Source organism: Ixodes scapularis, unplaced genomic scaffold (genome assembly GCF_016920785.2).
Source record: "Ixodes scapularis isolate PalLabHiFi unplaced genomic scaffold, ASM1692078v2 PGA_scaffold1__304_contigs__length_218370807, whole genome shotgun sequence".
Classification (NCBI taxonomy): domain Eukaryota; kingdom Metazoa; phylum Arthropoda; class Arachnida; order Ixodida; family Ixodidae; genus Ixodes; species Ixodes scapularis.
Window position 1 is genome coordinate 60392159 of NW_024609846.1, and position 144179 is coordinate 60536337.

Here is a 144179-nt window from a genome sequence, read left to right on the forward strand (position 1 = left end):
CATCTCCTTATGAAATTTGAATATTTCAATTTTTGTTTCCGTACCCCTTTAACTGAACCATTGCAAATTGTGCCATGTCATTGACATTTCAGTTACATCTTGAAAGACTCCCAGGTGGTCGAACTTGACCATAATTTGTTTATTTCGGCAAGCAAAGTGCCCTTTGTTTGTCTAGCACTTAAAACAAATATTTTTAGTTTTCTAAGAATATCTGCTCCGAAAGCCACTTCTGCTGCTATGAATCACAGTTTCGGCTGCTCAAAAAGTCAATTTTGCTGCTCCAAAACACTGTTTTGGCTGCTCCGAAGGCCACTTTTGCTGCTGCAAAACACTGTTTTGGCTGCTCCGAAAGGTGCTACAAAACAACTTAGGCCAATCACATCACTGCAGTCGGCCTATTACAGAGAAGTGCCCGACTTCTTTCAGAAAACTAGATGGACGTTCATTCTAGCGTAGTTTTATCCCGCGAATCTGAATATCCCGTTCGTTTTCCACAAAGATATAATTAAACGTGAGAAAACACAAAAAGACATCATACCAATAGTGACATCGTTAGGAGACCTTTCGGCCGCCAAGCGTGTGTCGCTTAAGGGCCGCGCGTCCAATCGCAAGTTTTTTAGGTATATTCTTCCGCACTGGCGCCAGTCGTGACATATTTTTCTGCCCTTTTAAAAAATAGCATGTGCGCGCATAGCTTTGATAGGCGCTGAAGATGCGTGAGCAAAGATTTCGAAAGCTGCTTTTGTGACGTCGCTCTCCAGGGAAGTGCCTCCAGCAGTACTTTAAAAATGATTCAATGCAGCCTCAATTAACCAAATTAAGAAATAATTTTGATATTTGATATCCTGGAGGTCAAAGGAAATATTTTAATGCGTTTCCTCAAATGAAAAACCGCTTCAGCTTCCCTTTAAGTATAATATGTTTCTTAAAATTTTAATTTGTTAAAATAGATCCATGGTTTCAATCAGAAACTTGCTAAGTATCACCAAACACACAAAATCAACTTTCTTTGTGAAGATATAAGACAAGAGCAGCAGTTTACGGCGTTCTAAGAAAAATAGTCAATTTGGACGCGTTTCCAGACTTCGGTTTCTTACCAGAGCGCATCTTTGCGCCTGCGATCCTGCCGCCCGGTGGCCGCAGTGCAAAGCCACCCCCTCGCCTCCCTCGTAGGATGGAGGGAAGCAAGGCGCACATTAGTTGCGCGTCTAAGCCCCTGGGGAACAGGACCGTGAGCACAGAGATGCGCTCTGATAAGAAACTGAACATAATGTAGAAAACCCGAGACTGTGGTAAAAGCAGGGAAACGGTGTCGGAGAAGAAAGACAGGGGAAAAGAACGTTTCAATCAGACGTTCTATTCCCCTGTCTTTCTTCTCCGACAACGTTTTCCTGCTTTTACCACAGTCTCGGGTTTTCTACATCATGATAAACATCCACCAGCTCGCCTGCGCACTCACAGTTTTTTTAAGAAACTGAAACCTAGAAACTCGTCCAAATCAAGCGTTTTTACAGAACGCGTAAGATGCTACCCCTGCATTATATCCTTCTAAAAATAATTGATTTTGTGGTTTTCGATGACTCAGCAAGTTGCTAATTGAAACCATATGTTCATTTTCACTAATTAAAAAGTTGATTAACAAATTGTATTTAATAATCCGACTGATCGTTAAGATTAGGTCCCTAACTACGTACGCCTGGCCGTACAATTCGCCTGCACAAACCGCATTAATTTAGCTTTCACGACCTTTCTAAACATATATGTAAAGCTTAAAAAGTAAATCGCCCTGTACAACAGTGAAAAGGCGACAGCAGCATGGTGGAGCCATATGGCTCCATTATGCTGGTATCGCCTTTTCGCTGGTATAGGATGTCCCATAATACGACACGCTTCTATGGCTCCGCCCACCTGTATCGTTCCGATTAATCCACTATACTGTTTGTCAAAGCGGTCGCAACATTGTACAACCCTAATGAAAACAGGGATTTTCTCTACCGTGCAGAGGACGAATCTGGCGATCCCGTTACTGCGAGTTATCGGTACACCGAGCCGGTCACGCGCTCGCTTGCAGAAACATTACCTATGCACCGACCTCTCGTCAAGTGCTTGTCTCGTCTTTAGTGTCTGCTACCAGCACAAACGGCCCTTTTAGGTCTCGTCTCCCATATTATGCAAACGGACCATCGTGCTTGTCACACCTCCTTCCGTGACTCGGAAGGAAGAATACGACGTTATCTGAACGCTTATCAAGTGTATGTGCTTCTGCAAGCGCATAAAATTGTGCCTTGCATTTTCGTCCTCAGGGATAGAACAACGAGATGCAGGCTTATTTCACAGTCTGGAATAAAATTAATATATTTGTTACGGCTGTTCAGCAATGCATTCGGTTCTTGACTCGCGCCGTCGCCTTCGGCCTGTTACTTCGCCGTTGTCGCCGTCGACCGTCACCACTGCCTACGCTACGGCTCGTCCAGCTTTGGCTAGTTGCCATGTTGACTTTGGCAGACGATATTCCCTGAATAACGCGTCTTGAGCTGGCTTAAGAGCTGCGGTCGTGTGCGCGACTTTGGCATTCGGCAGGCGGACAGCAGGTGTATCACTAATGGTATATTTAATCTAACCCCCTCCCCCCCCCCCCCCCCCCCCCGGATGACGCCGATTTGCAGCGACAGTCTGCGGATGGCTTAATAAAAGAATATTAACCCACCTGTCCGCACCCCCCACGCCGCTTCGTGGCCCCCCGCCGTCCCCCACTGCAGCTCCGGATAGGGCGACCCGAGCATAGCAGACCGACCTCATTGTGCGGCAGGAGACGGCGGTGTGGCGGGTTCAGAGGCCCTAAACTCGACAAACACAAAGTTGGAGCCGAAAGTTTGCGCAGCGAGCCGATTGGACGCTGACGATAAAAGCGTGAAGTCGTTGTCGCGATAATCCAACCGGTGCGCTCCGTGAACTTTGGCCCCAACCTTCTGCTCGACGAGTATACAGCCCCAGATGCGTGCTTCGGCTCTTTCGCCGCGATTTTTAAGGGGTGAAACGTAAAGCATTAGAGTTTAAAAAAAAGGACTTAACGAAAATGGATGATTTTATTTAGCGCCTATCAATTCGACCACGCTTCCAGACAAAGAGTGTTTTATTTTATTTTATTTGTTGCCAATCCGGTGATTTTTTTTTCCCGTGGAACATGGGGCTACAGTATCAAACTGCCAAAAAACAATATATCACTGGCAGGAAATGAAATGCATACAGCTTGTTGTATCACAAACATTATAATAAAAAAACTGACATTCACGTGCAACTGCTAAACCGGACGTCCCTTCAAAGTTATTACAGCCGTGCTTTGCTGAGCATTAAAGCGAGGCAGCAGGAACGTTTAGTCTCGGTGAGACTGGGCACTACAACTACTTAGGTGAAACCTCAGAAAGGGCATGAAGAAATAGGATTTCAAGAACGTATGTATCGCTTTACAACACATCTTGCCTTTCGCCTAAGCGCGAGAGGCCTTGTAGTGGTCCACTTTTTAGAATGATTTTGCGTGCACAACTTTACCGCTCACTCAGAACATCAATGGCAGCCATCAACAAGAAAAATTGCGAAAGTGACGAAGCTGAAAATATGTTTAAACCCAAACATAATTTATTTTTCTCGCATTGCGTGTGAGGTAATTCCGTCAATGGTCATGCTACATAAAACAATTCAGTGTTCTTTTTTTAGATATAAACTATTTTTTTAGCGCAATCATTTCGCATCTTTTCCTTTTTTTTTTCTTTTATAGATGGCAGGGATTGACTCTCTGAGTGCCCTGAAGAGAATGGACAGATAGCGCGTTTTGCGAGTGTGGGCAGACGTGGCCCACCATGTCTCTGCGCGTTGCTGTTTAAAATCATATACTAGAGTCTCCGTTAACACTGGTGTCTCTCGTGGTCAAGTACAGGCAGCACACACACGGCACCAACTCTGGCAGCAAAGATTCAGTGGCTGGCTTGGTCACAGAAGCAAGAAACTTCCAGCGATCATAACGTTCGATATTAGAACGGCTATACATCGCTGCGATGTTTACAAATCCACAGCCTAGCCTATGTGTACCAAGTACGGAAGTGTGCATTTCTACGTAAATTTCAAGTGCCGTGTGTCACATAATATGGAAGTATTCAAGTAATGTCGGGTAACATAAAAATGAAAAACGTTCACGATTCACTGTAATGCCAAATTAGAGCGCAGCTCTTGAGGAGGAGGAGGGGAGTGCACGGAGAGGAAGGTCATGTGTGACGCCACGAGGGTAAACTTTTTCGCTAAATTTCTCGGGAAAAATTTTCTGCTAAATTTAGCAGGGAAGGTTTCCCTCTAATTTTAACGGGAAAATTTCTCCGCTATCTTTAGCCGGAAAATTTCCCCGCTAAGTTTAGCGAAAAATGTTCCCGCAAACTTTAGCTAAAAAACGTTTCCCAGGTTGAGTGCGTCACGGGTAACGTCATTATGGGAAACGTCCCATAACGCAACGCGCGGTTAAGCCGACAGCAACGGCAACGCCGCTCAAGACAGAAACGAACGCCTAAGAGCTGCGCTCTAATATATATTTTTAGTGTTCGGCGCTTTTCATTTAACGCTCATCACTGGAGTGGTACCGTGGTATCGTATAAATAAAACTGCTACTTTTTTTTTTTTTTTTTTTGGGGGGGGGGGGGGGCGCGACACAGGCTTGTTCAGCAGTCTAAACAAAATTGCTGTTCGTAGAGTCCCGAGGTACAGCCTCATCTACACATGTATTTCCTCTGAAGTGCTTCATTTGATTTATCGTCCCTTGCTCCCTAAACACTATTCGTGCGTCTGCGTTTCGTCAGAATGCTAGAAGGTTCGCCAGACCCCAACACGGAGAGAGCTCTGCGACTGAAAACCCCAAAAGATTGATAGACCAAAAACGGAAGTATGTCACCTGAACCTAAACAAAACGCGAACGCCTGGAACGACATACTCAGTGCCACATTCTAGGCTTCATGCAACAGTGAAAACGAATTTTCGACGTGATTATTTGCTGATATCTCCCCAGAAATTTATATTTCAGCCGCTTCCACTACATGAATTTTAAACGGACTGTGCTTACCAACTTCCCAAGAAGGAGAGCTCGTACATGGCTAGCTGTAACCAATCTGTAGCGCGTTTCAAGGCCGGCTGCAGCCTATGCTGCAAACTGATGAAGCCAATACATTGGCGCCAAAATAGCACTATGACGTCATTTATAGTCTTCGTGCGAATAACGTTCTTGATGCTGGATGATGTTCTTCCCCGTGATGATCGGGAAGAAAGGGCTTGCGCTTGGCCTTGGCGGCTGTGAGATGGTAAAGATTTATAACCAGACTATGACGCACCGCGCAGAACTTCCTTATCAGCTGGGTCCAGAGGGGCACCTCCAGGGCCTCTATTTGATCCAAAATAAAGTTTTTTCTCTCTCTTTCTCTCCTTAACGAGCGCTAACGCAAACGCAATAAATATTGTGTTCACACTGTGGTCGTACCAAGTGCAAAGCGCGTAACAGATGCAACAAAGCGAGAAACGCTTGCGACGTTTAGGTAGGTTAAAGGTACAATATTTACGGCACGGCAAATGCGCGGTAAGGTTTCGGTTAGCTCTTTCCAGTCAGGTGACTACCGGGATCCATATTTTGTGAATCGGCCTCGCGCAAACGCAGCCTGCATCTTTGACATGCGAGCGTGTATCCTTTTCGTTCATCGCCTGTGTGTTATTCACCTATGACTACTCGGGAAACGGCATCGTAGAGCAATGATGAACTTCTTATAGAAAAAGTGCGATAAAGGCCTCTTCTCTATGACCAACGCCTAAAAGCGTACCACAACAAGGACCTGCAAAACGACGCTTGGCAGCAAATAGACATCAAACTTCAGAGAAATGGTGAGTGTTATTTTTTTCATTCTTATCTGATATTTGAGTGTGGAGCTCTAGTGAGAGGGTTGCTATATCTAAATTTGCGTCGAAGGAAAAATACGCCAGGTACCCTCTGACCTTAGCGTGCTTCTCTCAAGCAGTTATGATGCAGCTTAATTTATTTTTGCAGATAGATTTTCGCCAAAGTCCTCGTGAGTGGCTACAAAAGCGCCGGGAATGGTTAGTAAAATTTTTACCCTTCTGAAACAGGCATACGCTCAGCAACCTACCAGTTACCGCTTATTCCCACTGGAAGCGGATCCGCGTTCGCAAAGTGGTTGCGAGCGCAATAGACCCTTTCCGAAATTCAGTGCAATCTGGAGGCTGAAATGGCGGTTTAACTTTTGCCATACGAATGGCGGCAATAAACCCGTAGCCTGCAGTATTTTATCGGGCACCGTCACTTTTGCATGTCAACGGCAGACGGGAATAAACTTTTTGTTATACAGGTTTTTCTGGATCATCTCTTCCAGTGTCGATTCCCACAACGATGCAACCAGTCAGAACGAAGCGCCAACCCAGACAGACGCCTTGATAAAGTTCTATAAGTCAAGGGGTTTCGAAGTCGATTTTGTGCCGCTAACAGGTTCAGTGGGCTCGAATTAGAGAAATGAACACTTACGCAGCGCTTGCATTCGATTCCGGTTTTGCAACGTGCTAACGTCTAGAATGTATAGGCCCCGAATCCTCAGCTTAGAAGTATCTTCAACATGTTCCTTCATCAGTAATTAGAAAGTCGCCATTGGTATGGCACATATACCATTTTTCAGATAATGATGGTAGTGATCAAAGTGGCCAGACTGAATTTCGGAAAGGGTCTATTGTATAAAGATCCAGTAAAATTGCAGGCGTGCTCAATGGCATCAAGTGCGCGAGCCATTGCATTGGATCTTTATACAACCGCATTCGCAACCGCTTTCCGAACGCGGATCAGCTTCCAGTGTGAATGAGCGGTTAGTGTGGAGCTCGCGATTGCACGATGAATTAGAAAAAAAAAGCGAAAACCTCAAGCGCCATCATAGTGCAGTGTACTCGAATACCGGGCAGTGTTTGGACCGGCGCGACTCGACAGTTGGAACTAGTGAGGCTGCGCTTGTAGACAACAATCGCGGCGCTGCAGTCGACAGGGCAGCAGAAAGTCGCTGCAGCCCGCACGTGCGCGGGCACTCAGTGCACGCGCGAAACCACCTCCATACTGACCCTACTGCCGTGCGCCAGTGTCGATACCTATCGCGATCTGCACCACACGCCATACACGATCAGCTCCGGTCTCAACACAACCCCACAATTTATACACTCGAACAATAGCAGAAGTCAAAGCTAGGGGTTCGAAGAGGGCAACGCTCTGCCGCGTGCTCCGAATCAAAACAAGGAATAGAAGCGCCGCGATATGAAATCGTCTGGTTTCACTACTGTACGGAGGGCGAGATATGTGGAGGGTTGATTTCTGCACTTTTGTTGTTTTAAGATGCGTGTCACATCCAATTTCTGACGAGTATAATTGTATTTCCTAGTTCCGCATGGCGCAATTAAAGCAGTTTAACGATGCAGCTTTCACACATAGTTAACACCGGGGATGATCTAACCATAAGAGTCAAACAAATCGTCTGAGGTTGTTGTCATGTGTAACATAAACCAGCCTCTCTGTTCATCAAATTTATCTTCAATGCAGCGGTTATTCGGCGCAAATCTGGCAGCTTTCATTACAATAGGGGTTGTATTATATTAAACAATGGCACCAGCCATAGTTTAATGATTCAGAGCAGGAGGCCTATGCGGAGCGCAAGTCGTCTGCCTCTTGCGCCGGGGTTGCGTTGACGTCAGAACAACGCCGAGTGCTGATTGGCTTGGATAGGAAGGACGCTGGGTAGGCCTCAATGCTAGATGCCTTGAGGTATACTCACCATATTTTTCAAACAGCCAATAGGAGCTCGGCGCTCTGACGTCATCGCAACACCTGTGCAAGAAGCAAACAAACTTGTACTCCGCATAGCGAGGTGCACCGGCGATAAAGGTCCTGCTCAGTTTTACGACACCAGAACAGGCAGTGCGAACGAATAGACCGCTCTCTCCGTCCACTTTTCTTACGCCGCCACCGCCGCAATGCATCGAGTGGGACTACCTCGCTGAAGCACTGTGCGTGCCCAGCATGACAAGGCAGCTGGCGTCTTGAGAACTGCCGCCTGCCTCCTACGAACTAAAGTTATGGCGGTGTCACGCATGCGCCGAACACTTGCTGAGATCGGTCTATTGAGATGTATTTATGTTTGTATTGGCAATCTTGCATAGATCACGCTGGGGGCGTGCTTTAAGAATAATCATGTTTGTAAATTTACTTGAAGTAGAAGCATCTTTTTCAGACAAATAATTGCCGTTGTCTTCAGCAGCTTTAATAACCCTATGATATCGGAAGAGTCATTCACTCCAAACATCTTTTCTTTTTGCTGCACCATTATAGTCTCAGTGGTAAAGTAATATTTGGGGCCACTTTGCACGGATACCAAAATGAAGCACATGAACAAAAATTAACCAGCAAGGCATTTGTGAGATGAAAGTGATTTAAAATATACACATTGCATTTTTGTTTTGTGATGCAGTGGGCGAGCTGCAGCACAGGTGAACTTGCCTGCGCCAAAAATGTCTTCGCCAGAAGAGGCCATACAACAAGCCTGGGAATTGAGCAGCTGACACTGAGGCATTACAGAAAAGACGGTGAAGTAAAACCTAGAATTTTTGTTCTTTGCTCATGCATTCATTGAGTCCCTCGCTCGAAAATTACAAGTGAAACATGGATAAGGACAAACAAAAAGCATGTCAGGGTGTCAGCGACCCCACAGATAAGCCAAGTGCACATCCTGTTTTCATCCTGCGTTTGGGTAGTGACAACTTCAGTTACATATATGCATATAGAGCAGGTATAAGATTTCAGCTTTCTTCTTGTTGTCAAAATAATTAAAATAAATTAAAATATATTACATACAAATTTGAGTTGTAATTCCGACATGCACGTCTTTTCATTGAAATTTATGGCCACACTTTGGTCAAAACTGCCTGAGAGATTTGTTGCAAAATAAATAGTGCATTTAACGGCACGCACAATATTTGGATGTGTGCCAACTGCTTTAAATAAATAAATGTTTTGTAGTTTTTTTTTAATTATGCGTAGTACGAAGAATGAAGTATCTAAATAAAACAAATCCACACGTATTTTTCCCATTACATGACCCTCTCCAGCAGCAGGACAGACGTTAGTGGAACTGGGTTGGCAGCCGGCCAGTCATCCGACTCGTCTCCCGTCAGCGACAGAAGTTCGTCTGCTGCAAATGTATGCCGTACATTTTATGTCGACAATTGTGTGGAAACGCCAATGCCATTGCTTGAGCTTCCTGAGCACGAGCAGGAACTAGAGCAGCCGATGTCACCAGGCGACCATGGCAACATTCCTGCTGTCAACCTACCAAGATCCACGCACAGCTATGGCAGTGTCACAGTAAATTGGAAGAATGAAAAAACATGGAAGAGCAAATGGTTGCTAGATTATTTGAAAACAGGCAGCGCCTACACGAACTGCGATCTACGCCAAGATCAGATGCTTATGAAAAAGAAAACACACGTAAGCACAGGGCCACCGTTTGGGAGCACGCTGAGGGTAGGAAAGTTCTCCGGGCCATTGTCAAGAAATCTTACAAGCTCTGGCGAAGGAAAGAGATCACCATCGCTTTCACGGCCGCGATAGCCAATACAGACAGTCGTAAATCTATACTTCGCGTCACAGGATGCCACCAGGAGCACGCCGATGGTTTGCTTGTAATTAAAGCACATGCTTCAGAAGTTGGGGGGTGCTTCTAACTAAATGTTTTTTTTCATCGACAGCTCCTACACATTTAAAAAGCCAGTTCCACAAAAAGTCATCAGCAATATCAATCATCCTTTGGCGATCCGGTCCCTGGAAAACCCTTCGTCCGAGAACAGTCAATTTAGCTCGGCAAGCTACTGTAACCAGTTGTGAAACCGTAGACTTTCAAAACCTTTCAAGCCGCAGGCCGTTCGTTTACACATCATAACCTTTATTGCTACCGCGTGTTATCCAAGACTTCGACCACTACCGACATTGGAAGTAATTTGATTTTCTAGTAAAAAAAGGGAAGAAATGCCTTCATATTTTGTATGTAAAAGCATTCTCTCTCAAGACTTAATAGGCAAAATATCTGTCCGGGCGCACCTTGAACAGAACGATTCAACGTCGTCGCGCGTACTGCACCGTCCTCGTTCTATAGACGTATGCATTTTCGTACTTCGCCGGCATCTATGACATCTAAACAAAAGGAGATGAACCACATGGGAGATCGGTAGCAAAGTGTGCTAGCGCACACCATCTCTGAGCGCGTGGAGCGAATGTTCTCGCTGCAAAACCTAGGGATCCAGTGTGTAATGCCCACCCCTGCCCGTTTTGATCTGGATGAGCATCGTGCTGGCGTGTTGTCGTATTTAACGACTGCGTTATGCACGTTAAAGGCCCCAGGCTAGCAGCCGTACTGCACAGGACAAACTACTCATACGCAGCGTAAGCCAGTGTTGCCTTTCACTGGCCGACCGACCTTACGTTGTTTAGAGTCTAACGCATATTTTCCTTTGAGACGGCCCACAGAGCTGCAGATTTTATTAAAAGAAGCCTATCCCTAGCACTACTGGGAAGAAAGACTCGTAAACAGCTCGAGGTTTTATTGGAACAACTGTATGAATAGAGTCATTATTGTTTTTAAATTATCACGAGATCCTCGTTTCCATCTTGGTTTGAAACGACAACAAACATGGCTGCCGTTGTCTGCGACGAGCGGACTCACGCACAGCCTAGTGCGTTTACCGCGCCTGTTATTTGAGTACGAGTCGTTTCGCGTCCACTTAGGTATTTAGCGGAAATTACATTTAAACGACGTAGCTTACAGCAAACAACTATCGCAAGTACGCGCCTTCGAAAGCGCTGTGCATGTGTTTGTCTTGGTAGCGCGACTGACATGAGCCCTGCGTCCCACGTCGACTATTTTGCCTGGCCTGGCGCGATGTGTTCGTTTGCGCGTGTTGGTGCTAAATAGAAATGTTTGCACCCGTAAAAACATCCCCGCTCCTCTGAAAAACGAAAAAAAAAAAATAGAGCGACCTTCCTGATTGCAACTACGCTTTCAATACCAAGAAGATACCTAAAGAGATGAGAATTTGATAGCCATTAAGCTGGAGGCAATCGGGCATTCGGCTCTCATCAAGTGTGTCCAGGTATGTTCCCGTCATTCGGCTTCGAAAGGCAAGTATCTCTCAAGTTTTGCAGTGCACCTAGCCGCAGAAAAAGAATATCTTTAGGTCGTGTTTTAATTGTGCGTCATTACGCTTACGCACCTTGCTCGCAGATGCCATGCGAAAAACAAAAATACTGACAAATATAGGAAAGCTGCATGTATCGCATATTTATTATGTTGGTTTTTTAGACCGTCTCGATCGCTTTTTACCGCATATGTCAGACGCTGGTATTGGACCGCGGCTCGAGCATGATGGAACGCTAGAACCCCGCTTTCAGAGTCGCGTCCTGCGAGGGTTGCAGAAGGTGTTAGACGGGGGCGAAATGGCAGACCAATGAAGGCGAAAACGGACGCTGATGCGGAGCTTTGATGTCCGCGTCTAGCGTCCAACGGACATTGCAGACGACGATAGACGGTAGTGGAATGGCAGACGATGCTGGAGGCAGGCGCGCGTCTGCTCGCACGATGACAAGGCGGGGTCAGACATCGGATTAGACGCACCGGATGACGCGAAAGGGAGACAATGGATTTCAAGGAGTGTTTGGCCGAGCAGCCAAGCCAAACCAGTAATAATGGGAGGGGGCCACTAATCTGTGGGCGGGTCTTAAAGAGGGCCGTGACCTCCACCTAAATTTCATTTGACAGCATAAATATTGAGCGATTTTTTTTTCTTTTCTCGTGGAAATATTGCTAAAAACAAACGTGTCTCATCTACATCCTCATAGAAACTTTTTTTTTTCGTTTATGTTTTTCTTTTAAGCATTTTACCTTTATCTGCAGCACCCGTGCCTGCTATGGGAATAATTTTACATTGAAACGGTCTTATGCACAATATCGGTTCACTGTGACCGATGTGTGTTTTAGCCATTGTTCGGAGAGATCAGGATTTTACATAAGATTGCGAAAGAAGTTTATGACTCTTTTTTTTATGGCCAGTTGTGAAAATAGCATGTGTTTTAGCACCCCATTGAATGGCCTTAGCGGGTGACCAGGTGGATTTTATCAAGAGGTGCGGAAAGTTTGTGTAGGCACGTGTCGGCAGTTGGAGCGTGTTTTATTCGGTTAAGTTTATTGCCTCTATGTTGCGCGTCTCTTTGTTTACTTTCTCTTTCGTGCAGAAGTAACTTTTTCAATTTCCTGCCAGCACGGTGTTTCTGTGCTCCTTCTTCTAGTCCTCCTTTTTTTTTCTCGCTGTTTTCTTAATCGATGTTAAACTAACTAGCCCAGCTTTAGTCTTCGTAGAAATCGAAGTCTTGTGTCATAAATTCTGACTTCAGTAATTGAACAACGCAGACAGCAGCGGGGATATAGATTTGGCCGGACAAGGAAAGTGGGGTAAACCAGTACGAGGGTTTCGTTTGCATGATTTTCGAACGCCGGGGAGTTCGAAGATGGGGCAAATAACGCGGGGGATTTCCAACAGAGTTCTTGAGACAGGGTGTAGGGGCCCCGTGCTAGACACTTTGTTGTTTTTTTGTTTTCTCTTTTAGCTCGCGGCACCAAGCGCTGAGGTGGTCGCGAGCGCGCGTGATTAAAGACATTCCATCTGAGACATCGGAGTTGCTTGACGTGTTTTCTACAAACTGGTGACCCGGAATCTTGAACAGCGTCACTTTTACACCTCGGACGCCGGATCCAAGCTAAACATGGATCAAGGCAACGCTTCTTCCGACGGTGACGTGACAGCAACCTCTGGTGACTCCGCTCTCGCTACGATCGAGGTTCGTCTACCAACGTTCTGGCCTAAAAACCCGCAAGTCTGGTTTACCCAGGTCGAGGCCCGTTTCCACCTGAGAAGAATCACAACGCAAATGGCGCGCTACTACCACGTCGTCGCCTCTTTACCAGCGGAGGTGGCAGACCAGCTCGACGACGTGTTAGCCCAACCGCCACGAGAAGATGCCTACGACCATTTGAAGACAATACTTCTCGCCAGGACAATGACATCAGAGAGCTCCCGCATCCAACAGCTCCTCACCGCCGAAGAACTGGGCGATCGTCGCCCGACGCAACTTCTACACCGCATGAAGCAGCTGTTGGGACCGCAAGCTTCAGAAGCACAAGGTTCCATACTGCGGGAGTTGTTCCTCCAGAAGCTTCCTCAAGGCATGCGCATGATCCTGGCCGCTGCGGATGACATGCCTCTAGACCGCCTGGCAGTGCTTGCCGACCGCACCGCAGAATATTCCTCGCAGACCGTGAGTGCTGTCGAAACACCGCAACCAACAGCCTGGGAAACACGGGCTTTGAACATAGAGACCAAACTGGAGCAGCTCACGAACGCCATTGCTGCCATGGGTCGATCGCAAACAACTGCAGCGCGACCGTCGCGATCCCCGCTACGCACTCCCTCACGTTACAGGTCTGCGTCGCCACGAGATTCGCATTCTGACCAGCAGTGCTGGTACCATCGCCGCTTCAGTGAGCGAGCCACACGGTGCACGAGACCTTGCTCGTGGTCGGGAAACGCCGAGGCCCAGCACTAGCAGCGGCGGGTGACCAAGGCCACACAACAAGCCGCTTGTTCTTTGTCGTCGATCGAATCGCAGGGCACCGTTTCCTTGTTGACACTGGAGCTGAAGTCAGCATTTTACCAGCGTCACGCAACGACCGCCTCCAGCAGCAGGCGCCTTCACCTCCCCTGCGTGCCGTCAACAGCTCTGCGATCAAGACGTACGGGCAACGATCCCTCACCATCGAAATCGGACTGCGTCGAACATTTCGATGGGTTTTCATTGTAGCCGACTTGCGACAACCAATATTGGGAGCAGACTTTCTCTCACATTTTGGTCTGTGTGTGAACCTTCAAGCCCGGCGACTCACGGATTCGACAACATCATTGTCAGTGCAAGGCATCCTTTCCAACTTCACGGTGACTTCGCTGCAACCACTTCCAGCCACATCGCGCTATGAAGCCATCCTCACTGAATACCCCACACTCTCAAGACCCAACAACCTTGAACTCCCTGCCAAGCACGGAGTCACGCACCACATCACAACTACGGGCCCACCCGTCTCCGCACGCCCTCGTCGGCTTGCCGGCGAGCGCCTCGCCACCGCACGTCGTGAGTTCGACCATATGTTGCAGCTAGGCATCGTACGACCCTCGGCGAGCAATTGGGCATCCCCTCTGCACATGGTCCCTAAGAAAGACCCCAATGACTGGCGACCGTGTGGAGACTATAGAGCGCTGAACGCCTGCACAGTTCCCGATCGCTATCCCCTGCCGCATATCCAGAGCTTCTCTGAAAATCTATCAGGTACATCCATCTACAGCAAAATCGACTTGGTAAAAGCGTACCACCAAATTCCCGTGGAACCGGCAGACATAGTGAAAACGGCCATCATTACACCGTTCGGACTGTTTGAGTACGTCCGTATGCCCTTCGGTTTGCGAAACGCTGCTCAGACGTTCCAGCGATTCATTGACAAGGTCACGCGAGGTCTGCCTTTTGTTTTCGCTTACTTGGATGACCTTCTTGTAGCTAGTGCCACACCAGACGAGCACGAGAAACACCTCAGAGTTTTATTCGACCGGCTACAGGAATTCGGCCTTGTCCTTAACCCTACTAAGTGCGTCTTCGGAGTAGATAGCTTAGAATTCCTTGGCCATCGCATCACCCAGCTAGGAATCCAGCCGCTAGAAGACAAGGTAAAGGTGATTCGCGAGTTTCCGCGACCAACATCTCTGCGCAAGCTCCGAGAATTCCTGGGTCTGGTGAATTTCCATCGCAGATTCATACCACAGTGCGCGAAAATTCTTAAACCAATGACAGACCTTCTGAAGACAAAGAAAGGACCGTCATCGGAAGTGCCATGGAGCGAAGAGGTTGCGTCAGCCTTTTCCGCAGTGAAAGAGGCCTTAGCCAACGCAACACTTCTTGTCCACCCACTTCCCGATGCACCCACCCGACTCCTCACCGACGCCTCCGACACAGCTGTAGGAGCTGTCCTGCAACAGCAGTTAGACGGAGTCTGGAAACCGCTTGGTTTCTATTCACAAAAATTGAAGCCTGCGGAAACGCGCTATAGCACCTTTGGGCGTGAGTTACTCGCAATTTATTTGGCTGTCAAACATTTCCGCTACTTCCTAGAAGGACGACCGTTTCATGTACTCACAGACCACAAGCCCCTGACATACGCCTTTCGGGGCAACCACACCACCTACTCGGCGCGTGAGATAAGACATCTTGCCTTCATCTCCGAGTTTACCGCCGACCTTCGACACGTCAAGGGCCAAGACAACAGCGCAGCCGACGCGCTTTCTCGCATTGTTGCCTTCTCTTCTACTTCTGCTTCTGTGGACCTCCAGACCCTAGCTGCAGCACAACAGGTAGATTCAGAGTTACAAGTTCTGCGAAATGCAACGACCACACTTGTACTCAAGGACATACCTCTTCCGAACTCGTCAACCACCATCACATGTGACATATCTACGGGAACAGCACGACCTTTTGTTCCGTTGGCCCTGAGGCGCCAGGTTTTCGACCGACTGCACACCATCAGCCATCCAGGTATCCGAAATACACAACGACTGATCACAGCACGCTATGTGTGGCCAAAAATGAACGCAGATGTGCGCAGTTGGGCAAAAACATGTCTACAGTGCCAGAGCTCTAAAGTGAACAAACATACCCTTACACCCTTCAAACCGTTCCCAGCCCCGGATGCAAGATTCGACCACGTGCACATCGACATCGTTGGCCCTCTCCCATCATCTCGAGGATTCACCTACATTTTAACAGCTGTTGATCGGTACACTAGGTGGCCCGAGGCAGTTCCACTGGCCGACATCTCTGCTGAGACCGTCGCAAGAACATTTGTAGGGACGTGGGTTTCTCGCTTCGGTTGCCCATCAACAGTAACGACAGACAGGGGACGCCAGTTCCAGAGCACCTTGTTTGCGGCCCTAACCGACCTGCTCGGGGCCCGCCACATCCACACCGCCGCATACCACCCGTCGGCTAATGGCATGGTGGAACGCTTACACCGGCAGCTCAAAGCGGCTATCACGGCACGAGACGGACGCCTTTACTGGGTGGACCATTTGCCTCTTGTCCTGCTCGGTATCCGATCTACATACAAACAAGACCTGAACTGCACCTCCGCAGAGTTGGTGTATGGTGCACCACTTCGTTTACCCGGAGAATTTTTCGAAGCACCCAAGACATTTGCATCACTCCCATCTCAGACATACTTGGAAAACTTGAGGGAGATCTTCCAACGGCTACAACCAACACCGCCTCGCCTGCCAAGCTCCCGCAGAGTTTTTGTAAGCCAAGATCTAACAACATGCACGCACGTTTTCCTGCGGAAGGAGGGCCTCAAGAGGAGTTTGACACCGCCTTACGACGGGCCATTCAAAGTCATTGACCGTACGGCAAAAACGATGACCCTCGATTTGCACGGTCGCACAGAGATCGTTGCAATAGACCGCATAAAGCCAGCCTTCCTGGACGATAATCCTGCACCTCCGGCTACGATCATACAACAAGGAAACTCCCACGCGCCTACAAGTTCGCCACCCGTCACTAAGCGTGTCTCATGGAACATCTGACTCTGCCCCATGGGTGACACACTTTGCTCCATGTTGCTAGGGGGGGAGCCCTGTAGGGGCCCCGTGCTAGACACTTTGTTGTTTTTTTGTTTTCTCTTTTAGCTCGCGGCACCAAGCGCTGAGGTGGTCGCGAGCGCGCGTGATTAAAGACATTCCATCTGAGACATCGGAGTTGCTTGACGTGTTTTCTACACAGGGGTTTCGGGATTGGATTAATTGGTGCACCACCCGTAACTGAACACCTTGTCTGCAGTTGTAAATAAATGAATGAAATTCTTCTTTGCTTATACAATGGTATTTTTAATGCTGAAAAAGCTTTAAAAAATGCTAGTGGCTCAATGTCATGACATAAATAAGTGGCTAAGGTTCGAGCGATGAAGTTTGACACTGCTACGGAAACACGGCCCAGACCACGCTCGTCAAGTGAATTTTCGGTCCGTCTGCGTATTCAGACAGTGAGAGCTGACAAATATCAAAATTTTATACTTGACCCAGCGGTACGACTGCCTACCTGGGGTCCTTAACGTTAACCACGCAGTAATGATTAAACGAGTGGAGCTAGACATCAATGTAATTGATGTCGTTAGTGATTTACTGTGGCTATTCACAGCGCTTTACACTGCCCTAAAACACCTGTCCACAACGCCAACGGCACGCTGTGCGAACAGTTATCGTATAGTGTACAATGCAAGAATCCGAAATGGCGGCACGGATATTAATGAATTTGAGTTCCACGGCCCAGAGCTTGGATGCATGGCGGAAGTTTCGGTACTCTGGAAACCTATTCAGTGACTTTAGTCAATACCAGATAGCCGCGTCACTTTCAATAACTTGGCCGATAAACCGACCGCTGCCGCCATTGATCCCTGGAACTATAGTATACCTGCACACTCGACAATCACGCTGAGGGACTGCGCGCGAGCACAGGTCAAGGCGGCACGAATGTCTCGTGAACTAGCGCCTCCTATGAACTACAGTTACAGCGAGGTTACGCTTGCGAGGAATGCTTAGCGAAATTGGTCTAACGGTAAGCGCCTCTGCGCGGTGTTGTTGTTACAACTGCGAACAATGCAGTGGTTCACAACCTACGGCCTCGCAACTTGTGGCCAGTGTTGATCGAAGGCTGCCCGTGTCGCTGCACCAAATTATCACAGTGCTACGATTAATTCTGGTTAGAGAAGAAATGTGATTACTTGGCTGAAATGAATCGCGCTCACTGACGAACCACCTTCCTTCTCTCCTGTTAGACCGACACTGAATTTCCAAAAGCGGGTGAAACCCCTACTGTATATTCTGTTTAAGTCCGACTGCCACCAATGCTACAATCCGATTCATGGCGCTCGTCGTCGTCAGGCATTCGCTATCATCGGCCGAGCCAATCACGCACAATGCTGCGTGATCCTGTGATTATTTTTTAGTGCAATTGGTTTAGCTGATGATAACAAGCGTACAAAGGCAAAGAGCGCCGCGGTGGTGCTTGAACGGCTCCATCTGAGTACAAGCTGTTAGCTGCGGCCGGACGTTCACTATAATAGGCACGGTCTCGGCCACCTGCAGCGAGCAACATTTTCAAACTGATAGAAAAAAAAACCCTCATGTAATTGCATTAATTTAGATGGAATGTTTTTTTAGTGTATTTAATAACCATTCGTTCGAAGAAAGAAGCCAATTTCGCAAGATGGGCCAGAGGTAAAGGCTAGAGTTGCTCTCGAAACAGTTTTCTTTCAAAATACTGCACTGGCACTTTCTGCCCATGCATCTGGCGCGTCACCCTTTCACGTAAAAAAACTAAAAACCCAATCTATCGCATATGTCGTGCCTCAGATAGAGTCGTTGCATCAGACAACAAACCAGCGTAATCGCGCAGACAACAAACCATGACGCGTTTGTTTCATTGTTACGTTCCTCTTTATCATAACATTTTTTTTTTCTTTTCTAAGTAGCATGTGTGAGTTTGGTGCCTTTAAATTTCTACTTGCTTACTTCGTCATCGCTGATTTAGTACTATAAGGTTTTCTATGTACCCTCTTTTTCGGTAGCACTTTTTCGTGTCTTCTGTATTACTTTTTAATCGCTTAGAACTTGCTACATGCTGGTGTACTTGATCATGAACCATGTTACGCGTTATAGAGCTTTGTTAGTGTGATTATGTTTCCTTTTATATTTTCAGACAATTCCAATATTCCCCATTTGAGACAATTCCCCACCTCTATGTTGCCCCTGTGAGCCTTTAGAGGTAATCAAATAAATGAATAAAGAAATTTGGGTAACGTATGTATACCCCAGCGAACACAAACAATATTTACTATTTATTTTTGTCCTGTGGCAAGCAACAGTATAGGTGTAATGCTCTACACTTCATTCACCTGTTCTTTTTTCGAGTATGTTTGCCATCGCAATACGTAAATCGAAATTTGAATCCGTCGGCACTGGACACTCTTTATCTTCACCGCCTGACGTTCAAGAGGACATGTTCCAAATCTCAGACGAACATACGTGATAACGTTGCGCACAAACTAGAGTACCGGGTGTTTGTGAGAAATCCGAGCTCGGCTTTTCGCACCGCAAAAATAAACTAGACGTCGCGGAGAGCTCAAACTTCGTCAGAACGTAGCCGCAGCCGTTCGAGCAAGATGTTAAAGTTTCAGCACCCAACAGTTCTCTTATTCAAAACTTATAAGTGTTTGTTTGATGTTTTCAATGGGAAATTGGTGCCCATATTCGCCCGTTTGCGGTTTCTGGCGCCATAACGCTTCATGTAGGGGAGACCTCCATCGGCCGCGATTTTTTAGAGCGCAGCTCTTAGGCGCCCGTTTCCGGCTTGAGCGGCGTCGCCGTCGCCGTCGCCGTCGGCGTAACCGCGCGGTGCATTATGGGTAAATTTTCCCGAAGGAACCCGAGGTCCGCCCGAAAGACCTCGGGTTCCTTCGGGAGGACCTCGGGAGGACCTCGGGAGGACCTCGGGTTTCTTCGAGAGGACCTTGGGAGGACCGGGTTCCTTCGGGAGAACCTCGAAAGGACCTCGGTAGGACCTCGGGTTCCCTGGGAGGACCTCGGAAGTACCTCGGGTTTCTTCGGGAGGACCTCGGAAGGACCTCGGGTTCCTTCGAGAGGACCTCGGAAGGACTTCGGGTTCCTTCGGGAGCACCTCGGGAGGACCTCGGGTTTCTTCGGGAGGACCTCGGAAGGACATCGGGTTCCTTCGGGAGGACCTCGGGAGGACCTTGGGTTCCTTCGGGAGGACATCGGAAGAACCTCAGGTTCCTTCGGGAGGACCTCGGGTTTCTCCGGGAAGACCTCGGAAGGACCTCGGAAGGAACCGGGGTTTCGGGAGGACCTCGGGAGGACCTCGGGCTCCTTCGGGAGGACCTCGGGAGGGAGGACCTAGGGGGTGTCACGTGACCTGAGGGGTCACGTGATGATGACGTCAGCAGTGATGATGACGATGACGATGCGGATGCCAATGACGTCATCGGCATCCGCATCGTCATCATCACTGCTGACGTCATCGTCACGTGACCCCCCCCCCCCCCCCCCGAGGTCACGTGATCTCCCAGGTCACGTTACGCACCCCCCCCCCCTTCCGAGCTCAACTGACCCCCCTAGTACCCTTTCCTCCTCCACCTCAAGAGCTGCGCTCTAATTCGGCGTTACAGGGAGTTGTAAACGGCTTTTATCTTTTAGAGCGCAGCTCTTAGGCGCCCGTTTCCGGCTTGAGCGGCGTCGGCGTCGCCGTCGCCGTCGCCGTCGGCGTAATCGCGCGGTGCATTATGGGTAAATTTCCCCGCTAAATCTAGAGGAAAAATTCCCCCGCTAAATTTAGCGGAAAAATTTCCCCGCTAAATCTCGCGGAAAAATTTCCCCGCTAAATCTAGCGGAAAAATTTCCCCGCTAAATCTAGCGGAAAAATTTCCCCACTAAATCTAGCGGAATATTTTCCCCGCTAAATCTAGCGGAAAAATTTCCCCGCTAAATCTAGCGGAATATTTTCCCCGCTAAATCTAGCGGAAAAATTTTCCCGCTAAATCTAGCGGAAAACTTTCCCCGCTAAATCTAGCGGGAAAATGTCCCCGCTAAATCTAGCGAAATATTTTCCGCGCTATATCTAGCGGAAAAATTTCCCCGCTAAATCTAGCGGAAAAATTTCCCCACTAAATTTAGCGGGAAAATTTCCCCGCTAAATCTAGCGGAATATTTTCCCCGCTAAATCTAGCAAAAAAAATTCTCCGCTAAATCCAGCGGAAAAATTTCCCCGCTAGATTTAGCGGAAAGATTTCCCCGCTAAATCTAGCGGAATAATTTCCCCGCTATCTCTAGCGGGAAAGTTTCCCCGCTAAATCTAGCGGAATAGTTTCTCCGCTATATCTAGCGGAAAAATTTCCCCGCTAAATCTAGCGGAAAAATTTCCCTGCTAAATCTAGCGGAAAAATTTCCCCGCTAAATCCAGCGGAAAAATTTCCCCGCTAAATCTAGCGGAAAAATTTCCCCGCTAAATCTAGCGGAAAAATTTCTCTTCAGGTCAGGTGACCCCCCGAGGTCACGTGACCCCCGTGGTCACGTGACACCCCCAGGTCACGTGACCCCCACGTGACCTTGGCGAGGGGGTCATGTGACCCCTCCAAGGTCACGTGACCACCCCTCCCCCCCGATAACACGTGGACCTCAGTACCCTTCCCTCCTCCTCAAGAGCTGCGCTCTAATTCGGCGTTACAGGGAGTTGTAAACGGCTTTCATTTTTTTTCCTTGAAATAATCAGAAAATTGCTATTAGCTTTTGAATCAGATGAGGGTTGGTGCTGAAACTTTGGCATCCGACGCAACCGACGCTACGAGTTGATGAGATCAATCTGAGAGCGTCAAAAGTACACCATCATGGTGTTCGTCATTTTTCTGTATGTGGTCTATCATTGCTGAACCACTGATAAACAGACAAGGCGTAATGACTTGCACCTCGTAGCGTCAGCTGCGTTTGAAGGGCAACTCCGTTCCATACTTTCGATTTTGGGATTATGACTGTTTTTAGTGCGGTCAGCGTCCCTGAATTGCAAGGTGTAATTTTTTTTTTTCGTTATTGTGCGTAGTTTTAAAGATATCGACGCCTCAAAGTTTTGTTTGGGGCGCGGCCAACAAAACCGAAACTAGCCGCTCGAGGCCCCGGCAACACTGGAAATCAGCCGCTCTCTGAACGTGACATCAGGATTGTTCTCGTTCAACGAGTACGCAGGCCGAGCGCCACCTACCTCTGTTGCGCTAGCCGTCTAAAAATAGGAGGTAAGCTGATTTTGTTTTAATTCTGTATACGTGGTAGTTATCCAGCATATGTAGCAACAGTTAGTCCGTATACCCAAAAGCCAGCGACTGGAAAACCCGTGAACTCGTACATTGCCGTACTCGGCGGCCACCGCCGTGCGTGCGCTATGCCGTACTCGTCGCTTGTATACCCAAAAGCTAGCGACTGGAAAACAAGTGAATTCGTTCGGTGCCGTACTCGGCGGCTGTCGCCGCGTGTGTGGTCTTCCGTACTCGTCGCTACGCCTAAATTGTCATCTAGGCTCCGTGGATGGAGCGGCGTTGCTTTACGCCGCGCTGCCGGTGACGTACAGTACTGGGGGCCCTCTCGCTTTCGCGCTACGGGTCAGTCCCAGACACGAAGGTTTGAGGCTCTCCGGCGCTGGCCGCTGCACCCGAACACACGTGTGCTGGGCTGTACACGATTGTTTTTAGAGCGCAGCTCTTAGGGGCCCGTTTCCGGCTTGAGCGGCGTCGGCGTCGGCGTCGGCGTAACCGCGAGGTCATGTGACCCCCGAGGTCACGTGACCCCCTGAAGTCACGTGACCCCCTGAGGTCACGTGACCCCCTGAGGTCACGTGACTCCCCTCAGGTCACGTGACCCCCTGAGGTCACGTGACTCCCCTCAGGTCACGTGTCCCCCCTCAGGTCACGTGTCCCCCCCTCAGGTCACTTGACCCGCCTCAGATCACGTAAACCCCTGAGGCCACGTGACCCCACTGAGGTCACGTGACCCCCTGAAGTCACGTGACCCCCTCAGGTCACGTGTCCCTTCTCAGGTCACTTGACCCGCCTCATATCACGTAACCCCCTGAGGCCACGTGACCCCCTGAGGCCACGTGACCACCTCAGGCCACGTGACCTCCTCAAGCCACGTGACCCCACTGAGGCCATGTGACCCACCTGAGGTCACGTAACCCCCTTGGGGACACGGGACCCCCGAGTTCACGTGACCCCCCTGAAGTCACGCGACCCCCGAGGTCACGTGACTCCCCTGACGTCACGCGAGCCCCCTTAGGTCACGTGACCTCAAGGAGTCACCTATCCCTCAGTACACTTCCACCTTCCTCCTCAAGAGTTGCGCTCTAACCGGCGTTACAGGGAATTGTAAACGGCTTCCATTTTTCGTTCTTTTTTTCATCGGGTGCGTAAAAGCCGAAGTCCAAAGTCCACTCGTCGAACAGCGTTGACCCACACCTTCTCCAATTTCCGGTCCGTCGGACACTTGTGAAAAAGCACCTCCGTGCTGCGCAGCGGGTTGTTTGAGCAGCCCACAGCGCTACATGTTTTAATCGGCACTTTTCGAGGAACAGCTGGGCAGTCTTGGGCGCACCGAGTTGCTCGCTAAAACGAGTCTTAAAGTCCTCACAAGCAAATAAACAAAAGGCTATACCGAAGCTACACGAGCTACAGATAAAAGCAGCGGCTAAACACGCCAATCACAAGCCGAAGTAGCGGTGGTAGCGGCTCAAAGAAGCGCACTCCGCGCAACGCCCGGACCGGAGGAAAAAAAAGAGAACGATACGGACGTCACGGCCCAATGTTGCTTTAGCGATCGGCAACCCGCTGGCCGCCCGCTAAGGAGCAGCGGCTCGCGGCGGGTCGCATTTTTGTTATCGGCATTAGCTGAGAATGCGGCGTCCTACGGACGTAATATTTTGGCTGGGGTCATATTTTGTGTCACTACAGCGATGCCAGTAATTTATTTCATTTTGAGTTTTAGCCGGAGTTGCCCTTTAAGCTGAAACAAAGTATAAGAATTCCGTTCAGGTTCTGTCTCATGCACTCGCTCGATGCCTTCCGCCGAGCACTGGCTGCACGTACGACCAAGCGTTAAAAATAAAAAAGAAAGCTCGCGCTGGGGATCACCAACTACTAGCACCGACATGTTTCGGTGCTGCAGACTCAAGTTTTTCTTTCGTGATGTCACGATCAAAACTTTCCTTGCCGTAACGTCATCAATTGTATTCTTGTAATGTTTGGCTACTTATGATCAGCTGCGAACTACAAGTTTGTTGATATGTGTAAAAATAACAAATGAAGCTTAAGTCGCTCCATCCTTAAACAAGCATCGTGACAGATGGCACTCCGATGCTGCGCTGATTTTTGTCGATGAAAGAAATATTAATAAAAATAAAGACGTCACTGTGAGCTTTCGCCCACTCGCGAAATGTGACCACATCGACGCTTTTGCTCGCGCATGTCGCTAATAGTTGACTTTCGGTTTACGTTTTTATGATGTAACACAATCTGGTGGATCAAATTTTGCTCAATATAATGCCATGCTTCATTTCGCTTGGAGTGAGATTGCGATAAAACTGGCGACAACGGTACACACAATTTAGGACATAGCTAGATATGTCGTAAGTACGCTTCCCCATTCGTTCCTATTTATATGCTGTGGGACTTCACCTATCTCAAGGCACGGTGAAGTAGAGCCCAATTCCTTGATTGCTGTTAAGGACAGCCGGGTCTTTTCAAAGATTGTTGTAAGTTCCGATGGAGAGGAGTGAGCTCTGCAAAGCAGTGATCTCGACGACGCTGGTTTTTGGCTCTACGCCACCACGATTTGACCGCGGGCCAAAAGAAAAAACAAGAAAAAAAAACTTAAAGGGTCGGCGCTGCCTTACTAGGCAGACTCACCGGGAGGGGCTCACGCTGCCGTCTAGGTAGAATCGCGGGAAGGGCGAAGATTCAAAAATAAAGTAGTGTCTCTGAGGACCAGAGTCTTGCACAGTGAGGATCTCCCGGCCATATCACACGTAGAATATTAGGGCTGTAGAACATCATCGAATATTTTTTATAGATTTAGTAGGTAATAATAAAATTAAGAAATGACTGTTCAAACCATATGTAATAAAATGTTTAACAGAATAAACGTGCCGGATCTTGTTTGTTTGTTATTTTCCCAGCGCTTGATTTTATCACGTAACGGAGAGCGCTGAAATATCGAAGGAAGGTATCTCCAGCGGTAAGGGATGCCATCTTGCACTGACGTCACACCGCATACTTTTGACCACCATGAAAGAGAGAGAGAGGGAAGCTGCCTCTGTGGGTATTCTGAGTGGCGGCTTCATATTCTATTATCTTCTGGGAAGAGAACTGCGACGTCTGGGAAAATCTGGGAGACACAAAGGAGGATCCTGGTAAGAGGGAAGCTCCCTCCCCCTTTTCTGGTGGCCATCGGAGCGGTCTTCGGGTGACATCACGAGGAAGCCATGTATACGTCACCCGCACTCGTCATGTGCAAGCCACTTTCTAGAGATTTTAGCACTGACGCAGTATCCCACATCTGTGGCACACGTAGACTGGCTACCTTATATTGAACCTTACAGTTAGCGCTAGCTTTCAATCACACTTAATTCCATTCACCGGATTATCAGTGTAGGGCTCACCTCCGGGTGTAACAATACCTTAGGTTATGAGTCCCAATATCTGCTGGACGCTTGTATCTGGTCAATACCGCATAGAATACAACGCCTGCGCCACCTGCCCCTAAACGACAGCAGTAGTGGATCCACGCAGCAGCGGTAGTGGCCGCTTAGCTTCCGTCCGCATCGTCGCCAGAGTGTCGCAGAGCGTCTCACAGTGCACACGACGCTAGGGCGACAAGACGGACGCGTCTGCCGGTTTGCGGTGTCCCTCGTCGAGCTTCGGCGTTTTTCAAGCTTGCGGTGGGTCGGGGATCCCCTAACGTTAACAGTTTAAACCCCCCCCCCCCCCCGCTCCTCCCAAGAAAAACAAAAAAACAACAACAACAGCTGGCTAGATGGCGCAAGCCGCCGCCCGATTCAAAGGGCTCATATTTTTGCATCTATGCAAAGATGGCGTCATTTGCAGGCCTTGTCTTTTAGGTGGTACTAATCTGGCATCAAGCAAGCAATGATAGCCTCAAATCAAAATCTTTCAGAAATTTCTCCTCACTTTTAATTTAGGTGAGATGTTGATTCGAAGCTGACGCCTCCTGCCTTCAAAGCCGCACCAAATCGTATTCTCAAGCTAGCATTTTCAAATGAATTGTTGATGCGAATTATGTCACTCCTAATGTGTGAACGTTTCATTTCTAGACGAGAAGAAAGTCAGGATGACGAAAAACAGAGTGGACGGCAGCTGGCACGTGGCACTCATAACTTTCCTAACTGTGCTCGTCACGACGGTGGCCCTAAAAAATTCTGGATTCATCTACGTTGGCTTCATGCAAGAGTTCGGGATTGACCGAGAATCTGCCTCATGGCCGTCGAGTGCCCTTGGCGCAGCCATTCATGGTGGAGGTAAGTTCTTGAAACGGGAAAATTACTTTTCAAGATTAATTGATTTACCTCACGAATTACTTTCCCGAAAATACGAAAATGTATTGAAGCTGTATTACAAGTTATCGCGGGTTCGAATGAGCCTCCTCTCAGACGACTTCGGCGAGGAATAGTGAGGACGGGCGATCCGCAGCGGTTAGCATCTTACGTAGCTTTTTCTGGACAACCTTTCATTTCATTTCTTTTCATCTCATTTTATTACCTTAAGGGCTTCTATGTGAGGCATTACATAAGGGGGGTACATTAAATTCACAAAAATTCACAAAAATTGGAGAAAACATTGAATGAGAACAATGAGAAAGCATCATTATACAGAGATTACTCAAACATCTTAACAAGCTCCTGCGTAAAATGGTTTTGGTCACGTATCGTCACCAGGCTTGAGGGCATGCTATTCCATTCAGAAATGCATAGAGGGAGAGGTGAGTATTTGTAGGCGTTAGTTCTAGAAAAATGGGTTCGACTTTATATGGATGATCTAGGCGAGAGGAAATATGATAAGCCGGGAAAATAAATTTTTTTGGTGACCATGGGTTGTAGTATAGTCTGTGCATAAAAGAGAGCCGTTCGTTTTTTTCTTTTACGAGTGCCGAGTGTATGGAGAGATATGGACTGTTTTAGACAGGAAATGCTTTTTCATAAATAATCGCGAGTAATAAAACGAGTGGCGCGATTTTGGACAGCTTCGAGTTGGTTAATGAGATATAATTGATGAGGTTTTCATATGATGGACGCGTATTCCAGTTTCGTCCGATCTAACGTAGTGTATGCTAAACGTTTGACATATGGGTCTGCGAGATAAAGATGTCTTAAAAATCCTAATGTTCTATTTGCTTTAGAGGAGAAATAGTCGACGTGGCACTTCCATAATAAGTCTGCAGAAAGGATTACTCCTAGATGTTTAAATGAGGCTACACGTTCTAGTTGACAAGATGAAATAGAGTAAGTTTAAGTGACTTAATTTTTTTATCTGGAGAATGACATAATTTTAGATTTATCCAGATTAATCACCATGAGCCAAGATTCACACCAGGTTCTTAATTTTTCTAGACCGTATTGTAGAATTATGCAATCATTGATGGAAGAAATTTTGCGATAGAGCAGAAGGTCGTCAGCATACAAATCTCACTGTCGAAGAGAGGGAAGCAGCAATGTCGTTTATATAAATTAGGAAAAGAAGTGAGCCAAGAACTGAACCCTCAGGGACGCCGGAGATAACATTCAGGAGAGAGGAGGTGGCATTATCGACAATCACAAATTGAGTGCGATGAGACAGGACGGCCCGAGTCCACAAGACAAGGTTACTGCTGACGTTTAGATGGAGGAGCTTAAGTATTAATCTGTTATGGGGAACACGATCAAAAGCTTCTAAGAAGTCTATAAATATTGCATCAGTTTGTTTTAAAGAGTGCATGTTGCTATGAAGATCGTGGGTGAGTTCGAATAATTGGGTAACACAAGACAGTTTCTTGCGGAAGCCATGCTGATTAGAGAACAGCAAATCGTTACTATCGAAATGTGACATTATGCTGCTGAAGACGATGTACTCTAAAAGTTTGCATGACACACTGGTCAATGAGATGGGCCTGTAATTTTTTAGCTCATTCGGGTTACCTGATTTGAAGATGGGTACTACGTTAGCATTTAGCCAATCAGACGGCAATTGGGAGAAAGCTAGGGATTGCTCGAAAATAAGGAGCAGAAATTTGGCGGAAGTATATTTCGTTATTTTTAAGAGTCTGGACTTAATTTCGTCACAGCCAGGTGAAGAGTTCACAGGGAGTCGATCAATAACATTCGAAATTCCGTCTATGGAGAGGTAAATATTTTGCATGACCGTTGGGCTTTCGAAGCTAGATAAGCAAGGTTCTGGAAAAGTTTCGCGTGTAAAGATCTCACCAAAATACGTGTTAAAATTGAAAGCACTTACCGCAGATGGTAATGGGCTATCTTTTGGATCTACGGTAGGAAGTTTGGCGCCCCTGGGTGTAGCTAGAACTAATTATAAACCAAACATTTTTGGGATTTTCAGTTAGTATCTTTTTTAGGTCAACATTAAAAAACTTATGTTTCACTGACTGGATTACGCGTTCGCACTCTGGAAAACACGTAAAAATGAAGCCAAATTTTATCAGTGTTTAACTTTACAGCCTTGCGGTATAAACGTTTTTTTCTTATTTAAAATGCGCTTTATTTTCACTGAGAACCAGGAAGGAGATGAGTCTGAGGTCAGTATCTTTTTTAGGAGTAAACTGGTTCGCGCAGCTAACCAGGGCGTCCTTGAAAATAGTCCAATTGACCTCGACCGAACGGTCATTGAAAGAGTTTCCGAAGTCTGCGAATGCCCGAAGGAGAGTGGAATTCAGATCCTCTATATTTGCCTTAGGGTAGTCCCAAATGATTTTCGAGGTCTTCTTTTTGTCTGGTACCTTTAATGAAAGATTGATGGCTATGACGGAATGATCGCTAATCGGCGATAGGAAATGTATGGAAGAGATATGTTCTAGATGAGTAATAAAAAAACGTGAAAGCCGTTTACCAGCTGTAACGCCGAATTGAAGCGCAGCTCTTGAGGAGGAGGAGGGAAGGGTACTGAGGGCCACGGTTTCTCGGGGGGCAAACGTGACATAGGGGAAAGGGTCACGTGACTCCCCCCCCCCCCCGAGGGCACATGACCTTGCTGGGGTCACGTGACCTCGGGGGAGGGGGGTCCACGTGGGGAGGAGTCACGTGCCCCCCCCCGAGGTCACGTGAACTCGGGAGGGGGTCACGTGACCTTGGGGTGTCACGTGACCTCGGGGGAGGGGTCACGTGACTCCCCAGGTCACGTGACCAAAATTGTCCCGCTAGATTTAGCGGGGAAATTTTTCTGCTAGATTTAGCGGGGAAATTTTTCCGCTAGATCTAGCGGGGAAATTTTTCTGCTAGATTTAGCGGGGAAATTTTTCCGCTAGATTTAGCGGGGGAAATTTTTCCGCTAGATTTAGCGGGGAAGTTTTTTCGCTAGATTTAGCGGGGAAATTTTTCTGCTAGATTTAGCGGGGAAATGTTTCCGCTAGATTTAGCGGGGAAATTATTCCGCTACATCTAGCGGGGAAATTTTTCCGCTAGACAGCAGGGAAATTTTTTCGCTAGATTTAGCGGGGAAATTTACCCATAATGCACCGCGCGGTTACGCCGACGGCGACGGCGACGGCGACGGTGACGCCGACGCCGCTCAAGCCGGGAACGGGCGCCTAAAAGCTGCGCTCTAAAACAAGTCTAATGTTGAATCGCCACGTGTTGGGTGAGCAATTTGTTGATGAAGTCCAAATACAAAAAGCAGGTGCATAAATTCTAAACGCTCTAAGGGGTTACTACATGAAGGAACAACAGAACTGTCCGCCGAGTTAATACCGGGAAAGTTGAAATCTTCGGGTGATGATGATGTCGCAGATGTCGTGGATGCTAGGGCAACATAGACTTCGTCTTTTTTGTGTTTGTAGAGATGACCTTGAGATTGAGAATAAGGATGTAGCTGAGTTTCAGACGTCGTTCTGTCTATTTCATGGCTCTTTTACGTTTTGATAGTTCTTCTGTACCCTCGTCTCAGGTTAATCCAACATGGTTAACATTCACCAGCTCGCCTACACCCTTACGATATTTGCTATGCTATGCTATGGCTGATGTCGTAGCCTGAAGCCGATGAAGCAGCGACGTTCGAGGGCCGATGGTGTTGGCTGGCTGTAGCAAGGAGGGTACGTTCATGTTCGTGGCCTTCGTGACAAAATCTTTGACGGTTGATGGTGGATTGCGAGCAAGATCATAAAATACGTTATTGTTTACACCTCGGATCTCAGGATCCTCAGCTTCTTTTCGTTGGTGGCTTCAAGGTCGGCGTGAGCGATCAGGCTCAGAAAATCCTCGGCGAAACTGGTGATAATCTCGTTTGCGCTCTGGGTCCTCATTCAAAGCAGGTTCTCGGCCGTTTCCCGTCGATATTAGTTGATGAATTTCCGTCTCAACGCATCCTTGCAGGCGGTCCACGAGGTCAAGGCAGTCTCGCGATTCTCGAACTAGTGCCTGAACGTTCTTTCTAGCGCGAGGTAAAGAGTCTGCAGGCGCTGTACGTCCGTCCTTTGGTTGTTCTGAGCCACCAGCTCGTGCTGCTGTAGCCAGTCCTCGACGTCTTCATAAAGTTCACCTTTGAAGGGCGTGGGTGTGCGTGCAGCGACAGGTAGGACAATGATAGGTGGGGTATTCATCGTCGCGCTCTTCTTTTTTAGCTTCTGCAGCAGGGAACCGAATTCGGGGGGTTGCCCTTAGAACGGCGGCTTGTTCGGGAGTCGGCGTCTTCTGCGAAGGGTAGCCTTGCTGGACTAAGCACCTTACTTGGCCGGGGTGTCTTCTGAAGGGTACTTTTTCACGGGCATAGCATGGAATAACCCGCACCACCATAAAAGTATCACAAATGAGGCGATGAAAATTAAAGCAAACTAAAGGTTTACTGGAGCAAACTTCTGCCCAAAATAAACAAACAAAAAAGGAAGGCTAGCGTCACAGGCATTGATGACGACGTAGCAGCAGGGTCGAGCGCTGGAGCGAGACTGGCCCCGGCTTGCCACGCGGAGCCCCTTTTGTGGGCTTCTAGCACAACCGGCGTAGAAGGTTCGGCGCGTAGAACATTTGAACCTCGAATAAGCAACAGAATCCTCGAATACACCAGAACGCGCTGGTTCAGGCATCGAACCTCGTCCCTTTGCGTGGGCGCCAAGCACGATCACCATTGGGGCACTGGTGCGCTGCCCACTTGGCTAGCTGAGCGCACGGCAATATCGCACGTACGTCTCAAAATAAGACGTACCCATAAATAAAAACCATTTTGTGCGTTCCTTATATCGCGAGGCCGATTTTCAATTTGAAGCGATTGCGTAGCAGGCTCATATCTTGGAGCCGACGTCTTAAAATCAATGTATACTTCGAAAAAGCAAAAAAAAAAAACAACAACTATGTTTTGCAACGTTAACACCGCACTATTGTTTCGTGTTTTCTATTTCTGGAGAAATTTATTTTTGTGACTATGCAGGCAACCAAATGTTCCTCGGGGAGTATGGTATTCATCTAGAGGTCTTCAAGTGTTTTTTTCTTTCATCTATCTCATTAATTCGCCCATTGACTGATACCGTAGTTCTTCCAGATTCAACAAGAAAAAAGTATTTTTTTTATCTATTTTCTATATTTAAGTATACTTACATACGTATAGGAAATTTAACTAAATTTAACTATACGTACATGAAAAAAGCTGCGACATGCTCACGGTTAGTGAATTTTATTACTGTTTTGAAAACTGATGCAAGGTTAGCACTGAGTGTATTTCGGAATTTAAGACACTGCTGCTTGAAGAATTTCGTTCTTTACAGGGGTTTTCGTTGGACTTACCCAGCGGTGGTTCTGCGTTTACCAAATGGGCCTCCTCGGGAGCGTATTGGTTTGGGCCGGCATGATTGCTTCATCTTTTGCACCGAACATTACCTGGGCTACTTTAACGTTTGCTTTACATGGTGAGTATATTACCGTTAAGATCTTGTCTCTACGTAGACCCGTCACTCTCATAGGGCCGAATTACTCAGACATGTCACACATTCCGCAGCTTATCCCAGGCAATCATATAGAAGGCAAAATTTGGTCATCCAAATTATTCCACAGAATGTCGACCAAATCGTTCCTGCGAAAAATATGCATCGTACAGAAAATAAAGGTAGACGTCATATTGGTCTCTGCCAAGAGGGTAGTTAGAAAACTCCTCACGTTCTGTAAAAAGGAGTTATGATTTTCTTCAAGTAAATAGCTTCTTGATTATTAAACTTAAATGTATATCATAAAATGTAAAGGTCCTGGGGTCATGGCAAATCACTAATATATGCACAGGCGATCCTGTGCCACGTGGCCAAAGCACGCAACTATACTGCACACGCAACTGCGATTGTAAAGAACACTATAAACTAAAAAGATCCGCTGAACAAATAAAGGCAGAAAAGATATGACTGAACATAGACAGCTTTGACAGAAAGTAGTGGAAAAATATACGAGAGCGTTATGCTGCTCGAATATTTCTTTAATCAGACTACATTTCAGTGGTGAGGGCTCTTCGTGCTTGTAAACGATTTATGTTGCTTCAAATGTGAATTGCAAAATATTGTAAACAGGTTTAAAAAAACTTAAACTAAAAGTTAATCATCATTGAAGTTCTTTTTTTTTAATGCGAAGCAGGCGCTGGGAACATTGTTATTCGTGGAAGCTTCAGCTAAGGCGAGAGCTTTCAGCATTGCTAAAAGACAAAGAAAACGTAGAAAGTCTGAGAACATAATTCCTCGTCCTTTCTGTTTGCCTCTATGCACCACCAACTCAACTCTCTGCCATCGCGCCACTGCTGTAGTGCTGGTATCGGCACTGCGCATGCGCAGATGTTGCGTCTCACGCGAATTCGGTTTCTGCTTACGCGCAATGCCCACACCGGGTGCGGGAAAGAAGGCGGGTTTGTGTGCAAGCAGAGCGATCATGTATACACCAACACCCGGAACTGACGTCACGCTGCCGCAGTGGCGCTGCTATTGGCTGGCAGGGCGCATGCGCAATGCCCACACCTCGTCAGGGCTTGCTTGTAAACAGCGCGTTGGCTTATGGACAATTCCAAGGATGGCGCCCCGACTAATGGGAGCCATATGCGTGCGCAGCACGTACGGTGTTCGCGTGGACGTAGCGTTGGCAGGCTTGCAACTGCACGGGCTTGCCTGCACGGTCGGAGAAATGGCGGCTTTCTGTCGCCCCACTTTTGCAAGCCACTATATTTTGCTGAAACATTGCAAATGTGTGTGCGTGTGTGTGGATGCGTATGTGGGTCTGTGTCGCGTGTGCGTGCGTGCGTATGTGCGTGCGTGTGTGCGTGCGTGCGTGTGTTTTAATATTAAACTTGATGCTGCAGGTGTTTCCACGGCTAGAGATTGCACAGCGCACAACTTCCGCTCCACTGCCGGCATCTGTGAACAAAACGTTTTATTTTTCCTTTGTTTTCACGTTGGTCACCACAGTCACCACATTTCACAATAATTACAACCGTTCTTTTTTGTATCGTGGTTTTTAATTAGTAATAATTGTTCGAATGGTTGCCATCGACAGAAAATATGGATAGTCATGTATATTAAGTATATCGTACAAACGAATTTTAAACCCTGAATTTAACGGGAAATTTATAGGCCCTACAGATGTAAAGCACCCAAGCAGTTGACGTGATATAATGAAGCTGAGTGATATATGGAATGTTTTTTGAAGTGAATCTCCTATTCCTAGAATTTTTTGCTGTTCGTCAGTCCGCGAATTTGTTCGCTAAATTTAGCGAGGAAATCAATGACACGTAATGCCATGGTGTCATATTACATCATGACTTGACAGCATGAATCACGTAACGTGAGGTTACAATTTCGTCGCTAAATTCAGTCAGTAGATAAGTCACATGTCCTGATGTCAGGTGTGGTCACCTCAAAGTATCAAGTCGTGGTCTCGATACCATGACGCGACCTTCAATTCCCACACACTGTGGGCATTGAAGGTCTCGTATCAGTTAATTTTGAGTGTGGAAATTAATAGGAATCACATTCTTTCTTCCTGAGACGACAGTTTTATGTCTTCTAAACAAATTTAAATTATTGCTCCCTAAAGACTGCAATCGATGTATTTTGTGCATTTGACGATCGAAGTCAATGGTAACTTTAACACTGAATATGTGTTTAACCGGGCGATTTTCATAAGATCTCCAATGTTTTAGAGTAACGCTTGATTGTCACGTCTGGCTCTAAGAAAGATTTAGCACCGAAAAGCGTTACGCACATAGGGAAACACAAATAAGACATGAGAGAAGGAAGTATTAAGCAGTGTTTGAACCTGCCACCTTGAGATTGTGAGCCAGGTGCTTTACCGACTGAACTATCGAATGAAATACTTGGTCTCGCACGCGAAAACAGGCCCCTTCGTGTGTCACGCGGTCGCGAGCCTCGCGGCCTTGAAAACGTACGGGCAGATATGGACAGTTCCTCGAGATCCTGCAGTTCTGCGCCATCTCACGGCCTCTGCGAGAAATGGGAGCGAATCTTCGACACCGTTGCTCCGAGGCGAGACGGCGCCGTTCAGACGCCACTCGCAATTCACATGGTGTAATTTTGCATAATGTTCCGCTGTTGTGACGTCGCTTGTGCGGCACAGCGTAGTTGAAGCTGTTGTCCTCAACGCCGCAGCTGCGAAATCGCGAGCGAAGTCTCATCATGTGAATCAGACTTTTCTATTCTTCCACCGTGGTCATTGCCTGACGAAGCACGGGGTCGGAGAACGTATTCGAGCTCATCGGGAGCGTAAGAAACAGCAGAATCAGCAGGAAGCGCCTTCGCCGGGGTCCTCCTCGCACACGAACGCCGATAAGTGTGAGGTTATATCACACACTCTGTGCTTACGAGACTCTGTCAGCGTGATTTTATCAAAGCTGTATGGCTTTCAAAACAATATTTTAGAAGTTTCTAGCTGAATATTGGTTATTTTGAGCCGTTAAACCGCTTTCAAATTGCCGAACACGTAATATCTTCACTGTGCCCAAACTTTCGAATTAAATCGACAACCAAATACTTATTAATTTTGCCCATAAATAAATGTATCAATCACTTCCTAAATGAATACTCAACTCGTCGTTAAATGCGATATTTAGTGCTTTTTCAATAAATTAATCTAAGATTTAATGTTCCGTGTAATACTAATATCCTTCGCTTGGACGCTGCTGTCCTTTTTATACCTAAACCAAAACAAAAATTACACAACGCAGTGAAATAGAAACGATAGATTTCTTATTGAAACAGATACATACTCGTACAGTGAGATCTATAAAAACAAAAATTCCGTCAAAATACTGCGCGAACCCGATGCTAAAATGTACATGAATCCTGGTTGATATGAAAGGAGAGGAAGCTGTTTTTATGCTACCTTTATTCGTTCAAATTCAACTGCTGCACTACAGTAGAAACCCTAATGACTCTTCGTACATGCAAAGAAAATACTGCAATAACGACAATAAAACTAGAATAGATTGATCGAAGGAAGCTAAATAAAACTGGGATACTTGACTTTCCACTGGTGTTCTTTAATATACTTTCATGCTGCAGGATTTGGAGTTGGAATGGTCAGCATCACACTTGGTATGGCATTGCTTCACTACTTCAGCAAGTACAGGGGCACGGCAAGCGGCATCATGTTCTCGGGGGAAACCACCTGTGCTCTCGTGTTTCCCGAGGTGCTCCTGCTGATACGGGACACCTACAACTTTCGCAGCGTGTTTTTAATCTACGGAGCGATAGCATTAAACACTACCGCTTTGTGCGTTCTTCTCAAGCGACCTCCCTGGATAAACCGGAACGGAACCTACAAAACAATCCTACCGCCCGAAAATCATGCTCAACCCACGTGCGAGATGCCCTTAAAGTCGGGTATAGAGGACGTCTTAAAAACCACAAGGAACGGCGAGAAACCGACAAACGCCTGGCACGTGTTCAAGCTGTTTAGGCAACCCGCTTTCTACCTTGTGTGTGCCGTCGCAGTGACAGTTCATTACTCTCAAATAATGTACCTGACGAGCATAGTTGACTTTGCAATAGACAGGGGCGCATCTCTCGAGCAGGCCTCAACTATCATAATGTATCTGAGTCCCGCTGACTTCTGCGGTCGCATTATTTTGCCACTTTTAGCCGACAAAGGCTACCTGCCTCCTAACGCGCTCGTTGTGTTGTGCTACCTTTTGGTGGGTATTGCTATGGTTGCATTGCCCCAAGTGTACTCGTTCGGGTCCATGCTGCTTTTGTGTGCCTTCATCGAAATAGGAATCGGCTGTGTTCTCACCATGAAGATGTTACTGATTGCGAACTACATTGATCAAGAACTCTACGCCGCCTCGTACGGGTTCACTGGACTGGTGATCCTTCCAGTGTTTCTTTGCAACCCTTTGATACTCGGTGAGTAAAGCATTTAGCCTTTTAGACATAAAGCGTCGAAGATATATTACTTTTTATAAGTCATGCAGAACTATTCAACCTTTCAAAAATTCAGTTTTTTCTGGTATCTCATATGAGAGTTAATGTTTATCACCCCAATGTCAATCAACTTCCGGTATATCATCAGGCACCGTCGATTTCGCACGTCAGCGGCAGACGTGCATGTGTATTTCGCTAAACAATTCATTTGGCTCTTCGTTTCACTTGTTTCAGTTTCGATGGTAACAAGACAGTACAACTCGTAACACCCGAGCGCCCACTAACGCGACGAATAGAAACAACCGATACCGACAACCCTCAAACATGTGCAGCATGCACGCGATGGTACGTGTGGTAGGCTTGCACTGTCTCGGTGCTCGTGAAGTAAGCAGGAGTGATTGTAAGCCCCCGAAGGATACCTCAGTGTACATGCTGCAAGTGTTTGAGGCGCGTCGATGTCGGTTTGTTCTGTTTGTCGCACTAGTGGGACTCGGGCATAAGAAACGCTTTAGAGCTTTGGATACAATTCACCGCATTAATGGGCTTGTGAAACGAGTGCGTGTAAACTGATTTGTTGGTCGCGAGGCTGAAATGATAGCTGACGCAGCATTTGCATCCGATTCGGAAATCGAATTGAACTGACATCACAAATGATGTTATCCCAATGCAAACACGAGGGTTGAAATTGCCTTATCCTCGGCATTTTCATACCGCTAGCCTAGCGCTGTTGTACGAGTGGTAACTCTAGCGAGCCCCCGCGCATCCCACGTTCATTCAGATCCTAAAATTTTATAATGAAATGGTTCTGGTTGGCGGTCAGAAAATTTGTAATTGGAACCATATGCTTACTTTTTCTAATCAAAATATCAATAAACAAGTTTCATTCAAATATTCGGCTTATTACGAATATCCCCCTATAATATGTTTCCCTTTCCATATAGCTCACCTGAAGCGACTGCCTTAGAGTGACTTTTACGGATTTCTTTTTTTTTTTAATATCTGCTCAAATTAAAATTATATACACTCTATATGCGGTGAAGAGAATCAGCCCTTTCAAAGAATATGGTTAGCATTATCTGGTGCACTTTGGCAACGAAATGAAGCGCACAAAGTTACGCTTCAAAACACTTACTGCCGATTTAAGTTCTTCAGCTAGAGGTGGTGTTGGCAAGCGACACTCAGACCTACAATAATAGTTAGTGTCACATGTTACTTTTAAGTGCGACGCATTTAGTGGATTGAGGTGGGTATTTGTGGCCTGCTTCGTGACTTTCAGGTATGTTAATGTGATTCTACCTCTGCCAAATGCCTTTGATTGGCGCATATATTTCTCAAAAACGACGTGAAAGAATTATGTTTGTTACCCAAAATTACTTTGATGCTTTGGCTAAACGTGCCTAGCGGTTTATCACCACCGACAGCATTCCAGGTGTATTGCGGTTTTCGTGCATTCACATTCAGATTCACTTCATATACATGGAGTCAATCCTAACGTGTCGGGGTGTAAGTGCATCTCCATCTTTGATCAGTGATCGCTAAAAGATGGATGATGTTGTCCTACATTACACGCAATGTCATATATAGACTTATGAAAACGCCTTCATAAGTGACGACTGCATATGAAAGAAAAAATAATGTAGACAGGTGAATTCACAACATCAGCAGTTCAGTATTCTGTTGATCAGGCTCAGACTTTTTTCAATATAATATTTAGCATGTTTTAATACTATTACTCGCGTGACTTTGCTTTGTCGGTCCAGGTAGGTTATCACATGCGTATTGTCCATAGAATATGCACTGTACTAATACTTGTCTCTTTTTCATTTTGCAGGTTTCTTCCGGGATTACCTGGGAGCATACGACGACCTGTACAGAGTCATGGGGGCAATTAGTCTTCTTATGGCCATACTGTTTTCTTGTCTTACGTGGAAAGAAATACGCACCCGTCAAAGAGTTAGTGTAAGAAGGATTGGAGATTGATTTCGAGTTAAATTTGCAAACCTAGTGCCAACAAATTTTGGTTCTGGTCTTAGTGTTGTGATTATTTGACTGCCAAGTTGAGAGAGTAATCTGAAGATTCAAGTTTTCTTTTGTTTTTGTTTTCCAAAATGATATGAACTGAATAAAACATATAATTTACATATGCAGTAAATCTTCCGGAATAACAAACATTACTGAAAGACGACAACGTTGTGTTTTAGCTCCCGGCATACGGGTTCAAGAAAAACATCTCGAGTGTCTGGCGCCTTTCTTTATAAATCGTATAGTTACTTATAGACCTTTCCAATGATTACAAAATAACACTCCAGCGTGCGATCTTCACAGCGCAGCACATCTGTGTTCGTCGCTTCGGAAAGCGAGCGAAGCATACGCCACACGCGCGAACACCCGAAATGGCACCGGCCACACGCTCTTTTTGTGGAAAGGTCTACAGCCCCTTCCCCTGGCAAATTGCGAGCGCTTGGCGCGCGCTTGCCGAGCCGATTCTTGTTCCCCTTACGAGATGCGAACGATCTCTCCGTGTGCCGCTTGTAAATCTGGATTCGGTGGGACGCTCGGCGACCGGCTCCTACTGATCCGTGGGGAAGTGACGGACCACATCGTGGCAGGGTGGAGAACCGGAGTGGTTCTCCGCCCTGTCTTTTTCGAATGAGTACGATCTGTAGTCACTCGCAGCTTTTCAGTTCAATACAGGGGTTTCCCCAGAAATTTAAATTAGGGGGGTGTCTAAATTTCTAGGAGGGGAAGATGGTTATGAGGAGGGAGGGAGGGGGGGGGGCATCTAGATTGGAGTAGTCGTTGCGAAATAAGGGGGTGTATTCAGAAAAACAAAGGGGGGGGGGGGGGTAGGTGTACACCCCCCTAGGGGGTGTGTAGGGAAATCACTGGTTCAATGCGTTCCCGCGAGGGAATGAGAGAGTTTCACGGCTTTTTTATTTCAATTGCTCGGTGGGATCTCTTGTTGTGCTCGCTTTCGTTCCTCTTGTCATGATCTACTCGACCGAGAATACTGCGGCGATGACGATGTTGCAGCTAATTTTAGGAGATCTAATAGAAAGCAGTGACAGCGACGAAAATACCAGCTCCTCCCAATGGCACTCAGTCGGTCAAACGAAGTTTTAGCGAACGCTGACTTTACATTGAAAGAAACTTTAGTGAATGGTCCGCCGCCGCGAAGCGCCGCTTACGCGGGGGCCAGGTGGGTTCACACTTTTTTAATGAGCTACCACAGACTGTCGTCGCGAAGCGCGTGAACGCACGGGGGCTGGTGGGTTAACACGGGTGCCAATGATTCGCTAAAGCGTCAATTCACTCAAATGATCGTTGTTCGCTAAAATGTCAGCTCCAGCTCGAGAGACGATGAGGCGGCCGTGCTCGGCGAAGTGTTTGCCAAGTCGTTCGCCTTTCCAGCGAAGAGGCCGAATTAAGATATGGCATTACGCCGAAGACGTTGTGCGCGCCTATTCTGATTTAGAGGTATGTCGTTTCTTCATTGTTATGTCTCTGTAAAGTAATTTAAAAGAAGACAATATGCCAAATACTTCGGAGATGAAAGTGGCCGCAATTGAATATCGCTTTTCGGCACACGTGAACGGTATTTCGCTTAATTGCATCCTACGGCTCGTGCAAGTTCTTCTAGTTATCTTCATCGGATTTATATAATTGCAAGGAAACATAAGTTATCTCTTACCGTCGGGGTCACCGTTGATCAACTAGTAAACAATCTGGGGTGCTTTCGATGCGCAGTTTATGCTTTCAGCTAGAGGGCAATGGGAACCGAAATTTAAAAAGCGCGGGCAAACGCTCTAAAAGCGATGCCGCTGGCAGCGTACGCTAGATTTTCTCCGCAGCGTGTGCGACTGGGATAGATCACGTGACTGATCACTCACGGAAGTGGACCGCTCGACGACCGCTAGCACGGAGCGCTCGGCATCTGCCTGTGGAAGGGGCTATTAGAGTCTGACATGCATGTTTTTATTTAATTAAATTCACTAGAGGTACCATCAAAAAGCATTTCATTACTGCATTTCTGTAGACCAATTTAGCACCCCGAACATGAAACTAGCGTCCAGCAATGCCAGCACCAAGTTATCTTTACTCTTTATATTCATAACAAAAGGAAAATAACAACTAATTTTTAATTTAGAAATAGAAAAAAACTTTTAGCCTTTCGAATCTGGTAAAGAAGGAAGACCACCGGAGCTGTACAATGAAAAGTAATGACCGGCCGCAAGTCGGCAAGCGAGAGTGGAAAGGCTGCCGCCATCTATGAGCGACGACGGCAACCAGGTACGTGGCTTGCCGCGTATCTGGCTGTCTTCATTTCTTTGCGGGGGACACAATCCGGGGGAAACTAGCCCTTAACACGCTCCGCTGTAAAAAACAATGGGAAATACCTGTTCGATACCAGGACCAGGAGGATTTTTTTTCAGCGTGCACCAGTGAACTATAGCTGTTTTTGGAGATTTCTATTTGCCCTTTGTTCCCCTTGTTCCCCCTCCATGGATTATTATCGTTCATTTTTTGTCCAGCTAACCTGCACGTTTGCATCAATTGCACTAACATTATAACATCAAATATGCAGGCCGTTCATTCTGGTTGGTGTTAGACTGGTCGCGGCTGATAAAACAGGTTTGTTCTACTGACGTCTAACTCATAGTTTGTTAAGTTCGTAGAGCGCTCCACAGGATATGAGGAAGTCCCTGGTTCGATACCAGGACCTAGCGGATTTTTTCAGCGTCCACCAGTCGCCTAGAGCTGTGCTGAAAGATTTGTGTTTGTCCTTTGTCCCCCTTGTTCCCCCTTTCTCCCCCTTTCCAGGAATTATGATCGTTTATCTTCGGTCTAGCTCGCCTGCACCATTTTTATTAATTACACTAACTTCAATTGAAAGTTATTGAAAGCCACTAAATCATCGCAGTTCACAAAATCTTAGAAACGCTTCCAAACTGGGTTTTCTTCTTTCTGTTGTCGAAACTTCGTTGTTTGTAAACCGCGGTGATTCAATAGTTTTCGACGGCGTCGAGAACACATATAGAAATCAAACATTTCAGTATACTCAGTAAGTTTTAATTACCCAAAATAATTAATGACCTAAATTAGTGAACGTAATTATTTTTCTAAATAGGCGCTTTGGCAGACACCCATAAGACATCGAACTTTTTTTTTTCCCCCTTCGCAATGCGTACTTTTCGAAGGAGCGATTTGCTTCATGTATTTTAAACAACCTGTATTTTTCTCGCTTTCTATAAATGCGTCGTACCTGTTCGTGCTGACGCCATATACCCCGCTACATTGCAGAAAAAAGAAAATATCACAGAAGCGCGGACTAATTTTTTTTTTGTTTTTTTAAACACACGTTTGGAACATTCTATGTACTTTGCTGACGACGGCAGAGGCGGAGAGCTTTTGGAAAGGTGAGTCTACTGCGTGCAACGCGTTTTCACTGTCCCCTCGCCCACTTAAGTGTATCACGGTATTTTTCTGAACGTTTCCCTACGCTGAAATCAATCCTTCGTCGAATATTTGAATTCGCGTGCACGGCCAATGAGTGCCGTGCCGGCATTTATCATCGCTGGCGAATGGCCAGTTGCACGGTGCGCTTAAAAAGCACGGTGAAAGCCTCGAGTCATCGCATCCGGTGCTCAAGCACATCACAACCACGTGGTTTTTTTTTTTATTTCGCTTTTGAGTTGATGATTAAAGCTGAGGAGGGAGAAGCGGAAAAATTATTTCATGGTCCCTTTAACTGAAATGTATGATAGTCATACGCAACGTAGTTTCTTGGTTTGGCAAATAGTAGCCTTGAATGGACGTTGTCTCGTGAAAAAAGTTTATATTTTTTTATCATTTGATCTGGATTAAGTCATTATCTCAAATGGTTGCATTATATCACCAAGTCACATTCTCAGGTATTTTCATATTTCTGAGGTCTGTAGTTTATTTTTACGGCCGGAAAAACCGAGTTTCATTTTCTCGATCCGACTTGGTAGGGTAAAAACATAATCAAGACCATTGCTTTGGCTCCGCTAGCTTAGGTAATAATAAAATGATGACCTGCGAATGTTAAACCTAAAGACAGATAACTAAAATAATGATAAATTTATTGACAACCAAAAATAAGGGATTGAGAGAAAATGATCCTAATCCCCTATTTTTTAGAAGTTTTTGCAGAGTTCTTCATAGTTTACTTCTATCCAGACATGTACGTAGCGCGTGAATACTAATGAGTTACTTCTATCCAGTTACTTCTTTTGGTAACGAGTAACCTGTTTCTTTACATTTCTAGAAGAGGAACGAGTAACGTACTTCGTTACTTTAAAGGGATTGTCCGGTCGAAACCGGAAGTACTTATTTAGCTTTTGCGCTCGTTACGTCGAGGAAGCCTTCATGTAGACAAACAACATTTTTATTTTGATATATGATCTCCCGTTATTAACTAAACCTTTCATGAGCGTATGTACGAAACTGAACCCCGAATTTCGCCAGTGTCAATGGCTGACATCCGTATAGCTGCTGCGTGACGTCACAAAACGCAAAGGTTTGTCGGATGGTCGGGTTAACAAGCATTGGTCGATGGATGTCTTGTATTTTGTTTCGAATTATATAGTCTCCTAGGCCAGTGGTTCTCAAATGGGGGTCCGCGAAGGCCTTCTAAGGGTCCGCGAAGCCCTGCTTTATTAGCCAAGCCCAGCAATAATTTTTTTTTTTTTTTAGGTTGAAAACAAATGTTGTAGTTTTCGGGCGAGTTTTTTCGTGTGAACGTCAATAAGAGAGGTCTACTTCACACTAGCCCTTAGTTATATCCATTTATTAAATCATTATTATATTCAACCTATACCTTTCCTCTCCTCTCACCACGAACGGCGTCCTCCATCATCTCCGCCGGTCCACAAGGGGTCCGCGATATATCGATGGTTGAGAACCACTGTCCTAGGCTGTACCCTACTGAAACACGGTTCTTTTATTCCAGTTCCCAAGCATGTGCAGAAAAAGTCACGCCTTTTAGTAGGATATCACTCGAAAACAGCCATATAAGCTTCGAGCAAACGTACGCCATTTCGCGCAAACACAACTGCGACGGCCACTGATCGAATTACGAGCGCCTGCAAAGCAAAGGATGCAGATTTCGCCTCTGAAGCGGCAACTAGGTACACGAAGCGGTATCTCGGTACACATATCGGCGGATCCACTGCATCGGTGATGAGGCTGCGGGTCTTTCCCTCAGAGGCGACAACCGGCGAATCGTTCAAATGCATGTCGTCACTTGACCTGGACGAGCTTGGTGAATCGTAGGCACGCTCTATTTGCACATGCGGGTCAAACAAAATTTGGCTGCACGCGTGCTAAACACAACTTCTGGTATCGTTTCCAGGTGGTCTAGCTGTTCGTTTCGGTTTCGCTGCATAAACAAATTGATTGATACGATTTGGGCGAGGAGTGAATGGACGTAGTTTAATACCGTTGGCAGAGCATCACACCTCAGCTTACGAGCCTTCTGTCCGCTTAGAGCTCAGCTCGTAGCTCTCTTCTGTGAGATGATTGCTGCCTAAGCGGGATCTCGGTCTTGACAGGAATCCAGTCGCTACGCCCGGAGACGATCCATTTAGCTCGTCACTGCACGTCTCGCGGAGAAGTGTGGAACGTCATGTCTTGGCTCGCATGTGCTGCCCGGTGGTTGTGTCACCCAACCGCGCAACAAAAATCTCACCTAACCACGAAACAAGTCGAGCACAAAAGCAATAACGAAGCATGCTGAGGCGTTCAATCGCAGGTAAACGACGAGACAGAAATGCTCGCTTTGTGTTGTGTGACGTCAGAGCTTCCATGTTGCCACCGAAAACAGTGTTTACGCTAGAGTGCGATTGGAGCAGTATAAATTCAATTACTCATGCATAGGGGCATATACAATTCAGATATTGCACGTACGATGCTTGTCGAGGCAATAGCAATAATATTCAATTGTTTTCTCGAATACAAAATTTGACCGGATAATCCGTTTAAGGCCAAGTAACGAGTAAGGGTATTCCATTACCTTTGAGGAGTAACGTGTACAGCACCGTTTAAACACGGTTTTGTTTGAATCCTAACCTGAGTATGCGTCTATTGCGACAGAGGCGGATGGGCAACCCGAAAAACAACCAAACAGTAAAGCAACTTTTATTGTTGAACACGTCAGTCGAACCCTACCTTCACCCAGCGAACACAATAAGGTTCTTTGCTTCAACCGTCTAGAATCGTGTATAGACCGAACGCAAACACGGAGGTTGCCAACACGGGAAGACATAAAACCCATTGTCAACTTCGAACTTGAAAAGCACGGAGAACAAGAGACAGGGGATCCCAGATTCAACAGGTTCACCTGAAGCACAAGACTGCCGTTCCTTCGAGCGCGTCAGTAGAACGACTCTTCAGCGTCGCCGGAGATGTATTGTCAAGGAAGCGGGAAAACATAACTGATGAAAACTTGGAGAGGCAGCTACTGCTTAAATCTGCCCTGCAAAGGTTTCTGAGATCAGCTAAATATGGCGATATCTCAGTCTGCTGGCTCTAAATATCCAAGATATCTCTGAATCATGGTGATAGGCGGACGATTTCCCTATTAAAAAGCAATCAAAGATCGCATCGCACTGAGGCCACCTCCGGCGATGGGAGGAGCATCTTCCGAAACCAGGACCACTGTCAGTCAATAGCGAGCAAAGGATCCTCGCGCCTCCGACCAGTGGAACCGCGGAGTGAAATCTTTAAAGCGCGCGGCTCTTTGCCCAAACAGCCCGGAAAACAACCCAACCTAGCGTGCTCGAGCGCTCCCAAGCAGACGACCAAACACATCACTTTCGCAAAAGAAAAAAAAGAAAAAAGAAAGCACGCACATACACACTCACCAGAAAACACAGAGTTCGCTATTTTTGAGATAATTATTGTAGTATAAAGGCCCGTTCACACACATGCGTCCGTATAGCAAACGCAACGACTGGAACAACCGTTACAACCGTTGCAAGGGTCTGCAACCGTCAGTTGCCATAGCGACGGAGGCACGCACGCACGCGTCGTTCACGACGCAAGGAGTTGGAGCGAGCCCAACTTTCCCCGCTGCGTTGGAAACAACCGAAACCACGGCAACGACAGATCAATCGCAAGTCGAGGAGAACTGGCCGCGCGCGTTGAATGCCGGTCGTGCCGGTCGCGGGCCGGCTCCTTTTATCTGCAAACATGGCGTCGGTGGTGATCGTCGACGTGGACGGCTTGGTGAAAGCTCATCGTTCCGCGTAAAAGCGCTATCCTTGACTGTAAATTTTCGTCGTGTGTTGCTATCATAACCCAGCACGTACTAGAAGGGAAGATCCACCTGCTCGTGCGGCGATGTCGTGGCGGCACTCTCAAGATAGCAGAAACGCCCGTGCTGCCGTGTTTGTTTACTTCGACTACAGTGGTGCTTTTGTGTCCTCGAACATTGCTCGTATTTCTTATTTGGCGCGTTTCATCCCTGTGCTCAAGTTCAAGGTATTACTGGCGCGTACCGTATAAAGGATGCGAATTTGCACGCGTTTCATCACCGGAGAAAAGTGATTAGTGTTAGCAATCCTGAACGCTCGCAACGTCTCTCTGATTACGAGATGATATTTCTACGTTGCTATATCGCTGCTAAGATTACATCGCCTTTTATAATCATAGAAAAGGCGTGTGGCGAGATTAGTACTATTGGAAAAGTCGTGTACTAGAGTCGTGACTGTCCAAGACGGTGTACTGCATCTTTTACTTTTTGTCATCCACTGTACCCTGCCAGCCTATCATGAAAAAAAAAAAAAGAAATAATAATAATAAAGCTTTAGGCTATAGAAAACTGTCTGTCTATATTCTGTTACCGCATTGAGTGGCAGTGCGTCCCCTTTTTAGAGGCGCCGCTGAAACAGCTGACGGTGGTGTAGAAGCGGTTGCCGTGCTGACGACCCGCTGCGCTTGTTGCAGTGTTTGCAGGTGTGTGCACGCGCGGCGCAGAGCGGTCGTTCCGGTTGTTCCGGTTGCAACGAACGCAGTAGTAGATAACGCGCTCGTTGCAGATGTCTGAATCAGCCTTTATGTTCCCTTTTTGCGAAGAATTAAATTTTCTCTCACTATTACTTGCTTCTATTACCTCCAAAGTCATTCACATTTTGTAATAACAGTGTTTGCAATCTCAACGAAATGTAGCGTTTTCATTGGTAACATACCCCCCCCCCCCCCCCCCCCCCCCACCCCTGGCTGCCGGCACAATGCTCCTCGCATCACCGGAGATAACTTCAATCGTTGATTGCATTCTTAATTTGGAAAACGACTGCGCATTGTTATGTTTTATGGATTTCTAGGACGCTTAGATCCAACAAAGTGAGTTATGGCCATATTTAGGCGATCTAAGAAACCTCCTCAGGGCACCTTTAAGTGCAACGACTGCTGAAAAGAAAGCAATAAAGCATGAGACAAAAGCAGTTCTGCATTTTTTCGTCGAAGTAACGAGAATAGTAACTCGCTACTTTTGAGGTGAAGTAACGCGATCCTTTTGAGAGTCAGTAACAAGTAACGTCCTTATTTACTTTTTGAGCGAGTAACGAGTAACGGTATTTGGTTACTTTTTTGAGGTAACGTGTACATGTTTGCTTTGACCACACAGCGGATGCGCATTGTGCGAAATATCATGTTCGGTAAGGGATTTGATGGATCCTAACTACTATAATACTCCACAGAAGAATGACCAGTAAGGCATTGTATATATTTGTGGTGTTATATATATATAGTCGAGCAACTGTTTTCGTACCCAGACATTTGTTAATAATAACCGATAAAGGACAACCCCTTTGAAAAAAGTATGTCGGGATTCACGCGCTGCTGATTTGTCCGCCGACGTTGGCTGTCAGTTGCACCAGTACAGCGGTCAGCAGTGGAATCACTGTATCATGTGCTGACGCTCGAATATGCAGAAGTGTTAAGCTATCTGAAAAAAAATATATATATAGTCAGACGTTTGAGAGCATGATAGCGCTTCAAGACAGAGAGAGAGAGAGAGAGAGAATAAACATTTATTGTGCTCCTTATTAGTCCAGGACGTCATCTGTAAACTCCCGGCATTTTACTGTATGTTGAAGCAATGCGCTAACTTCAATTGTTTAATCCTCAGAAAAGCGAGGGTATAAATGTTCTCAAAGTTTCTGCACCAATCCGCACAAGAATCCGCATTACTCAAGATAATTAGACGGCCGGTATACGTTGGTCTATACAACAATAAAATATATATATATGGAATGTGTCTACCATATAAAATATAGGTAGAGGACAAAAAAAAGAAAAAAAAACTTGGGTTCCGCCCTCCACTCCCATATCACAGTATTATGTTTTCTAGCAGAGTCAATTAATTGTTTCGATGTAGATCGCGGTATATTTGTCCCATTGATGAAAGAAAATGTGATGACTTCGTGGGAATCGCCCCAGCACGATTTTGAGGCTCTTAGGTTGACCAACCTAATTCCATTGCAATGTTTACATAAAGGAACGCCATCTCTGCGTAAAAGATTTCGCGGCGATACAGAACAAATCCGCTGGTCTGTTTTCTGATGAGTCGTCGTCGCTGGAAAATTTATTTCCTAAGCATAGAGGAAATATTTCTCCGCTAAATTGAGCGACAGTTTTTCTACGCCAAACTTTACGGCGTCACGTAATGTTACGTGAGACCTTAAACTCACGTGGCACCTTTGACGTCCCATAACACCAAGATGTGCTATCCCGATGCCATAGCACGTGGCATAATGACGTCACGCGACGTCATAACGTCACGCAACACTGTGACGTCGCATGACGTCATGGTTATTGTGCGATGAGAATTGGTGTGGTTCGCGAGCAGCAGCGCGTGGAGCGCCTCTACAGCTGTCGCCCGAGTTGACTTTCGGGACGCGGCAAGGAACCGGGATTTCGTTTTATTGCGCGACTGAAGAAGCTAGGTGTCTTCGCAGAAACATCAACTGAAAATCGGAGGCTTGTAAGAGATTCCCTGTACGTTTGTCCCGCGAGCGTAGCTTGTCTTCGGGATTTCATTTTATTGCACGCTTAGAGCCGATGCGGATAAGAAGCATATCGACAAAGAAAAGATTGACAAAACGATAGGCACAGATCGCTAGACCTCAAGAACGGACATGGCACTTGAAAAGCTATGACCTCTAGCACTGCCAAAGAGGAGTGATGTGTCTGTGAACAGCGTCGCCGCGCCATAAAGTAATTAATTATTAATTAATTATTAGGTGTTTAATGGCGCAAAAAGCAACATAGGCCATGCTGCGCCAAAGGAATAATTAAAAGACTCTATAGTAAAAGAAAGGAATTACTATGCAGAGGATCTATAACTGGTGCAGGTAGCCAGTTTTTTTAAGAAAATCTAAAATATGACCAAAAGGAACTAAAGGTTGATCTCCTAGTAAAAAGGCTGGATGAAATGGAAGGTATCCAGAAAGTGAAGGAAAACTTGTTCGACGTTCTTGATCAAAGATTATTGCGGAGAAGGCGCCGTGTAACCGAGCTTTCGGTTGCACGTCAAAAGATCCCCAGGTGGTCGAAATTAATCCTCAGTCCTCCGCTGGGGCGTGCCAGATGCCCGTCGTAGGTTTGGCACGTAAAACCCCCAAATTTGACTTTTTTTTTTTTATCAAAGAATTTGCAGTGCCATAGAATATGCAGCATTGTTAGCAATTCACCGCAATGCTCACAGACTGGGGTGTCCTCACCACAAAGAAGGTGTCGATGGGTGACACGTGAATGTCCAATTCTCAAACGACACATTAAAACTTCATGGTGACGGTCTCTATGGTGCGAACTCTCCCATACCTCCAAACGTGGTTTGATGACATGTAGCTTATTATTTATTTATTTGTCCCAGTCTTGCTGCCAGGCATTATGAATTGCTTTCTTAAGAACTGGTTTAAAATCTTCTTGAGGCAGCTGAACGGGTGTTTCCAGAGCATCCTTAACAGAGGCTGCTAGCATATCCGCCTTCTCATTACCCGAAATTCCCACATGGCTTGGTACCCAGCACAGCTTGATATTGTATCCCATTTGGAAAGCCAGGTTTAACTCTACCCGTACTTGTTGCACGAGCCGATTCTTAGAATCATTGAGGGAACAGAGAGAGAGGATAGCACTCTGGGAGTCCACAAACAAGATAGCTTTCCTGATGTTGTTGCCTAATATATATTCAATGACCATGAGCATACCATAAAGTTCTGCAGTAAAAATGCTAGCAACAGAGTGAAGCCGTCGAGCTTTTACAAAGTGTTCTGAATATACAGCCGAAACGACAAAGTGTGGAGTTTTTGCACCATCAGTGAAGAATTGTGCATGGTCCTTATACTTAGCTTGCAAGGTCATAAACTCTTGCTGAAGGACTAATGGTGCAACAGTTCGCTTATTGTATTTCGCTAGTGACCAGTCACAGGTATAGTGCACCGCCTTCCAAGGAGCAATGCTTCGAACTTTTGTCATCAAGCTACGCTCAGGAAGTGCAAGCTGCAGGGATGCAAACATGCATTGAATGCGGAGGCTTAAAGGCCGTACTATACTTGGCTTATTCTCAAAAAGACGAAAAAAAGGAGATACCTGCAAACAACGGAAGGATGGGTGTTCAGGGTCAGATTTGACTTGATGACTATAGCATAGGCTGAGGAACTGTCTTCGCTTTTCTAGTGGCATTTGGTACGTCTCTGCTTACAAACTCGGGACGGGCGACGTTCGGAAGGCCCCCGTGGCAAGTCGAAGTCCAAGGTGATGCACAGGATCTAGCATTTTTAAAGATGACGGTCGTGCCGAGCCATATACAACCGCACCATAGTCGAGGCGGGAACGAACCAGCGAGTTGCAGAGTCGCAGGAGGCATCTCCTGTCAGAACCCCAGGACATGTGTGCAAGCACCTTGAGAACATTGGCAGATTTAAGACACTTTCGCTTCCGTTCTTTTAGATGGGTCTGAAAAGTGAGCTTCTTATCAAAAATAACACCCAAGAATTTGTGTTCATGCCTAACGGTTACGTCAATGTTATTCATCTGCAAGCTGGGATCTGTCGACAACCCTCGACGTAATGAAAAAGGCACGCACACTGTTTTTTCTGGTGCAAACCGGAAGCCATTTTCATCGGCCCACTTACTCATCCTATTTATTGCTATCTGCAATTGGCGCTCACGAATTGACAAGTTGCATGAGGAGAAAGCGATCTGGACATCGTCTACGTACAATGAATAAAAGACTGATGGTGGTATAACTGCAGCCAGGCTGTTGATCTTAATTGCAAACAAGGTAACACTCAAGACACCTCCTTGTGGGACGCCGTTTTCCTGTGTAAAAACATCTGAGAGCGTGGATCCCAGGCGGACTTGAAAGGAACGGTCTGTCAAGAAACCCTTTAAGCAACGCAGCATGCGACCACGAACGCCACACCTATACAGGTCCTGAAGTATTCCGTACCGCCATGCCGTATCGTAAGCTTTCTGTAAATAAAAAAAGACAGAAACGCAATGCTGCCGGTTCACAAAAGCCTCACGCACGAAAGTCTCCAACCGGACAAGGTGATCTAAGGTTGAGCGACCTCTTCTAAAACCACACTGGTTTTTATCGAAAATTTTCTTTTGTTCTAGAATGTATACTAGCCTTCTGTTGATAAGCCGTTCATAAGTTTTTCCTAGACAACTAGTCAGTGCTATAGGCCGATAACTTGCTGGTAGGGAAGGGTCTTTGCCAGGCTTCAAGATAGGAATGATGTGTGCTCGCTTCCAGCACTGTGGAAAACAAGAAGCTTCCCATAAATAATTAAAGAAAGACAACAAAATCACCAAGGATTCAGCCGACAAGTGCCTCAGCAGTTCATAATGAATCATGTCTGGACCAGGTGCTGACAGCTTTCTTACTGCAAGGGCAAACTCAAGCTCAGACATTGTGAACGGCCGGTTGTAACCAGTATCACTTCCAGAGAAATCAATATGCTGTTTTTCTGCCAAGGACCTGAACTTTTTAAATTTGGTACAGTAATTTGAAGAACTGGAGACTTCTCGAAAATGATCAGCAAGAATGTCAGCCTGATCTTTTAGTGATGGGGATGATGAAGAAAAAAGGGGAATGCTGAATGAGTGGTAAGTACCTCGAATTTTCTTAACACGATCCCATACCTCTTTTGCAGGAACAAAACTGTTTAGGGAGGATACATATTTCACCCATGAGGTCTTCTTGGCTTGTTTTCGTGTTCAACGAGCTTTTGCTTTACACTGTTTGAATTTGATCTTGTTCTGAACAGTCGGGTACCGCCGAAACCTTCCCCAAGGCTTATTCTGAGCTTTTATGGTGGTCGTACAGTCCTTATTCCACCAAGGCTTGCATTTCTTGGGAATATTTCCAGAAGTTCGGGGAACTGACAGAGAGGCAGCATTTATAATTTTTTCGGTAAGATAAAGAGTCGCTTCCTCAGGAGACATAGCTAAAAAAACAGCGGGATCAACCACTGCCTCCAGAGAAAATAAAGCCCAGTCGGCTTTATCTAACTTCCACTTGGGAGCACAAGCTCGAAGAGAAGGAAGGGATACTGAACTTTCTAAAATTACAGGAAAATGGTCACTACCGAAAGGATTTTCTAAAACCTTCCAAGAAAAACAAGGAAGTAAAGTAGGTGATGATATGGAAAGATCAATGGAAGTAAAAGTATTATGAGGTGCACTTAAAAAAGTTGGTTGTCTCTTGTTTAAAAGGCAAAGGCCAGATGACAGTAAAAAGCGTTCTATGACACCGCCACGAGAGTCTTGACGAGCACTGCCCCACATGGGGTGGTGTGCATTAAAATCTCCTAAGATTAAAAAAGGCTGTGGCAGTTGGCCCACAAGCCCTTGCAGGTCATGTAAATGCACTGGAAAGTTTGGTGGAAGGTAAAGCGAAACAATAGTAATTAGGCGGTCAAGCAGAACACGAACTGCTACTGCCTCTAAGGGGGTTGCAAGAGGGACAGGCGCACAGGCAATACCACTCTGCACAACCACAGCTACTCCACCAGAAGAGGTGTTACAAGAAACACGGTCTTTTCTAAAAACCTGATGTCGCCGTAGTACCTGTGTATGTGTTTCATTAAGATGAGTCTCCTGTAAACAGATGGCAACAGGCTGGAGCTCATCGAGAAAAAAGTTGACATCATCAATATTACGAAAAAGACCGCGGCAGTTCCACTGCATTATACCTATATTTTTAACCATTTCAAACAAAATAAGTATAACATACAAATTAAATTAAAAAGCTATATTCCTTATGGTTTAAAATCTATTTTTACACGCGGTGCACTTTGTTTTTTGGGGGGGTTATTCTGCCTCCGATTAGAGTCACCGGAGGCAGAGGGGGTGGACTCTGATCTTGAGAGGAGAGCCTCCTCATCAGATCTCGACCCACCCTCGTCCATGGGCTCGTCTGCAGTTGCTGGCAGCTGGCCCTTGGAGGTCGACTGCTTTGCCACCTCCCCAGGCTTCCTCCGAGGAGCAGAGGTGTGGGGAGGTAGGCCCCGACCCCGAGAGGTCGAAGCAGCCGGTTGAGCAGGAGACGACATCTCCTGTTCTGGGGCGGATGCTGGCAAAGCAGCATTCACCTTGCGGTTCGGAGGCGGTGCCTTTGGCGCCGCTCTCGGGGGTTTAGAGGGGGACCGTGACGGGAGATGCAGGTCGTCCGGAGACGTCTGCGTTCCCATCGAAACTACTGGCCGCGCTGGTCCCCTGCGCACGGCCTCGGCATAAGACCCTTTTGATACAAAAGCAAAACGCTTCTTTGCCTCAGTGTAGGTAATGTTTTCGGTAACTTTTAATGTAAGAACTTCTTTCTCGTCTTTCCACACAGGGCAAGATCGAGAGTATGCCGGGTGGTTGCCACTACAGTTCGCACAATGAGGTTCATTATCGCACACATCTGCAACGTGTTCCTTGCTGGAGCACTTTGCACAGGTGTCCCTTCCCCGACAGTTCCGTGACCCATGGCCGAACCTCTGGCACTTAAAGCACCGTTGAGGGTTCGGCACATAAGGTCGGACCCGGCATTGAAGGTAACCTGCCTTTACAGTCTGCGGCAGAGTGGTCGAATCGAAAGTCAAAATTATATGTTTTGTCTTCCGTTCCACACCATCACGGCGGATAGTGATTCGTCGTGCATCTATAACTCCTTGACTAGAGAGGCCCTCAATTATCTCTGGCTCAAGTGAGTCAAGCAAGTCATCCTCAGAAATGACCCCTTGAACACTGTTCAGTTTGCGGTGAGGACTGACGCTTACTTTGTAGTCAGAGACAAGGTTCAGTTTAAGGAGGGCATCACTTTGCTGCTTTGTATTGACCTCGACAAGGAGATCATCAGATCCCATCTTCTTTGCATTGTAATTGGCGCCAATAACACCCTCAAGAACTTTGGAGACTAGAAAGGGAGAAAGTTTGCCAAGTGGCTTGTCACCTTCCGAGTGCATAACAAGGAACTTCGGGAATTTTTCCAGTACAAAAGATTGTTTCGTGTTCAGTGCTTCGGTGCGGCCCCTTTTGGGGGGCCGATCAAAATGTTTAAGTTTGGAACCCATATGAAGGGGGAGGGTTTTCGGAAACTGTGGTGCACCGCCCACCACCGAGCCCAACAAGGGAATAGGTAACGCTCCATAACAAGAATGGCTTGGCTGAAGACGTTACGCTATTAGTGCTGCCCAGTCTCTATAACCAAGAGTGGTTTTGGACAAGGTGTCTGTCGCCACCCAAGGTTAGCCCTTGCCGCCAAAGGAGTTGAAAAGGAAAGAAGAGAAATGAGAAGAGTGAAAAGGAGGAGAAGACAAGGGTGAAAGTAGAGAGGGGATAGTAGAAGTGGCGACTAGACTGAATCATCCTGGCCGGGCCTTACCAGGACTCCCGTCTACGAGAAGCAGGGGCCGAAGTGGTGTATTGCCTCACCCGGGGGGCCCCGAAGGGTCCAAACCTACCCCGTGTTCGGCTCAACCACCAGGATGCCCTTTTCCCCGGACACGGGAAAGCCACGCACAGCCATACGTGGGCGGGCGAACCCACATGGCTCGGGGTCCGTGGAGACGCCACTCTCCAGACACCTGCTTTCACAGGTGCCCCCTGCGGGGGCCGCGCCATAAAGGAAGTGAGAAGAAGATTCGCTGCATTTCGGCGAGCACAATGAAATGGCGCAACCTTTTCTAGGGGACTGCATCAGGGGGCAGGTGAGAGCCACACGAGAAACCTACCTTATTCGCGCACCTCTACAAGGCCGTGCGATGCGCGAGCGCACCTGTGCGAAGGCGCTGAAGCCAACAGTACCCTGAGAAAATTTCTGCCCCTTTGGCTATCCGTGTTCAGACCCCTCACTTTTCTTTCATCATGACCGTGACATTGCCAAGCGAAACTTGGAGCAACCGCCTATGGACGTTTGCAAATGTGGGTTCCCGACTGGTGCCCCATGCATAGGGTGACCATATTCCTCAAGATAAAAAACGGGACATTCCGACGAAAAAGGGGGGGGGGGGGGGGGGCGGAGGGGGCGTACTAAAGTTTTAGATTGGGTGAAAACATTTAATGAAATTCTATATGCGTGCTATTTCCACATGATTCTACATCCGTGCTATATCTAGTAACTCAAACAAAAAAAATGTCTACACACGCAATTTTGCGAGAGAAAAGGTGTTTGTGGGCAAGAACAGTTGTAAATTTTACTCTCTGGGTGAATATTAAAGTACCTACGATAATTAGAGCGCAGCTCTTAGGCGCCCGTTTCCGTCTTGAGCGGCGTCGCCGTCGTCATCGCCGTCGCCGTCACCGTCGGCGCAACCGCATGGTGCATTATGGGAAATATCCCATAATGCACCACGCGGGATTCTCGTGACGTCACGTGTGACGTCACGACGCGGAGAGGAGGAGGAGGGAGGAGGACGAGTGGCAGGGGAAGAGGAGGGGTGGAGGAGGAGGGGCGGGAGGGGAAGAGGGGCGAGGGGAGGAGGGAGGAGTAGGGGAAGGGGGAAGAGGAAAAGAGAAGAGGGGATGAGGAGGAGGAGAGGAGGGAGGGGTAGGAGGAGGAGAGGAGAAGAGGAGCTTGAAGGATGAGGGGAGGAGGAGGAAGAGGAGGGAAGGAGTAGCAGGTAGGATGAGGAGGTTAGGAGGAGGGAAAAGTGGTATACCCTTCCCTCCTCCTTTTCAAGAGCTGCGCTCTAATTCGGCGTTACAGGGCGTGTTGTAAACGGCTTTCATTTTTTTGTAAAATATATTTGTAACAAGAAGGCATAGTATCGGTCTGCGTCTACTCGCTTGGTACCAATTTCGAAACTATATGCTGCGAAAACGGGACATGATTCTATATTGGGATAAAAAGATGGGACGGCAGAAGTGGACCTCCAAAACGAGACTGTCCCGGCCAAAACGGGACGTCCGGTCACCTTACCCATGCATGCAAAGACTACAGTGTACACGTCAAGGTAGCTTTCGCAGGCTTGCACTTGAACGTGCATGCTCACACGAGCAAGAGCATGGTGGCGGCCAGATGCCTTATTTGCGATTTTCTATAAAAAAGTTACGCACACCGGGCTGTTTTATCTTAAAGGGCCCATGAAACGTATTTCGGGCTGGTATAAATCACTTCAGATTAGGATTTTACTAATAGCATATCGTTCAGTGGGCCAAAAGAAAACAGGTAGCAAGTCAAAAGCCTGACTTTCAAGGCGAAAATCTGAAACACAGCGGACTGTTTCGTACCTCCTCCCCTTCGTAAGCTCTCTGACTTTTCACTGTGATACATCCACGATTCCCAAAGCGCGTCGCCGGGTCCAAACGCACGTCACAGGATACCGGATCTCCCTTATTCCCTTCAGCCCTAAGCTGACATTGTGGTGGAAGCTACGCGCTTGCCTGACCAATCAGCCGCCTCCCTTTCACTACCTGACCTCATTCTGTGCGCGTGGGTATGCGCGAGGGAGCGTGATCACGTGGCAAAAGTGTGGCTGGCCCAACGAGCACGTAGCTTTCACAGCAATGTCAGCTTCGGGGTGAAGGGGGTGGGGAAAGTAACTTTTGTCTGAATTTTGAGCGACGGGCTAACTTTCTACGGGGTCAATGGCTCGGTCCGGGTACACAGACCAGATTCCGAGCAAGAGGGGCCTCCCCTCTTTTCGTTTTCTTGAACTGTTTGGTAGAATACGCGATTTATGAGTTGGGGAGGAAAGCTAAACAGGAAGAAGTTGTAAAAGCGTTTCATGACCCCTTTAAGTAAAGTGCCTGTCTCTCCTAGGGCACAAGTCTACGTGTTATGGGACCCTAGTTCTTGAAGTTCAAAAGCGAAACACGCTGGAGGCTAGAGGACGGGTAAGTACGCATATGCACTTCCTCATTTTGACGATTCTTGTTTGATTGATATTACGAAGTAAGACAGACAGCATGTCGTGGCATTCGTTAACATATAGACTATAGTTGGCCATCGTATTCAACGTCTGGGCTCAAGTATATACTAACGCAACAAATATGAAATTAAACGGCATGACGCGAAGTGCGCGCTGCGTGCGTGGTACTACCATATCTGTTTCTTGCCTCATTCAACAAACTGTGAGGCGCCACTCTGCACTTCCGTGTCGTCTGCTAGTGAACAAGGAGAGGTAACATGTCTTGGTTTCATCAAATCCTAAAACCATTGCACGCCACAGCATAAATCTATCGCAAACGTTCTCAGAACAAATTCCGCAGCACCCTGACTTATGATAACGCAGTTATCAGTCTACGGTTGAGTTGCCTAAACACGAGTGTTTCTTTTTATTTATTTATTCGGAAGAGACACATTCTAAACCGCCGAGAGTCGCGATAGAATTGCGCTTGTCAAAGTGCAATGGTAGACAAAGTCGTTAGCGACGATGTGGCTCGCAAAATTTACGCCTACAGGAATTGGGGCTGACCTGGGAGTACACCACGCGAACAGCGTTCTCAAGCTACGAGGGACGAGGCGATCAGCAAGTTCGTCGCAGCTGTATCGGTGAAACCTTTCTAGTTGGAGCGGCAACTTCGGGGGAAACCTGGCGATCGAGGCGTCTACCCACGGACTGTACGGCCTCAGTTCAACACTCCAGTCCCCCGAGCAGGCAGCACGGCAGCGCAGAGCAGTGTTGCCAGATGGTCCCACCAAAAAACCGCCAAACGACTGGGAGGTATAGCTTAAATATAGCCAAAGCCGTAAAAAAAATATAGCCGAAAATAGCCAAGACTAAAAACAATGGGTTTTAACCCTTATATTGATGATTTCTCACACTCATACAATACACGTTACAATCTTTGTTTCAACCCTCAGATGCACCTCCTTTTGTGTACATTATGTTACTTGTGAATTTGTCAAGAAAAGCTTCGACAGAAAGAAAATCCGTACAAAACTGGACCTTCCTTTGTAGCTTTCAAAAGTACAAAACACACAGACAGCTTTATTGTGAAGCCCGGGAGATATGATCATACAGTAAAAGAACAAAATACAGACGCAGAACAGTCAGAGCATTATGTATTTCAAACCAGAACCCCAATATCTGAGGTTCTTACGATATCCCCCCCCCCCCCCCCCCCCCGTCTCTTTTTCTTTGTGAAGAATATTGGTGTCACCCATTCATGTTCACACTATTTTTAATTGTGTGTCCTTTCTTGGAGTGCACAACGACTGGAAGGTAGTCGATTGTTTAGCGGTAAAACAGCGGACATCTCATTTTTACAAACTTGGGTGCCCAAAAATCCTCACAATGGGCGCCAAAGCAGCATTTGGAGAGTTCAGTCTACGTCCGGGCAGAGCCATATGCGTCCGTGTTGAAGGCACGCTACCGGGCCTGAGGTAATAGTGCAATCTGTTTGGCCTGCTCCACTGCACTGTATGGAGACCGCATGAACTCTGCAAGCATTGCTTCACTGCGCATTGTGAAAACCCCGAAGTTTGTAGAAGTTTGAAGCCTTTCTCCTTCCTCTCTCTCCTCTCGACTAGCCAAAAGAGAAACAATTTTTTTTCGAAACTGATTAAAAGTTCGAAAATTAACTAGCCGAACCTCAAAGTTAGGCGTCGAACTCGAGGTTCGACAAAAATTCGCCGCATTCTTAGAAATAGCCCAAAATAGCCACATAGCCAAACACAAAATTTTGACGCCAACTAGAAAAAAAGTAGCCCAATCTGGCAACACTGGCGCAAAGTGGCACCACAAACACCAAAGGAAATTTGACTGGGCCTCAACGCTGATCACAGTTTGCCGAATAACGCGACAGTCGACTCCGAAAGTACATGCGTGTCACGCGCTATCGCGTTTCAGATCGTTGGCCACGATAATACATCCGCGTCCGCGGCGTTCAGGTGTGCGCGTTTCCGTTCATATTGAAAAACACCAACTGGGGAAAGTTCAAAAAATGTATCTTTCTGTAAAGAATAAAAATCCTGGCGCTAATACAGACATCTCTCGTTAATACTGACCCGGTCGGTTAATATAAATGCCCCACTCTATGGACATTTTTGGGAACGAACTGGTTAAGTACGCGCATTTTGTTTCGTTATTATGGACAACGCATATTATGGACACTTTTTAGGGGGTGCGGGAGTGGCCTTAGTGGCAAAACATCACTGAAGTATTAAAAAATAAAAAATAAAATCTCTACACATGTGCCACTTCAAACATTTACATTATTATCCAACAGTGCGCCACTGAGTCGTACATCGAGACAGCTGCCACGTTGAGTCTCGGTGTGTTCAGAGACTAACATTGCTTGCATGAAAGCCGTGAAACAACAGCAGAGGACTGGAATATCACCAGCGTATGTATTGCTTTATACCACTTACTGCTTTCGCCTAAGCGTGCGAAGACTTGCAAAAGGTACCCCAAATTACTTTAATAAGGGACTGCAATCTACACCGCACGTTTGCATTAGACAGCCGCACCTACAGCCCCAACTCCATAACGGTGGCGACCCCTAGCGTTCGAGAGAACACATACGCATCGCACGGTCCCCACTATATCGCTTTTGCGCTGCGCGGAGGTAGAGGGCGCTGCCGACGCACCGAGATACCGTATTGGCCAAAACAGCACACTCTCAGACAAAAAAAGGAAGAAAACAGTAGCACCGGCACGGTTTCCTCCCTCCTACTGATGCGCCTACAAACGGGCACGAGAAGAAGGGAGGAACGAGACGTTGTAAAGCGATAGCTTTATGGACCACACTTTGGAGCGGTGTTGTCCTCGTCGCCCGTCGTCGCCGCGCGGGCGAAAAAATGAAAACACACTTTTTCTCTCTCTTCTTTCTGCGAGGAAAAAGTCGAGAATCCGTCCGCCGTGCCACGCAAAGCTAGAGAAGACAAGCGAAGAGGACAGCCCCGGCGTCCCGGCAAGATGGGCGATTCTTCGTGTCGTCTGCTTGAAAGGCTTGTCTTAAAACACTACTCGCGTTAGGCGAAATCCCACTTGGTCACTATCCACTTGCTACGCGTATAGGGCGAATCACACAGTTGCGTCGATTCCGACCGAGTGCTAGTGCAACGCCTTCTGACGGACGGGTTGCTATGAAAACAGCTGCGTCGGCTCCAACAAAACCGGTTTCGCAGCTGTTGCCATGCACTCTTAGAAAAAAGGGTATCTATAGTCCTCCCGAAAGGAAGGAACAATCTTGTAACCTATGGTTCCTCCATAAAAGGAGAACCGTTCGTCCCTAAAGCAGTGGAGCAAATGTGCCTCCGTCACCTGCATCTCATTATGGCTTCTCCGAATCGAGCATATCGAGCTAAATAAGGCTTAATGAGGACTCTATGTCTCCTGTTCGGGACGAGAGGAGCAGCAAATGAAAGCGTAACCCGAGCTTTCCGCGAACTGTGTTTATTTCCGAAGCCCGCTTCCGCCCGCAGGCAAAGAGACTTCCGTTTCCAAAGCAGTTACTGAGTCTTCTCGTCCTCAGCACTGCAGTGTTAAACGAAGACAGCCGATACCCAGTTACTTTGCTATTCCTCGAGTCACAATTCCTTCGTCAACCGCATATCACGGAGAAATGGTAAACCAATTCGCGAAACCGAAAGCCGCTCTCAAAAGAACAAACTCGAAGCCGTTGTTGCACGGTAACCAGAAATTATCGCGTAGCGTGAAAGAAGGCTTAATCGCTTTCCACCAGGTGGCAGGGTGGAGCAGAATAATTTTAAGTAGCTAAGCTAGGTGATGCTAGGTAACGCCCAACTCAGCAGTTCTACAAAAATATTTTTATTTGCTTCCGCCACCATTGCGCTTGTGGATCTTCGAGAACCTTTATTATACACATATTTAGACACATTACGCATACTACAAGCATCAGCTGAACGTATACATTGAGCGCACACATATACACGGCACATAAAAACATCAATACAACCGAACACTAACCCGACTAACCCGATCACTACTCATGAGCTCTGCGTTTCCGTTTTCATAATGGTCGTTTTGAACGTAGGGAATTTCTCAGTGACCGCCTAAGCAATAAAAAATATTCCCAGCATGTTGATCTTTTTCCAGCAATGTCATACCTCTGAGAGTATTTTGAACGGCTCAGGGGATGAATTTCTTAGTAAAAATAAACGCTCATGCCGTAATTATTTGAAAACTTATAAATCAAGCCGCTCTAATGCGGTTCCAAGCCATGCGCTTGTTTTCCCGCACGGCACGTCGCAGCCAGTATTTATCTGGAGGTGTTTGTTTTTCTCTTTGTGCTGTTCGTGTACAGCTGAAATTCTCGTCTTGAATTAATCTCTCTAGAGCGGATATTCACTCAGCTGGAAGCGATGCTTCATGGGCAGAGAAATCGCGTTTCGATCAACTTGAATGCAGTCAAAGCCGCGACTTGCGGCAGGTGCCAAGTGTACGGAGATATGCCATGGCGAGCTCGAAAACTATTAGCGCTCATCCCAGCGCCCCACTTGGAGGCCAGTTTCTCCACGAACCGTAGTATATTTAAATAGCAAAATAAAGGCTAGCTTTTTTTTTTTCGATTTTATTTACCATTTTTCCTTAATGCTAAAATTCCAAACTGTAGATATACGTACTTTTCGTCATATTTTCATACTGTTCAGTCCTTTCCACAGAGCGCAATCTCCCTCGGGGAGGAGGCATCTGACAGTCACATTGGCCACTGCTTGATAGGAGCTATGGTTCAGACCAGTGCTCCAACATGACTATCCGCACGTCGATCGATTGCACCTAATCCCTCAATTGGTCTTAAACTTTTTAGTGTAAAGCGGAATGTCAACCAGCGACATTCCACCCCTTCCGATCACTGCCCGACCAGCGGTATCAATGCCCGACAACTCATCTTTTTGTTGCACCACTGGTACGCGAACACGTAGTCACGTCGGTGATAATTCCAGTATTCTGTTCATAACGTACAACACTGCCATCGCGATGTTGCTGCTATGCTGCTGACACGCAGAAATAAAGAACCACGTTGACTGCCGGTTGTCACTTGGTATCTGAATACAGAACCGAACACAGCCCAAAAGGCACCCAGGCATCAAGTTACAATGCCTGACAAAAGTAGCGAATCCTGGTCACCAAATTTGTCGGCTGTGAATAGCAGAAACAAAAGTAAATGAAGAATCTGAAGTTGTAGTCAATCGGTTTCTTTTTTAAATGAAAAGGCACGAACGCTGAAAGTCATCTACGCGCGCCTGCATTGTATCCGTTGTTCCGATGTTCCGTTTCATTTTATTAGCAACTCGTGTTTCTCATATGGCAGTTAACGCGCAAACACCGGAGTTAGGTGGTAATATGGAGCTTTGAAAAGGTCAAGCGGCAGCTCTTCTTGGAGTTTGGCTTACGGCCACTTTCCAAGTGGGTGATCTGGATGTGGGCCCGGCGCTTTGCAGAAGAAAGAAGCTTCAAGAAGAAAAAACGCATGTCTTCCACGTTCCTCCTCAAAAGGAAGAGCTCCGCTTCGCCATCGACGGTGCCTTCGAAGCAGACCTCCACTTGTCTTTGCGGAAAGCCGAACGTTTGCTCGGTGTATCCAAGCACACGGTCGGCAAATCTATCTGCGAGATGCACCCGTACAAGCGTTGGCTGATTCATGGGTTGTTGCCCGGTGATTAGAAGCGACTCGACTTTTGCCGGGACGAGATCCTCAGGATTGTACAAGACCTATCGCATGTGCAGTTTTTGCTGTTTAGTAATGAGGCGACATTTCACCTGGACTGGCAGGTCAATACCCAGAACCGCCACTACTGGAGTTCGACGAATCCCCACTGGATTCTTGAGAGGACTTTTCAGACGCTAAAGTAACAGACTGGTCCGAAATCGAAAGAGGAGCGTCGTTGGCCCCTTTTTCTTCAACGGGAACATGTATGAAGGCACCTAACTGCGGATGATGGAGGATGAGTTTCTTTTCGAGTTGTAAGCACTCCACATGCAGCGGGACGTATGCATTTTTATGCAAGATTGGGCGCCACCTCGATTGGCGACAAGTGTAACGCACTAGCTGGAAACCATCTTCCCAGGACGCTGGATGGGTCGGGGATCGCCGAACATGCTGTGGCCGCCACGACCGCCAGACCTCATAATATGCGACTTCTTCGGTTGGCGGTTTGTGAAGCCCCAGGTGTACAAGGGCCGTATCCCCACAATCGACGCCATAAAGCAGCGCATTGAAGCAGCGTTTAATCTCATCACGGAGGAGATGCGAGCTCCGGCATTCGGACAGTACGAGACCAGGCTTGTCCTCTGCACTTGGCGTCTAGTAGGCCAAGTAGAAGCCCTGGTTCCGACTGAAGTAGAGCCATAGCACCCTACCTAGAACTGACCTGACAACAGTCTACGGAACGAACTTACACATTCCCGTCAAGTGTACGGTTTGTTTATTTTAATACCCTGACAAAGACTCTTCTCAGGGTTGTTCAATACTGTCGTCATGAAGACTGGCCACTCGTGTCGCGGCGCTCTCCCGTTTCTCTGAATCCCCATACAAACAAGATTCTTCGAATGCGCCCTCTTTTCTCCTCAAATATCGCTCGCCTTGTTACCTTCATCTTACGCAGTCCGGTGTCCCACACTATGTTCGAACCGTAAATCAGCGAAAGGCTCGCGTCACAACAACAAAAATGCCGAGACAGCTAATGAAGCAACAACACATCTTTTTCAGGACAAAGGAAGGCAATATACAAATACACAGTTTAGTGAGCCTATCCTGGGTTAGAAGTCTAACAAAAACCTGAATTTTTTGCCAAACTGAACGGAGCACGTGAGAAACGATACGACGGTACTCTGGCACAGACCGCGAGACCTAAACCGAAACTAACTAAAACCCTTGGTCGATGGAGGCCCCTTCTGTGAGATGCGGTCTCAAGCAACGGAATTCCATCTGCTGGTTCTCCCCGACGGCGTCCTTTCATAAACGAAAACAGTTCTTCACTTATAACTTTTTATTTTCGTAAGGGTGTTGAAACTTTGGCATCTTGCTCGAACAACTGGGGTTACTTTCTGACGGAGTTCGAGCTCTCCGCAATGTCTACAGGGTGATTAAAGGAGACGCCAGGCTCTTTAAATTGACCGCAAAATTCGGTTTCTTAACCTATCGCGCTACGACTTTGTGCAGAGTTTCCCACAGATGGTGCATGTTGTTTGTAAAATTTGCAAAGAGCAAACTTACCTGAAGAAAAAATAAAGAAAGAAAAATACTTAGCTCCTATGGAAACGCAGCGACGCCACCGGTCTTCAAGCAGCACGGTGCTGTTCCGTACGGAAGACAAGAGATGGCGCAAGCGGTCGCGACGCCAACTGCCGCCAACGAAGGAGCATACGACGCCGAGAGCCAGCGTATTTAGGAGACAAGGAACTGCAGTTCCTTGTTGTTACCGCGCCTGTTCTTGTTTCTGCGACTGTCGCCGCCTGCGGAACGGGCGCCGCTTTTGAGTCGAAAAGATTGTCTGCTAAAGACGCCGGCTCTCGGCGCCGTATGCTACGTTCGTTGGCGGCGTTCGTTGCGCCATCTCTTGTCTCCCGTGCGAAACGGCGCCGTGTTGTTTGAAGACCGGTGGCTTCGCTGCGTCTCCATAGGAGCTAAGCCTTTTTCTTTCTTTACTTCTTCCTCAGGTAAATACGCTCTTTGCAAATTTTACAAAAAAAAAAAATGCACCATGCGTGGGCAACGCTGCACAAAGTCGTAGCGCGATAGGTTAAGAAACCGTATTTTGCGGTCGATTTAAAGAGCCTGTCGCCTCCTTGAATCACCCTGTAGTTTACTTTGGCTGTGCGAAAAATTGGGTTCGGTTTTATCTCGGACATCCTGCAGTATCATATTTCCGAATGGAAGGAATGAGTTTCGCGGCATTATTATCACTCTAAACCTTTTTTTTTACGGAAACAGCACACTTTTTTACATACATAATCAATACAACCAAATAAAAAAAAATCCTTTTTGAGGGAGTTTAGGGTTTCAGTTAGACGGCGCGTGCCAGTGATCTCTACCATAGAGGGCTGGATGGTGCATTGAGCAGGCTGGTATGAAACCACTGGACGTAAGCGACTTGTCGCGGAAGTGAGCTCTTGACAGGCCTTTCAACCCTTCCGAGTGCTGGTTCAAACTAGGGACTCAAACCTAAAAAAATATAACGTTTGGGTTAGGGTTATGGTTACCGTTTGCTGTTGATATCTGTTTCGTTTCGGTGTTTTACGGTTTTAATTTTTATGGTTTCGGTTACCGGTTACGCGTTCCTAAAAGTCGTTTTTTTTCTGTTTTCTGGGATAATTTGTTTTATAATAAATTATATTTATTATAAAAGTTATATACCTTTTATAATAAAAGCTGTTCTATAATAAACGGTTTAAGGTAGTCCCAGATATCAATAGCGGGGCATTCAAAATAACAAGAACTCAGAAACGTCTCAGTACTTCTAACTAGGGGTGCCCGGAACTTTTGTCGAACCTCAATTTTGACGTCGAACCTCAAGGTTCGACTGGTTCGCACAGCCTTCGAACTTTTACTAAAGTTTGAAGAAGTTCGACTTATGGACAGTGTTGCCTGGCTTCTACATAAATATTTGGAATTGTGGGAAACAAATAATTTAGAAAGTAGCTTTATAATTTATAAAATTGCCACCAGTGGTTGAACCATATAAAAGCGTGAATATACGCTTTTAATGTTTTCGTTAGTTAGTAATCTGAACCAGCGATGCCAATGCACCTAACAAATATTGCACTTTTCCTTCACCAGGTGGAGTCAACAGTTATCTTTTTTTTTATTATTTACGCGCATGCGCAAAAAAAGTTGAACTTCATTAGAACCTTTGTCGAATATCACGCTTAAACTTCGAAAAAGTCGAACTTGGTCGGACTTGAACCTGGTCTGGTTCGCGACATGCCTACTTCTAACTGGTCGAAAGTTGCACACGTTTCTAGCTCCAACGCTTGTTCACTACATCTATTTGCATAATATAGTTTGATACACAAGCATACACCACCGCGATTCGGGGATCATCGCATTCTATACAATACAAATAAACATCGCTACTTTGTTGTTCGGCGGCATTCGTAAAATACCACCAGAAGGTTCCCACTGGATGCTGAAAGAGTCATTCGCACCTTCTCGTCGCAATACATGGTAATCAGGCCGCTTCCGGCCGCCTTGACAGGGAGGGAGCCCAGAACGCTTCCGGTTCGTGTTTTGTGTGCATACTTTCAAAGGGCAATATCGCCACTATCTTCGGTGTGTTCCGGAGTTAAATCTGTGTTTTCTGATGTTTTCCGCGTTCAATGGCTTCTGGAAGTACTGTAATGCATTGCAATTGACGGGACAACTTTGCTGCATTGCATCTCCGCGAAATATGAGATGCAGCGAGCAGCGAGTCCGCGGTCGTCGAACGCGGACAGTCTCTGCCACGCGCGCGTTGATTTCACGCTCAGCACTAGGATCGACTAATTTTGAAATCAAAGATGCACAGCAACGACTCTTTCGGACGCTTAAGAAACTTGATAAAAAAAATCCCACTTGAGCTCTTACGCAAATGAAGGATTGATCGAAATCTTAATTAATATTTGCCCAAATATAACTACATTTTTGCCTGAGCCCAGGTTTGCATTGCACAGACCACTGACACAGACCCAATTGGTACTGCACAAAATATTTAACAATTAAAAAAATAGTGTATGGTTCCCTTTTTTGTTTTTTACACTTAAAGCATTATCTTTACTGACGCTAATCTTCAGCTGTATGGAAGCTTGTAAACAGGGGGTTTATGTGAGTGTCTTTCACAAGCTCCAGCAAAAGCCCGCAGACGAACTACACATACTTGCCCGCCTTCCTAATAAAATGAACCTTGTCAAACAATAGGGCTATGGACGGAGCGTTCATACACATGCTCACGTCATAGCTACCAATAGAAAGGCCTCGTGAATTTAGTCGGTCAAGTACGTGTAGGAGTGTGTCGGCATGATGGGGGAGGGGTGAGTTATTGAGCTGATTGTTTTGTGTCTATCCGGTTCTTTTTATGCTTACTTGTCCTACAGCCCACAAGTAAATTTTTTCGTTATAAGTCAGCGCTGTGCCTGTGTACTCTTTCCACCGGTCTATCGCCTTTTATAGCGCAGCTCTTAGGGGCCCGTTTCTGGCTTCCGGGGCCCGTTGCCGACGCCGACGGCGACGGCGTCGCCGTCGCCGTCGGCGTAATTGCGCGGTGCATTATGGGAAGGGGGGTCACGAGCCCCCCCTTCCCCCGAGGTCACGTGACCCCCTCCCCTAGGTCACGTGACCCCCTCCCCTGAGGTCACGTGACCCCCCAATGACGTCATCAGTGACGTCACTGATGACGTCACCGGCATCCGCATCGTCACCATCACTGATAACGTCATCAGTGACGTCACTGATGACGTCATCGGTATCCGCATCGTCATTGTCACTGATGGCGTCATCAGTGATGTCACTGATGACGTCATCGGCATCGTCACGTGACACCCCAGAGGTCACGTGATCCCCCCCCCCCCGAGGTCACTTAACCTCCCCCCCCAGTACCCTTTCCTCCTCCTCAAGAGCTGCGCTCTAATTCGGCGTTACACGGCTTTCACTTTTTTTTTAACGCTGTTTTAGTCCCTTTTTAAAATGACCAACCAACTAGCCCAACTACACACGCTGTCACAATAATGTTCGTTGGTCTAACCTTCTAGAATCGTGTACAGACCGAATGTAAACCCGCAGGCTGCCAACACGGGAAGGCACAGAACCCATTGTCAACATCGACCTTCAGAAAAAGAAAGAACAAAAGATAGAGGGGAATCCCAGGTTCATCAGATATTCCTGAAACACAACGCTGCCGTTCCTACGGGCGCGTAAGTAGAACAACTTTTGAGCGTCGCCGGAGATGTATCTCGCGGAAGCGGGGAAACATACCTGATAAAAACTTGGAGATGCAGCTACGATTTAAGTGCAATGACTACTGAAAAGAAAACAATAAAGCGTAGAACAAAAGCAGATGTGTATTTGGTCGCCTGAGGCACGAGAAACGTAACTCGTTACATTTGAGGTAAAGTAACGTGTTCTTTTTGAGAATGAGGTACGATGTAACATATTTAGCTATTTTTGAGCGAGGAGCGAGTAACGTTATTGAGTTACTTTTTGGGGAAACGTCTACATGCCTGAAAAAGAGACGAATTATGACATTCGTGATCCCCGGCGTCTAAAGGATGTGTCCAATCCCTCCTTTCATAGATGTATTCACAGGCGATTTCGCAGTTTACGGCCGAATGCGATCGATCAAGCTGAATTCTATTAAATTTCAGACGCATCGTGAGAACCGTCGGATGTTTGGTCGTACATGTGTCTTGTGCTCAACGCGGTTCAAATAACAGGACGTTAACCCGCGCGCACGTGAAAGGTCACCAGGGGAGCATGCGTCGCAAGATCACTTATGTGACGGATGGAATAAAAGATAAGATTGCTGGCAACGCTGTTCACATGCATGTTCAAAAAGCATTTCCTGGATCCGGTCGCCATTCGGTGAGATCGTCTTTAACACGTGCCCCTGACTACATGTCACTCACAGCATAAGGACAGCCGGAAGGTTTTTCAGTTATCATGCCTCCAGCGCGTTGCTCCCACCCTCAATAACATTCCGGCGTCTCGGAAAACTCGAGCGCGTACGTGCAAAAAGCAGGACGAAAGACTAGAAGCTAAAAACCGGATGTTCAAAAGGATCGTCCATCCATTCTCGTCTTCTAAGTGACTATAGGCCTCCCTGCTATAGACTAGGGCCACTAAATGAGCTACGTTTACGCCGCATTCACTCTGGCGGCTGAGCCCCATTTGCAAAGCGGTTGCGAACGCGGTTGTACAATCAGTGCAAATTCACGCGCATTTTCAAAGTGGCCTTCTAATCGTAACCGCTTCGTGATTGCGATCCCAACTTCAGTGTGAATGCAGCTCGGCACTCCCTTCTCCGATCTGCTAGTGGGCGGAGCCATCATGGTGCTTAGAGCAATGAGACGGAACTGTCGGTCGTCACAATTCAAAAATGCGACTTTCTTAGTTTTAGACACGGTGGTAGGAAACTCAGGTGATATCCTTTTGCTCTGTCGCGAACTGTTATATTGTTTCCAAGAACTGACAACGTTTCCTGCGATTTTCGATAAAGCTACAGATAACTGGCAATCCAAATTTCAAGCACCAAAATGTCTGAAGTGTTGTATTCTGAAGCGTAGCTTATTTAGTGGCTCTACTATAGATGTATTCAAGCATAGAGTCCCGACAGGTATCCTAGGAGTGCAAGCACATGCTACATATACGTAAAGATAGCTTTGGCAAAACTGCAATTGCGCGAGCTTGCTCAAACTATCAGGAACATGGCGGCGGCAAGATGCCTCGTTTGCAGTCGTCTATAGCTTGTAACATTGAAGCGTTATAGCGGCAACGGATGAAGTTTGTGTCCGCCGTACGTAACATACTGTCGGAGTAACCGAAAAACGTTGTCAGAGTGCTCGTACGTTTCTGTTAGAGGGATGCTAAACCGAAATCTGAATTCCACAAAACCCGGCGGCAAAAGCGTGCAACGGGATGATACAAACACCAAAAACATCACTCATACAGCAATATCTCAAACGGATGACCGTATTTTTCAAAAAAAGGAAGGCGCATTTGACGTATATGTTTACGCCTTGTTTCTCCGAAAAGGAGAAGGAACGGCCTCGCCTCTTCTCCGCCTCGCAGCCTTGAGAGGGCGAAGCGAATAGAGGAGGAAACGAGATATCTTGACGTCACGCGCCTCGTCGGCCTCGTTTAAAGGGCAACTCCGGTCCATACTTTCGATTTTGGAATTATGACTGTTTTTAGGGCAGTCAGCGTCCCTGAATTTCAAGGTGTAATTTTTTTCTCGTTGTTGTGCGTAGTTTTAATAATATCGACGCCTCACCGAAACTAGCCGCTTGAGGCCCCGGCAACAATGGAAATCAGCCGCAATGTGAACATGACGTCAGGATCGTTCTCGCTCAACGAGTACGCAGGCCGAGCGGCACCTACCTTTGTTGCGCTAGCCGTCTAAAGATAGGAAATAAGTTGATTTTGTTTTAATTCTTTGTACGCGGTAGTTATCCAGCATATGTAGCAAGAGTTAGTGCGTATACCTAAAACCTAGCGACTGGACAATCCGTGAACTCGTTCGGTGCCGTACTCGGCAGCCGCCGCCGTGCGTGCGCTATGCCGTATACTCGTCGCTTGTATACCCAAAAGCTAGCGACTGGAAAACAAGTGAACTCGTTCGGTTTCGTACTCGGAGGCTGTCGCCGTGTGTGCGGTCTTCCCTACTCGTCGCTAGGCCTAAATTGTCATCGGGGCTCCGTGGATGGAGCGGCGTTGCTCTGCGCTGTGCTGCCAGTGACGTACAGTACTGGGGGCCCTCTCGCTTTCGCGCTACGGGTCAGTCCCAGACACGAAGTTTTGAGGCTCTCCGGCGTGGGCCGTGATGCCCGAACACACATGTGATGGGCTGTACACGTTAGCTTTTTCGTTCTTTTTTCCTCTGGCGCGTAAAAGCCGAAGTCCGAAGTCCACTCGTCGAACAGCGTACACCCACACCTTCCCCAATTTCCGGTCCGTTGGAAACTTGTGCAAACGCACCTCCGGGTTGCGCAGCGGGTCGTTTGAGCAGCCCACAGCGCTACAAGTTGTACTCGGCATCTTTCTAGGAACAGCTGGGAAGTCTTGGGCGCACCGAGTTGCTCGCTAAAACGAGTCTTGGAGTCCTGACAAGGGCAAATAAACAAGAGGCTATACCGAAGCTACACAGGCTACAGATAAAAGCAACGGCTAAACTCGCCAATCACAAGCCGAAGTAGCGGTGGTAGTGGCTCAAAGAAACACACTCCGCGCAACGCCCGAACCGGAGGAAAAAAAAAAAAAAAGAACGATACTGACGTCACGGCCCAATGTTGTTTTAGCAATCGGCAACCCGCTGGCCGCCCGCTATGGAGCAGCCGTTCGCGGCGGGTCGTATTTGTATTATCGGCATTACTTGAGAATGCGGCGTACCCCGGACGTAATATTTTGGCTCGGGTCGTATTTTGTGTCACTACAGCGATACCAGCAATTTAGTTCATTTTGAGTTTTGGCCGGAAAAAATCCCTTTAATCTCGACCTCTTTTCTAAAAATACGGCCGTCCATTCGAGATATCGCCTTAAGAGTAGTGTTGTGGGGTGTGTAGCGTCCCGCCTACAGCTCCTGCATTGTTTCCTGAAATCCAAATTTCGGTTCACCACCGGGTCACACATACAGCGGAGAGCTGAGTTAGCGCTTAATGAGCACTGGGAGCAGCGCTGATTTGGTACCGACTTGCGTGTGACGTAGCGCTTGGTTAGCGCTTCGGAAGCGCTCCAGTAGACGCTAAGTAAGCGCTACAAAAGCGCTTCAATAGGCGCTCAGTTAGCGCTGCAGCAGCGCAGTGTAAGCGCTCTCGCGCTCCTGTTGCTGTGCTTGCTGCTGCAAAAAAGCGCGTGCACGGCGATTCCGCTGTTCTCATTTTTCCTTTGGCATTGAAGGAAGAGGAAGTAAAACAGCCGCTTTCCAAGCAAAGCGTCGGGCAAACGATCCAGAGTCATGGACTCTGAGCGACTAATTGATTGGGTGCGACCTCATCACTTTCTATTCGATATGCGTGGCCCTGGTTTCAAAGACACGCAGTTAAAAAATAATCATTTTTGAAAAAGCTCTGCGTCTCGGACGCTCAGCCTGGGAACAAAATTCGCCGGATACGCGTCGGTATCTCGGTGGCGAACGATTTCGCGCACCCAGAAGGCTCTTCTGGGCGTTAAGGGGCACTGATGTCATGTTTGAAAAAGGTCCTTTTTGATCTTATATTGTTTAAAATGTGGGTGTTCACACATATACCAAGTCCTACATTTCAAAACCGCCTATTCATATCAGGGCAAGAGAAAAACATGTGGACTCTTTTTTCTCGCAGACTACATTGTGTGCTCTACAATACGCGCAGATTCCGACATATTTTATTATAACTCGTTTCCAAGAGAGTCTGATAGGTACACATTCGAAGACACCTCTTTTACTTAGCGGGTGAAGCCATCGCTTGCAACTCGCCTACAAGTTCCCTTCATCGACCACTTCCCTCAGAAGCAAACGCTTCCCAAAAAGGGCGTGTCGTGATTTTCGAACACGCTTTTAACGGGGAAATAAGTTTCGCATGGTTGTGTTTTTGAGTTCCTTGGGACGAGTAGGGAGTCTAGATTGAGTTGTCACCACAAAAGGACGATCTGAGAATCGACTTCAGTGCCCCTTTAAGTCGTCCGCACACATATGAACGAATTGCGTATGTAAGAGCATTTGTCGCGTTTTTATTTCAGCGTCCCACATGTCCGCCATAGTACTGTCGATGCGCACAGAACCACAAAAACCGAAACCGCAGTGCACGCGCTAATCCGCAACAACAACCGCCGTACAAGAAGCGCTAACAAGGCGCTACTCAAGCGCTAACAACGCGCTACTGAAGCGCTAACAAGGCGCTACTAAGGCGCTAAAAAGGCGCTACAAAAGGCTAATTGCGCACTATATTAGTTCTAAGTCACGCGCTAGGAAGCGCCACATGAGCGTTCTTTGGAGTGCTCACGTAGCGCTAACTTAGCGTTCCGCTGTATGTGAAAACAGGCCTTTAGTGTTCCGCACTTTTTTTATTAACGTTTAGAATGAGAGGAACAAGGGTGCAGCCTAAGAAAAGAGAGGTTACTTTATATTGTTCTTTTTATGCTGTTCAGTGAAACAGGCATGTTTGCCAGCCGAATCACAAGTACTGCGCTCGCCGAGCCGTGCGGTTAACCCACAGCTGCATGCGTACTTCCTGTCTGGTGATTTATTATGTTTAGTCCTCTGCATTCTGAAAAAAAATACTCGTGCGACTCCATTTTTGAAAAACTCTCGGGGATAGATTACACCGAAATACGGAGAGAGGTCGGAGAATGACTAGGTCGCAGTATTAATAGAACTAAAGCTGGAGCATGTCACAAGACCCTCAGCCTGACGTGAACACGTTGAGTGACGTAGTCAGTGTCACATTTTGATGCCCTTTTAATTTTTAAAAACAGTTTTCTGACTTTGAAAATCGTCGACGTACCCATTAATCATTTCGGAACGCTTTTTGTTTTTTTACTGGAACGTTCCATGTATCTTTGGCGCCTGAATCGGGCTGTGATTGTTTACCTTTCAAATCGGATAGCAAGGCGGGCTGGGATCTTTGCAATCTCCGGTGAGACATTGACTTATCTGTACCCTTAACTTCGCCCAAAGTGTACACAATTTAACTGCGTATTTATTAGTAAGAGCTAATAAGGCCTCCTGCGTTGAAGCTTTCAGCTAACCGCTGTGACGCCCTGCACTGTCTGTGGGCAGTACAAACTCTCCAAATTGGTCCTCACAGCGCTTGTGGGGCCCTCGTGTCGGGTAGTACAAGCTCACCTGAATAGGCGCCAGAGGGGCTGTTATGTACGAGAGGCCGCGGCTACATTAGTTAACTCACACGAGTAATAGTTTAGGTAATCATAGCGGCTGATTAGAAAAGATACAGCTTCGAGCGGATTGTTGGATATCTTGCGTGAGTTGTTTTTGTCGATGTTGCGAACATCTGCAGTCCCCTGAATTGAGAAGTCATGGATTTCTCGTGTGAGGTTTCTGGTACACAACGCGACAATCGCCATTTCTCGATCTCTAGTGAATCTGAGATTAGGTTCGGCGAGAAGGCGGCGCGGAACGGCTTCCTCGCAGACCCCACAAAACAATCGGTCGCAGAGTATCTCCTCCACAAACGACGTATACCGTACTCGCAGTATCCCGCGAGACGTCGCCACTTGGCAATTTTGTCGGCCACAGACTTGCCGTGTAGCTGGCAGCGCTTGTTAAACGTGAATCAGTGAGCAATTACCCATGTCTTTGGAGGGAAGTGTGTTGTTAGCGTTCTTGACAATTGTTTGGACACATCACATTATGTTTCCTGAGAGCAAAGATATCAGAAAATAGCGCAGGCGGAGGGTCCACATGCGCTGCCGCAGACGGCACGCTCCATGGCGTCGTCCTGGGTCCCATTAGCGAGCAAGTAGTATCGAAGTCGCTCAACGCGTTGCGTCCATGACCCTGGCTTCGAGTGCTTGAACACCTCCAGGCACCCAAGAGCTGCAAGTCCAGTTGCGCTCCTTTGCGTTGTCATTTTTCTTCGGTGAGAGTCCTTTCTCGTTGTTTATTTTCGTCGCCACATGCTATTTACGAAAGACAGAGGCTACAATGGTTAACTCACGCGTTTAAGGGTTTAGGTAATCATGGTTCCTCATCTGAACAGATACAGCTTCGAACGCACCGCCACTCAGGTACTCGGGCCACACACCGTCTGTGAGTGTCGCTTGTTTCATCTTCTCACACGCGGTGATAGCAGCGCCAATACGCTCTTCTCCCTAGGAATGCTCACTGCCGCACCAATGTGTTTCTTTCGACCACAATCCTTCAAGTAACTTCGTGCTCGACGTGATCCTGTTTGGCGGTCTGTTGATACCTCACTCTTGGCAGGTGCTTTTATTGCAGAAGTTTCAACGTCCTTTTGGGCCGACCTTTCCGGAGGTTCATTTGTATATGGCTCTCTACCAGTACTGTGCTGCGATTTTGGCCCGGAGAAGTCTTCCAACTCGGCGTCTCTCTTGCGGTGAGGTCCTCTTCCGCATTCAGTGGTCGAAGGTGTACCTGTAATCTCCCCCCACGTTGGCGCAGGCGATCAACATGTCGCTTGAAAGTACAATCCTCTTCCAATTGAACAACATAAGCCGAAATTCCACACTGTCTCATCGTTATTCCAGGAATCCTCTTGCACATTGCAGGCAATAAATTTCTCACCCAAACAAAATAATGTTGTAGGAAAGACACTGCTGTAATTCCTTGTTCCTTGGACGCCCTCTCTAGTCATTTCAGCATGCGGTTCCCCGCCTCTGGATATAGCAGTTCTAAATTTGTACGAAGCTTGCGTCGCATCCGCACCTCAGAGGGACTTGGACGTGTTTATCTAGCAACAATCCAGAACTTTTCGTTGTCCAGTAACCTTCCTTCGAAAGGCACAAGGATTTCTTGTTTTCTTGAATCATTAATTCCTTTGTTTATTGAACGCCGGATGATATAGTGAAGAGAGCGAGAGACGGATTCAATTGCTTTCTGCAAACCGCCGGAACTCAGCTGATGAAAATGTCACTCCATTGTCTGAAACCAGTACATCCGGCACGAAATGAGCTGTTGGGCGTGTTGGTTTTGTATATTTACAATGTAGCGCAAAGACAAAAGAGGAAGGAGACAGAGATAGGAAATAACGCTACTCACAAGATATTTACTGTATGTATCGTGAAGTTTGTCACTTCGTTTGCCTCTTTTACGATACATACAGTGAATGTCTAGTTGTGAGTAGCTTTCTTTCCTATCTCTGTCTCCTTCCCGTTTTGTCTTTGCGCTACATTGTAAACATCCGGCACACCCTGTGTCGCGCAAAGTTCCCGTAAGCAGCGAATCGCTTTCGCGCACGATGTTGTTTGTAACAAACGTACTCTACCCACTTGGAGTGATGGTTGACTACAATAAAATTCCCTTTCCTTCAAAATGTCCTTCAAAATGTCCTCCAAAATTCAACTGTAGACTTGACCAAAGATTAACTTTCCATCCCCACGGATGCATTGGATGTGGAGGAACCGCGTTTCGGGTTCCTTGACAGGTCCCACAGCGTCTAACACGTTCCTCAATTTGTTGGTCTAAGCCTTGCAGCCAGATATAGCTCCTAGATAAGCCCTTCATGCGTGCTATCCCTGGGTGGTTTAAATGCAAAATATTCAGGACATGCTCCTTAAGTTTGTTGGGCATGACCATACGGTTACCCAATCGAAGTCAGTCCTTGTAAACTGACAACTCTTCTCGTCTGCGGTGAAAGTGATTCATTTTTTTTTGTTTGGCTTGTGTTCAGGCCGTCTGTAAAGCACCTAGTACAAAACAGTTCAAAGAACGGGATTTATTTTGGTCTCTGGATATGGCTTCTGCCTTCACCAAATTTGTCGGTCTTCCTTCCAACAGGAAAACTTCCCCTAGCTCCGGAATGTCGAAGCTGAGCAAGAGTAATTAAAGTCGGCTGAGACCAACCGTATCTTATATTTGTTGACCTGGACGGTACAGCAAGCCGCAGCTGTAAGCTGCTGACATTAGACCCCATCGGAGGACTCTTAGTAATACCATCCTTGAAATCGGCTTCCCATTGTCGAATAAATCAAGTAACGGTATTTGGTTTGTGTGAATATTTATGTTCTTGCCATAGATATAGTGAGGGAAATTTTTGAGTCATAATATCACTAGTGAAGCTTCTCGGTTCGTCTGAGAGTAGTTTCTTTCCGTTTTTGTAAATGAACGTGAGCCGTAACTCAGATGTCGCTTCTGATCTTTATAATCCACTTGGCTCAACACTGCCCCTACTCGATAGGTAAAAACCAGGTCATGGTGGCACAAAGTACTCTCCGATTTCAGGAGGGTTTTTGTACTTCGTTGAAGGCTTTCGTTTCTTGGACTTTCCAACTCCATTTTGTTTTGTCTCGCAGAAGCCGGTGAAGGAATTACCAAATACATCAATCTTGAATTAAAAATATATTATAGAAGATCAGGAGTCTTAAGAAGGCTTCTAGTTCATTGTCCTTTGGTGCAGGTGCCTCGTGAATTGCACTCACTTTATCAAGTGTTGGGGGTACAGCGTCTTGGTTGAATGTGCACCCCAGGAACGTCACTTCTTTCACTTGCCAAGCGCACTTGTTCAGGTTGAAGTGGAGCCTATCTTCTTGGATTTTCTGCAGAACAACCCGGACTCGAGCGTCGTATTCTGTAGAGTCAGATCCCCCGCTGAGGATATTGTTTATAAATCCTTGAACTCCTGGTAGTTCATCTAGAAGCTGCTTTATGTGAAGTTGGAAAATGCTACCATAGTAGCGACACCAAACTTTAGACGTTTTACTTTGGACAGTACTTTGTTTTTAGTTAAAGTGAGAGTGTTGGACATATGTTCATTAACAGACAGCTGTTAATAGGCTTGTTAGAGATACAACTTGGAGAACCATCGGCAACCACCTAGTTTACTCAACAGTCGCTCTGCTGCTGGCAGTGCATCTGATTCGCATTTAAAGACTGGATGAATGGTTAATTTATAATCACCACACGGCCGTATCGGCCGTTTGGTTTCACCACGGGCACGACTGGCGTGGCCCATGCTGCGTTTTGCAATGGAAACAAAATTCCTTGTTGCTCGAGTTCCGTGATGGCATTCTCCACCATTAGATGAAATGCCAACAGAACATTTCGAGGCTTATGGTACTTCGATATGGGGTCTTCAAGTTCGATGTGCACCTCAGGTTCCTCGCTCCTGCCAAGTCCTGACTCGAATATCATTTGAAATTCCTTAGCCAGTCCTTGAGCCTTAGACGGTGACTCGGTTAGTTGATGGATTCATTGAATAGTAATCCCGAGTGCTCGGAACCAGTTGCTTCCTAGCAGGCTTAATCCCCTCCACCCCCACCCCCCCTTCCATTTACCACCAGCAACGGTAGCTCGCGCTCCCTTTTCTTGGATCGCACGGAGACATTGACGCTACCATGACCCGTCAACTTGCGTTGGGAGTACATACGGAGAGCTATTTCTGTCTGTCTCAGCTTGTGCTTGGTTATTTTGAAAATACGCATTGCCCTAAGCTGAATTACTGAGCAAACAGCTCTTGAGTCAACATGCCTGCTGATTCGAATTCCATTTACTTGCGCTTCGACACTCTCCCCTGGCTCAATGAAGTTCAGGCGGTATTCCCTCTTTGCGCACTATCCAACTATTTACGATCATTTTATTCCGCTGTTGAAGCATGGTGTTTGGATTTGACTAACTTGTGACGGCACGTATGTACGGCGTGTACTTTTCTCCACAGAAACGGTGAACGTGCGCAAAACGTGCGCACCATTGAAACGCGAACATCTCCCGGTTGTACTTGGAGATGCTTTCATTTTTCATGGGTTGTGGCCTCGTGATGAAGCAAGCGACACTGACAGGGGATTCGCATAAGGGCCTCATCGCAGTAATATTTTTTCTGAAGCGCTGACGACGGAGAACATTCTTCTATGTCCGAAATCGGCTAGATTTGACACCAATCATAACTTTTGTAGCCGCGTTTACATGAATGCGACTTAGTCGCATCGAATCCAGTTGTGGCATTCGATGCGGTCATGTAAACGGCATAATGCGCTAGGGAAGCGCAACGCATTCAAGTCACTAGACAGACGTGGATCGAGATGGCGAACACGTATTCATTCAACCCATGTAAACGGAGGTCGCATCGCATTTTGGAACGGGGAGGATTATGGGAAGGCGCTCGCTGCGGGAGCGAGTGAACAGCTGAGAACGTGGCGGCCGCCAACTTCGTCGGCGGCAGCGGAGAGCGGTTCCGTGTGGTCGCCCGCAGTTCCTCCCGAGAGAAACGCGAGCTTTTATTGCCAAACTAAGTTAGCGGAATATCACTGAGCTGTACGGGGAGGGCGGCCCCATCCAAGCCTTGCGGAATACAACTTGCGTGTCCAAGGGAGTGCCTAGAGGCTTCGGCGCAAGCACGAACAACGCCGAGAGCTCCGAGCACTGCACAGTAGCGCAAAACGAGCAGCTCCTGCCTCGGTGCCGTTCGTGATGCGCCGGAGCCTTTCGGCCACGGGGTCTGGTCGCGGTTGGCAAGGTATGGCGAGGCGAAGCGCGGTGGCATCCTCTGAGCGGTTGGAAACGATCTCGCTCGCCAGGCCATGCGCACGAATGTCGCCTCTGATCCAGAGTGGCCCAGCTGCCCTACCCGGAGCCCAAAACGTTTGGGTTTTGAATTTTCTTCCGTCTCGGAACTCCTTGCAGACCGCGGGCACGGTCTTCAGTTTACGCTCGCCGAAAGCCTCGAAACGCCTTCGACGCCTTCACGTGCGATGCACCGGAAAACGTGGTCATGTGGTGCGGCCGGTGCCGGAAACGCAGCTCTCTCCTTGAGCTTTGACACGGCGTGGCGCCACCTTTGCGTGGGGCTTGGTGCGCATTGATGAAAACGGTGCCGCGTCGGATACCTTCGGAGGATAATTGGCGTCGAAGCGCTTGAGTCTTATTCATATAAACGCGGCTTGTATTCGCACCTCAACCACAAGAGTACACGTCTCGTAATTCTGGGTGGAGACGTCAAAACACGTAATTCAAATGCGCACTGAGTGTTCTATTGATTTGTTTTTTTTTAACGCGTAGTACGGTCTTCCGGCCACGTTGTAAAGGCTGGACCCTACGGGGAGAATATGCGGCGAAAAAACAAAGAAGTTTTTCCGGTGGCTTTTGTTCTGCGCGTGGCACCAGCGCAGTGGCTGCTACGTCCCGCGCAAAGGGAACGTGCAGCCGGGCGAAGTACGTTATAGTGAATTCCGCTCGCAGATCTCGAGCGCTCCAAAAGCGCTCCATGTGGAGCGCGCATATTTTGCTCGCAGATCTGGCTCAAGTTGGTCATCTTCCGCTCGTAAATCTCTGGCAGCGCCCGCTCCACGGAGCGCATCAAACCCCGCCGAACTTGCTCTGCGGGACTTCACAGATCTCTGCGGAAGTTGACAGAGCGGCCCACGTGATTTCCGCCTAAATCGGCGGTGCGCATGCGCGGCGAGGTTGGCGAGGTTGGGTTGAAGAGGTCGGCGGGCCGGTCGGGCCGTCGTGTTGGATCTGTGCGGGTGCGTCGGTTGTTTACGCGGGATTGTGACGGCTCGAACGCTTCTACCTCGCGTAGATCAGGGATACAAAGCGGGACTGTGGAGCGTGGTATATCGCAAGCGCTGACATCTGTGATCGTGAGAGGAAGAACGACAGAAAAGCCGGAGGCAGACGCAAGGTTAGGCGTGTTCATTCTGCAGCCAATGATTGTTTACCTTTCTACACAGCATTCCGCCTGCGTTTTCCCATGAGATAAAGCAAGAAGTCATGAGGCAACGACCGCGCAAGTGATGGTTTGTTACCTCTGTGTTTATTAAAGTCGTACTAGAAATCTGAACTCCACCGCGGGCAATCGCTATCCGTGCCTTACCGCTTCGAGGCGGCCGAAAAGTATGTGACGGTGCCGAACGCGGACGTATTCGTGATTTGTGACATGGGCGTCGTGGTGCGTATTATTTCGCCCGGCTTGTGTCGCGTGTTTTTTCTGCAGCTAAGCATTGACAGTCGTCACTGGTCGTCGGAAAGATCAGCCGGCTGAGGCGTTGGTGGGCTTGTCCAGTTCGAGCAGCGGCCATTTTGAACGGCGGTGGGGAGGGGTGTGGGGGAGGTCGCTCCAAAAATGCAAGTTTATCTTCCCCTCGTAGATTCGGAGTGGGTCCCACGGAGCGGAATTTCGCCTCCCTCGCGGATTTCGGAAAGCGCTCCGGATCTACGAGTGGAATTCACCATCAGTTAATCATCGCATAATTTGCTCCATTGAGTTGGAGGACACAGCACGGTGATCTCTCGGACTCGATCGACGAGATAGCCCTCTTTGCGCGTGCCAAAGGACAAAGGAACTTGTCTGCGCGCGTGCTCCTGACTCTCGAAGAGCCTGCTCTGACCTTGAAAAGCCTTGAAGCTTGAAGCCGCATTCAGACGGAAGAGGGGGAGGGGGGGTACGCACAGGGATGTGCCTGACGTCGACAGTGGGAGCAATTTCCTTTTCAGCTGCGTCGTTCACTCCGACGATATGCATCGGCGAGGGATGTCAGCGTTTGCAGTGTAATTTAGCGGTTTCCACACTTGAAACCACCAAAGACGAATTTAGCGAGCTTTGCACTAGTCCCTAGAAAGTTTAACGACAAATCATTATTGAAAAGAAACTGATCCGCCCCCAAACCAGCATTGTTTCTGCCACCTGTGCAACTCTCCCTCACTCCGCCGCGTAGCTGACGCCAAAGAACCGCATCACAAAAGCCTGACGTTTTCGTCGCGTGATGCGCGCGGCGGGGAGATATCCCCGTGATTTCTCCCTTCGTGTGAACACCAGACAGAAGCTGGATTGCCCATCGCGCCGGAGATCTCTCTGCTTTCATGCGTTCATAAAAGTGTTAGTGCGGCCATTGTGGCACGAAACTAGGCGCAATATCGAAGCAGTGTCTAAGAAATACACCTAGTGCAAGTGTCAACTTGTACATGACGTGGTTCACAAAAAAAAATACTTTAAAACAAGCATGTCTCGCATAGAAAGGCATAGGAAACCGGGTCCGCGACAAGCTGATCCACATAACGAAGAGCCATCTGGTCGCGCCGCTTGAGACCAAGGCGAGGTGAGGATTCTAGCTGACAGCTGCGACGCGCGCAAAGTCCACACCTATTGTGGACTTGGATCGAGCTACTGGTACTTAGCTTTGACCTGTGTGAGCGCGGGGTTTTGATTTTTGCTTCTTAATTGTATGTTTCCCGTGATCGCGTTCGGTACCAGAACCGGTACGTTGCTACACTCGTCACAGTTTGAGAAGCACAAGTTTGCACTAAAGTGACTTTAGTTTGTATTACTCATTAGCGATGAAGAATTAGCTTTCGCAACATGCCCTGGGCAGCGCATGAGGCTTATAGACTGGTATCACTAAGCGTTCCATGCGTGCATGACGCCGTGATACCGTGGGTCAACAGGAGAATGGCGGCAGTGTAATAGGCAGCTTGTGCCCGTCCATTTATTTCGCATGAATTCTTTTTGCTTCAAAAAAAAGAAAAGCAGCCGATTTATGGCAAACGTTGTCTGCGTGAGCGTCGCGGAATCAATTTCTGTGTTGGCACAAGACGCTCTATATATCTTTTCTATTTTATGCTCCGCTTTATTAACATCTGTGCGGCGTGATAAACCTCCATGAACGTCCCGCTTTCTTCAAGCGAGGCACGCACAAAGTGTCACGGGCAGTTCGGCCCGTAGTGGAGCGGGGCCGGAGGAGATAAAACATTCTTGTTGGTTTACGGTGACACGGAGTCAGTCGTATTTCTTTCGCGTGCTGTGGAGCACCGACCCATGGTGTCAAAAGTGGGCGCCCGTCTCGGAAACTTCGGGCGTCGCCTTGCTGTTGCGGAGCGCGCCAAGTCGTGTTTCAGGTAAGCGTCGCTGCCGAACACACCCTCAGGCCGCCAAAACCCTTTTACTTTGGAAACGCTTTGGGGTACCCGGCGTGAATCGCCGAGCTTGTCCGCTTCTCGTCACGCAACCGGACTGGTATCAGAGAACGAGCAAACCCAGCTACGAACGCTACTCTACATATTGTGTCGAGAGGCTAAGCGAATTTTCAACACCTTCGGGTTATTCAACGACGACGCCAAGAAGCATGGAACCGTGAAAGCAACATTTGACGGTCCCTTTGTTTAAGTCAGGGACGTGATATACGAGTCTGTATGTTTTAACAGTTGGGAGCAGGGGCCCACTGCAACAGTGAACCAATACGTGACCGTGTTTTACAACATGGCGGACCAATGCGACTACAAGAACTTGCGTGACCGCCTGATTCGTGACCGCTTCGTTCTTGGGCTGCGAGACCAGACGCTTTCGGAAGCTCTTCATTTAGAGGCTGCGCTCACTCTAACTTTCACGCTAGCCAAGGCTCGACAGAAAAAGTATGTTCACAGGCAGTAGGAGTTGTTGAGGGCGACTGAAGCGCAACTGCCTGTCAAGACTGAAGACACCCACTTGGACGCAGTAGCGCGCGGTAAAGGCTCGTCACCTGATGACGAATTCAACTGGTCGTTTAGGAGCATGCCTATTTCACTGGGCGATCGGGATCAAGACGGATGTGTTCCACCCGTCGTTTTGGGTCAGCTCCCACTCCAGATCTCGATCCGTATCCGAAAAAAGACGCTCCGCCGAACTGGCCGGATTCGACCGGAAGCTAGACTTACCAGCCCTCGGCGCGCACAGGTGACTTTCTTTGTTGCCACGCATCTCGCCTCGGATGAATTCGAAATGGACTCTCGCGAAGTGCTGCCCGGTTTAGGGCTGCTACTACTTGATGACAGTTCGACTACAGCTGTTCTAGTGAGTTATAGTGGCAAGAGCAGCGGCCGCTCTGTGAAGAATTTGCGCGTAGACGACACCGTGGCGCTGCTGTTTTGCACCCTAGGAGCGCTTTCCGGTCAGCCCCATTGTCAGCGCTGTTCGGAGCGTACTACTGTGGTTCGATTTCATTTCATTTCATTTATTGGTACCCTCAGGGCCCGAAGGCATTACAGAGGGGATGGGATTATTACGTACAAATTGATAGAACACTCAAATCACAAATCAAGTTCTAGTAGTATGGATACAGCATTTTTAAAATCAACAGGATTAACAATTGTGGCGATAGACATGGAAACGTGATTCCAGTCAGCAGACGTACGAGGTATGAATGATCTGTAGTAGGTATTAGTGTGGCACTGTGGAATTTCGACTTTATGTATCTGATCATTGCGTGATGATATGTAGGGTGGCTCCAGTAAGAGTTCAGTTTTAAGGATTGGGTTGAGAAAAAATATTTTCTGAAATAAACTTAATCGATAAAACTTTCGGCGTAAAGAAAGAGTTGGCAAGGATAGGCATTTTTTCATAGAGGTACCGCTTGATGTACGATGGTAATTACCCAAACAGCAGAAGCGTACTCAAGTTTTGGCCGGGCTAGTGTTTTATAGAAAAAGAGTTTCAAAGTCGAAGGAATCTGGAAAAAATTACGTTTTAGATAGCCAAGCATGCGGTTGGCATTGGAAATGACGTGGTGAACATGAGATTCCCATGAGAGGTTAGATGTGATGTGAACGCCCAGATATTTGTAAGTGTCAACCCGCTCTAAAGTCATGTTATTAAGGATATAGGAAGGAGGATCGTTAACTCGCCTGGAAATTATCATGTGTTTACACTTGTCAACATTTAATGACATGTGCCAAGTGTCACACCAACTTGAGATGGAATCGATATCATTTTGAAGAAGTAGATGTCAGAACTGTTAACAATTTCGCGGTATACAATACAATCATCTGCAAATAAACACATAGAAGATGTTACATTCAATGGTAAGTCATTAATGTAAATGAGAAAGAGAAGAGGGCCAAGCACAGATCCCTGAGGTACTCCGGACGATACTGAAACTTTGGACGAGTCGGTATTATTACAATTTACAAACTGTGAACGATTAGTCAGAAATGAGCGAATCCACGAAAGTACATGCTGTTCAATGTTAAGTTTGTGAAGCTTAAGAAGAAGAAGGTTATGAGAGACCCTGTCAAACGCCTTGGAGAAGTCAAGAAAAACACTGTCGATTCGTGAACCACGATCTAGAACCTGATGGAAATCATTTGTTAGTCTTACAAGTTGTGTCTCGCATGAAAAAGATTTCTAAAACCGTGTTGGTTAACGTTGAAGAGTGAATTAGATTCAAGAAAATTAACCAGATTATAATAAATTATATGTTCCATCGTTTTACAACAAATACTTGTGAGTGAAATGGGTCTAAAGTTAGAAGGGGAATGTTTGTCTCCAGTCTTGTGTAGTGGAATCACCCTTCCAGTTTTCCAGTCGTCTGGAAGCTGACCTAGTGAAAGAGATTGCTCAAATAGTTTCGACAAAATGATTGATGTATATTCTTTTGTATCCTTTAGAAACTTTGAATTAATATTGTCAACACCAGATGACGATGATTGTTTAGTTGACTCTAATTTTTAAAATGCCATTCTCATCAATGACAATTGGATTCAGGGGAAAAAAGTCATATGAAGGATATGATGGACAAAATGAATCAGTAACATTATTAAATACACTAGAAAACATGTTATTGAGAATAGTCGAACGCAGTGAATTGGGAATCATTTCACCGGACTCATTTTTAAGTGAAAGGGAAAGCTCAACACTGGAATTTATTACACTCCAAAATTGTTTAGGATTATTGATTAGCATAGATGGTAGGCACTCATTCAGAAAGTAATATTTAGCCTCCCCGACTGCTTTTTTGTATTCATTCGCTGCGAGATTATAACGCTGCCACTATTCCTCCGAGTCAATGCGCTTTGCGTTTCTGAACAAACGTTTCTTTTTGTTTGAGAGCCTTCGGAGTTGAGGAGTGAACCATGGAGACTGAGTGTTTGTTATAATTGAGCGTAATGGAATGTGCGCATTAAATAAAGAAATGGCTTTGTTATTATATAAATCCCAATTGGTTTGAACTGAACGCTAGCAAAACTCAGGCAAAAAGTCCTCCAAAAAACAGCACAGACCTCTATTAATCGCTGCGTAGTTGGCCCTCTTGTAAACCCGAATTTGTTTGATCTGTTTTGTATTACGGCACACAGGAGTTATAAAAGAAAGATTAAGCAACGGGTGATCACTGAGACCAGGAAGGTATAAAATATCAGAAATTAAATCAGGTGTATCAGTCAGTATCAGGTCGAGCGCGTTCGCCGAAGAGTGTGTTGTCCTTGTTGGAAATCTTACAATTTGCGAAAGATTAAAGTCAGAACATAGATATAAAAACTGGTTACATTCAGTTGAGGGTTTTTTCGATGAAGAGCTCAAATCCGGCCCTCCATATCATCAAGGCGCTCCCGCAGAGCGATGTTTTCATTCCGTAAGCTATCAGCTGCTTGACCGGCGACACCGTATTCTTGCTGTTTTGTTTCAAGAAGGATTGTTTTAGTCTCAACGACATGCAACCTTTTGTTAATGTCAGCCACCTCTTCTTGCATAAGTTTCTGGTTTTCCTTTATCTCATTTACACTGGTAAGCAGCTTTGCCTGTCCCTGTTCAAACTGAAGCGAGCGAGCATCCAAGCTCTGTAAAAGATCATACATTTGGTAAACTGCTTAGCCTGAATCGTCGCTCATGGGACCCGGATTGGCCTCAACGTCGCCACAACACAGCAAAGACAGAACAGTGTTTCTGAGACACTAAAAAATTGCAAATATTAGTGGGGGCAAGACACCAGCAGTAAAAAACGATTATCGGATCGGTAACAATGATCATTCCTTCTTCCACATACCTGGACAAAAAAGAAGACTCGTTTAAGCATGGAGAACGAGCTGCTGCCGTCCTGCCCACTGGCGTCGAAGCCTTGTCCGAAGCTTTTTATGTCGTCGATGTGCGCCGTAGTAATCACGGCGGGCGTCGCAGTGTAGCCAGTGAACACGTGACCGCGGTTGTCGTTGTCACACAGAACAGTCTCGGGTATCGGGGAAGATTGTGCGTCAGCACAATTCACGGTACTCGTCACGTCGCTTGAAATCACCACGATCCGATCTTGAAACTGTTCATCCGAGGCTGCAGAAATCACGTCAAGGTTCCCGAAAGGCAGCAGCAGAATCTGGACAAAAAAGAAGACTCGTTTAATCATGGTGAACGAACTGCTGCCGTCCTGACCACTCTTTTCGCGACGCCAAACAATGGTGAATGTAAAAAATTGTAGTTCTGCCTTTGTACTAACGCCTCTAGAGTCTGTGCTATCCTCTCCTTGAAATATTCGCGTGTTTTGAGGGAGATTTTTTTAATCAATATCGACTACCCCCCCCCCCCCCCCCCCAGTACTGATAGATCGTTTAGCAACGCTATCACTTGGGCTGCAGGCTTAATAGCTGCGAAAGAAACCACCCGATACTGATATAGCAAGGTGAAATAGACTAATATATCTCAATAAATGTCGCACTTTTTTAGTGGTGAGCGGAACAATAAACTAGTGTATTATTTTTGTCATCGTGTTGCTGATACAAGGACCAGCGTTGTGGAAGGTGAAGGGCCGAGGGCACTTGGGAACGGCCAAGGTGCCACTGCAGCTGGCGAACATATAGTAAATTGTCTTTTGTAGAAGGCGGTTTATGAAGGAAAAATACCTCGATTGGATGTATTTGAATCATTAAAATACATATAATATACACAAACTACAACAACCCACCATATGAAAAAAAAAATTACTCTCAACACACTGGTTTATGAGCTCAAACGGCGGATCCGTCCTCGCGATTGGCCAGCGCCGGCCCTCGCGCCTTCCTCGAGGAAGTGGAGGGGCCCTTCAGTTCGAGTGTAGTTTGAGTGAGGTTTCTGAATTCAGCGGTAAAAAGTGGTAACACACTTCATCGACATACACAGCAAGCACATGACAGATACCCAGCAACGACTACGGAAAAGGACTACAAAATTGTCAAAAACTATTGCGGCATAGGATCCTAACCCCTTCGGCATTGACGATGTGCACAGAGTCTCAAAGGATAAGGCACGGTTCAAAATGTATCTCGCACACCGCTGGTGCCTCGGCGAGGCGTTAATGTTTTCGTTTCAGATGTTTTTCCCACTGTAGTCTGCGCGACTCCTCGCCTGGCACACGAAACAGCGACGGCTTACGATTGCTGGTGCTCCGACTGCCTTTTGTTGTCTGGTTAGCCGGACTTGCTTTAGTCTGAGACGGCAACGGAACGGTGAAGACTCCCCACCACTACACCACAAAGAAAAGTGCTACGGTGCTACGGTGCTACGTTCGGGAGAAGCGTACCGCCTCAACCTCGCCCTCTTCGCTCATCGCACGTCTGCCATCTGCCACGAATTCCCCTAGGGTCCGGAACTCCAGCGCAACTCGTGGCCATCTACGTTGACAGTCTTCACGCGGCCCATTCTAAGGGGGTGGCGCTCTTGCCATTACATCCTCTAGAACACTGTAGTTCGACGTCACATTGCTCGAGCAGCTGCTCCCGCAGCAGCGGCTCGAGTAGCAGCAACCGATGATGATTGCTTGTATGTAAAGCATAAAATATACTGCATTTTATCACCTCCAGAGAGGAGGCCGAAAATCGAGACGTACTCGCACACCGTTCACGAGTATTCCGACGAAGGTGAAAATGGGCTGCGCTAATACACATCGCTTATCGTCACATATCTTTCATATCATTATTAACTTCCCTCGCGCGTTGCACACGTGTTGTTGGTGCCAGGATTGCGAAAACGTGTGCTTCGATTGGGATCGCGGGAAGGGGATTCCAGGAAAGCTGAACGAAGGAAAGGCATCCGCCAATCCCGAAGGAGTGATCATGTTCCACAGAAGATCCGGAGGCGGAGCGACTCTGTTCGGATCGCGTGCTCAATCATGGTTCTGTTCTACTAATCCAGGCTTGCTTCAAAATGAGGAGTGAAATTCGTCATAAGCCTAGCAGCGTTCTATCTTCTTCGAATGCGAAGCGAACTTAACAAGCAAAACAGCCAAGTATCACTAGCGGTTATTGCGGAAGATTACGTCACGTTCGTTCTGAGTGCCCGCCATAAGCCGAAATTTGCGCTCGATGCAAGACCAAGGGTCATTACGCACGTGTCTGCAAGAAAAGGCCTGGAGGAACTAAAGGCATTTGTTTCGTGGAACAAACTTTAACACCGGCGGTTTTTCTTGGTGCCGTCGACGAGTTCGGTAAATGGCAAGACGTCAAGATCGCGACGATAATCGTGAACAACGTTTCACTGACGGCGAACATCGACACCGGTGAGGAGGACTCAGCTGTCCCAGTTGCATTTTCGAAAATAGCATCATCTGGTCTGCGCTCAACAGAAGAGCTCCTTTTGGGGCCCAGTGGACATCCACTGAAGGTGTCGGGTCAGTTTGATGCCGCTATGACCTGGAAGGACAAGTCCGCAAGACGAGACGTTTACGCCGTACGACACCTTCGCTCTGCCTTTCTTGGATTGCCTGCCATAAAGGACTTGCGATTCGTCAAGTTTCTCCGCAGCACCGAACGCTTCGAAAAGCGCTTCGCTCGACTCTTCAACGGCTTTGGGATACTTCCAGGAGAGTACACCATCTGTCTAAATTCAGCGGCGGTGCCTTACTTACTGAGCGTCGCATGTGGCATGCCTATTCCTTTGAGGAATGCAGTCGTTCAAGACCAAAGAGAGATATTGTATCTAGGGGAAAGGAAACGGGGCCGTTACCCCGGTTATGGGCGCATAAAATTGACAGTAAGCCACTGCCTCGAAACATGAGGCCGGGTCGTAACGACGGCCGCAGAGCGGCTTGTATAGCGGCCTTGTCAAAGACTTTAGATCAAATAAAAGAGGAAGAGGGGGTCGCCCTCTACACAGACGCCTAGTTACCCAAGTTTTCACCGAAAGCCACGCTGGCAATTACGACGCGGGATGCGCTTGTAACCTGCGCCTCCATCAAGACGTCTTTTCCGGAGGTGGCAGAAGAGGACGCAATAGCGCTAGCACTCGCGCAGCCCAAAGTGGGAAGAATTGTCACTGACTCGCAAAGGGCGTATAACAGCTACAGAAAGAGGTGGGTGTCACTTGCGGAACTAGGTATTCTCAAGAGGAAACGCGACATACCTGAAAGGAAAGTTGAGTTGATTTGGACGCCGGCTCATTCTGGGCTGGGGGGCAACGAACTTGCCTACCAGTTCGCCCGGGAGAGGGAACACCGGGTAGAGGAAGGTGAGCCACAGTTCATAATTAGTTATAACGACATAACGAACTACTACAGGACGGAGAGGTGACGTTACCCTGATCCCCACAAATAGCAGAGAACAGGGAGTTATTTACAGGCAGATGCAGGAGAGATTTTTTCCGCACCCTTACCTTCAAAACAAGATGTACCCAGAAAGGTACAAAAAGGAATCTAATGTCTGCTAGAATCAGTTAGGTACGCTCCAACACGTATTGGAGTATGCGATTTCCTCAAGCCAATCCCCCCACACTTACCATCCCCACTACCCCACCCCATTTCTCATCCTCCCTTACCGAGCGAAGGGAGATCTTGCTGACCAGCCCCGTGCAGGAAGACCAGCTCGTCCTTATCTCCAGGGGCCAGGCGGCTAGGGAAGCATATGGGTCCCGTGAAGGGGGAACCACTTCCATTGACGGCGCGATTAGCTCGGTTCAATTAGCTTGCTTCTCTCTCTCTCTCACTCTCTCACTCGTTCAGTCGAAGGACAGGCCGATTGGTGTGCTGGAATTGTTCCAGTCTTGAAACCTTCCGGAGACGTAAGATTTTGCATAAACTTCACTCACTCAACACCTTCGTCCTACGGGAGCGCTGTCCTTCCAACTGCGGAAGAGACGTTTGGCCCGTTGAGGGCTGCGGCAGTGTTTTCGAAGTTGAATGCCTACTCCGGGTTTCATCACATCCTTCCTTCTCTCTCCTGCCAAGAGCTGACCACGTTTATCACCAGAATTGACCGTTTTTACTTCACGCGACTACCTCTTGGGATAACATCAACTCAGGAATACTTACAAAAACGCAAGTCGGAGATGCTGACCGGACTGCCCGGGGTTCTGAACCTTATGGATGATGTACTTGTCTTCGGCAAAGACTAAGCTGAGCATAATGCAAACTTGCGCAAGATTCTCAAGCACCTAGAACAAGCTGGAACCACCCTAAACGAAGCTAAGCGTGTCTTCAGCACAAGAGAAGTTACCTTTCTTAGTTGTGTTACAATCCGCCAGATTGTTCTACAGGGCCCAGCAAAGGTCAAGGCAGTCATAGATCTTGCGGCTCCAAAAGATCCTGCCGGCGTCCGTCAGATCTCTGGAATGAAGAACCATCTGTCAAGGTTTCTGTGGAACTTGGCACAAATTACGGCGCCGCTCAGAGACCTGCTTCGAAAAACGTCTGAATTTTGGGTTACAACAAGCAGCTCTGCAAAGCGTCAGTGATCTCCTGTGTTCAAATTGTTGCATGGATCACTACAATCAGTCGTATCCGCACAATATTCCAGCGTATGTGGCTTCACACTGATGAGGAGCAGTCTTGCTGCTCCTCATCAGTGTGAGGAGCAGTCTTGCTGCTCCTCATCTTCGAATCACGGTATCTCACTCCGACTGAAACCCGATATGCTCAGGTAAAAAAAGAAGCAGGGGCTTCGACCTGGTGAGCAGAGCAGTTTCGATACTTTTTTCAAGGCCTAACGGCAACCTTGCGGACGGATCATCAACCTTTGTTGAAGCTCTTGTGAAAGTCGGCACTGGATGTGCTCACTCCTCGAATCCAGCGCTTCCTCATGCGCCTTGTGCGGTTCACTTACAAAATGCAGCATTTCCCTGGCAAGAGCAACGCGACGGCTGATACTCTGTCAGCGGTTCCAGTGAGGGGAGGAAGAGCCAGCGGAGACACTGACCTGCACTGAGGTTCAGTCATTCGCTCTTGAAGTAGTGATGGGGCTCCGAAGCAGCACTCTCGATCCGGTTAAAGAAGTCCAAGAGAAAGACAAAGTTTGCCAGATGCTTCGGGAGTACTGCATAAATGGATGGCCATCAATATCAAGACTTCAGGTCCACCTCTCGTCCTTTTGGCGGCACAGATGAAGCATGTATCGTAGCGGAAGTTTTCTGCTTTATGGAATTCGCCTTATTCCTTTTTGAAAGAAGATGCTGAACCGACTCCACGAGGGACATCAATAAATTGGACGGTGCAGGCAACGTTTGAAAGAAACTGTGAACTGTCCGAGCTGAGACGAGTTGTCACTATTTGCGTCGTGTGCTTGAAGATTCGTCAACATAACGGCAATGGGTCATGGCAATGATTGGGCTGGACTTGTTTAATCTACGAGGCAAGGAGTATTTGCTCTGCGTTAACTACATGTCTGACTTTTTTTTTATATCTCCTTTTATCGTCGATGAAATCTGAGACTGTCATCGAACGTCTGAGGAACCTATTTGCTCACCATGGGATACCTACAATGTTAGTGGGCAACAATGGACCACAAATATTCTGTTACGCTTTCGCAATGTTTTCCCGTATTTTAGGTTTCCAGCACACCATCAGCAGCCCTCGTTATCCTCAGGCGAACGGAGACGCCAAGCGCAAGGTGCAGATGATGAAGGTTCTGCTTGAGAAAGCAAAAGACACGTAATAGGCTCTGCTACCGTACCGCGATTTCCCGGGTCCTACAGCGGGGACTCCAGCCGAACTCCTCGTGGGACGACGTCGGCGGACATGGCTCCTGGTGTGTCTTCCGGCTTCTGGTCAAGTCAATAACAAAGTTGCGGCTAGACGTGACCGTCAAGCCAAAAAGCCAAATAGCGCCACCGGGAACACTTCGACCGCCGCAATGCGACTCGGGCTACCTAAAGTGAATCCCGGATCGACTGTGTGGGTGAAGGGCCTTCAGGGCCAGGGGAGGCCCACCGCCTAGTGGACACGCCCCGACCTTACTGGGTCAGAACCACAAGAGGAGACGTCCGCAGAAACCGAAGAGTTCACAACCAACTTCTGGCTCATTCTGGTCAACGCGACAGGCTGGTGTTGTGGCCAGCCAACACGACCACTCCTGATGGACATGTCTTAAAAAGCCCCTGAAAAGTAAACAAATATATTTTTAAACAGTCTGGTTGGAAGATGCGTGTCAAAAAAATTAATTTTATGAGAAAATATATTTTATTTAGAGCAATATTCACGGCGCGAGACGCGATTTAGTCGGTATAGTGACGTTCTTTCCACTTGATTTCTCTTTCCGCATTTTGAGCGCGTGGAGAAGTGGATCGGTTTGGCCATCACGTTAAGGTGGAGAAACTGCATGACCATCTCGTTGAGGTGGAAAGAGTGTATGACACTTCCGTGACGTCGTGGACTTAGCGCGCAGAATTTAAATTAAATCTCGCACCGTCTATACTTCTTTAAACAAATGTTCGCATAAAATTAATCATTCGACACGCTTCTCCCAACCAAACTGTTAAAAACAAAATGTAATTTTTTTTTTTAGGGGCCTTTTAAGGGGCACTGCAGAGGAACGAAAAAAAAACAAAACTAAATGCTGCTTTGAAGGTTGTGCCTCTCAGAGTCGAACACGAGCGTTCATTGACGACATTAGCCTAGAACAGGGTTGGCCAGGCTTACCCGGCCTAAGAGCCACAAACAAAACCACCAAAGTGCGCGAAGTAACTGGGTATCGGTTGTCTCCGTTTAACATCGCAGTGCTGTCGACGAGAAGACTGAGTAACTGCTTTCAAACCGCAAGTGCCTTCGGAAATAAACACAGTTTGCAGAAAGCTCATGTAACGATTTTATTTGCTGTTGCTCTCGTCCCGTGAGAGAGACGTAGCGTCTTCCTCAAGCCTTATTGGGTTCGATTTGCTCGATTTGGGGCCGCCATCTTGAGATGCTAACGACGGAGGAACTTTGCTGCCCTGCTTCAGGGACGAAAGTTTCTCCCTTTCTAAAGGAACATAGATTACAAGACCGTTCCTCCCCTAAGGGAGGACTATCTATACCCATTTTTCTAAGAGTGTGTGGTGCAGCTATGGTAGGTAAAAAAAAAGTGGGGAGGGGGGGGGGGGGGCGTAGTCATAGGGATATGGAAGGGGTTTACAGTTTTATTGAGATGATCCTTCGTAGACGGCGGCAATGAAGATGTTGGTGGTTTCTCGGGGCGTAGACATGAGCGCGATGTTTTTGTGCTTCAAGCCTTGAAGCCGGGTGCCGACCGGGGGAGCTATCGGGTCCTCGAGAAAGTCGAGCAGCGACTGCCAAAGCTCCAGGGCTGCCGTGAAGGTGGTGCAGGGTCCTGGATAGGCCCACGAGTGAAGTGAAATGGGCTTGATGGCATGATCAAATCTGACGATGGCTCTAGTCCGGGTTTCGGAGTTCTGCGGGCATTCCCAAAGCAGGTTTTCCAGGTCCGCCTTAACGTGGCACAGACCGCACGAGCCGGGGATCGGAACCCTTGTTTCGTGGATGCTGCTGTTGCTTGTGCTGCCACTGCTGCTGCTGTAGTGGAAGCGTTGCAACAAGTAGGGAGTGAGCAAGGTTCCGGTCTGGATTTGCAGAAGGGTAACGCTTTGTTGGCGAGTAAACGATCGAAAAGGGATAGGGGGAATGAGGAGTGGCTTTCCGTGGCAGAGAGGTAAGCTTGGCGGTATTGTTTAGCTCGGGGGACATCTTTTGCAAAATTTGGGACAGAGGGGTGAGTTTGGATGTCTTCGGATTGGGTGTCGAATTGTTGGTGAACAGAGGCTGGAAACTGCACGGTGGATAAACGCGCTCTTGCAAGGTGATGAACCCCTCATTGCCATGTTCGCCATTGTCCCGGGAACCCAGTGTATTGCGAAGTCCTGTCCCAACGTTCGAAGTTGATGGACGGACAGACGGAGCTGGCTGATGGCAATAGATGTCTATCTTACATTGGCACAGGCTCTAAATGCTGCCTGAATCTGTAAAGACGTTATTGTGCACAGGCTGGCCGGCATGACACGTCGCGTTAGTGTGCTTGACCTAATCGAAAATGGCGATGGTTTCTGCCTGCGTGCAGTGGGTGGGACTGATCGTCACGTAGAACATCCTGCACTGTTGGCCATCATTGGCGCTGCACCATGCTGTAGCGAAGCCTGAGTCATCCGGGGGCATGCCGCGTCCGTGTAGATTATGTGGTGGTCATCGCTTGCTATGATGAATTTTACCTGCTTGACGTGTTTCTTGATGTGTGGCTTACACCGTGCGGTTTATTCCGAGTTTATCTGCTTGGGCAACGGCTTGAGTTCGGTTAACTGGGTGTATTCCCAGGGTGGAGCGTGCCGTGGCAGCAGTGGTAGTTCATTCATGACGTGACCCAGTTTAATGCCTGCCGTGGTGAAACGTAGGTGTGTTTCTTGAGTGTGCTTCTGCATTTTAAAAAGCTCATCATAATCATTGAGGTTGCTGCAGCTTCTGAGCATGTCGCCTAGTACAGTGATGTAGTATTTGTAAAGGTGGAGCCATATGGTTTCTTTTAGCAAGCATCATATGGTACAGCTCGTGCTTAACACAGCATTCGTACTAATATAGAGTGGCTGGGGCTATATCAGCCACCGATTTGTCAAGACAAAAGGGCAAAGATCACCATTCCTGCCGTTACATTCCGGCGTACCGCAGGGACCTGTGATAGGCCCTCTTTTTCTTCTTTATATAAACGACCTATTAAAAGACAGTGCATATAATAATGACCGTCTCTTTGCTGATGATCTTGTAATATTGCCGCGCGCGCTGGCCAAGTAGGCAGCGCGCGCGTGGCCTAAGTAACGTTGATTACAAAGTTTTAATGAAAGTTCTAGCCCGTAGGTTACAGAATGTTATTACTGAAATAGTTGGGGAGCATCAGACTTGTGCTATTAAAGGTCGATCCATTTTAACAAACGTGCATATTGCTAGAAGTTTATTAGAGCTGTGCGACGAGGAAGCGGACCAGGTAGCTATGCTCCAGATTGACCTGGAAAAAGCTTTCGACCGGGTTCAGCACAGGGTAATGTACAGAATCTTAGAATATGTAGGAGTGGGTGAAGTTATAACTAGCTTTGTCAAGATGGCGTACACCGAGTGTACTACACAACTCATAATTAATGGGAAGCCGTCTGCGCGCATCAGCGTACAGTCGTCCGTCAAGCAAGGCTGCCCCTTGTCGCCCTTGTTATTTTGTATTTATTTAGAACCCTTTTGTAGAACTATATTGAAGAATAGATTAATTAATGGTTTTTCGCTCCACGGAACCGAAGTCAAACTACTTTCATATGCAGATGATGTCGCTATTTTCTGTAGAGACAAATTAAGTATTGTACAAGCCGTTCGTGACCTAAAATATTACTGCGACCTGACCGGTGCGGCAGTTAATTGGGAAAAGTGTTGCGGGCTTTGGCATGGAACGTGGGCCACGAAGCCTCGTGTATTTCAAGATATCAATTTTATGTCAACGCCTACGCAGTATTTAGGAGTACCGTTGCAGCATTATAAAAGCTCGAAGGCGTACTGGTCAAATGTTGTCAAGGAAACACGCGATAGGTGTAGTAAGTGGGGTGGTTGGGAGTTGTCTATATTTACGCGCGCCACCGTCTGTAACATCTTTTTAATTGCAAAAATTTGGTATGTGCTTCAAGTCTTGGCGTGCGCGCGTGTAAATGTGCAAAAGCTGCACCGCGTTTTTGCTGAGTTCATCTGGCGGTCTGGATGGGAAAGGATTTGTCGGGACAATTTGTTTCGTCACGTCAAAAACGGCGGGTTGTCATTGTCACACATTTTTGTCAGGCAAGTTGTGTCACGCTTCATGTTTCTTAGGGACCAATCAAATCCTTTTCTTCGAGCTGTAATTCAGACCAGACTGCCAGAAGAAATTCCTTCGTTTGTCGTTTCATCGTGTTGTCGGAAACAGCGCCACATTGGTAGTTTTCTTAGAGAAGTGGTAGAGGCGTTCCGTTTTCTGTCTGTTCGTTTTTCTCTTGAATACCTGTCGGGTGTCACGCGTAAGCGCTTAACGCGTGATATCATTGAAACTGTTTTCCCCGTCCCTTTGTACCGGTCCATTTTCCAGGCAAGTCCTGGGCAAGACGTGTTATCCCGGGTTAAAAAGATGGCAATCCCACCTGGTATAAAAACTTTTTTCTTTTACCTACACACTAACACCCTCCCTGTGAAAGTTTGGCTTGAGCAGAAAAATATTGTTGTTCCATGGGGTGTTCATTGTTTTCTGTGCAAGAAATCTGAGACCATAGAGCATGTTTTTTTAGACTGCTGGGACGCTTTGCTGTTCTGGGATGTCCTTCAGAGGACTATCAAAAAAGAGTTACCGTTAACGCCCCAAGGCATTAGATTCCTACCTGTTGACAAAGATGGTGAAACTCCTGTTGATTTTATTATGGTTTTGGGTTTGCACGCGATTTGGCAAAGCGGAATGGCTGTGAGGCATGCGGATGTTGATGCACGTCCTGTGTGGATGTATTTCGTGGAAACGGTCCGCAGACTGAACTCAGTTTATGCCACGCTGAAGTGTCCACCTGACTGTGTGTCAGTTCTGAATGTGCTAGAAAATATGAGAAATTTTTAACCCTCATGCACGTCGGCCATCCGTCGTGCATGTGATTTTATCCATGTGACTGTTTGTGTTCTTGTCTAAACAAGCAATAAAAAAAAAAAAAAAAAAAAGCGCGCGTGGTTTAATGGTTATCGCGCCTGGCTCCCATGCGAAAAGCTAGGGTTCGAATCCTGGGAGCGACGTGTCTTTTGTTTATGCCTGTAACTTAGTGTTCTGGAGAATTCGAGAATCATGTTGCTTGTTCCAGGCCGGAATGTTCTGCGCGTCGAAGTTTCTACGCCGATTATTCCCGAAGACATGTACATAAGGGGCTCTGCGTGGCGAGCCGCAGTCAGTTTCGCACCAGCGTTCGACTCTGTTGCTACGCCGACTTCGACGCCCGCGACGCTCTGTTATTATCTTTTGTACTCGTTTATTTTTTTGGCACAAGTTCGCCACATTAAACGTTTATTTCTTTCTGTTTATTTCCTGTTTTTTGTTTGGTCACCACCCGTGACATTTGGTGGAGGTGTGGGGTACCACATGCCCCTGCCGCGTACCCCTCCGAGGGCCCACAGTGCAAGTCCGACGCCTAGCCCACGAAGAACCGACGAAAGCACTTCCGAGATCCGGTTCAGTCGTCGCACCCAAGGTCTACACCCGGAATTCGGACCTCTACCGCCCAAGACTAAGCAGCCAACGAGGCCAACGATGGACAGCCAGTCGTCCCAGAACCCGTCCACCGCCAGCGTCGTATACCTGCCCGTCGCACCCAAAACTCCGACGCCTTTCCACGGAGACACCCACGAGGACATCGAGGACTGGCTGCAACATTATGAACGTGTGGCCCGACATAACGGGTGGTCAGCTGAGCACTGCTTGCAGAACCTTTACTTCTCGCTGGAAGGTACTGCAAGGTACTGGCTGGAGAACCACGAGGCTTCTTTAACCTCGTGGGAGGTGTGCAAGCAAGAGCTAGTGAAGACGTTTACCAGCCAACACCGACGCGAGAGGGCCGAAGACATCCTTCGAACAAGGACCCAAGGTCTGAATGAAAGCATCACCAGCTTCGTTGAGGATGTTCTTCGCCTGAGCGCCCGCGCCGATCCTCAGGCTACAGAGGAGAAGAAGTTGCGACACCTGATGAGGGGTGTCAAAAGCGAGATATTCGGAGGTCTCATTCGCAATCCTCCGACAACTGTCGACGGGTTCGTCACGGAGGCGACGAATATGGAGCGTGCGCTACTAGCACGCGCCAGACACTACGAGCGGCACCCTGGCGTGACTACTCTGGCGACATCCGGATACGACCTTGGTACCGACCTCCCAGGCATCCGTGACATCATCCGTGAAGTCGTCCGGGAAGAAATCCGCAAGATGCTCCCCGCTACGGATCGCTCGTCCTCACTGTCGCTTGCCGAGGTCGTCCGAGAGGAAGTCCACCGAGCTTTCCAACCTGAGATTCCGATCAAAACGACGACGCCAGAGGAGACTACTTTGAGCTACGCCGCCATGGCCCGAAGATCGCCGCAAGCTAACCGCCAGACCACGGCGCCACCCCGACGAGACCCTCCGATGCCACAGTATCCTCGACGCCAGGAAGGACAAGTCCACGACGTTCGCCCGGAGCAACCCTCGTCGAGGAAGACCGACGTGTGGCGAACGGCCGACCGACGCCCGCTCTGCTACCACTGCGGGGAACCCGACCATGTGTACCGCCGATGCCCATACCGACGACTCGGGCTGCGCGGATTCCACCCAAACGACCCGCGCCCCCGGTGTGGTGAACGCCCTCGGGAGATCGACGAGTACCTGCGACGACCCCAGTCCCCCGAGCCTGCGTCCCGCCGAGAGTTCCGGTCGCCATCGCCACGACGTCCAGCTTTGCCGATGCACCGACCCCGACGTGAAAGCCTGTCGCCCCTCGCTCCTCGCCGGGGAAACTAGGCGCGGCAACCCCTGGAGGTGGAGTTGCCGAAGACGACCGACGTAAAGAGCCTCCAAGAACGCCGGAGCGCTCCCACTCTCCCGACGCCACGCATCGCTATGACGCCCCTGCAACGGCGTCCAACAACCTAAACGTCTTCATCGACGGTCACGACGCATCGGCACTCGTGGACACCGGAGCAGACTACTCAGTCTTGAGTGGGAGGCTCTCCCGCCGCCTTCGAAAAGTCATGACGCCGTGGGAAGGACCCCAAATACGAACCGCCGGAGGACATCTCATCACACCAGTCGGGAGATGCACTGCTCGCGTCGAGATTTACGGTGAAACGTGCCCTGTTCGTCGTTCTGCAAGACTGTTCGAGGGACGTTATCCTCGGAATGGACTTTCTCTGCGAGTATGGCGCCGTCATCGACCTCGGAACAAACCGGCTGACGCTACGAAAACCTGCTCCACCAGCGGAGGAACCCGAAGCGACGTCACCCACGGTCCGAGTCCTCGCAAACCACGTAAACCTACCACCGCGGTCAAGTGTTTTCGTACTTGTCGGGATCGATGAAGCTTCCTGTGGCGAAGTTCTTCTCGAGGGAAGCCTGCAATTGCTCCTGGGAAGAGGCATAGGCGTCGCAAGGAAAGTAGCGGAACTTCAGGATGGGCGGACTGTGGCCCTCGTGACGAACTTCCGAAACGAAACGCAACACCTCACGAAAGGTGCAGCCGTGGGCCACGTCGAGAAACTCCGAAACCCCGTCGAAATCACTGCGATCACTGACGAATCCTCGCCGCCCCAGCAAGACAGTACGTCGCCAGCGCAGCTCGACATTGACCCTAAGCTTCCGGACCCTAAACGGCGTCAGCTGGTTAACCTCCTCGCCGAATACCGCGACTGCTTTGCGACGTCGTCGAAGGTGCGCCAGACCGCGGTTGCCAAGCACCGCATCGTTACTGAGGACGACGCGCGCCCTGTGCATCGATCGCCGTACAGAGTCTCCGCTAAGGAAAGGGAGGTGATCCATCAGCAAGTTCAAGGGATGCTGAATGACGACATAATCCAACCTTCAAGCAGTCCATGGGCCTCTCCAGTCGTGCTGGTTAAGAAGAAGGACGGAACTCTTCGGTTCTGCGTGGACTACCGGCAGCTCAACACGGTTACGAAGAAAGACGTCTACCCACTCCCCCCGCATCGACGACACTCTAGACCGGCTGCGCCACTCTCGATACTTTTCATCGATGGACCTGAAGAGCGGCTACTGGCAAATCGAGGTCGACGAACGGGACCGAGAGAAGACAGCCTTCGTCACGCCGGATGGACTGTACGAGTTCAAGGTGATGCCCTTCGGACTATGCACGGCGCCAGCAACTTTCCAGCGTGTCATGGACACCGTACTGGCAGGGCTGAAGTGGCAGAGTTGTCTCGTCTACCTTGACGACGTCGTAGTATTTTCAGCTGACTTCGACGAGCATTTGAGACGACTCCGAGCTGTTCTTCAAGCCATTCAGACCGCCGGACTCACACTCAAGCCGTCAAAGTGCCGGTTCGCCTATGACGAACTAAAGTTCCTTGGCCACGTGGTTAGTAACGAAGGCGTCCGCCCAGACCCCGAGAAGACTCGCGCCGTCGCGGCATTTCCAGCGCCGACGGATAAGAAGGCCGTGCGAAGATTCCTTGGACTTTGTGCCTATTATCGACGCTTCGTTCGGGATTTCGCAAGGATTTCCGCACCACTTACGAATCTCACGAAGGACGCCAAGAAGTTCGAATGGGCCGAGGAGCAACAGCAGGCATTCGACGAACTGAAACGACGACTCCAGACTCCTCCTGTGCTTGGACATTTCGACCAGGATGCGGAAACAGAAATTCACACGGACGCAAGTAACGCGGGACTGGGCGCAGTACTAGTCCAAGTGCAAGAAGGCATCGAGCGAGTCATCGCCTACGCAAGTCGGACATTGTCCAAGGCGGAGAAAAATTACTCCACAACTGAGAAAGAATGCCTTGCGGTCGTCTGGGCAATAACGAAGTTTCGTCCGTACTTGTACGGCAGCCCGTTTCGTGTAGTCATGGACCACCACTCGCTCTGCTGGCTTGCGAAGCTGAAGGACCCGTCAGGACGCCTCGCTCGATGGAGTCTTCGACTACAAGAGTTCAACATGACAGTGGTCTATAAGTCAGGCCGCAAGCACAGCGACGCCGACTGCCTGTCCAGAGCCCCCGTCGAAACCCCTTCCGGCTGCAGCGACGACAATGATGACGAGTGCTTTCTAGGAGCAGTGAACACCGACGATATGGCACGACGTCAACGGGACGATCCTGAGCTGCGCGCATTAATCGAGCACCTGGAAGGGGGCAGGAGTACCGTGCCACGTGTCTTCTCACGAGTACTGCCGACCTTCGCCATCCGACAAGGTGTACTCTACAAAGAGAACTTCGGCAACAACAACACACCTTGGCTGCTGGTAATCCGGAGTGACCTTCGAGAGGAGATCTTCCAAGCCTGCCACGACGACCCGACATCTGGACACCTTGGTTACAGCCGGACACTGGCCCGTATTCGTGAAAAGTATTACTGGCCGAAGCTCCCCAAGACCGTCCACCTATACACACGATCATGCCACGAGTGCCAGCGACGCAAGAAACCGCCGACGAGGCCGGCCGGACTTCTGCAGCCCATTTCTCCTCCAACTACACCCTTCCAGCAGATCGGAATGGATCTGCTTGGTCCTTTTCCGCCTTCGACGTCGGGGGAACCGCTGGATCATCGTCGCCACAGATTATCTCACGCGGTACGCCGAAACGAAAGCTCTTCCTTCAGGGACTGCTGTGGAAGTCGCCAAGTTTTTCATCGAGTCCATCGTCCTCCGGCACGGCGCTCCCGAAATTCTGATTACAGATCGCGGATCTTCGTTCATGGCCCAGCTGACGCAAGAGATCCTTCGTCTCAGTGGCACCGGCCATCGTCGAACCACTGCATACCACCCGCAGACCAACGGACTGACCGAGCGACTCAACAAGACAATCGCCGATATGATCTCTATGTACGTCGACGTAGAGCACAAGACGTGAGACGAGGTGTTGCCCTACGTCACGTTCGGCTACAATACGGCGGTTCAGGAGACCACTGGACGACGCCCAGGCGGTTGCTCAACGCGCCGAAGAAGTCCGCCAGCTCGCCCGACTCATGATTCAAGACCAGCAACGCGTCGACACGGGCCGCTACAACCTTCGTCGCAGGGACGTTCACTTCCAGCCCGGAGACAGGGTGTGGGTGTGGACGCCCATCCGTCGCCGCGGCCTCAGTGAGAAACTGCTGAAACGGTACTTTGGACCATACAAGGTACTTCGTCGCCTCGGCGAGCTGAACTACGAGGTGATGCCCGATGGAACACGGACTTCATCACGCCGCCCTTCACGACCAGAAGTCGTCCACGTCGTGCGCATGAAGCCGTACTACGCTCGATAGGACAGTGGACCTTACGTATTCCAAATGACTCTTTAGTTTACCGTTCTTTCTGTTTGCTTTGTTTTGTTTTGTGCTGCATCGGGGCGATGCACTTTTTAAAGGGGGGAGTAATGCCGCGCGCGCTGGCCAAGTAGGCAGCGCGCGCGTGGCCTAAAGGTTATCGCGCCTGGCTCCCACGCGAAAAGCTAGGGTTCGAATCCTGGGAGCGACGTGTCTTTTGTTTATTCCTGTAACTTAGTGTTCTGGAGAATTCGAGAATCATGTTGCTTGTTCCAGGCCCGAATGTTCTACGCGTCGAAGTTTCTACGCCGATTATTCCCGAAGACCACGCATGTACTATCGGGGAAAAATGAAACGCGAACAGAGGAGCGCGTGGCTCGCGGTACAGGCTGCGCCGCCTGGAATTGAGCCTAGGAGCGAGGGTGCGTGGCCTACTCCGACGTGTTCACGCCCCTCTCTCTGCGCTCCCCAAGCTTCAGCAGTGCGCCTCTTACTGCGCTGAAAGCTATCACCGCTATCTTTGCTGGCTCAGCGCATGCGGTGCAAAGAAGCTCGCCGCACTCGCCGAGGAGGCAAAGATAGCGGTGACAGCTTTCAGCGCACTGAGAGGTGCACTGCCGAAGCTGGGGGAGCGCCAATCGAGGAGCGTGAACACATCGAAGTAGGCCACGCACCCTCGCTCCTGGGCTCACTTCCAGGCGGCGCAGCCTGTACCGCGAGCCACGCGCTCCTCCGTTCGCGTTTCATTTTTCCCCGATAGTACATAAGGGGCTCCGCGTGGCGAGCCGCAGTCAGTTTCGCACAGCGTTCGACTCTGTTGCTACGCCGATTTCGACGCCCGCGACGCTCTGTTATTATCTTTTGTACTCGTTTATTTTTTTGGCACAAGTTCGCCACATTAAACGTTTATTTCTTTCTGTTTATTTCCTGTTTTTTGTTTGGTCACCACCCGTGACAATATTTTCCGAAATCAAAGACGACGCAGACCCAGCTGATGTAAATCTGAGGCTGACCGAAATCGGCAATTGGTGCCAGACATGGCAAGTGCCTTGGTGTCACTAGTACTTTTGACCTCAAATGGAATGCTTACAATGACTTGCTCTGGCAGAGAGCGATGTTCAAACTTTGTTATTTTAGACGTACCCCAAGACAATCTACATGAGCAACAAAACAAACAGCTTAAAAAACACTCGTAAGGCCCCTCTTAAAATATGCCTATATTATTTTGGATCCTCACACGTCATCAAGTATAAACAAACTCGAAAGAATACAAAAGAAACCCCTTAGATTAATTTACAGCAAATATAAAAGGCTAGATTTCGTGAGTACTCCTATGGTATAGCAGACATCCAGCACCTTCATAGACTCACTTTGTCATACACAGTGATCAATGATGGCTTTAGAATACAAAAGTCACTCCATGTAACTCTAAAATACGCGAGAAGCACAAAAGCTATCATAGCTTATCACATGCAGAATATCAGTGCCATAACGACTGCTTCAAAATTTTATTTTTTCCTAACACCGTAAAAGAGTAGAATGAATTACCTATTCTAACTTTAAGTGCAGCTTCTTCACAACCATTTAAAGTTTCGCTCTTTTCATCGCATAAATTAACCCCATGTTATTGTGATATAAAATCTTGTATTATCATGTTTACTTGTGACTAATGTGTCATTTTTTCACTGCGTCTATGTTGCTGCTTTTCGTTTGCTTTTGGCATTGCACATGTGCCTGTGTGTGCGCGTGTGTGCGGTAGGTGATAACTTCTGACCGAGCCTTCTCTTGCTATTGTTGCCACTTTTTGATGTGTTAGCATTCTGTGAACTGCGAAGTGTGGTTTCTTGTGAGTACAAGTGTGGAAAAGTTTGTCGCACTAATATATCTTATATTGCACCTTTACCCAGTTCTAGGATGCCTTCCGTGAGAAGGTAGCAGTATCTGAAAATTAATGCGTAAATAAATAAATAAATAAATAAAACTTAATGTGAAAATGTACTTGCCAATAAACAATGCTTCAGACTCGTTCCGTCGAAAATATCTTATATACATTGTTGACGCGTTACTCGAATGTTAACGTTTGAAATTTTATTTCTAAACAGGAAGAGCAAAGGAAGAGCAAAACCATGAAGAAAAACGGAGTGGACAACAGCTGGCACGTGGCAATTATAACCTTCCTAACAGCGCTTGTAACGACAGTGGCCCTGAAAAATTCGGGATTCATTTACGTGGGCTTCATGGAAGAGTTCGGCATTGAGCGAGAATTGGCCTCGTGGCCTTCGAGTGCCCTGGGCGCAGCCATTCATGCGGCAGGTAAGTGCTGCCATAGCCTTCTCTATATTCACAAAGCCTGGCACTTCGACGACGGAGCCATCGAGCGCCCGGTCGCAGATTTGGAGCGCGAGGATCTGGTAGCACAGGGCATTTCTCGGGGAAGCCAGAGCCGTGGGGGAAGCTGGTAGTGAGCGCACAGATTTTGCAGCGGCAAGGACGCGCGAGGAACACGAGGAGCACGAGTGGACATTCCATCGCTCGGCAGAAGTGTGGTTGGGCGTCTCGTTGCAGTGGGGCGCCCGTTACATGACTCTCCTCTCATCCGTTGTTCGGCCGCTCTACCTTCTCACTTTCGGCGGCTGCGTCTCATCGCGATCTGCCAGGCTTTGTCAGTATAGAGGATGCTTTGCTTCTGCGTATGCTCTATATGTGTGAAAACGTCCCTCTTTTTTTTACGAGCTACAAACTTGGTTTTACTGTAACACATTAACTCTGTGTTCTTAATTATTTCTAACCCTTTGCACTTATGTCATTGTGTAACCACGATGAATGTTATGTGAAGCGCTGAAGAACTTATAGCTTAGATGGACCAATTAAGTCCGGCTGTTTTTGGATAGATGATAACGAACATCTAAGCCACACTGAAGCTTAAAGGGTGAGCCTCCATCAAAATCTGGATCAATGGAGCTAAAGTGACTTCATCCTGAGCGCCGAGGCCCCGTATGGCCGCCATTGTGGCCCATTGATTGAGCAGTTTCTCTTTTACTTATACATTATTGGCGAGCCGATCCTTATTGGTGAAAATTTTGCTTTATAAAGATATGAAGTGTAAGTCAAGATTTTGTTTTTCACACACCCGCGAACAAGCTCACATGTAGGTTTTTCCACCATATCCAATGTTGATGCTGGGTGGCAATAAAATTTTCTTTCTGCTTTCGAACGAGCAGAAAGAACATTATAATTGTAAGATATCTGTGGAAATAATCATGATTTTTTAGATTTATTGCATGCACAATGCCAAAAACGTTTATACTTGCTAGAAACGCTCTCAGTACGGTGACGCTTAAAAGAGCTCTTGACACGGCTGGTTTAGAACGACCCTTTGTAAACATAGAAATAAAACAGCGCAAACGAACTTGTCTACTTGTCCTTGTGTTCGTTTGCGCTGTTTTATTTCTATGTTTACAATGCATCACCGACTAGCCCACCTCCAAACATTACATTAGAACGACCCTTTTGAAACTTCAAAGATTTCAAAAGACCGAGGTGACGATTGCCATGGCGACAAATACCGATCAACCAATGCGGAGATCAAAGATCAAGTCATTTGCTTCTTACGCAGGAGTTGCGGGAACGTCAGAACGACACCGAGCTATGATTGGCTTTTATTCAAAGGATATTGGGTAGAGAGCAATGCAACTCTAGAATCCTTAAATCTCGCGAGCCCTTATTTTCGAGAATTGTGCGAATTGAAATATTCGCGAAATTGTGGGGGCACGCAAAAATTTCGGACCTTAAGGTTTTCAATCCAGGCGTTTGGAATTCGCGCAATTTTGTGACCGCGATTATGTCCTCTTTGCCCGATTCGCGAAAAATAGAGGCAGCAAAGATAAAGGGTTTTACAATATTTGCCTTACGTTATACCCACTATTCGTTTTTTTTTTTCAATCATAGGCATCTTCATAAGCCCTGTGCAAGAAGCAGGCGAACTTGCGCTCCAAATTGCTTTGCGAGGTTTTTGTCATCTGTATGTTAGTTTCTGTGTTCTGAGAGCAGGCTAGGAAGGCTACTTTCCCAGTATCCAATGACTTTTGAGCGAACAAATTCAGGCGGCACGCCCCAAAAGATGGAATTAATGTTTCAGAAATTATTTTATTCGTATATTAAGAACGATATTCTTCCCACCTAGTTCGGAAGAAAGTAGACGCGAGCATGTTTTCATTAACTGAGCGAACTCTATACGAGCAAATGCCGAGTGCTCTCAGAACGCGTCGATTTTACGTCTTTTCACTCCTAAAGAATCTGATTGTGTGCAGGAATTGTTGTTGGACTGGTACAGCGTTGGTTCTGTGTTTACAAAATGGGCGTGGCCGGCAGCGTTTTGGTCTGGGCCGGCATGATTGCTTCAGCGTATGCACCGAGCATCAACTGGGCTACTGTAACGTTTTTCTTACATGGTGGGTACCTTTTTTTAAGTATGTCCCTACGGTGATACCCGAACGGCTTAGGGATGAATTTCTTAAGCTTGGAAGATTATCCGCCATCTCTTCGCAATACGTACGGCCTGAGATCGGAAGTAGGTTCTAGCTGATTTTGCGTATACCTTATTGCTTCGATCTGTTCATGTCATTCTGCAATGAGCCGCAACTGCGGTAAAGTATAACACGCTGAGTAAGCAATTTTGAGCACCGAAACTGCAGCACCGGCGGCTGACCTTTCAATCACGACTAGAATTGTAAAGGTGAAGTCCCAGGCAAACAGTCAAGTGAATCCCTCGACTAAAAGAAAGAAGTACGGCGATGCACAGTTTATATAGAAATCTGGCGACACACTGGTTTCTGATAAAACTTCTATAAAAATCGCCCATCTGTACTTTTTGGATCGTTAAGCCGGGGTCACACTGCTTCTACACCATACAACAGACTGTTTGCAGACATCAGTCACCGCGACATCCGTGGTTCGAATGAAGCGTGCCAAATCGCTCACTGTAGTCGTTGCCATGCGGCATTTGAAGAACGGATCTCGGGATGACTAGAGTTCGAATCTGCTTGTAGACTGTTCTTTTTATGATGTATACGCACTGTGATGCCGCTTTAGGATTATACCACAGATTGAAGAATAATTTAGTTTATTATAAATATGATTTTTATCATGCTCATGTGTGTGACGCTTATAAGCTTACAGATTATAAAAAGCTGTAAAGTAATTCAAAGATTTAGAACGAGCCGAAAAGTAGATGCCCGCTGCTGGGATTGTTTAACCACTATTTTAAGTGTGTTAAACAATCGCGCTTGGAGTCGTGCCTTCAAATACTGCGTTATGTTACTGAATTACGAATTGATGCCCTCCAATCACTATCACTGACTAAAGTTCAAATATTTATTAAAATCCTTCATTAAAAATAGCAAAAGTCAAGCTATTTTTTTATTCAGCCACCTCGGCCGCTCCGAGGCGAACCCCAGCCTGTAGATCCCCAGGGGGCGGTTTCGATTCCCTGTCGTGGTTCCCGCGATCTGACGGAGGCTTATTACGGAGAAGGCGCCATGTAACCGAGACTTCGGTTGCACGTCAGAAGATCCCCGGGTGGTCGAAATTTATCCTTATTCCTTCGCGGGGGGGGTGTCAGAAGCCCTTCGTTGGTTTGTAACGTAGAACCTTCCAGAAGTGACACTTTTGTATTTGTGTTGACTGTCAGAGTTAAAAATGCACGGCGTGATATATTACCTTCACGATTTTTGCATGGTAATTTCTTCTCTGTCGTTCTTATCGGCGAATGCTGCCCTCTCATTGGAGGCGAAGAGATAATATTATGCTCGGGGCTCGCCGCGCGCTTTGACAATCTCAACCTTTAAAATACCTAACTGCATTATCTTTCTACGCCATCCGGCAAACTTTATATACATTCTAAAAAAAGCCCGTGCGGCCACTTCCCCGCACAACACTCGGAGAAGCAATCACGGCAACTTCCGAAGGCAGCGCAGCGAATGACGATGCCGAAACCTATGTTTAGACCAAAAAACGTAGTCTGAGTTGTGACATTAAGCCATGCAAAACGTCACGCTTGCATTGCTTAATGTCACAACTCAGACTGAGTTTTTTGGTCTAAACATATGTTTCGCCATCGTTATTCGCCGAGCTGCCTTCGTAAATTGCCGTGACTGGCTCTCCGAGGTTGTGCGGGAAAGCGGATGTACGGGCTTTTTTTTAAAGTGTATAAATGGTTACTTTATTTATCTCCGCAGTCTATGGTACGCGAAGTGCTTCCTACTGTTGTATACATTTATGCATACAATACTTGTGTTTGGTTAATATTTAAGAAGTTACAAAAGCCCACGATTCTTCTGAAGAATGCACTCTGCCTTATCTTCGTATACCGTTTTTTTTTATGCTCGATCGTAACGCTTTTATCATAGAATTCAGCACTTAAACGGATTCTGCGCTAATACATCGATCGAGGCTCAGAAGCATAATTTAACTTGTTAACTTGCGAAAACTTTCTTTGAATGCTCTTTCTCCACCGCAGGTTTTGGTGTGGGTATGATCAACGTCACCCTCTGCATAACGATTCTGGACTATTTCGGCAAGTACAGGGCCACGGCAAGCGGCATCATGTTCGCTGGAGAAACCGCCTGTGCGCTCGTGTTTCCAAGGGTGCTCCTGCTCATACAAGATGCCTACAACTTTCGCAGCGTATTTTTTATTTACGGAGCAATAGCTTTGAACACTACCGCTTTCTGCTTTCTGCTCAAACGACCTCCCTGGATCAACCGGAACGGAATGAACAAATCCATCCAACTTTGCGAAGTTAAGAGGCACCCTACATACCCCATGCCTCTAAAGACGAGTGTAGAGGACACATCAAAAGCCGCTCGGAACACGCATAGGCTTACGGGCATTTGGCACGTGTTCACGCTGTTTAGAAAACCTGGTTTCTACCTTGTGTGTGCCGTCGCTGTGACAGTTCATTATTCGCAAATAATGTACCTGACGAGCATAGTGGACTTTGCGATAGACAGGGGCGCATCTCTCGAACAGGCCTCAACTATCATAATGTACCTGAGCCCTGCTGACTTCTGCGGTCGTATTATTTTGCCACTTTTAGCCGACAAAGGCTGCCTGCCACGCAACGCGCTCGTTATGTTGTGCTACGTCTTGTTGGGGATTGCCATGGCTTTATTGCCATGTGTGCCCTCTTTCGAATACATACTGCTTTTGTGTGCCTTTATTGAAATAGGCATCGGCTGTCTACTCACCATGAAGGTCGTACTGATTGCTAACTACATCGAGCAAGATCTCTACGCTTCCTCCTACGGGTTCACTGGACTGGCGATTCTTCCGGTATTTCTTTGTAATCCTTTAATTCTCGGTGAGTATAAGAAACACATTTTATTCCTAAAACGCGAATGTTCTATACACCGACGCGCGGCGCGCTCTGTTTACAAGCACGGCAGGAGAGCGGCGGATGCGCAAGAGGGGTGTGGGCAAAAGCGGCCGCTCTCGCCGTGTTTTTCCCATTGCGAAGCGGGCTGTTTTGTTCGCTAAGCGAAACTGCTGCGGCGTTTCTAGCTTTTGTTTTGTGTCGTATTCTGTTGTTTGTTATGTCAGACTATTGGCGCTCGCTGCCCGAGACCGATCAGCAGCGATACAGGGAAAAACTGCGCTGACGGCGTTGCCTTTGAGGATCCCTACGCCGTGAGCAAGGAGCGCCTGCGCTCCGACGCCAAATCCGCCGAGAATGCTGCCGCTAACCTCGATGACGCGCGTTGTCGTCTTTCTGGTCTTTTCGCCGAGCTAATTCACGGCCGACACGGTGCAAACGTACAAGTATCTCGAGGCCTACATCTACTTTGAGTAATAATAATAATAATAATAAATTTTATTTCCATCGATTGTGATGGTGGGACCCGTGGAAAAAAGCTGCGATATGCAGCTTGACTGGTCCTCGGGTCCCTACAATGGTCAGCAGCAACGGATCGAAAATAAAAATGAAAAAAAAATATAATAAAAAAAATACACACAAAAGCTAACAATTGAAAGATACATCACTACGCACTTGCCTGTTTTTTTGAAGCAAATAGACAAACATAAAAAGCAACTATTAAAATTTACAAAACTATACACTCTTGCCTAATAATGGAGCAAAATAAAACAGAAAAATAAAAATCAGGTACAAATCAGGAGCAAAAATACAAACGCAATTCTTTAGAAGTTTTAGAGTCAAAATCAACACCATCAATATAAAAATTATTTAGCAAGCGTGGCAGGGCAAATTGAAGCATTTGGAGACCATAGTTCGTTCGCTGAGTGACCATCTTCCACTTCTCCGCTCCGCGAGTGGGATATGCTGGTGAATTTTCCTGTAAACCTGCAAGGTTTACTAAAGAACATGAGCCCGTTATTTTTTCCCTCCTGAAACTAGCACATAGTCTATAGTCGTATAACTTGTAAATAGTAATTATCTTAAAATTTCTAAATATTTCAGAAGTGTGAGCATCATAAGGGACATTACATACGCTTCTTAATATTTTTTTTTGTAACAAAAACAGTTTTTCCATATTAGTTAGTGTCGACGAGCCCCATACTAGATGGCAGTATATTAAGTGAGAGTAAAATAGAGAGTTGTAAACTAGCAATTTAACATTCGTGGGCAAAAAAGAACGGTTGCGATTTAGGATCCCAATTACTCGGCATAATTTTGGAATAAGATAATTTATATGACAATCCCAGGACATGTTCTCATTAAAAAATACGCCAAGAGTTTTGAAGGAACTAACTATTTCAATTGGACAAGAATTTAAACTCTGTGATCTAGATAAAACCACAGACTTGTTTTTCGGACGAAAAATTATTGCTTTTGTTTTATTAATGTTTACCTTTAAAGAGTTACAATCGCTCCAGGAATTTATCTTTGATAAAGTGTGGTTGGCCATATCTATTAAGTCATCACCTGTTTCGGAAGAAAAAAATATGCTAGTATCATCCGCGTAGTTAACAAATTTTGCTTCCCTGTTAACGTTAACAATATCGTTTACGTATAAGTTAAAAAAAAAGGGTCCCAAAATACTTCCTTGCGGAACACCTGAGGTGATGGGTTTTACCGTAGATGAGTTACTATTGATGCATACGAATTGTTTACGATATTGCAAGTAGGACTGCAAAAGCAACAGTGCCTGTCCACGGATACCATACATTTCAAGTTTTTTAAATAAGACATGATGACTTAGGCAGTCAAATGCTTTCGTGAAATCTAAAAATAACCCTAGCACTATTTTTTTGTTTTCAAAATTTTTCAAAATGAATTCTTTTTGGGTAAGTAACGCTGTTTCAGTAGAACAGTCCTTCCGGAAACCAAATTGAGAAGAGGTAATGAGATTATATTTGTTTGAAAAGTTTACTAAACGATGATAGATTAATTTCTCTAAAGCTTTAGAAAAAACGGGCAATATAGAAATGGGCCTATAATTGCCTAGCTCATTTTTATCACCTTTCTTATATAAAACAGACACCTTTGCTATCTGCATTCGTGTAGGAAATACACCAGTTTCAAAAGAAAGATTAAATATATACGTTAGCACGGGAGCAATTATATCAATGACATATTTAATTGGACCAATTTGCATTTTATCAACATCACAACTTGCACTATTTTTTAGCTGCATTATCACATTTCTAACTTCTGTGCTGGTAATTGGCTCTAAAAAAATAGAATTGCAGTTCCTTTGCTGAATATATTTGCAGGAGTCGGAACCATCGACAGTGCTACCTAGATTTACAAAATGATCATTAAATACATTTGCTAAGTCTTTACCGGTTACGTAAACACCTTTGTACAGTAACGTTTCAATGGTGTTTGACACAGGAGCACCTTTTACCAAAGAACCTAAATGCTTCCACATAACATCGGTGCGGCCACTTGATGCTGAAAAAAGGGAAGAGTAATAACGTTTTTTTGCATTCTTAAGTTCTTTATTTAGGTTGTTTCGATAAGTCTTGAAAACACGAAGAGCGTCTGGATAGCGGTTTTTAATAAATCGATTATATAGAGCATCTTTTCTGCGAATCATTTTGAACATGGCGCAGGTTATCCACGGCTTTCGAATCTTTTTGGATTGTCTTATGTATTTATAAGGAAAGTGATGTCTATACAATTGAAGAACCAGTTCTAGAAATGTGTTATAAGCATCATCGGCAGTACTTTGCTCAAGCACGGCGTCCCAATTTATAGCTGCTACGTCCCGTCGAAACGCGTCGAGGCTGTGGATTTCTACATTTTGAATAAATATGGATTGTTTTTTTATTGCCTTCCTACGTAGATTATATTGCACCTGTAAAAATATTGGAAGATGGTCACTCAGGTCACAGCTAATTACTCCACTTTTTACTCTATCTAGGTGATAATTTGTTATAAATAAGTCTAAAACAGTTGTTGAGTGCAAAGTAATTCTGGTGGGATCAGTGATTGTATTAATACACCCGTGGACGCCAACCAGGCTCTCCATTTCCTTTTTCGTGGCACTGTCAGAAAACATATTTATATTGAAGTCACCACCACAAATGACGTTATAATGACCCTCGTTTATAAAACTCAAAAATGATTAAAAAAATTCAAAAAATGCCGATATGCTACCATCTGGTGGGCGGTAAACAACAGCAAAAATGTTCTGGTTTTTTCGCAGACACAATACTTCCACATCCTTCGTCTGTTAAGAACTGGTTGAGGCGCTATGCGTGCAAACATATATCGGGAAACGTTCGTGTTGAGAATCGAACTGCACTTTTTTACGCCACAAGCGTACGGTATGAAACGGCAAGCTCTGTACTAAGGCGCCGCGCTGTGCACTGCCCAAGCCAAGGTGATGCCGTCTCAGCGGGCAGCTGCTGCACCTTACGGTACGTGGGTGTAGCGAGCAATCGACGAACATTTGGGCGGCATACCCTACGCATAAGAGTGCCTCAGTGCTGGAAGCAACGATTGCAGTGGAAGCTATGCACTCACCTTCAATGAAGGCTTACCACACAAGCGTTCGTCCGTGCGAGGCGAACATTTTATCTTCGACCCACGCAGGTTATTCATTAGAGAGTTTTAGAATAGGGGGTCCCAAAGCTTTGGTTGCCCCAAACAGCTCGGGGCATCGCAATGGGTATGCTCAGAAGTTTTGCGCATGCTCAGTGGGACGCCCTAAGCTGTTTGGGGCACCCAAAGCTGTGGGCCCTTTACTCTAAAACTCCCTATTTTCTGCGTCTGTCAGCATCCGCCTGGAACTTCTGGAAGCTTATCGCGCTACCTTTGGAGTACCTTTCGGCACAACCAATAGCCACACATTTTTTCGGCCTGTCGAAATGCTGCGTCGCACGTGCAAAGCTCCCGCTCTTTTTCCCACACCTCGCCCGCCTGGCAGATCCGGCGCGATCGCAGCGTCGCCACACCTCAGTGCCGTCAATCCCGCGCGCCGGTGTATGTTTTTTTTTATTCAAGCCAACCAATTTATGATTTTTCAAATGATACTAATATGACTAGTTCTATAAAACGCGAAGACACCAAAATTCGAAAGCACATAGGTAGCCCCGAATTTGTGCGCTTCACAACATCTATCATTTTTATATTGTTTAAACGCAGTTCTGCCTTCACTTGACACGTGCGGCATGATACTTCTAGAGATTGGTCAAGCCGCGCGCGCTTAAGTTAACGAATCTCAATTATTTTAGAAGTTCATAAATAAAGCAATAATAGATTTTTAGCACAAAGAAATACAGATCGCTCTTAGCTATGTTACAAAAGCCACCTCTATCACATTATACCAAACGACGTCAAAGTGCCTCAAGATCTTTCTTCTCCCACAATTGCTACTTTATGTTGTCCCCTAAACCAAACGATGGAACAGGAAAGCGAAAGAGGGCAAAACACCTGTGAAGGTTAGGTGCTCGAGCCAGAAAGTTTCTCTTTCGTGCGCTTTATAGAAAAGCACATAAAGATACAGTGTGTGGCAAGGTTGTCTCAAAAGGCAACGTAGGACCAAAGTGAAGGAATGCTTGGACGTCCGATTTACTGTGTATTTGTCTTCCATATCCGCCAGTCCCTAGCAATGCTCTCGGGTAGGCCAGTCATGTAGTCTCCTTTGACACTGCACTATCCCACTTCCCGTGTGTTTCATAGCTCTATCTCACACCAACGGCCGGTCCTGAAACATGGTCTACTGTACCCTTGCACCACGAGAATCTTGAGATGGGCCATTGGAATTTAATAGGCGTAATATATTACTTTGAGCTCCATAGCAATACCGTACGGTCGTAGTAAGAGCCTGGAGCGCGGACAGGGACGCAAGAAACTGCTCGCGTTTCTCATTGCTTTAATTTTAAAGAATGGTCCTCTAGAGCTGCACTCCAGGGGCCCTAAACTCGTCAAACACAAAGTTGGGGACGAAGTTCGCGGAACGCGCCGATTGTACTATCTTGACGATGACTTCGCGCTTTTCTCGCCGGCGTCCAGTCGACGTGCTCCGGGAACTTTCGGCTCCAACTTTGTGTTCGACGAGTTTAAGGCCCCAGCTTTGAAGATAAATATTTTTTCGCGACATTGTTGTGACCAAGACCCTCCAAATAACAATGCCGCACTGCTGGATTCTTCACGTCACCTACCGGACGCCGGACCGGATCTTAGATGGGACACGAGCACTGTGTGGTCCTTGGGTCTGTTCTCGGGTTTTCATCGACTGTACAGGAGCCTTAGCACTCCTATCCAAACTTGCCTCGGATTTAAATAGCTATGTAAGTCAAACCAAATGTAAGTCAAACAAGTCAAGGTTTTCTTGTTTGTTCTTTGCGGTTTGCCATACTAATTTACGCAACTTAATTATTAACTTCTTAAATAATATTTTTGCGAACCGCCTTTTATGCGGAAATTGTAGAGCGTGTTGAAAGACAATCTTATTTTTCGTTTTCATCTAGGTTGTTTCTTTGCGTCTAATAATTCTAGAGCTTGAAACAAACGCGTCATAGTTAACACAATTCCACGTGACTACCCGCAAACGATATGCGATGTTATAGCCCTCAGTCACATGGCATTGATTTTAATCTCGCTCACTTTCTTTAATCCATGAAAAAAATCACACTCACTATACAAACGGCACGATGGGATGTTTATTTAACAATCTATGCAACTTATGAATTCAAGGGTTTGAACAGAAATTTATGTTTAAAAAGTTAGGGTATTAATTGTTTCTAAAAACCGACTTTGGCACATCGCAATAAAAAAAGAATATACCTTGACTTGGTTGATAAGATTGTGAGCAACTGCGTTGAATCGTTACTCAGAGCATGCACCAGCTTTTTTAAGTCTTGGTTGAATCTAGCTTAAACACTTTGAACAGAATATTTACATTTCTTGGACAGAAGTGATACAATCCTGGTTTTTTGTTTGATTTGCAGGTTTCTTCCGCGATTACTTGGGGGCTTACGACAACTTGTACAGAGCCGTGGGCGGAGTTCACTCTATTATGGCCATATTGTTCTTTATTATTATCTGGAAAGAGAGACGCACAAGCTACAGTGTTAACTTATAATTTATGAAGCATTTATGGTTGGAATAGAAGTGTCTTTTGTACAAAATGAGTGCTAGTGTTTTGTTTGGCGGGCTCAGAGTTATGATTGCTTAACGTGCAATATATTAAAGTTATCAAGTAGGTTGTAGCTAATTCCATTATCTCCTAATAATGTCAGCTGATGAATATATATTGCGCAAAGGTAGCGTCTATAAAGTGTTCCAGATGGAAAAACTAATAAGAACGTTTATCTTCAATTACGTGGTTTGTGCAATGCAGTATTTGAAGAGCGATACAATTTGTTTAGAAGACATTTAACAGTCTTTTCGTGGAGTAAAGGACATGATTATTAACTGAGGTTACGGAACCTGACGTCAATAAGTACTTTTACATCCGAAAATGCTAAAAAAATAAAATGCTTGTCATCTTTGCAGCATCCTTCAAATATTTTTTTTATTACATGTAGCTTCAGGGCCTTTGGCATTGAAGAGGGGAGTGGTTACAAAAATAAATGATGATGAAGTAAAAGAAAGCAGTTACTAGAAGTGCAAAAAATGGCGCTATTCATATAATATTGGCTAAGGCGTTCTTGAACAGGAGGAAGTCTTCGATTGAAGCTGTTGGTACGGGAAGGCGATACCACTCCTCTGATGTGCGTGGGAGAAATGACTGAAAAAAGCATTAGTCCTGCACGATTGAACATCGACCTTATGGACGTGATCTGATCGAGATGAAACGTATAGGGGAGATAAAATAAGCTCGGCGCCGGGTTGGGGGTGATAAAACAACTTGTGCAAGAGGCAAAGAAGAAAGTTTTTACGACGAGATGACAAAGACGGTAAGTCGAGGCTGGATTTCATTGTGGTTATGCTCGCAGTTCTGTTATAGTTGGACAAGATAAAGCGAACAGAGTTATTCTGGACCATTTCGAGTGAGTGAATTAGATTTTCATGACAAGGATCCCAGACTGAAACGGAGTAGTTGTGGACGAAATAGTGTTTTGTAAAGTAAAAGTTTTAGAGATGAGAGAACTTCTGCAAAATTACGTCGAAGATATCCCAACATACGGTTAGCGTTATTAATTATATATGTTATATGAACTGTCCAAGTGAGATTTGATGTGATGTGAATACCAAAATATTTATAACTAGTCACAGAGTATAGGGGCGAGTTATGAAGATGGTAAACAGGTAGATTAAAAATGTTCCTGGAAACGCGCATAAATTTACATTTGTTAATGGTCAATTTCATCCACCACGTTTTGCACCAAACAGAAATAGCGTTAAGATCGGACTGGAGCGTGTTAATGTCATTTTCACAAGTTATTTTCCCTAAATACAACACAATCATCGGCAAACAAATGAATATGGGAAGAGACACAAAAGGGTAGATCATTAATGTATATAAGAAAACGAAGAGGTCCGAGCACAGAGCCTTGTGGCACACCGGAGTGAACGCCACTCGACTGAGAGAGATGATTATTAGCTACGATGAACTGCGAGCGGTCAATCAGAAAACATTCAAGCCAGATAAGAAGCTTTGGATCAAGGTTAAGTTGGTGCAATTTATAGAGTAATAGCTCATGACATACCTTATCAAAGGCTTTTGAAAAGTCTAAAAAGATGCAATCGGCTTATGAGGAATGATCAAGAATAACATTTAGCTTATGAAGGACTGATATCAACTGTGTTTCACATGAGTAGGTTGCTGTTACGAGCACCACGTTTACCAACAAGCACTACATACAGTTATCCATTAACAAAAAAACGGTAGACACTGAAGTTATGGATCGCGTACGAGAGGAACCCTGACCCTCGTGATCGCTCCAACGTCTTATATACTCGACAGTTTAAAAGAATCACAATCGCAGATGCACTACCTTCTCAATTACGAAAATTACACTTATGTACCTTTGTTTTTATCAATATTTAGCGTAAGACAGAATATATCTTAGTTCGTGGAATGTATCTCCAGCAAAAAAAAAAAAAAACATTAAAGCCAAGAATTATTCGAGCTCGTCGCTAAAATAATCTCGCTAAAATTGGTGTCAGTTGGCGAACATACTTCAGAAAGCGTGCTTGACTCACTTCAGTTTTGCCCACAACCTTTTTACGCCCTTCAAAATTGGAGTGTTTTAAACACCAACATGTACGATTGAAAAGGGTGTATTAATTTGAACTTAGGGTTCTGAAATGAAGTAACCTTTGGTACGAATCTGCAGTACACCGTTTTTAAACTCTTAAGGGTGTAAATAGTTTCGTGTGTGGTCACAAGATATGACGTCACAGTGTCAAGTTGCGGTGTCCTGTTATATTATGACGTCATGTGAGTCAGGTAGTCAAAGAATGGTGGCACGTGACCACACATCAAATGGGAACGTAGGAGGACGTCAAATTACATGGCGTCATAGTTGTTGTAGATTATGCCATCTGGTAGCAGGTAACGAGAGGAAAAGGAGGTAGAGGGGCACAGAACCACGAGATCATGAACGGCACGAGAGAGAACGATAAACCGACACCATCGAAACGGACGTGCCCGGGATCTCTTCCTCAACAATAGTGTTACGCTATACTGTGACACGTTACGTCACGACAGGTTACACCACGGCTTGACATCGTGCCGCCAGGTGACCTTACGTCACGCGACGTGCTCATGCAACGTAACGTTTGTAACAATGTGGCCGGACGTCACCACGTAACTTTACCCTGCGTTACGTGACTTCATTCCATATTACAATGACTTGACTCCATCATGGAATGCGACGTCAGGCTTCGTGACGTGATGCCTCTATGCTACTCTGTGCCACGTGATGCGACTTGACGTGGCACCACGACTTGACTATTTTACGTCACGCGACAAGGTCACGTTACGTCACGGTTGTAACATTGTGACCTTACGTCATGGTGTAAGCTTACACTGTGTTAAGTGAAGGGACGTCATATGACACGGTGACTTGACTGCAGAATGGCACATGACGTCCGGTTTCGTCACAGTTGTGCTGGCATGCCCTGTCAATGGGGTATCCGCGGAGGCACAGACGGACTAACTTCTCAGGTGAGGGCTTCGGTTATAAAGCATTTCACGCTTTCACACTCACTGGAAGGCGATTGCATGGTAAAACAGCTCTTCGTACTTAACGAAAATTATCATGAGCATGGAGAATATAACCCAACATAAGAAGGTAATCTGAAACAGAATATATAGTGTCAAAGACTATTCTAATTAAAGTGAGATTACAGCCAATGTGGTTTAAGACAGACATCGTAACCCGAGCGCATGGGTGAAAAAACGAACGGACATCACAAAAATCCTACGTTTTTTGCTGTCCGTTCCATCCCCCCTCCCCCTTGTTCATGGGTTACTATGTACGTTGAAGACAATTTAAATCGCTCTTCGCATGGACCTTGCTGTAAAAAGCAATATAAACAAAACCAATATAGTTATATCTTCTTCACTTATTTAGTGTCTAAGCCGAATCTAAACTTTGAAGAGTTTTCCACTTTCGCAACCGATCTCCTCCCAATGAAGTCACTTCGCAGACAAGACCTCAAGGAGCCGTTCATTCGCTCACGTCCTGGGTCCTGCGGGGGCTCGAATCGCGGCAGAAAAGCGGGGGTCCGGTGTCGCAGGAGGATCTCTTTTCGCTCGTCCTCGTGGTTGAGGTGGCTTGGAGCAGGCACGTGTAGCGGTAGGCAGTGCTGGCACCCATGTTGGCGGCCCAGTGCCGACGACTTTGTTGGTTTGCGTCATCATAGAAAATATATTGTATTAAACGTAAAAGGTTCAACTCATCCACAAAAAAAAACGGAAATCCGTCAACCAAATATTGCTACACATTGTAAATTCAACAATTTCATTCGGTAAGTGGTTCCAGTCATCACGTGGTAGCCGGGGAAATAGAATTTTATTAGAAATTTGAATTGAGCTAGCTTGCTCATAATTTGAGACGTATTAAAAAGTGCCAAAAAGTCAAGGACGATGAAGACAAGTGCCCGATAAAGTTTTTTCTGTCTTCTTCGTCCCTGTCTTTTTTGTACTTTCACACCTCTGAAAATGTAAATACTCTGGAAGGTAATCAAAAGACTAGCGTGTCATGAGAGTTGTTTATTCTGGTGGAGTGCTTGGGAGGATTGGACCGGGGGGGGGGGGGGGAGATAAAAGAAAGGGTCAATACCAGTGTGCTTTTTCACAGTAAAGTGTCATATTGTTAGCCGTAGGGTAGGCAGCAGCTTAATATATTATAGTGATAACGCATCGTGTGAGCGTAGTGGTCATCAGGCTATTATTGCACATCGTGTAAACCCTGGCCAAAATACATATCTGGCGAAGGCGCGTATCGCACAGCGTTGTGACGGGTATTCCATTCCTCTCAATCTCTAATGCCACAAGAATTAGTTTGGCATCATCCGTGCGCCATCAGTACCATTATCGCTTTTTCATAAATGTCTTGCACCTTTTTAGCCTTGCGCATTATTTCAGTTTTGTAGAAAAAAAATAACAACATAAAACAGCTGACTTTTAACGATCCGGCGTAGCAAAAATATCTTGGACCTTCGTGGTTCCATGTAGTTGAACTGGCGACAGTAGAGAAAAACAGCTTTCAAAGGAGAGTGAAAACGCCTCGAATTATTTATGGTTCTCCTAATGTATATATGTCACTGTGTTGTTCTGAGTTTTGCACTACGCTGGCACTGGTGTACGAGAATTGATTGTTAACGTTTACATTATAGCGTTAATGTTTTTAGCTGCCTAGTTCATCACGTACGTTCCACGAGCTCTACTTATTGTGCTTTATTCTCTTTTCACTATTTTGAAGTTCTAGATTCAATACATCATGCCTTCTAATTCCCACCGGATACGAATGCTATATTCTTATTTGCCAGCTACAGTTGAATTTGTTCGTGCATTTGGAAGACATTAAGTTCAACCGTTCGTGCAATGTTTTATTTGTAATGGATTCCTAAGTCAAAAAGTATAGCTCCTGTTAATTTAGTTTTTTTTTTACTCCTCCATCGCAATGATCGTTCGACGCGCCTAGTGAGCGGAGAGTGTCGTTGTGCTTTGAAGAGGTCGCACCAATCGCTTTCTTATTTATTGAGCTTGCAGTCTCGAAGTCTACAGTTTGCAGTCTGGTAGTCTACAGTCTGACTGTGTGCTCTTACTTTTGTGAAAGCAAGAACGTTTTAAGCGCACCTGTTTAACTGCGGAGCCAGCCATGCATTTTTGCTTGACTGAAAATAATGAATAAAATATAAATCAAAACTACCAGACTTCACCTGTATATGAGGATACTGAAGCAATTCTCGCGGTTCATGAATGTGCGAACACGCAGCAATTAAATACAAACATGCATTTAAAATAGCAAACTGCAAAACGAGCAGCATAACAAAAAAGTTAAAGATGTTTAGAAATCCCTGTAACCAGAAATTAGAGCGCAGCTCTTGAGGAGGAGGAGGGGAAAGCATGCCTCTCCTCCTCATCCGTACCCTTTTCTCCTTTCTTTTCCCCTCCTCCTCCCCCTCCCCTCCTTTCACCTCCTCCTCTCTTCTCCTTCTCCTCCTCCTTCCTTCCTTCTCCTCCTCCTCTACCTTTTCTCGTCCTCCTCCGCACGTGACGTTAATTTTCCCGCTAACTCTAGTGGAGAAACTAAATTAGTTCATTGGTGACGTGACAACAGCGGGGAATAGAATTGGTACTGAATTCACGTGACATCGAATTGCCCGCTAAATTTAGCGCGGTTACGCCGACGCAGACGCCGCGAAACCCGGAAACGGGCGCCTAAGAGCTGCGCTCTAAAACGCACCTCGCTTTTAGGGAAGGTTTCTCAAAGCAACGCGTAGTGTACTTAGACAAAACGTTTGTTGCTTTATCCTTACTGCATGCAAGTTTTAGCTAAGCGAAGTCAAACAATTTTAGGCTATCTCTTTATCGCAGTGCTCAAAGCGTTCGGCTAATCCCATTCTACAAGGGATCACGAGAGCCACTCTAGATGTCAGCTACCTGGTGTGCAAGGATAGTAGACCATAAAACATTTACTTTTCTTTTAAAGCTATCACATTTATTGTGGATACAACTTTCTCGTTCGTTATAAAATGTACATTGCATATTGTTACATGAAATAAAAAATACCTCGCATTTTTAGATGCCCCGCAGATTCGTGTCACGTGCGATGAGACCAAAAATAGATTTCGAGAACCTAGAATATATATGGTAGTCCAGATGTATGCGGCCAAGCGTTTATGGCGACGTCGGTGGTTGATCCCTAGATGTCATCAGCGCACGCTGAAAACTCTGCCACATATCGCCTGCCAAGAAAAATCTTTATTGGGTGGAATGCGCGTTGAAAGTGCATGAACGCGCTTTCTATCATATCATGTTCGTTTCTTGACGTAAGATAAAGGGAAGCGAAACCTTAAGAAACACGGAGAGTGCCGAGTCTCGATCATCCTTGTATCGCTTTGTAGCCAATCAGATAATGACATTTCCGGATAGGAACACCGAAGAACGAATAACAAAGCAAGAAAAACGTAAACATAATCAGACACGCCCTCGATATCTATGTCTGCCAGTATATATCGTTCTGAGCATGCACTGCGAAAAACGTGCATGGTCGGAACAATTAAAGCTGGTATTCAAAGAACGCCAACACGGCGTTCTTTGAATTCTAACTCTAGTTTCTTTTTACCTTATACAAGAGTCATTGCGGTTTCTTTATTCTAGAGCATCCTAATAAACTTCGTCGCCACAAACAGACGCCCAGTTTCTGGCATACCTTGCTCCAACATAATTTTTAGTGCTTCTCACTCCTTAATTTATTCACGATACGAAACTTAACTTTTCTTCTAGTTGTTCCGCAGTATTCTCTTATGATATTATAACGCAATATAATGCCACGTGAACGATGGGTGAACATTTAAACTTTTGCGTAGTTTACACGTGCGATAGACCTTCTTGCCGACGACAAAACGCCCTATTCAAGGATCGATTCGTTCATATATTTGCCGCCGCCTGTCGTGCACGCGCGACTACAACCTCCCGTAGTCTCACGGATACGATATCACTCCACGTTACAGCCTATCAGATTTTTGCTCATACAAAGGTACATCCCACTCGTAAGTGTTTTTGGTCAATCGGAGCTCACTCATACGTGCCTTTATTAAGCGCAAAATGCGGGTGCAGTGAACGGGAAAGTAGTAAGGCACTGGAGCGAAAACAACAGGTGCGCAAAGGCGGTATCATGCTCTTTTCGAAAACAACTCGCGGATAATTTTCTTTAGAGCCAGCAATTATTTCACTGCTACGTGATATCAAATAGCTAACAGTTCACAGTGCGAAAAAAAGGCCTGAAGAAGTAAACAACGTTCAAACGAGAGACAACTCACGTACGTATCCCTCACGCCTAATTTTGTGCCAATTTGATTGTATAGCTTTTTCTTTTGGTCACCGTCTGTCAAGTTTTAATTCTTTTTGTCGCAAAGGATTGAATATGTAATGCTCCACAGTCGCAACACGCATCTCTACTCACTAGGAGACAAATATGATGGCGCAGTTGCAACTTAGGAACGATGTCAGGAAATAGTGCCAGCAAACACTATTTCTTTTATGAACACTGATTTCCGTGCGGCGAGTGAAAGTCCACTTTTTTAAGACGTCAAAGGTGAGTCGCGGCTGTCTCTCCCGTTGCAAGGTGTTCGGCTGACGTTTGGATCACACGTTGAGATCCGGGTTACAAGCAGTATTTATTGTGATTTACCAATAATAATCTAACTAGTATATACCAATGAAAAAACAGTGAGTGCGCAGGCGAGCTGGTGGATATTGATCATCATGTAGAAAACCCGAGACTGTGGTAAAAGCAGAAAAACTTGGTCGACGAAGAAAGACAGGGGAAAACTACATCTCAATTGAGACGTAATTTTCCCCTGTCTTTCTTTTTCGACCAAGTTTCTCTGCTTTTACCACAGTCTCGGGTTTTCTACATCATGATTAGTATATACCAGCGTTGAGATTGACATTAATTTCAAAAGAATTGCTTTAATTAAGGCTTCCTGTACATTTAGCTTAAAACTATTAAGTTTCCGATTGAAGGCACTGTGTGATGTTTAAAGTAAAATTATGATGGTAGTTTACTTTTGAAAATATGCTAGACGTGTAATCAATATATAAATATTTTTGCATTTTATTATATTTTTCATTTACCCGAAAGCGAGCTCTCGTTAAAGGGCCCATGAAACGAATTTCGGGTTGGGATAAATCATTTTTGATTGTGATTTTACTATTAGCGCAACGTTCAGTGGCCCAAAAAAAAGGAAGGTAGAAAGTCAAAAGCCTGACTTTCAGTGAAAAAATTTGAGTTATTATTTTTTTTTTGCATTTTGTTTCTGTTCGGTTTTGTTTAAGTGATACTTTTGAAAAAAAAAACGGTTTGGTTACCGGTTCTGCCAAGCGCGATCTAGTTCAAACCGGTTCTTGAAAAAAAACAACGTCCACAGCTTCCAGTCGGTAAGAAGGAAAGGTGAGCTCAACAAGACGACATCTTTATTACAATAAATTGTCATCGTAAGATTTTCTGCGGAAACGAGGACAGCAAAGCAAAATATATGCTTAATTTTGTTTTGTGATCATGAATCTTTAATGCAAAAACCGTTCTATAAAATGAAGCGGTAATACAGGCGCTTGGAAACACTACCAAAATCCAGTACTGACATGTGTAGTCCGTCAGCCAGCGCGCAGAGTGTCACCGTTACGATAGCACGCACCGCACACGCAAACTACTTACACAGACAAAACATTAATTGCGAGTTGTTTTGACAGCAAATCTGCCAGGGTATGGCGACATAGTTACCCGCTGTGGATGAGCAATTTAGACAGCGCAGTACGACTGCCAGCCTGAGTTTTTTAACGAGCATCGCGGAGTACCGATGCACGACCGCACGCCTGTACATTGCTCATCCATATCGAAACTGCAAACTACACCCACCGCACGCCCAAACGACTCGCTCGAACGACTAAGTTGAAGAGAAGAAAGAGGGTGAAGGCCGTTCGAAAACCGATTAAAAAAAAGAGACAGAAAAGGCTACAGGCAACTGGCTCTGTCTAGAAAACACAGTTAAAAAGTTTCGTAAGGCAGCGTCCAGAACTCTGGGCGACTGACGTTCCGTCAACCGACGCCAGAGTGTCTCGCTTGTCGCGGTCTCGCCTCTTGGTGCCTCCAGATTTTGCCACCGCACGGAACAAACGTGGCGACAGCCGTCAGCTTTTTGTTTTTAATGCGAAAGCAATAACTGGTCCCATGGAGCGCAGCCGGCGTTGTCTGTAACCGCGAAAAATCGGCACTTAAATTCCGGTTGAGCGAAACGATCAATAAATTCTCATTCGCTCCCACAGAGATGCCCTCTTCCTGGTGCTGCGGCCCGCGCGCTAATAAAAGGGAGAGGGTGGCGCGCGCGCGGCCGCAGAGGCCCGGCCGGCTTCTGCGGAGGACAGCTGGCGCGCTGATTATAGGAAGCTGCGTGTACGATTGCTTTCGAATTTCTAAGCGTAAGCAGTCTTAAATGTCCTCGTGTAATTTCTTTTTGTATTTTGACACTCATGTTCGCTTTCTTTCCCTTTAGGAATACTGATTAGAAGAAGGAAAGAAAACACACTCGCACACGCACACATATACACATACACACACAGGCACGCACGCAAACATACACACACAGAATAGCTATTTATCCTCTCGGCATAGTTAAATATATACATAAAAAAAAACGTTTCAACTGATGATGTACCGCGGTGGACGCTACGAGCTACACGATCACAGTCATAGTGCGTAGCTTGTCCTGGGGCGGATTTAAGGGAGAGGGACGGCAGGGGGGGGGGGCAGGCCACCCCCCCCCCCCCTCCCCAAAGTTAACTTTGTTTTAAGAAAATCATTTCTATACACCATCCAAAAGTTTAGTTTTTGGTGGCAAAGCATATATTGGTCAAGAAAGTAGATCTAAGCAACGTTTTGTCCGTAATGTCATATCGCAGGAAACTCCCCCCACCCGCCAGCTGCATGCTACCGCTCCTCCGAGTCCTGACCCATAAATCCGCCCCTGAGCTTGCGTCATACCTTCGCGCTCCCCGTGTCGCTCCACCTAACGGGAAGCAGCGGTGACACTCTTCGGGCTATGCATTGGCTCCGGTGGCCCGTAGCTCTGGCGGTCCATCGTCTGGTGAAACAAAGTATAGAAGTGTACTCCTCAACGCCGACTTGCAGACTCCAATTCGTGCTACACACAGACGGGAAATAAACTTATTTTTTCATTATCACCGAGCCGTCTTCATATTGTCGCTGCCATTTGTTTAGTAAAACTAAGACGTTGACGCCACCGTCGCGAATACTTAATTGACTTCGCGCCACAACCCGCAAAAAGGCGCTGCGCATGTTTTATTACCCCCAACCGATGCCAATTAATGAACTGATAACCGCCAGATGAAATTATGGTTCTGTTCCGGTTAGGGTTCAACATCGAATGATTAATTTTGGTTACAGTTTTGTTCCGGTTCAGTTAGAAAGAACAGTTTGGCTCCGGTTCTCGGTTCGGGTTCGGTTCGACACCGTTGTTGAAAGCTGCATGCTAATCGCGTACGATTACAACATCCGCTTTGTCGCGTCTCGCGGCGCCAGGAACGACATCTTGTCCATCTACAACTATTCAGTTTTCTCTGCTTCACCGAGGGTGCGCCATTTTCATCCTCTAAGCAGCATAGCTAGGCCAGTGAAACAATGAAGCCGTCAGTCATCTACCGTGGAATGATGCTGTTTCAAGAGCCACTTACCATCCGCTAGTGAATTGCGCCGTCAGTCCGCAGGCCCTATATAAAAATCGGCACAGCGCCCATAATAACTGAGCCTATTTCATTCCCACTCCATTCCGGGAAGAAGTGATTTATAATTCCATTCCCATTCCATTCCCGTTCCATTCCGGAGTCGCGAAAGTCCGGAATAATTCCGGAATCATTCCGGCTCCGGAGTTGTAACTCCGCAACACTGGTTCATAAATATATTACCACCTGATTGAAATTGTAAGCATACTTTATTTTGTGAGGCTATATGTACACAGAAATTTAAAAAAAAATGTGTTCACATGTGATGTGTGCAGGGCATGTTGTGCAATATGTCCAACTCCCATTTTTTCTTCTTGCGTTCTTCGAAGCACAGCACCAGAAGCCAGAGGCTGCTGACCAGTATTGATAAAGCTCCTAGAATCCAGAACATCAGGTCATAGGATCCAATGTCATCGCGGAAATACCCTGCAATATCAATCAAAGTGTGATATATTTTTATGAGCAGCTGCCAGTAAAGGCGCGCGACGTTTATACTGCTTTTACGTAAACATTATGCAATACATTTCATTTCTGCTTTAACTTGGAGGTGGCCCTTATTTCGGGGTTTCGGCGGATCGAATTTTTCTAAAATGATGTTGATATTCGAAGCTCCTACTGCCATTTCTAAGCATCCTCCGAACCGCGCTACGACCTTCGCGGAATCAGGCCCACAAAAAAACCTGAACTGCCCGTTTGACCGCAAACGGATAGAATATTTTCTTATGTGGGCTCTCTTAAGCCTTATACTGTCGGGTTTTTGTTCCGAGTGCTCCTCACCCCCTGCCGGCCTTTTTTCGCTGGCTGTTTCAGTGCAAATTTCATGCTAGTAATGTACTTCGATGCTCTGCAGGACATGTAAATATTTTTATCCAGGATTATATTGTCCAAATTGTCCAAACGAAGAATGAACACTTAACAATTAACTACAAAATTAGCTGCTAGTTAGGATGACCAGATGTTTAGAAAACTCTTCTATACTTCGTCTCATCCTACGATGGACTAAAGGCCAAAGCTACAGGCCGCGAGGTCCAATCACACTCCACGCTAAACTATGACATGATCAACATTGATTAAGGATGGACGAATAATGCTTCCTATCAAAATTGCGCTGCATCATTTCTATAGCTTGAACACTGCAAAGAGCCTGTATGTCGTGGCTTTCCTTGCAATGTAAAATTAATGAGTCACTCATTGCTCGATCCGAACCACTGTACGCCCATTCCCATCAGTGATCCGAGACGCGGGCACCGATACGTGCATCGAAGCGAAATACCACGCAATGTCTGAGTGACTTGTGATTGGATTTGGCGGTTCGTAGCTTCTGGCTTTAGTCCATCGTAAGGTGCGACGATGTATAGTGTTAAACTCTTCAAAACAAGGAACCACACAAAGCGGCACTTGGCAGCTAGAAGGCACATAGCGAAATTCCCTTCGCCACTTTGGTCGGATCTGCGTGTGGGCACAGACATTGCAGACCCGTTTTGGGTTATATTTCCCTGCGGTCGGTGGTCTTTGAGACAGAAAGTGGCACGCTGTCAGCCGCGTTGGATCTTCACCCTTTGATGGGCGTCCTCCCTTTGGCTTGGAGCTTCCCTCGTGGTACTTTTCGATTATCTTACAGACTAGTTCAAGCCTAAAGCATGCCATGCTCCATTTTTAGCGGACGCTGTCATTTGCAGTATATTGCTGTTCAGGACAGTGATGTCCAAGATGTGAAAGAAGTACTTTTTGTATCACTTAATGAACTTTCTTGTGACAACCTGTCACAATCACAACCACATCTATTTTGTCCACAGCTCCCATGCAGAAGTTGTACTCGGCGACGCACATGGGTCTTTTTTTTTTTCTCTCAATCGTCTTTTTGTCTAACCTCGCCGACTCTACCATGCCACCCTTATGCTTCGTTGTGAGCTTGTGCACTTAACGTTTGTCATTCCAGCGGACGAAGAGAATCTGGTCATTGCATATCTGGCTGGTTCTCCCTTCCTGCAGTTTTTTTGTCTTCGCGTTGGACACCCTTCCTGTTCTTCTACACTGTACCGCAGGCATTGGTCTTCTTTTTTCGAAAAGGTAGGCGAACAGGGCCGGACTGGTGTACCAATTATCAACCCAGAGGACGTGCTTCTTGTCCAGGTACTTGTCCAGCAAAGTGAGAACAACTGATGCTCGATATTTCCTCTCGGAGTCGTTGATTTCAGTTGAGGATCCGGTGTCACAATGCCCAGCACTAACCCTGTCTTTACGTCACAGATTACGAAAGAGTTCAGGCCAAACCTGCTTCGTTTTAACGGGATGCATTGTTGGAATGCCAATCGCCCTTTGAACAACAGCAGGCTCTCGTCAATTCAAAGATCCTGCAAGGGAGATAGGGACTCACGATAGTTTTTCCGAAGGGTCGAGAGGACCGAGCGCACCTTGTGCAGCCTTGGCCATAAATCTGATGTTCATTATCGGAGAAATGAAGAAACCCCAGTAAGAGTAGGAAGCGATTCCGACTCATCAACTTGGAGAATGCGGGTGTGCTCAAGAGGGGATCCATGGACCAATACTCGGGAATGGTGCCCTTTTTGCATGTGCCATGAGCATTATGACAGCAAGAAATGCGTATAACTCACGTAGAGTCCGATCTTTTTACCGGTGTATACGGAATCCGGAAGCCGACGTCAGCGCAACAAGTATAGGGTGTCACAAGTCACCAGGTTCGATCTCAAATGGACTGCAAAAATCGACGCCTGCACTTAACAATCTAAACTTTTCGTCAAAAGTGTATTTCACAGGTCGGCTTTTTTTCTTGTAAAATTACAAAGCGCAGTTCCCTTTCTGTAAAAAAATAGGGCCAAGAAACCTGCCTGGGTCAATGGAAGGCGGCAACGCAGACGACCAAGTCGAGTGGGGTTACGCGTTTCGCGTTCGTATCGATAAATGGCGCTACCTCTTTATCGAGACTGCTAACAACCACCGTGATTTATTATAATGAACATAATCTTTATGTAATGTAACTTTGGTTTAAAAATAAATGCGGACAATAAAATCAGAACTTATAGTAAAAAAACGCATTTGCATAACGACGGCGCGTTTGCTGCCAACAGATTTCGCCTGCGTGTCGTCTGCTTTATTTCGCTGGTCGGCTACACCTTCGGACGCTGCTCCCGACGCCATCAATTAACACGCGCGCCCGTCACACCCTGCAACTCGACTTGGTCGTCTGCGTCGCCGCCCACCGTTTACCCTGGAAAGTTTCTTGGCCATATTTCTTACAGGAAGAAAGATACACTTTGTAATTTTACAAGAAAAAATCAACCTGTGAAATACACCTTTGACGAAAAGTGTAGTGCAGGAGTCGATTTTTGTGGTCCATTTTAGATCGAGCCTGGTGACTTTGGACATCCTAACTTGGCTCTGGAAAATGTTCATTTGATCCACCATTGTGTCCAGAATGTCCGGCGTAAACAAACTTTCAAAAACATCGAGCTCACAGGACGCCGCTGTGATGACATTGCATGTTCCTGAAGATGATGGGTCAAAACTGTGCTCTTGAAGGTTGAACTCTTTCTTTTTCCAACAGAAATTCCTCTCGTCAAGTTTTCTTTTCCGCTAAATCTTCGTAGGCAGGGGCTCTTCCTCACTGTCGTCGCTAGACAAGTCACTTAGCTGGGCTTCATCATCGTTATCACTTTCATCTGAGTCTGAATTAATCAACAGTTCCTGGATTTGCCCGTCCGTCAAAGCGCGGGTGCACCTAGCACGCTGACTATACTTCGTTTCAGCTTCGGTCCAGACGCAACCGATGCTACAAGCGCGAGCATGTGGCCCAGAACAGTGCTTGCACTGCAGGAGCGCGCGTGCTTGGCAGGGATGCTGAAAGCCCGGAGCTCGCGCTTGTAGCTTTGGCTGCGTCTGAACCGAAGCTGAAACAAAGTATAGCTATGCATTTGCTGCCGCGCTGCTGAGACGGCGACGAAGCAAAGCTGCAAAGCGGCCATGCGCTCCATCTGTTTAAAATTTAACCTACAACTTACATGTGTTTAGGTGCACTCTCCATAGATGGCGCGACATGCCCGCAATATTTTGTTTTTCATGAGTTGCATCGGGAGTGGCAGGGGGCGTGCCTGGATAATGTGTCGAGTTATCTCGGGAGCGGTAGTAAAAGGGTTAGAGCCGTTACTCGTTTTTGAAATTGACCACCGTGAATGATCAACTGAGCTGCGTAAGTGCTCGGGTGATCAAACTTGCCGGCCGGAATTGATATGGAGTTTAATTTAATCACGATTTCTTTGGCAATGAGCCTAGGGACGTAAGCAAACAACAGTAACCCCCAATTCGAGATAACGTTTACGTGAAAAAAAGTTGTAGAAAACCGCGTGTAAGCAGGCTCGTTTTATAACCGAGCAGCAGCTGACACCGCATCTCACATGTTCAGTTTTCGAAAGCGAAGGGTCTTGAATGGTCAACAAATATTTAAAAAAATGAAAGAGGTTTACAATTCTCCATAATCCTGAATTAGAGCGCAGCCCTTGAGGAAGAGGAGGGGAGGGTATGGAGGGCAGGGTATGTCCCTGCTCCCCTTCCGTACCGTCCCCTCCTCCTCTCCTGCTACCTTCTCATTTAGCGGGAATTTTGCGCTAAATTCCCTGTTAAATTAAGGGAAAATTTCCCCTCTAAATTCATCGGGGAAATATTCTCCCTAAATTTAGCGGAAAATATACTAACATTCTCCCGTTATATTTGGCAAAAAATATAAAGGGGAAATTTGGCAAACATTTTCCCGCTAAATTTAGCGGAGAAACTGAATTGGTGTTGAGGTCACGTGACGTCAATAGCCCCGTTAAACTTAGCATGACGTCAAGTGACGTTACGTGTGACGTCACGAGAGTAAACGATTTCCTGCTAAATATTTTCGCTGAAATTGGCGGGAAATTTTTGCGCTAAATTTAACGGAAAAATTTCCCCGCTAAATTTGGCGGAAAAATTTTCCGGCAAATTTTGCGAAAAGGTTTCCCTCCAAATTCAGCAGGAAAATTTTACCGTCTGGACGTCGCATATGTGACGTCACGTGTGACGTAATTGTGGAAAACGTCCCATAATGCAACGCGCGGTTGCGCCAACGCCTACGCCGCTCAACCCGGAAACGGGCGCCTAAGAGCTGCGCTCTAAAAAGATTCTACTTTGTGTGGTTAAAGATATTTTCCCGCAAAGTACTTACCAACAAATGGAGCTTTTCCCATCAATGCTGGACCGCAGAGGGCACCCATAATGCTGTACGCCACGGCTAGGCGCTCCAGCCCGATGTGGTCTGCCATCAATACACAATGCATCGTGACTGCACTTCCCATGAAGAAAGATATGAAAAGACAGACCGCCAACAAAGACGCATACGATGTCACTAGAGGAAGCACCGCCATTCCTGTGCCCAGGAATAAGAAATTAAGCAATGACAATGTGCTTCGACGCACGTATTTTCTGTCAGCGAGCAAGGGTAAGACAATTCTTCCAATTAGGTCCGTTATCGAAAAATATGGAATGAGTGACATCGCGTCAGAAAGCAGTACTCCTGTATCTATTGCAAAATCGATTATAGTGGAAAAGAAGATGTCGAAGTCGTAGCACAGCACCAGCCAAGATATCAGAAGGACGTAAAACATAATGGATTTGAAAACCTCAGTTACTTGATGTGCAATAACCTTTAGTGACGACTGCTTGTGATCGTTCTCAGATATGTCGGTTTGTGGCGCTGAAAACTCACTCTCGTCGTTGTATACTACCGCTTCTGGAATAAATGACATTCGTCGTTCGGGAGGCAGCTTTTTTGCCCATTTGGGTTCCCTGAACAACAGACCGACAGCGGTCATGTTCATGAGTATGGCCCCAAGCAAAAGCAGGCAATTTCGAAAGTTGTATATTTCCGTGAGAAACAGCAAAAGTCTTGGAAATACGAAGGACGAAAATGTCGAACCGGCGAACATGATGCCGTTCGCGACGCCACGATAGCGCTTGAAGTACATGCTTATCAGCACTTGAAGCATTGTGATCATCATTCCAAGACCAAATCCTGTAAAAAAAATTACGATTTCATGAATGTATTTTCAAGAATCCGCTATTAAGCACGTAGTTATTAAAAAAAAAAAAGAAAACCTGAGACACCCGAGACACAAAAAAGGAAGACAAGACAACAACGTTGTCTGGCTTGCTATTTTATGCGTTCTATGTTGACGCAGTTTTAGTAACCTTGCCACACCAGTTCCCCTGCGCAATGACTCTTATTTTGCTATGTATGTATGCGTTAAGATCTCCCTCAATATTGTCGCGTTTGTGTGTATTTTATTCTGACGACCGGTAAGTTTGTCAAGACGCACGGCTACATTGAATACCAGAAAACTCTGTTTTATGCTCATTTCAGTAAAACTAAGAACCAAACATCATTGGAAAGAAGCCTGTTGATCAAATACTTTTGATCTTCAATCTAACACTTGATAATATTACTTTGTGATTTACTTCATTCACATGCCTTTACATTTAGAAGTTTTGCTTGGCATATCTCTCTTACATTCTATGTTCCCGTACTTCTTTGTTTGGTTTAGGCTAAACTGGCATTCATCAAATTTAAAGTTTCTAGCAGTATAAGTGATGATTCTTAAGCTCCCAAACACACTAGTGATCGTTGAAAGCTCATTGAGACACAAATAAATGAAGTGTTCGGAATTTCGTCGTGTTTATGTTTCGATCGAATGACTTCTCATTTGGCGAAGAATCATTAAACGATATCAGCTCTGCTTAGATTGTTCTACTAGCAAGTCACGCCTACATTGTGAATAATATTCAGCGTTTCGTTCGGACATGATAAAATAGCAGACATAAACACCTAAACCAAATTCTCCATTAATCGGTAGTAGCCCTAATGTAACTACCCTTTGTAAAAGCCTCAACGGTAGCGATTCATTTTTCGTCAAAAGTAACTCTGCTTTTTCCTTCTTTTGTCAGAGCAACTGTTGGTCGACATGAAGCTAGTAAACATATGTCGTACAGAAAGCAAAAAGATATGTTTCAAGAACTACTATATTTTACTTCTCCGCGTGTGTTTCGCGCTATTCTTCTGTTTTTCGGATTCTATCAATTAGCCAGCCAAATGGCATGTACTGCAGGAAGCATATCTTCCTGGTTATTTAAATTTTCGTAAATGCGAGGAGCAGAACGCGGCTATTGAAAAGGGACAAATACAAAACACAACAGACACGGACGTCGTGGAACTTTCAGAACAAACATTGCCTAGAGAAGCTATGAAGACCACATCCAGGGTAATAACGTGGGGTTGACCTTGAAAAATAAGGCTTATCTTGGTAACACGCCAAAAGACTAAAAGGTCTTGTTTAAATATTGTTACAGATCCTTGTACGTCGTTTTGCCTATATTTCATCTCTAATTTACGCCACTTCTTTTTCCTCATCTTTTCCTGGTCCTCACACTGCTCGCTGTAGTTTGTCCTGCTTTAATTTCCATCGCTCACAATATAAACAATGTCCATACGGGATAGGTTTTATGCTTTCCTTCGTGTCTACTGCCGTTGCCTCCAAGAGCATACTTTTCAATTCTTCCCTGTTTATTCTCGTGTGTGCACAACGCACAATGTATTCCTTTCATATAAAACAATAAGCCACCAGCATAACTTGTTACGCGGTAAAAGCCTAACTAAAACGATAATTTTTTTCAGTTTGCAGTAAATAGCGTAGTTAGTTCTGAAAACAGGAGAGCGTAACCAACTATAAGTTAGTACCACAATTTACACATTACACACGTTTTCAAAAAATGTTATAAAAAGGGCATACGACGACATTTATGCAGCCAACGCTCACCGTGCGCTACACCCAACGTGAGGGACATCCACGTGATATCTGGAGCGAAACTTGAGGCCATCACTCCACCGGAGGCTATCAAAGTTCCGGCTAGTAGAACTGGGACAGTACTAAAGCTTTGGGACAATGGACCCGACACCAGACCTGAAACGAGGATTGGAAACATGCGCTTGGACGTTCCAATTTATACAAGAAGTGACAGTACAGCGTGCGCAAGTCACGCAAGGTTATGCAAGGCAAGATTGCACGGGCTGAACGCACCAGCGTCCAGAATATACCTGAAGCCTTTTACGTTGGGGCGCGGCCGCTCTACTCGAAGTTACTTGAAGTAGACTTAAGGGGCAGCTCCGGCGGTCGTTCAGCTACCCAAGCACTAACTACATTTTCGGAATACCCGGTGTTTACTCTTCCCGGCACATACTTTTTATATCCAATACAAAATAGTTACTACAAAAAAAAACAAAAAACACAGCAATATGAACATTTAAGTGTCTCCGCGCGTTCTTGTGGCGTCGTGGTGTTGTTGTAAAACTTGCAGGTCGAACAGGTTGTATAAAAGACAGAGTATCTTATGCTTTTTTGGGCTCTTCAAGACTTCAGAGCATTAATTTCACATCATCAAGCTTCATGTAATCCGTTGGAAAGAGTCCCTCAAAACAGTTATAGCGGTAAGCATATGACTAGTAGAATATTGTACAGTACGAGCGCTACTTCCCAGTGACGTTTCTTTAGATGAAAAGGTACGGAAAGGAAAGTTCAGTATTCTTGTTTCCATTGTCTTCCGCGCTAACTCTTTCTGGGATATTTAATCCACTCTGCAATCAACTTACAATGTGAGCAAGTTCTACTAGCTAAACACAACTTCTCCTTGTCACTATTTCAGTGTTGCCAAACGAGCCTTTCATATTAAAAAATAAATGAGGACCAAACTTGAATATTTTATAACTTGACGAACAAAATTACACAGACATTTAGGCTTCTTTGTCATGCGAAATTAGAGCGCAGCTCTTGAAAAATTTGTTTTTGCGATCTTTCGTGGTGGCAAATTTCTGAAAGAAAAATATATATATATATATATTGATGTTTTGATTTTCAACACCACACGAATTCAGTTTCCCGCTAGATTTAACTAGAAAATTGGTGTCACGTGACGTCGACACCAATTCAGTTTTCCCGCTAAATTTAGCAGGGAAAATAATCTCATATGACCTACACATATTCGATTTCTCCGCTAGATTTAGCAGGAAAACTAACGTCACATGACCTAAAACCAATTTAGCTTCTTCTCTAAATTTAGCGGAGAACTGAATTAATGTATAAGTCTATGACATCCCATAATACAACGCGCGCGGTTACGCTGACGGCGGTATAAACCGATTCAATTCCCCACTAACTTTAGCGGGGAAACTGAATTTGTGATGAGGCCATTTGACGGCAGATTTCCCGCTGAATTTTGCAGGGAAACTTGATGCGCAGTTTCAATATTGGATGTCACAGGAACACCAATTTAGTTCCCCCGCTAAATTTAGCGGGAAGTTGAGCAGGTGTGTAGGTCTCTGATGTCCCATAATGCAACAAGCGCACTTACGCCGATGGCGACGCCGACGCCGCTGTACTCGGAAACGGGAGCCTAAATGCTGCGCTCTACACAATTATTTTGGAGTTTAAGTTTGGTTACGAGTCCAGTCGTAGGTGGTTTCATTTGAAATAAAACACGCTTGTTGGAATGGATCTTTCAATTAAAAACAAAAACGACATGTAATTGCCCGATTTCTTTAAAGAACAAACCCACTTTTCAGAATTTTTTAGAAAATTGTTTTGCTTCACAAAAAAATATTAAGTGGAGCAGGGTGAAAATCTGTTTTTTACTCCGTGATTTTTCTACCCAGTTCTGTACGCTGGTATGAATACGGAAAGCATACAAAACTCACAGTAATTTATTGTTTGCTTGTATACTTTACCGAATATTTTTTTGCTAAAGATACTTTTTTTCTACTAATGTAAAAAAATGGCAAACATTGTCTCTTTGACAATCCGGTGGCCTATTGAAAGCCTTGTATCTCATTAGGTATTATATTTGTCGCTTACCAAGTACTAGTGATGGGCCAAACTTTTGCCGAATCAAAATTTCGGCGCCGAATCTAAGGATTCGGCAAAGCTGAATTTTCGCCGAACTTTTCAAAAGATTCGGCAAAGATTCGGCAAAGATACGGCAAAAATACATTGTTACCAGGCCTAAAAGGTGATATATCGTTTAACGTGCAAAAAAAGTGCATAGTTTTTTTTTTTGTTTTTGTTTAATGCATATACTGAGGCAGTTATTACTAAATAAGGCGATATTCTACAAACTTATAGTTTCAGTGTCATTTTTGTACGTTGCTGGTAATTTTTAAACGACTTTCTGCAGGGGATGTGTGACAACGGGGTTGGACAGTAGCGGGTGCAGTCAGCGCAGTCACGATGCGCGAGTTTCGGTTTTGAGTCCTCAGCAGCGCAAACCTGCAAGTGTGTGTTATTGAAAAAAAGGCAGTAACACTGTGTTCTATATTTCAACGACGAGAAGGGGGGCCCCTGGAGATACAGGATACATTGAAAGAACCCGTAGAAGAGTACAAATATCTGGGAGTATGGTTAAGTGAAGGGAGACGGTATATAAAAGACCATGAAGATATTGCAATAAGGAAGGGAAGCGAAATTCGGCTATCATAAAACACAGGGCACTATGGAACTATAATAGATAGGAAGTCGTTAGCGGTGTATGGAAGGGAGTCATGGTGCCAGGACTGTCATTTGGGAATGCGGTATTGTGTATGAGGTCAGAAATCCAGGCAGGTTTAGAGATACAGCAAAGGAGTGTGGGTAGGTTGGCATGGGGGGCACATGGGAATACACCAAATGAGGGAGTACATGGGGATATGGGTTGGGCATTTTTCGAGAGTAGGGAAGCGATCAGTAAAGTAAAATTTGAACAAAGACTAGCTGAAATTGAGGATACACGGTGGGCAGCGAAAGTGTACAAGTATTTATATCTGAAAAGTCTAAACGCTAAGTGGACAAACCGAACCCGCAAGCTGAGATTTAAATACGTTCAACGAGATGGAGCCGATCAGAGCATATCAGTAGAAAAGGGAGAAAAGGAAACAGAGAGGAAATTGTGGGAAGAGAGATTGCAGGGGAAATGAGCTTTAACAATATACAGGGCACAAAAACAAGAAATGAAGAAGGAACAGCTGTATGATAATTCAGTGGGGAGCTCTTTGTTGTTTGAAGCTAGAACGGGGGTGCTACGAACGAAAACCTATAGGGCTAAATTCAAGGAAGTAGACACTCTGTGCGTATGCAACCGCGAAAGGGAAACTATAGATCATGTAATTTTAAGGTGCACGGGGCTTCGTCCCACCCTGTTGGGGGAAATGACTACCGATTTGGAGGGGGCACTGGGTTTTCCGGACATGGATGAACGAATGAATACGGAAAGAATTGCGGTAACTAAGGGGAGATTGGAAGATTGGTGGAAAAGATCTAGGGAAGGATAAAAAAAAGAAAATACAGATAAAATAAGAAATAAATTCAATTTAAAAGAAAGGGGGGTCTGTTGTAACAAAATTCATACAAATTAAGAAAAAAAAAGGATGACGGAATGTTAGGCTAGGTGGCGCAAGCTGCCGCCCGTTACAAAGGGTATAGCCATTACCATCCATCCATCCATTCATCTGCGAGTCACCATTTCGTGCGCGACAATAAATGCAACGGCTGTTGAGCCTCAGATAACAATAATATTGTAACTATGCATGTTCTTCGATTTGGGTCCTTGACGCCAGCTTTGCATGAAAGTGTGCGTCTCATATTCGCAACGTCTCGTTTTTAACTTTTAAAACGCCGGTTTCCGATGTTAGGACACATTAGACGTTTAGGAAGATGGGAAGAGTTAGGAATGTCGGGTGTGCAAAGTAAAGCATGATAGTTTTGTGTTTCGTTTCATGCGGAAAGATGAAAACCGCGAAATAACGCTAACTGAAAGCAATATTATTTTGTTCTGTCACAAACGACTTGTGAGCCGAAAACAGGATTGCTAGAATGGCGAGGAATGCTTTAAAGTACTTGTCCGTCGATCTTGCACCTACCTCGCTGCATCACTAGAAAGATCAAATGAAAATCATGTTATCCTGAATGTACCGCATCATTCGTCACTTGCGCAGTGGAGTGCGGCATTTCTGCGTCCATTTCTGGTCGATGTTTTGTTCTTGAGACAGAGAATTTGAAGAGAATCACACTTACAAAGGCTGACAAGCACACAGTTACCACGTCGCCTACTCCGTACCTCGCCGTAACCGCTGGTAGTATTACACTGTACGATGGTAACCGCACGAACGCGCTGCTTCCATTTGCGATCCTCGGTCCCGTCGCGTTCTCGCCCGTGCGTAGACGTATGCCGAACTTTTGCTCAATCTTTGCCGAACTTTCCTTCAAAAGTTCGGCATTTGCCGAACTTTGCCGAATCTGAAGTTCGGCAGATTCGGTCCATCACTACCAAATACTATGCGAGTGTAGTCCTATAAATGGGCTATCGACGGGCGTAAGTTTAGTTTAAGTTCACGCAATATTTGATATAAGATCTGAAATTTCGTCGAAAATGAGATTTACCTATATGTTAAACCCACTTTATCGAAAAAAAAAAAAACGTTTATTTCGTTCATTTTTGTTTTCATTATTGTTTTCGATCACATTAACTTTCAATTGGCTTAATGCGATTTCCCCCTTTATTGTTGAAGTTTCTCTGGAAGTGACCGAAATCGCACCCACGTTTTCGGAACGGCCAAACGCAGCTTCCGCAGGTCGGCTTCACTGCAAAAACTATACTGGTTATTTTTGTGTTAAAATGCAGCGAGTAAATTTATTTCGATTGAGAACACTTGTGCTTGACTACATATTGTATTTTCTTAATTTTGTAAAAGTGGCAACTGACATTCCTTGCTCCGATCGTTAGGGGTGCAGCGGATGTTCCATTACCCGCTGTGTAAAGCAGGGCACAAAGGGCGGATAAAGCGCAGCGAGCTCTTCATGTAGCCGGACTGGAGTCATATAGCTCTTTGTGCTAGTAAGGCACGTAGAGCACGCCTGGCCCCTCGCGCTATAGTCCCGCCTCCGTTACACCCCTGAAGTACCCGACACGGGCCGCCAATCCATGATGTGTCTTGTCGCGTGCTATCAAATAACCATGTAAGTGCCTGTTCTTTATAGGGAGTGTGTATATCAAAAATATGTAATACCACATGCCCCTCTCTCTGAAGGAAAAGCTGGTTACAGAAAAAAGCAGAGCAAACGGACTGAGTTTACATGAAGCGAAGACAATTTTTTACAGAACAAAATCTCCAATCGGCGATAAATAGTGACTTTTATTAAATAGGGGTAATATATTATATTTGGGATGAATTTGTAAAACGGTATTTTGCTCTGCATTAAATAGTCCAGTTCTCGTTTTGACAACGGCATCGGCTTGTCTTTGTAGAGACGATCGAGCGCAGGGGCGAGCTGAACTTCGTATACCGCAGCGTTCGGACGCAGCCGAGAAATTCAACAGCGTGGTAAGTCGAGACGGACAGAATGAAAGCTGGAGCCAAAACGAGCGAGCGGTGAACCCGAGACTATGGCCCTTCTGTCTGAACGAGTGTGTGGAGTTAAAAATAAAAGTGTTGGGTTTTGTTGAAGACTCATCGATATCTCTGAACGACAAGAAGTAACGATTCCCACATGCACAGAAAGCAGCAAAAGCAGTCACGTAATGTCTCTGTAGACTTGTAACTTCCCTACTTTATCGCACCGAGCTTAATGCAAAGATTGTACAGCCTTCGGGAATATGAAAAAGCGATTTAACGATTTTATTTTAGGTGGCTACGGTAGGGTCGCTTTGCACACATTGCTTGGGTTTGGGACGAAATAAATGTTTGTTATATTTTCTCCTTCAAGATGAAGCGCGTCCTGCCAAGGTGGACTTAGCACCGCTGTGTAAACAGCACCGGCGTATCTGCCTTTCATATTGCCCGAGACTGTACATTTCGTGCTAATGTCATCTATAGTTCCTGGCCTGGCTCGCGCTGGTTGCCCGACATAAGAGGAGCATATAACTGTGCGAGCACCTATGGAGGCCCATTATTCTTTTTCCGTGCTTCCCGAATATATCAATTTCTTCGATAAGTCTTAAAGCACAACGCTTCTTGACATTGTTTAAATTTTTTTCCAACGAAGTCCTTTCACGTCCGTACCAAGGAGCCGTCTTGCCAACGAAAATTGTGTACTGTGGCGAGCTGCTTTAAAGGGGCGGTGCAACGATTTTTGTATTTTGCGCAAATACCGCTTAGAATGGATCCCTGACGTTAATGACCTGTGAAATACCCGTTCGTTTTTCACCACATTCAATCGAAGTCGCAGAAAAAACAATAAAGAAAAACGAGCAGAGTTCACCCCCTCAACTCGCAGCCAGAACAAGCGGCCACGTGATCTGGAGCCGATTATATGCCGCCAATGTTGATCATAGCCATGCGCTGGGGTTGGCAAGGCACAGGACACGCGCTGAGTTCCAGACATTGTTATGGTTCGGCTGTTGTCGTCATTACAGCGATTGGACACAGGACATTACCCGAATGCTTCTCGAGCTATCGATTATCACGAGCCCAAATCGAGTGTCCATGCTATGCTCGGGTCCAATCTATGAGCCGCATTGAAATATCGTCACTGGGCGGTACTGCTACCGCCCAGCTACGTCATCAGGTTTTGCGAAGGAGAGATTGAATGAAAACACTCGGTTTTGTCCTCGAACTTACAGCGCAACAAAGGAGTTTCTTGGTCAGTGGCGTTGCGTGCGAGTGTCCTTGAGTCCCACTAGTGCCAGTAAGCTCGTGTAAAGTGAAAGTATTCCAATTGAATATCGTTGCACCGCCCCTTTAAGCCTTACAAGCTGCGTATAGCACAAACAGATATATGACCCCGGTCTGGCTGCATGAAGAGCTCGCTCCGTTTTCTCCGCCCTTTGTGCCCTGCCTTTACGCACCGGATAATGGAACATCCGATACACCGCTAACGATCGGACTAAGGAATGTCAGTTGCCATCATTACAAATTTGTGATGATACAACATGTAGCCAAGCACGACTCTTCTCAATCAAAACAAATTACTCGCTGCATTTTAACACAAAAATAAGGAGCATAGTCTTTGCAGCGAAGCCGACTTGCGGAAGCTGTGTTTGGCCGTTCCGAGAGCGTGAGTGCAATTTCGATCACTTCTAGAGAATACACAACAAAGGAAGGCGGAAATCGCATCAAGGCCGTCGGAAGCTAATATCATCGGCAGCAATGTTTTAGAAAAAATGTAACAAAATAAAAAAAAAATTCCTTTTCAATAAAGCGGGTTAAAAAAATCGGCAAATCTAATTTTGGACGATGTTTCAGATTTTATGCAAAATATTCCGCGAAAATAAACTAAACTAAACTTATGCCCGTCGATAGCACGTGTATAGGACTATACCCGCATGAAATTTTGTAAGCGACAAATATGATAACTCATGAGATAGAAGGCCTGCAATATGCCACCGGATTGTCAGAGACGGTGTTCGGCATTTTGTACCGCAGTAAAAAATGAATACCATATATACTAAAGTATTTTTCTTTAAACTAAAAAAATAGACGGCATAAAATACAAGTACGCAAAATATTACTGTGAGTTTTGAATGCCTTCCGTATTTATACCAGCGTACAAAACTGGGTAGAAAAATCACGGAGTAAAAACCAGATTTTAACCCTGCTCCACCTAATATTTGTTTGAAAATCGATTTTTTTTTTAACTTTGAGAACTGGTTTTATTTTTTGCCGAAATGGAGAAATTATATATATATATATATATATATATATATATATATATATATATATATATATATATATATATATATATATATATATATATATATATATATATATAATTTTTTTTAATCGAAACACCCACCCAACAAGCGTGTTCGATTTCAAATGAAACCCCCCTCGAGTATATTGATGTGTTAAACCAATTGTAACGCTTTCCACTGATCCTACAACGGGAGAACGTCTACATGTATTTTCCAACCTCCTAGCATATTATTACACACTAACACATTTATTATTTTTCAGAAGAAATAAGTGATCATCAGCTCGAGATCAAACATCGGCTGTGCTGAATTGTATTTTGCGTTGTGTGTGTGTGTGTCGTGTATGACGCCTGCCATAATATCGAGCAAATCTACAAGTGTAATGAACTATAGGCAAAAACAAGCTACATGTAGTGGGCTTATAATAAATTATAAGGATTACGCTCTATATATGTATTTTTATATGTAAAATATAATCATGCATTGCCAGTCCAACCGAATCCTGTGCACAGCTTCTTTGATAACAAAATTCACTCACTTGGATGGCCGCGTTCGTCGCTTTAGTTACGAGCCTTGCGGCCTCGTTGCTGACAATTCATTTTCCCGAATCTCGCGGCACCAGATGACTCCAGTCAAGAGGTGGGACGGAACCCATAGTTTTTGAGGAAAAGTTTTCTGATCTGATCCTATCTCGCGGCCGCCTTTCTTCGCTGCATCGAAGCTATATTGCAACCCCTTGAATGTACGAGTATATTTTCCCAATACCACAAAAACCGAGTTGAACGCAGATGCGCCTCGTCTACAGATGGAAGATGGCAGAAACCCTCCAATATGGCGCCTTTGACTGGCCTGATGAGGAGACCTAATTTTGCATATGGTCTACAACAGTATCTTCTTGAACACAATCATATAATTTGTATTTCATTCTTTCCTTGGTACATTTCACATGACAACTGCGGAGACTAGTTTTATACACAAAATGAGACATTGCTTTGCATACCTCCAAAGTCGTTGACGGATCCCATGAGGTTCACGGGCCACGAAGCTTGCCCGCGGTCGACTCCCAACTCCTTCATTATTCCGACGTAGAAGAACCCGGTGGTGCGCATGGTGGCCGACTCCATGAAAAACATGATGAACGCGAAGGCGGCCACACTCCAGCAGCGATCAATGCCGCCCTTCCTCGAGCTTAGCTTTCGACTTCTGTTATCCGTGGACTGACTTTTAGCCATTTCTTTTTTATTTCTGTATGGGGACAAGAGAAACAGCAAATAAGTTATCATATTCACTCCCTCTTTAAATAGCTTATTGATTAATGCTAAATAAATATAGTGGTCAAAACAAAAACGATCACAATGCTTAAAGGTCCGAAAAAAAGGAAACTAAAACCAAAAGTTTAGAAACAACAGTTCCCAACGTTTCGGGGTCGACTTGACTCCTTCTTCAGGGGTGACTAAACATGGAATGGGACAGCGCGAGCTTCGACCTCTCCTTCCTCTTCTAACGAGGTGATGTTTTGTGAAACATCAGCTTCGACCTCTCCTTCCTCTTCTAACGAGGTGATGTTTTGTGAACGTGACGCAGGCCATGGACGTAAATAGATGGTAAGGCCCCGAGGGATCTGTTAATGTTCCCCGGTGTATTCAGGATGTGCCACGACTCCAAGAACAGGCGTCTTCGAATATGTGGCTCCGTGTCTATCACGTGTGCGTTTCCGAAGTCGATCCGATGATCAAACACCTCACAATGTTCCGCGACGGCGCTACGCTCGCGATCGAAATTGCGCACATCGTTCTGGTGCTGGCGCATGCGTTCGGGAAAAGATTTAGTTTCACCGATGTAGGCGGCGGGGCACTCCGCACACGGTATCTTATAGACCACGCCCTGTGCTTTCTCTTTTGGGAGGCGATCTTTCGGCCTTGGCATGAGCCGTCCTAATGTTGGCACTGGCTTGTGCGCAGTGT

The 144179-nt window shown here is 46.4% G+C and overlaps 3 protein-coding genes across 3 annotated transcripts; 2 read left to right on the forward strand and 1 right to left on the reverse strand.

The window, feature by feature from the left end:
* Positions 1-26160: 26160 nt before the first annotated feature.
* LOC8037324 (monocarboxylate transporter 3) lies at positions 26161-38569 on the forward strand. The gene is made up of 4 exons (XM_002412243.5): positions 26161-26347; positions 31786-31926; positions 35566-36408; positions 38258-38569. Exons 1-4 carry the CDS (start codon positions 26161-26163, stop codon positions 38404-38406), a joined length of 1320 nt encoding a protein of 439 aa, XP_002412288.5. The 3' UTR covers positions 38407-38569.
* An 18162-nt stretch (positions 38570-56731) lies between these two features.
* On the forward strand, positions 56732-115635 carry LOC115318718 (monocarboxylate transporter 2). Its single transcript, XM_042290194.1, has 5 exons — positions 56732-56781; positions 104185-104395; positions 106393-106533; positions 108600-109442; positions 115502-115635. The coding sequence occupies exons 2-5, from the start codon at positions 104209-104211 to the stop codon at positions 115633-115635; spliced, it is 1305 nt and encodes a 434-aa protein (XP_042146128.1). The 5' UTR covers positions 56732-56781; positions 104185-104208.
* An 11095-nt stretch (positions 115636-126730) lies between these two features.
* Positions 126731-143447, reverse strand: LOC8037322 (monocarboxylate transporter 9). Its single transcript, XM_002412244.3, has 4 exons — positions 143216-143447; positions 134322-134465; positions 131678-132523; positions 126731-126900 (listed from the first exon to the last, which is right to left on the reverse strand). The coding sequence occupies exons 1-4, from the start codon at positions 143445-143447 to the stop codon at positions 126731-126733; spliced, it is 1392 nt and encodes a 463-aa protein (XP_002412289.3).
* Positions 143448-144179: the final 732 nt, after the last annotated feature.

What these genes read in the sequence shown, in the direction of transcription:
- LOC8037324 (XM_002412243.5), top strand. Translation starts at nt 26,161, where the DNA reads ATGACGAAAAACAGAGTGGACGGCAGCTGGCACGTGGCACTCATAACT. An exon ending in CGCAGCCATTCATGGTGGAG is followed by an intron (nt 26,348 to 31,785) that starts GTAAGTTCTTGA and finishes CGTTCTTTACAG; the next exon opens with GGGTTTTCGTTGGACTTACC. An exon ending in TTGCAACCCTTTGATACTCG is followed by an intron (nt 36,409 to 38,257) that starts GTGAGTAAAGCA and finishes TTCATTTTGCAG; the next exon opens with GTTTCTTCCGGGATTACCTG.
- LOC115318718 (XM_042290194.1), top strand. Translation starts at nt 104,209, where the DNA reads ATGAAGAAAAACGGAGTGGACAACAGCTGGCACGTGGCAATTATAACC. An exon ending in CGCAGCCATTCATGCGGCAG is followed by an intron (nt 104,396 to 106,392) that starts GTAAGTGCTGCC and finishes GATTGTGTGCAG; the next exon opens with GAATTGTTGTTGGACTGGTA. An exon ending in TGTAACGTTTTTCTTACATG is followed by an intron (nt 106,534 to 108,599) that starts GTGGGTACCTTT and finishes TCTCCACCGCAG; the next exon opens with GTTTTGGTGTGGGTATGATC.
- LOC8037322 (XM_002412244.3), bottom strand. Translation starts at nt 143,447, where the DNA reads ATGGCTAAAAGTCAGTCCACGGATAACAGAAGTCGAAAGCTAAGCTCG. An exon ending in CACGTTGGGTGTAGCGCACG is followed by an intron (nt 132,524 to 134,321) that starts GTGAGCGTTGGC and finishes TTTTTTTTACAG; the next exon opens with GATTTGGTCTTGGAATGATG. An exon ending in GGGAAAAGCTCCATTTGTTG is followed by an intron (nt 126,901 to 131,677) that starts GTAAGTACTTTG and finishes TTGATATTGCAG; the next exon opens with GGTATTTCCGCGATGACATT.